Source organism: Dendrobates tinctorius, unplaced genomic scaffold, assembly GCF_039654945.1.
Source record: "Dendrobates tinctorius isolate UK_male_01 unplaced genomic scaffold, ASM3965494v1 ptg000201l, whole genome shotgun sequence".
Classification (NCBI taxonomy): Eukaryota; Metazoa; Chordata; class Amphibia; order Anura; family Dendrobatidae; genus Dendrobates; species Dendrobates tinctorius.
Genome location: NW_027361868.1, coordinates 9,282,629 through 9,426,807, shown reverse-complemented (window position 1 = coordinate 9,426,807; position 144,179 = coordinate 9,282,629). Strand labels below are relative to the sequence as shown.

The 144,179-nt window shown below is 46.4% G+C and overlaps 2 protein-coding genes across 2 annotated transcripts; one reads left to right on the top strand and one right to left on the bottom strand.

Annotated features, from left to right (window-relative positions):
* Positions 1–38,472: 38,472 nt before the first annotated feature.
* INTS7 (integrator complex subunit 7) lies at positions 38,473–98,901 on the bottom strand. The gene is made up of 20 exons (XM_073553391.1): positions 98,680–98,901; positions 97,744–97,873; positions 97,040–97,186; positions 96,806–96,943; positions 95,900–95,946; positions 95,600–95,799; positions 85,145–85,267; positions 84,497–84,614; positions 60,285–60,419; positions 59,571–59,668; positions 59,186–59,425; positions 57,786–57,923; positions 57,500–57,706; positions 56,092–56,286; positions 55,312–55,415; positions 54,979–55,047; positions 48,194–48,326; positions 45,860–45,958; positions 42,394–42,579; positions 38,473–38,817 (listed from the first exon to the last, which is right to left on the bottom strand). Exons 1-20 carry the CDS (start codon positions 98,777–98,779, stop codon positions 38,542–38,544), a joined length of 2,883 nt encoding a protein of 960 aa, XP_073409492.1. The 5' UTR covers positions 98,780–98,901; the 3' UTR covers positions 38,473–38,541.
* Positions 98,902–98,977: 76 nt separating this feature from the next.
* DTL (denticleless E3 ubiquitin protein ligase homolog) lies at positions 98,978–131,769 on the top strand. Its single transcript, XM_073553392.1, has 15 exons — positions 98,978–99,176; positions 109,982–110,104; positions 110,745–110,843; positions 111,181–111,242; positions 111,438–111,558; positions 111,789–111,854; positions 112,742–112,857; positions 113,163–113,236; positions 113,330–113,433; positions 120,330–120,434; positions 123,296–123,408; positions 127,475–127,564; positions 128,608–128,740; positions 129,741–130,519; positions 131,139–131,769. The coding sequence occupies exons 1-15, from the start codon at positions 99,128–99,130 to the stop codon at positions 131,199–131,201; spliced, it is 2,097 nt and encodes a 698-aa protein (XP_073409493.1). The 5' UTR covers positions 98,978–99,127; the 3' UTR covers positions 131,202–131,769.
* The last annotated feature ends 12,410 nt before the right edge of the window (positions 131,770–144,179 follow it).

Genomic DNA, 144,179 nt, shown 5'->3' with positions numbered 1-144,179 from the left:
CATTCGACACTGTGGATCATCAGCTCCTCCTCACTATGCTCCGTTCCATTGGCCTCAAGAACACCGTTCTCTCATGGTTCTCCTATCTCTCCGACCGCTCCTTTACAGTATCTTTTGCCGGTTCCTCCTCCTCTCACCTTCCCCTTACTGTTGGGGTCCCTCAAGGATCGGTTCTAGGCCCCCTCCTCTTCTCCTTGTACACTGCCCCTATTGGTCAAACAATCAGTAGAATGGTTTCCAGTACCATCTCTATGCTGATGACACCCAATTATACGCTTCTTCTCCTGACATCACTACAGCCTTTCTAGAAAACACCGGCGATTGTCTAAACGCTGTGTCTAATATCATGTCCTCACTATATCTGAAACTGAACCTGTCAAAGACTGAACTCCTTGTGTTTCCTCCCGCTACTAATGTACCTACACCCGACATTGCCATTTCTGTGTGTGGTTCCACTATTACTCCCCAGCAACAGGCCCGCTGTCTTGGGGTCATACTTGATTCCGAGCTTTCCTTTGCCCCCCACATTCGATCACTGGCTCGCTCTTGTCATCTGCACCTCAAAAACATTTCTAGAATTCGACCTTTTCTTACTTACTTTTGACTCTGCAAAAACTCTTACTGTTTCTCTTATTCATTCTCGTCTCGACTATTGTAACTCTCTTCTAATCGGTCTCCCTCTTACCAAACTCTCCCCTCTCCAATCTGTCTTGAATGCTGCAGCCAGGATCATATTCCTCACCAATCGTTACACCGATGCCTCTACCTTGTGCCAGTCATTACACTGGCTACCCATCCACTCCAGAATTCAGTATAAACTTATTACCCTCACCCACAAAGCCCTCCATAGCTCAGCACCACCTTACATCTCCTCCCTTGTTTCTTTATACCACCCTACCCGCGCCCTCCGTTCTGCTGATGACCTGAGGTTAGCATCCTCAATAGTCAGAACCTCCCACTCCCGTCTCCAAGACTTTACACGTGCTGCACCAATTCTTTGGAATGCACTTCCCAGGTCAATACGATTAGTCCCCAATCCCCACAATTTTAAGCTTGCCCTGAAAACGCATTTATTCAGACTGGCCTATCGCCTCAACACATTAACCTAATCTATCCCTGTGTGACACAGCCAAAAGTTTTACCATAACCAGATTTCCCGCATCATGTTCCCACATGCTTTATGCATCCATTAGCCCTCTATGTTTGTACTGTTACACACTTAACATTATGGCTGGTCCATAAAATCAGGGCAACTGTTACCACCCACCTTTCGTGTCTACCTCTTTCCTCATAGACTGTAAGCTTGCGAGCAGGGCCCTCATTCCTCTTGGTATTTGTTATAATCTATGTGATTATTGTTATGCTGTAATGTCTACTGTCTGTACAAATCCCCTCTGAAATGTAAAGTGCTGCGGAATATGTCGGCGCTATAAAAATAAAATTTATTATTATTATTATTATAAAGATTGCAATATTTTGTTCTGTGAAAAAGTAGCCTGCTGGTTCCACATGATAGTCCATTTGTAAGACATTCACCTTTGAACTGGAATAAACCTTTGTTTTACAGGTTCTTGTCCATTCAAGTAGATATCCAGTCTTTCCTTTTTTTTTTTGCCTCTTTTTTCTGTTTTCTTTTTCTCTGGTAAAACCATAAACCGGAATTATTTCCTGGAAATGCAAGATAAATCATCAATCTTTTATGCTATGCATATCTTTGTAAATATATTCCACTTGAATTGTTAACTACGTGATGTCATTGAACTTTGACACTGCATTATCTGACTTGTTGGCGCTCATTTTTTTTTCAATCCAGCGTCCTCTCAAAACTATTTATGTCTGTGATACCTGTATGTACTGTGTGGTAGTTCCTGATGAAGGGGGCATGAGACCCCTGAAACGCGTTGAATAAAACCACTGCAATTGTACAGCATTCTCCTGGAATTTGTCTCAGCGGCAGCCTGGTATATACAGTAACTACGAATTCCCTTTGGATATATAATTTCTTCTGGTCACTAAGAACCTGTAGATCTGCAGCAGCCAATACCTACATGTTCTTATCTCATCCTAACCAGGTGAGCAAATTTCATGATATACTTTATCCATTGTAATGTGGATTAGACCCTATTGCGCTTTTTGTCTCCCCCCCCCCCCTCCTTTTTTTTGCAATAGTTATCTTCCTGATATCTTGGCTGATTTATTTAGACTTTCTCATGATGCTACACATAGAAGCATTGTGTTTCAGGTGTGCATTAAAATACATCCACAGGTGTGTCTCTAATTAACTCAGATATTGCCAAAAAAACTATCAGAAGCTTCCAAACACATGACATCATCATACAGGCATAGTAATCTTAGTGTATGGAAACTTTTGACTTTACAGTAAGTAATAAAAATGCCTCAAAACATTCTCTCTCTTTCATTATTCTGGCAAATATTAATAATTATGGTAATCATAACTGACCTAAAACGGGAAAGGTTTATTCTGATTTCATGTCAGATATTTGTCAGGAACACCGCACTGCACTTGCTCACTGAGCCAGAGCGCATGTCTTGAGTACAAAGACTGTGCACAAAGATACCTGCGGAGCGGGCAGCAGTGGTGACAATGCATGCTCCAGGACCTGAATCATGTGACTGCTGGGGGCGTGGCCTAAGCTCCACGGAGCTAGGAGCTGCAGGGAAACTCCTGGAAAGGTAACTACAGGACAATGTTACCAAGGGGCATAGACAGAGACAGAAACCAAATCAAGCCGAGGTCAAAGCACGAGATAGCAATACAGTACCAAAGGATTAGACAGAATGGATAGTCAGGACGTAGCAGTAGATCAGAAAACCAGAATGTGCAATAGACGGTACAATAGGGACAAACTGTAACGGAGTAACGATAACCAAGCCAGGAGGTCAGAACCAGAAAAGACAATGGTACCAAAACGAGAGACGGAGTACAGAGTGAGGGAACAAGCCGGGTCATACACGGGAAGCAAACAAGCAACGCAGAATACATGCACACCAGGGGGGTCAGACACACCAGAACAGCAGTATAACTGACAGAGAATGCTAGTTTGGAGTGAGTATAAATACCCCTCCCAGATCCAAAGAGAGGCCGGCAAAAGTTAACCCTGTGAGAACAGGACATTAACCATGTCCTAACCATGACAATATTGAGAAAAACATGCTGATGTGTCTCTTTATATAGTGTATGGAAACTTCTGGTTTCAACTGTATATACCCAATCCATATATACAACAAGAACACTCTTACCCACTATGTAGAGTCCTACTAACCATGCTCCTTAATGCGTGTTTCGCATGTTCCCATTTGCTTCCTCACGGGGTGCAGTGAGAATTTCAAGCCCATAATAATAGCTCCTGTAGTTTGTAAGTAATCTTGATTGAATAGGAAAAAAACTGTGTTAAAAAGATATTGAACAGAATCAATAATAAATTCTCTCAAATTAGAAGAAAAAGTCCTGTATTTTTGAAGAAACCAATATTGTGCTTATAGACCACAGTCGGGCAAAATGGATGTATATAATGCAGACACATCGCATGATATTCTTTTATAATTTGGCAACGATTTCACCTCGGACAGCAACTGAGGAATGTTGTGAAAGGCTGTCCAACCATCCGCTCTAATTTTCATTTGAAGGACAGGTCCCTGTTGGTCGCATGGGAGGAAGAGGATTGTTTGTGCAACTTGGCAAGTGATTGGGCAAACTGGCGCCATAAATTCACCCTATATCCCATTGTCTATCATCTTTTGTACCAACTCTGACAAGGTTTTTGGAAAATCCTGAGCTGTATTAATGGATAAATGGATACCTTCCTATAAGTTGTTCCATGGGATAACATTTCTATACTTAATTTTTTTTATAAAGTCCCACATCAAAACTCACCACAGCCACACCTTTATGAGCTTGTTGGATCACAATCCTACCATTATTTTATTTAATTCGACAAGGACAACCTGTTTTTTTTCTTTTTGGTAAGATTGTGGTGACAGAGCTCTGCCCGCAGCTGTTAACCTGTTAAATAACATTGTCAATTTGTAACAGCGGCATTTACAGCATCTGGACCACAGGAGGCGCTGTTCTAACTTCATTGGCACTACTGATGGATTATCATGACAGCCAGGGGTCTTCTGGAGAAGTACTGAAGTATTGTGTGTAGTATAAGTAATCAGACGATCACAGGTTCAAGTCCCCTAAAGGGGGACTACAAATTACAGTAAATAAAATAATGTTTTCAAAAGTATTAAAAAAAAATTAAAACTAGGTTTTAATTACCCCCTTTTCCTACATTAAAAATAAATTAGAAATCCCAAATATTTGGTATCACTACGTCCATAATTGTCCGATCTATCAAAATATAAAATGAAATAAGCAAATCAGTAAATACCACAATGAGAAGAAAAAATAAAAACTCCAGAATTGCATTTTTGGTGCTGCTGCAACACCTGAAAAAAAAAAAAAACGCATAAGAGGAGATTAAAACATTGTACCTAGCCCACAAAGGTATTAATGAAAAACAGCAGCTCAGGACGCAAAAAAAAAAAATCACTACGCTCCATCAACCAAAAATTTAAAACATTACAGGTCTTAGAAAATGGGATTTTTTACACTATTTAAAAAAAAAAAATAAGCAAATTTAGTATCACCGTAATTGTACTGACGTGAAGAATCATATTGCCTCATTACGTCATTCAAAAATTACAATTCATCCAGCAAAAAACGACTGTGTGGACAGAAAAAATAAAAAAAAAGTTATGGCTCTTGGAAGCAGGGGAGGAAAAAGCAAAAATGTAAAATTGCCATGTCGGGAAAGGGTTAAAAAAATTAAAATGTCTTTTTGGAGATAAGAACTGACCTTTAGTCGAAACTTCCTGTTGTTCTTTGGTTATTATGCAGGCTGACAAGTTACCCGCATGTACCAGATCAGTCTTCCCTCCTTTGGCGCAGTACTTGTGCTTTTTACAATTAGATCTCACTCCCTTAAACCATATTGTGATCAGCTTCTGGAAACCATCCTTAAGTTAATTCAGGTTTTTCAGAGAAAACTTTAGATTATTTGTTTCTTCAATTAAATTATTCGTCCTCAGACGATTCTGACCGATTCTGATGGGTCCTCTTCCCTGTCTTTTCCATATGTAGTACATCCCCCTGACTAAGCCCTGATTGTCGAAACGCGTTGTTTTTATGTAGTACAGCCCCCTGAATAAGCCCTGTTGGTCGAAACGCGTTGTTTTTATGTAGTATAGCCCCCTGAATAAGCCCTGATGGTCGAAACACGTTGGGTTTTTTTATGTTGAAAAGATGCTGTTTTTAATGTGCATATTCTGCTATTAAAAGTGTTTTTTTCCAAGTCTAAAAACTGAGTGTGAGAAATCCTGTGTTTTCTTTTACAAAATTTGTGTCCATTTCAAAACTTTTGGCCATGACTGTATACTGTAATATTATGGCATTGCAGTATATAATACAAGCAATCAGTTGATCACAGGTTCAGGTCCCTTAAGGGCACTAAAAAAAAAAAAAAAAAAAGTAAAAAAAATATATAATTATAATTCCAAAGCACTCCAACTTTAAAAATAAAAGAAAGAAATTAAAAAATAAACCTATTGAGTTTAGCCACATCTGCAAATGTCTGACTTATCAAAATATAAAATTAGAAAATTAAAAGTAATGTTTAAACAAATTGCACTACTTAGCGGGATATAGTGTCAGGTGAGGATCTAAGTATTTTAAGATGTGGGTGAAGGACATTGTATCTTAAAGAGTATTGTCCAGTGTGCAGAACTGGTTCTTACACCTGAGTCAGAAGAGGAGCATGTAGAAATGCATTTATTAGGGAATATGAAGGACTACTGAAGAAAGGACAATGGATCCAATACATTAGGAGGACTTGATATCACAGCCATTAGAAGTTAGGCCGGGATCACACTACCGTGTGTGATGTGAGAAACTCACATGAGTCTCTCGCATCAATACCCGGCGCTACTGCCGGCACTCAGGAACGGAGTTGCAACTGCATGTATTTCTATGCAGCCGCAGCTCCGGTTCTGAGTGCCGGGTGTTGGTGCGAGAGACTCGTGCGAGTTTCTCGCATCACACACGGTAGTGTGATCCCGGCCTTAATGTTCCCACATAAATTAAAGGGATTGTCCTGCCTTAGGCTGCAAGTTTGCAGTCACTGTGAAGATTCTCTGGAGCGGGCAATTTCCATACATGCGGTCACATGTCGACTAGACGTGCGCTACCAGACAGGACTAGTCGGAATGTGACCGGAAGTCTGCATGTCGCATACGTCCATCACACAGGCAACATCAGCATAAGGGATCATACACAATCACTCTTTCCAGTACGGCAAACACTGTAAAAAAAAAATAGTATATTAAAAAAAAAATAGAACTGCATATTGCACTGCTCTGAAAAAATAAAGTGATAAAAAAATCATACAGTCATATGTAAAAGTTTGGGCACCCCTATTAATGTTAACCTTTTTTCTTTATAACAATTTTGGTTTTTGCAACAGGTATTTCAGTTTCATATGTCTAATAACTGATGGACTCAGTTATATTTCTGGATTCAAATGAGGTTTATTGTACTAACAGAAAATGTGCAATCTGCATTTAAACAAAATTTGACCGGTGCAAAAGTATGGGCACCCTTATCATTTTCTTGATTTGAACACTCCTAACTACTTTTTACTGACTTCCTGAAGCACTAAATTGGTTTTGTAACCTCATTGAGCTTTGAACTTCATAGCCAGGTGTATCAAATCATGAGAAAAGGTATTTAAAGTGGCCACTTGCAAGTAGTTCTCCTATTTGATTCTCCTATGAAGAGTGGCATCATGGGCTCCTCAAAACAACTCTCAAATGATCTGAAAACAAAGATTATTCAACATAGCTTTTCAGGGGAAGGATACAAAAAGTTGTCTCACAGATTTAACCAGTCAGTTTCCACTGTGAGGAACATAGTAAGGAAATGGAAGAACACAGGTACAGTTCTTGTTAAGCCCAGAAGTGGCAGGCCAAGAAAAATATCAGAAAGGCAGAGAAGAAGAATGGTGAGAACAGTCAAGGACAATCCACAGACCACCTCCAAAGACCTGCAGCATCATCTTGCTGCAGATGGTGTCACTGTGCATCGGTCAACAATACAGCGCATGCATAACGCCTTTTTGTATGACCAAACAACTCAATCTTTGTTTCATCAGTCCACAGGACCTTCTTCCAAAATGTAACTGGCTTGTCCAAATGTGCTTTTGCCTACCTCAGGCGACTCTGTTTGTGGCGTGCTTGCAGAAACGGCTTCTTTCGCATCACTCTCCCATACAGCTTCTCCTTGTGCAAAGTGCGCTGTATTGTTGACTGATGCACAGTGACACCATCTGCAGCAAGATGATGCTGCAGGTCTTTGGAGGTGGTCTGTGGATTGTCCTTGACTGTTCTCACCATTCTTCTTCTCTGCCTTTCTGATATTTTTCTTGGCCTGCCACTTCTGGGCTTAACAAGAACTGTACCTGTGTTCTTCCATTTCCTTACTATGTTCCTCACAGTGGAAAATGACAGGTTAAATCTCTGAGACAACTTTTTGTATCCTTCCCCTGAAAAGCTATGTCGAATAATCTTTGTTTTCAGATCATTTGAGAGTTGTTTTGAGGAGCCTATGATGCCACTCTTCATAGGAGAATCAAATAGGAGAACTACTTGCAAGTGGCCACTTTAAATACCTTTTCTCATGATTTGATACACCTGGCTATGAAGTTCAAAGCTCAATGAGGTTACAAAACCAATTTAGTGCTTCAGAAAGTCAGTAAAAAGTAGTTAGGAGTGTTCAAATCAAGAAAATGATAAGGGTGCCCATACTTTTGCACCGGTCAAATTTTGTTTGAATGCAGATTGCACATTTTCTGTTACTACAATAAACCTCATTTGAATCCAGAAATATAACTGAGTCCATCAGTTATTAGATATATGAAACTGAAATACCTGTTGCAAAAACCAAAATTGTTATAAAGAAAAAAGGTTAACATTAATAGGGGTGCCCAAACTTTTGCATATGACGGTATGTAACCAAAAGTGATGTTAATAAAACCGTCATCTCATCAGCTCCATCTGTCTTAAAGTTAGACCAAGCAAAATCTTTATTTGTAACAAATTTCAGAATTTTTCACCACTTACATAATTTGTACTAACCGGGAGGGTCAAACACCATAATCAAAAAAAAAAATGGCGGAAGTGTGTATTTTTCACCATTTGGGTAAGTTCACACTAGGCTTTTTTTTTTGCAAATTTTCATCTGCGTTTTACAGTACTAGTTATGTTTTTGGGATTTCAGAAATCTCATGCGCACACCTTGATTTTTTTGTCATCAGTATTTTGTGCTTTGCATGTTTTTTCTTTGCACAATAGAGCATGTCGCGTCTTTCATGTTTTTTTCCAGCGTTTTTCACCCATTGACATGAATGGGTGACGTGAAAATCCGCAGCAAAAACGTAGGTATCGGGTTTTGCTGCGTTTTATGCACCAAAAACAGATTATGTAGAATTGGACTTTTTTTTTGCACTAAAGTTTATCAGCATGCACAAAAGACAAATCTAGCATGCCAAAAATGCAGCAAAAATAACGCAAAAAAACAAAACAAGCAAAACTGGCCTGGTGTGAACTTACCCTCTTTCACTGCACTTGGAAATTTTCCCCCATTTTTCACTACATTATATGGTAAAATGAATAGTGCTATTCAAAACTACAACTCAACAAACCCTCATACGGTGATGTCAATATAGAAGAAAAAGTTAGAGCTCATAGAAGGGGAGGAAAAAATATAGTGCAAAAGGTTAAAGCGCTGTCTCACTAGACAAGGTAGTGTAGATGTCATGCACGGCTCCAGTAAATAACTCGTCTGGTGTATTTAATGTTAAGATCTGCAATGATAGAAGGTAACATCATCTAGTTCCTGGAAGAACTCAGTAACCTGATGTACCCGGGATCTCTGTGCTGTACCTGCTCTAAGTAATTCTAGATAACTAGTGTAAAGGCCTCCGGCCAGGACTGCGCCGCGTTACTTTGTACACGCCGATCAATATCTCGCCTGCAGGTTTGACACCTTTCATGTGCCTGACATATCAGTGTGTGGGAAGAAAGAATTATAAAAAGAAATGCAATAGCAAGATCTCCTTTCACCCCCTTGTCAAGGAGTACACCAGAGGGATCCCACAGATCCCACCACTGCCACCAAACTGTCACGTAGAACACCGGAGAGACCACACAGATCACACCACTGCCACCAATTTGTCACATAGAACACCAGAGAGACCATGCAGATCACACCGCTGCCACCAATTTGTCACATAGAACACCGGAGAGACCACAAAGATCACACCAAATTGTCATGTAGAACACCTGAAAGATCACGCAGATCACACTGCTGCCACCAATTTGTCACATAGAACATGGGAGAGACCACGCAGATTCCACCGCTGCCACCAATTGGTCACATAGAACACCAGAGAGACCACGCAGATCCCACCATTGCTATCAATTTGTGAGGGGACGCAACTCCACTGCCTACACTTGTCAGGACACTTACTCAATTGACTGGAAGAGGCCGCAGCTGTTTCCACTACGAGACCGGTGTCACAAGGGTGGCATCTGTGGGTGGAGAAAACTCGGGAGAGAATCTTACAGAGGTTCTATTGGCCAGGGTGTTACCTAGAGATCCTAAATTATTGTAGGACCTGCCCACCTGTCAGATAACTGCTAACACTTCTCATATCCGAAGCCACTTAGTGCCCTTACCTGTGATTGAAATCCACTTCGATAGGATTGCTATAGACCTGGTAGGTACATCTTAGTGGTCATGGACTACGTGACCCGATACCCGGAAGCATTGCCCCTGAGGAACGCTTCAGCTAAGAGTATCATGGACTATGTGACCTGATACCCAGAAGCAGTGCCCCTGAGGAACGCTTCAGCTAAGAGTATCATGGACTACGTGACCCGATACCCGGAAGCAGTGCCCCTGAGGAACGCTTCAGCTAAGAGTATCATGGACTACGTGACCCGATACCCGGAAGCAGTGCCCCTGAGGAACGCTTCAGCTAAGAGTATCATGGACTACGTGACCCGATACCCGGAAGCAGTGCCCCTGAGGAACGCTTCAGCTAAGAGTATCATGGACTACGTGACCCGATACCCAGAAGCAGTGCCCCTGAGGAACGCTTCAGCTAAGAGTATCATGGACTACATGACCCGATACCCAGAAGCAGTGCCCCTGAGGAACACTTCAGCTAAGAGTATCATGGACTACGTGACCCGATACCCGGAAGCAGTGCCCCTGAGGAACACTTCAGCTAAGAGTATCATGGACTACGTGACCCGATAACCAGAAGCAGTGCCCCTGAGGAACGCTTCAGCTAAGAGTATCATGGACTACGTGACCCGATACCCAGAAGCAGTGCCCCTGAGGAACGCTTCAGCTAAGAGTATCATGGACTACGTGACCCGATAACCGGAAGCAGTGCCCCTGAGGAACACTTCAGCTAAGAGTATCATGGACTACGTGACCCGATACCCAGAAGCAGTGCCACTGAGGAAGGTGTCAGCTAAGAATATCGCCAGGGAGTTTGTCCATATCTTTGCCTGGACCGCTTTGCCCAAGGAGATTTTGATGGACCAGGGGACCCCGTTTATGAGCAAAGTGATGCGAGAGTTGTGTAGAGTCCTCCAGATCGCTCAGCTGCGAACCTCCGTTTACCATCTGCAGACCTATGAGCTAGTGCAACGCTTCAACAAGATGTATGTATTGCACTATACAGCAGAAGAAATCACAAGTTTAAGTCCCTAATGGGAAGTAAAAAAGAATTATAAAGTTAAAAAAATAAATAAAATAAAGTATATATGTATGAAAATTAAAACATGTAAAAATTAAAATCAGCCCTCCCTCCTTGCCCCCAGTTATGAATAAAGAAATAACTTTACCAGGTAATTTTTACTGTACAATGACCGCCATCAAAAGTAATATCTAAAAAGGAATGACAGATTTGTGGGGTTTTTTTTTCACCATTTCATCCCACTTGGATTTGTTTCCCCATTTTTCAGTACATTTTATAGTAAAATTAATGGCGTCATTTAAAACTATAATTTGCCCTGAAAAAATTTAAAAAAAAAAACAATTTATCATATGAATATGTGGGTGGAGAAACAAAAAAGATATGAATTGGAAGGAGAGTAAATTAAACGCAAAAAAGTCTATGTCCTTGAAAGTTTAGTAGATCGATCTTATATAGGCAAAAGTTATCTTTTGGGTGCCCCTAAGACTCCAGGCCCTGGGTACAACTGTTACCCCTGCACACACTACAGTTACACCTTGTCTGGCAGTAACCATAAAGGAAAAAACTTGTACTCATTTGTTCCAGAGACAGATGAGATTCCCAGCAACCTCCTCCTGCCAAGCAATGTCCTAAATGTCTGTTTGCTGTGTTACAGTTTAAAGGAATGGTCCGATACCTATAATACCCTTTATAAATATCTAACTTTACGCCCTATAACCACTTTTGTAATTTGCTTTTTATAGAATTCCCTACTATTCTCCCCATACAGCTAATTCCTATATGGGCTTTTTTTTTTTACTCCCTGTGACATTTTGCTTGAGGGGAGCGTTAAATGTGACGTAACAGTAGGATGGCCAGAAGTCACTTCCCCACATCTTCTATCACCCCCCCCACTCCTGAAATAGGTCATCGTCAAAGGGCGGCACATCAGTCATTTTACCCCAGCTTCTGTCACCACCACCACCTCATGGTGTTCTGACTCAGGTGGCGGGCTAGGGGAGGTTTGATGGAGAAATGGCAGCATCTTCAATGGCGGTGTCACATTTCTTCTTTGACCACAGCCACAGTCCCAACTTCTGACTCCGCCATATATTTCCCTGAAATGAGATGTCATCAGTGGGCGGTGGTAGAAGCAGGGTGAGTGACACCAACGCCACTCCACAGCTTCTATCACCACCCTGAAACTAATCGTCATCAGGGGTTGGCGCTGCGGTCTCTCACCCTGCTTCCATCACCGCTCCCTGATGACATCTCAATTCAGGGAAAGAGGTGGCGGTATCAGAAGCAGGGATGGCAGTGGCGACCACTAAAAATGTGGTCACTGCACTGAAACAGGACATCATCAGAGAATGGTGGGGACAGAAGCTATGGTAATTGACCGCAGTGCCGTCCCCTGCTGATGTCCTGTTTCTTGGAAGTTATAGAAGCTGCGGAGAAGTGACCATAGGGCTGTACCATTCTGATGTCCTGTTTCATGGAGGTGTTAGAGGCTGCGGAGAAGTGACTGCAGGGCCATCCTCCTGTGACGTCCTTTTTGAGGTGGGAGTGATAGAAGCTGCGGTGAAGTGACCATAGGGCCATCCTTCTGTGACGTCCTGTTTCAGGTGGGGGGTGATAGAAGCTGCGGTGAAGTGACCGCAGGGCCATCCTCCTGTGATGTCCTGTTTGAGGTGAGGGTGATAGAAGCTGCGGTGAAGTGACCACAGGGCCATCCTCCTGTGACGTCCTGTTTCAGGTGGGGGTGATAGAAGCTGCGGTGAAGTGACCGTAGGGCCATCCTCCTGTGACGTCCTGTTTCAGGTGGGGGTGATAGAAGCTGCGGTGAATTGACCACAGGGCCATCCTCCTGTGATGTCCTGTTTCAGGTGGGGGTGATAGAAGCTGAGGTGAAGTGACCACAGGGCCATCCTCCTGTGATGTCCTGTTTCACGTGGGGGTGATAGAAGCTGAGGTGAAGTGACTGCAGGGCCATTCTCCTGTGACGTCCTGTTTGAGGTGGGGGTGATACAAGCTGCGGTGAAGTGACCGTAGGGCCATCCTCCTGTGACGTCCTGTTTCAGGTGGGGGGTGATAGAAGCTGCGGTGCAGTGATCACAGGGCCATCCTCCTGTGATGTTCTGTTTCAGGTGGGGGTGATAGAAGCTGCGGTGAAGTGACCGTAGGGCCATCCTCCTGTGACGTCCTGTTTCAGGTGGGGGTGATAGAAGCTGCGGTGAAGTGACCACAGGGCCATCCTCCTGTGATGTCCTGTTTCAGGTGGGGGTGATAGAAGCTGCGGTGAAGTGACAGCAGGGCCGTCTTCCTGTGACGTCCTGTTTGAGGTGGGGGTGATAGAAGCTGCAGTGAAGTGACAGTAGGGCCATCCTCCTGTGACGTCCTGTTTCAGGTGGGGGTGATAGAAGCTGAGGTGAAGTGACCACAGGGCCATCCTCCTGTGACGTCCTGTTTCAGGTGGGGGGTGATAGAAGCTGCGGTGAAGTGACCACAGGGCCATCCTCCTGTGATGTCCTGTTTCAGGTGGGGGTGATAGAAGCTGCGGTGAAGTGACCACAGGGCCATCCTCCTGTGACGTCCTGTTTCAGGTGGGGGGTGATAGAAGCTGCGGTGAAGTGTCCACAGGGCCATCCTCCTGTGATGTCCTGTTTCAGGTGGGGGTGATAGAAGCTGAGGTGAAGTGACCACAGGGCCATCCTCCTGTGATGTCCTGTTTCAGGTGGGGGTGATAAAAGCTGCGGTGAAGTGACTGCAGGGCCATCCTCCTGTGATGTCCTGTTTCATGTGGGGGTGATAGAAGCTGCGGTGAAGTGACTGCAGGGCCATCCTCCTGTGATGTCCTGTTTCACGTGGGGGGTGATAGAAGCTGAGGTGAAGTGACTGCAGGGCCATCCTCCTGTGACGTCCTGTTTGATGTGGGGGTGATAGAAGCTGCGGTGAAGTGACCGTAGGGCCATCCTCCTGTGACGTCCTGTTTCAGGTGGGGGTGATAGAAGCTGCGGTGAAGTGACCACAGGGCCATCCTCCTGTGATGTCCTGTTTCAGGTGGGGGTGATAGAAGCTGCGGTGAAGTGACAGCAGGGCCGTCTTCCTGTGACGTCCTGTTTGAGGTGGGGGTGATAGAAGCTGCGGTGAAGTGACAGTAGGGCCATCCTCCTGTGACGTCCTGTTTCAGGTGGGGGTGATAGAAGCTGCGGTGAAGAGACCACAGGGCCATCCTCCTGTGATGTCCTATTTCAAGTGGGGATGATAGAAGCTGAGGTGAAGTGACCACAGGGCCATCCTCCTGTGATGTCTTGTTTCAGGTGGGGGTGATAGAAGCTGAGGTAAAGTGACTGCAGGGCCATCCTCCTGTGATGTCCTGTTTCAGGTGGGGGTGATAGAAGCTGAGGTAAAGTGACTGCAGGGCCATCCTCCTGTGATGTCCTGTTTCAGGTGCGGGTGATAGAAGCGGAGCAGAAGTGACCGTAGGGCCATCCTCCTGTGACGTCCTGTTTCAGGTGGGGGTGATAGAAGCTGAGGTAAAGTGACCACAGGGCCATCCTCCTGTGATGTCCTGTTTCACGTGGGGGTGATAGAAGCTGAGGTGAAGTGACTGCAGGGCCATCCTGTGACGTCCAGTTTTAGGTGGGGGTGACAGAAGCTGCGGAGAAGTGACCGTAGGGCCATTCTCCTGTGACGTCCTGTTTGAGGAGGGGGTGATAGAAGCTGCGGTGAAGTGACCACAGGGCCATTCTCCTGTGACGTCCTGTTTGAGGAGGGGGTGATAGAAGCTGCGGTGAAGTGACCACAGGGCCATCCTCCTGTGACGTCCTGTTTCAGGTGGGGGGTGATAGAAGCTGCGGTGAAGTGACCACAGGGCCATCCTCCTGTGATGTCCTGTTTCAGGTGGGGGTGATAGAAGCTGAGGTGAAGTGACCACAGGGCCATCCTCCTGTGACGTCCTGTTTCAGGTGGGGGGTGATAGAAGCTGCGGTGAAGTGACCACAGGGCCATCCTCCTGTGATGTCCTGTTTCAGGTGGGGGTGATAGAAGCTGCGGTGAAGTGACCACAGGGCCATCCTCCTGTGACGTCCTGTTTCAGGTGGGGGGTGATAGAAGCTGCTGTGAAGTGACCACAGGGCCATCCTCCTGTGATGTCCTGTTTCAGGTGGGGGTGATAGAAGCTGCGGTGAAGTGACCACAGGGCCATCCTCCTGTGACGTCCTGTTTCAGGTGGGGGTGATAGAAGCTGAGGTGAAGTGACCACAGGGCCATCCTCCAGTGATGTCCTGTTTCAGGTGGGGGTGATAGAAGCTGCGGTGAAGTGACTGCAGGGCCATCCTCCTGTGATGTCCTGTTTCAGGTGGGGGTGATAGAAGCTGCGGTGAAGTGACTGCAGGGCCATCCTCCTGTGATGTCCTGTTTCACGTGGGGGTGATAGAAGCTGAGGTGAAGTGACTGCAGGGCCATCCTCCTGTGATGTCATGTTTGATGTGGGGGTGATAGAAGCTGCGGTGAAGTGACCGTAGGGCCATCCTCCTGTGACGTCCTGTTTGAGGTGGGGGTGATAGAAGCTGCGGTGAAGTGACCGTAGGGCCATCCTCCTGTGACGTCCTGTTTCAGGTGGGGGTGATAGAAGCTGCGGTGCAGTGACCACAGGGTCATCCTCCTGTGATGTTCTATTTCAGGTGGGGGTGATAGAAGCTGAGGTGAAGTGACCGTAGGGCCATCCTCCTGTGACGTCCTGTTTCAGGTGGGGGTGATAGAAGCTGCGGTGAAGTGACCACAGGGCCATCCTCCTGTGATGTCCTGTTTCATGTGGGGGTGATAGAAGCTGCGGTGAAGTGACAGCAGGGCCGTCTTCCTGTGACGTCCTGTTTGAGGTGGGGGTGATAGAAGCTGCAGTGAAGTGACAGTAGGGCCATCCCCCTGTGACGTCCTGTTTCAGGTGGGGGTGATAGAAGCTGCGGTGAAGTGACCACAGGGCCATCCTCCTGTGATGTCCTGTTTCAGGTGGGGGTGATAGAAGCTGAGGTGAAGTGACTGCAGGGCCATCCTCCTGTGATGTCGTGTTTCAGGTGGGGGTGATAGAAGCTGAGGTGAAGTGACTGCAGGGCCATCCTCCTGTGATGTCCTGTTTCAGGTGCAGGTGATAGAAGCGGAGCAGAAGTGACCGTAGGGCCATCCTCCTGTGACGTCCTGTTTCAGGTGGGGGTGATAGAAGCTGCGGTGAAGTGACCACAGGGCCATCCTCCTGTGACGTCCTGTTTCAGGTGGGGGTGATAGAAGCTGAGGTGAAGTGACCACAGGGCCATCCTCCTGTGATGTCCTGTTTCACGTGGGGGTGATAGAAGCTGAGGTGAAGTGACTGCAGGGCCATCCTCCTGTGACGTCCTGTTTGAGGTGGGGGTGACAGAAGCTGCGGAGGAGTGACCGTAGGGCCATCCTCCTGTGACGTCCTGTTTGAGGTGGGGGTGATAGAAGCTGCGATGAAGTGACCACAGGGCCATCCTCCTGGGATGTCCTGTTTCAGGAGGGGGTGATAGAAGCTGCGGTGAAGTGACCACAGGGCCATCCTCCTGTGACGTCCTGTTTCAGGTGGGGGGTAATAGAAGCTGAGGTAAAGTGACCACAGGGCCATCCTCCTGTGATGTCCTGTTTCAGGTGGGGGTGATAGAAGCTGCGGTGAAGTGACTGCAGGGCCATCCTCCTGTGATGTCCTGTTTCAGGTGGGGGTGATAGAAGCTGCGGTGAAGTGACTGCAGGGCCATCCTCCTGTGATGTCCTGTTTCACGTGGGGGTGATAGAAGCTGAGGTGAAGTGACTGCAGGGCCATCCTCCTGTGACATCCTGTTTGATGTGGGGGTGATAGAAGCTGCGGTGAAGTGACCGTAGGGCCATCCTCCTGTGACGTCCCGTTTGAGGTGGGGGTGATAGAAGCTGCGGTGAAGTGACCACAGGGCCATCCTCCTGTGACGTCCTGTTTCAGGTGGGGGTGATAGAAGCTGCGGTGATGTGACCACAGGGCCATCCTCCTGTGATGTCCTGTTTCAGGTGGGGGTGATAGAAGCTGAGGTGAAGTGACCACAGGGCCATCCTCCTGTGATGTCCTGTTTCAGGTGGGGGTGATAGAAGCTGAGGTGAAATGACTGCAGGGCCATCCTCCTGTGATGTCCTGTTTCAGGTGGGGGTGATAGAAGCTGAGGTGAAGTGACCACAGGGCCATCCTCCTGTGATGTCCTGTTTCAGGTGGGGGTGATAGAAGCTGAGGTGAAATGACTGCAGGGCCATCCTCCTGTGATGTTCTGTTTCAGGTGGGGGTGATAGAAGCTGAGGTGAAGTGACTGCAGGGCCATCCTCCTGTGACGTCCTGTTTGAGGTGGAGGTGATAGAAGCTGCGGTGAAGTGACTGCAGGGCCATCCTCCTGTGATGTCCTGTTACAGGTGGGGGTGATAGAAGCTGCGGTGAAGTGACCGCAGGGCCATCCTCCTGTGACGTCCTGTTTGAGGTGGAGGTGATAGAAGCTGCGGTGAAGTGACAGCAGGGCCATCCTCCTGTGATGTCCTGTTACAGGTGGGGGTGATAGAAGCTGCGGTGAAGTGACCGCAGGGCCATCCTCCTGTGATGTCCTGTTTCAGGTGGGGGTGATAGAAGCGGAGCAGAAGTGACTGCAAGGCCATCCTCCTGTGATGTCCTGTTTCAGGTGGAGGTGATAGAAGCTGCGGTGAAGTGACTGCAGGGCCATCCTCCTGTGATGTCCTGTTTCAGGTGGGGGTGATAGAAGCGGAGCAGAAGTGACTGCAGGGCCATCCTCCTGTGATGTCCTGTTTCACGTGGGGGTGATAGAAGCTGTGGTGAAGTGACTGCAGGGCCATCCTGCTGCGATGTCCTGTTTCAGGTGCGGGTGATAGAAGCGGAGCAGAAGTGACCGTAGGGCCATCCTCCTGTGACATCCTGTTTCAGGTGGGGGTGATAGAAGCTGAGGTGAAGTGACCACAGGGCCATCCTCCTGTGATGTCCTGTTTCAGGTGGGGGTGATAGAAGCTGAGGTGAAGTGACTGCAGGGCCATCCTCCTGTCATGTCGTGTTTCAGGTGGGGGTGATAGAAGCTGAGGTGAAGTGACTGCAGGGCCATCCTCCTGTGATGTCCTGTTTCACGTGGGGGTGATAGAAGCTGAGGTGAAGTGACTGCAGGGCCATCCTCCTGTGACGTCCTGTTTGAGGTGGGGGTGACAGAAGCTGCGGAGAAGTGACCGTAGGGCCATCCTCCTGTGACGTCCTGTTTGAGGTGGGGGTGATAGAAGCTGCGGTGAAGTGACCACAGGGCCATCCTCCTGTGACGTCCTGTTTCAGGTGGGGGGTGATAGAAGCTGCAGTGAAGTGACCACAGGGCCATCCTCCTGTGATGTCCTGTTTCAGGTGGGGGTGATAGAAGCTGAGGTGAAGTGACCACAGGGCCATCCTCCTGTGATGTCCTGTTTCAGGTGGGGGTGATAGAAGCTGCGGTGAAGTGACTGCAGGGCCATCCTCCTGTGATGTCCTGTTTCAGGTGGGGGTGATAGAAGCTGCGGTGAAGTGACTGCAGGGCCATCCTCCTGTGATGTCCTGTTTCGCGTGGGGGTGATAGAAGCTGAGGTGAAGTGACTGCAGGGCCATCCTCCTGTGACGTCCTGTTTGATGTGGGGGTGATAGAAGCTGCGGTGAAGTGACCGTAGGGCCATCCTCCTGTGACGTCCTGTTTCAGGTGGGGGTGATAGAAGCTGCGGTGATGTGACCACAGGGCCATCCTCCTGTGATGTCCTGTTTCAGGTGGGGGTGATAGAAGCTGAGGTGAAGTGACCACAGGGCCATCCTCCTGTGATGTCCTGTTTCAGGTGGGGGTGATAGAAGCTGAGGTGAAGTGACCACAGGGCCATCCTCCTGTGATGTCCTGTTTCAGGTGGGGGTGATAGAAGCTGAGGTGAAATGACTGCAGGGCCATCCTCCTGTGATGTTGTTTCAGGTGGGGGTGATAGAAGCTGAGGTGAAGTGACTGCAGGGCCATCCTCCTGTGACGTCCTGTTTGAGGTGGAGGTGATAGAAGCTGCGGTGAAGTGACTGCAGGGCCATCCTCCTGTGATGTCCTGTTTCAGGTGGGGGTGATAGAAGCAGAGCAGAAGTGACTGCAGGGCCATCCTCCTGTGATGTCCTGTTTCACGTGGGGGTGATAGAAGCTGTGGTGAAGTGACTGCAGGGCCATCCTCCTGTGATGTCCTGTTTCAGGTGCGGGTGATAGAAGCGGAGCAGAAGTGACCGTAGGGCCATCCTCCTGTGACATCCTGTTTCAGGTGGGGGTGATAGAAGCTGAGGTGAAGTGACCACAGGGCCATCCTCCTGTGATGTCCTGTTTCACGTGGGGGTGATAGAAGCTGAGGTGAAGTGACTGCAGGGCCATCCTCCTGTGACGTCCTGTTTGAGGTGGGGGTGATAGAAGCTGCGGAGAAGTGACCGTAGGGCCATCCTCCTGTGACGTCCTGTTTGAGTTGGGGGTGATAGAAGCTGCGGTGAAGTGACCACAGGGCCATCCTCCTGTGACGTCTTGTTTCAGGTGGGGGGTGATAGAAGCTGCGGTGAAGTGACCACAGGGCCATCCTCCTGTGATGTCATTTCAGGTGGGGGTGATAGAAGCGGAGCAGAAGTGACTGCAGGGCCATCCTCCTGTGATGTCCTGTTTCAGGTGGGGGTGATAGAAGCGGAGCAGAAGTGACTGCAGGGCCATCCTCCTGTGATGTCCTGTTTCACGTGGGGGTGATAGAAGCTGTGGTGAAGTGACTGCAGGGCCATCCTCCTGTGATGTCCTGTTTCAGGTGGAGGTGATAGAAGCTGCGGTGAAATGACTGCAGGGCCATCCTCCTGTGATGTCCTGTTTCAGGTGGGGGTGATAGAAGCGGAGCAGAAGTGACTGCAGGGCCATCCTCCTGTGATGTCCTGTTTCACGTGGGGGTGATAGAAGCTGTGAAGTGACTGCAGGGCCATCCTCCTGTGATGTCCTGTTTCACGTGGGGGTGATAGAAGCTGAGGTGAAGTGAATGCAGGGCCATCCTCCTGTGATGTTGTTTCACGTGGGGGTGATAGAAGCTGTGGTGAAGTGACTGCAGGGCCATCCTCCTGTGATGTCCTGTTTCAGGTGGGGGTGATAGAAGCGGAGCAGAAGTGACTGCAGGGCCATCCTCCTGTGATGTCCTGTTTCACGTGGGGGTGATAGAAGCTGTGGTGAAGTGACTGCAGGGCCATCCTCCTGTGATGTCCTGTTTCAGGTGGAGGTGATAGAAGCTGCGGTGAAGTGACTGCAGGGCCATCCTCCTGTGATGTCCTGTTTCAGGTGGGGGTGATAGAAGCGGAGCAGAAGTGACTGCAGGGCCATCCTCCTGTGATGTCCTGTTTCACGTGGGGGTGATAGAAGCTGTGAAGTGACTGCAGGGCCATCCTCCTGTGATGTCCTGTTTCACGTGGGGGTGATAGAAGCTGTGGTGAAGTGACTGCAGGGCCATCCTCCTGTGATGTCCTGTTTCAGGTGCGGGTGATAGAAGCGGAGCAGAAGTGACCGTAGGGCCATCCTCCTGTGACATCCTGTTTCAGGTGGGGGTGATAGAAGCTGAGGTGAAGTGACCACAGGGCCATCCTCCTGTGATGTCCTGTTTCACGTGGGGGTGATAGAAGCTGAGGTGAAGTGACTGCAGGGCCATCCTCCTGTGACGTCCTGTTTGATGTGGGGGTGATAGAAACTGCGGAGAAGTGACCGTAGGGCCATCCTCCTGTGACGTCCTGTTTGAGGTGGGGGTGATAGAAGCTGCGGTGAAGTGACCACAGGGCCATCCTCCTGTGACGTCTTGTTTCAGGTGGGGGGTGATAGAAGCTGCGGTGAAGTGACCACAGGGCCATCCTCCTGTGATGTCATTTCAGGTGGGGGTGATAGAAGCGGAGCAGAAGTGACTGCAGGGCCATCCTCCTGTGATGTCCTGTTTCAGGTGGGGGTGATAGAAGCGGAGCAGAAGTGACTGCAGGGCCATCCTCCTGTGATGTCCTGTTTCACGTGGGGGTGATAGAAGCTGTGGTGAAGTGACTGCAGGGCCATCCTCCTGTGATGTCCTGTTTCAGGTGGAGGTGATAGAAGCTGCGGTGAAGTGACTGCAGGGCCATCCTCCTGTGATGTCCTGTTTCAGGTGGGGGTGATAGAAGCGGAGCAGAAGTGACTGCAGGGCCATCCTTCTGTGATGTCCTGTTTCACGTGGGGGTGATAGAAGCTGTGAAGTGACTGCAGGGCCATCCTCCTGTGATGTCCTGTTTCACGTGGGGGTGATAGAAGCTGAGGTGAAGTGACTGCAGGGCCATCCTCCTGTGATGTCCTGTTTCAGGTGGGGGTGATAGAAGCGGAGCAGAAGTGACTGCAGGGCCATCCTCCTGTGATGTCCTGTTTCACGTGGGGGTGATAGAAGCTGTGAAGTGACTGCAGGGCCATCCTCCTGTGATGTCCTGTTTCACGTGGGGGTGATAGAAGCTGAGGTGAAGTGACTGCAGGGCCATCCTCCTGTGATGTCGTTTCACGTGGGGGTGATAGAAGCTGTGGTGAAGTGACTGCAGGGCCACCCTCCTGTGATGTCCTGTTTCAGGTGGGGGTGATAGAAGCTGCGGTGAAGTGACCGCAGGGCCATCCTCCTGTGATGTCCTGTTTCACGTGGGGGTGATAGAAGCTGCGGTGAAGTGACCACAGGGCCATCCTCCTGTGATGTCCTGTTTCAGGTGGGAGTGATAGAAACTGCGGTGAAGTGACCGCAGGGCCATCCTCCTGTGACATCCTGTTTGAGTTGGAGGTGATAGAAGCTGCGGTAAAGTGACCACAGGGCCATCCTCCTGTGATGTCCTGTTTCAGGTGGGGGTGATAGAAGCGGAGCAGAAGTGACTGCAGGGCCATCCTCCTGCGATGTCCCATCTCCCATCAGAGAAAATGTCACAGGAAGTAAAAAAAAAGAAAATCATTATTTGTATAGAGCGAATAGTAGAGAATATTACAATAAATCACGTCAGAAAAGTGTCTCATACTTAAAAATAGATATTTATAAAAGCTTTTATAAGTATTAGGCAACCACTGTCTGCTTTCACAAAAGAAGTTTTTCCTTTATGATCTTTTAGTGGCAAACAAACAAACTGCGCTTTACTTACCTTTCCCCGGTCCAATGCTGAGTCTCTCTTGCTGTACCTGACGTCTGTTATTGTCTGCAGCACAAATGTCACGTCGACAGCACTGCAGCCAATCGCTGAGCTCAGTGGTCCTGCCGAGTAGCTCACTGATTAGCTGCAGCGCTGTCGTCAGTGCCGCAAACAACAGACACCGAGTGCAGTGGTGGAGACTCAGCAATGGACCTGGGGACAGTGAGTAAAGACAAATTGTTTTTTATTGTTTTTTTTAACGAACACATAATAAAGAAAAAGGGGACAATCCCTTTAAAGTGACAGGTAATCACTTCCCCTATGTTTTAAAGCATGAAGGACATCACAGCCCCAAGTTACCTGGGGCAGGTTGTGTGATGGCAGTGTGGCTTGCTCCAAAATACCAAACTCACACCCCTTTTTTTATTCTATAATTTATCACACTTGTACAAGGTTATGAAGGTTTTTTTTCTTTTTTTAAAGCAAAGTGAACGTTGTCGTTGTTTTTTTGGTTTTTTTTTGGGAGGAGGGGGGGGATGGTGAAATTGACTTTTTTAGATTTTTTCAATTCCACCCACTTGGAATTTTGTTCCTTTTTTTTCAGTACAATATACAGTAATGTGAATGGTGTCATTCAAAATGGCAACTCGTCCTATACAAAAAAAAACTCATTAAAAGTTATGACTCTTGGGAGAAGGGGGAAGACAAAACAAAAAATGAAAAACTGACCAGTTCTTTAGAGGTTAAACTTATTAAACCAATGGATTTTTTTTTATGTATTGTGTGATCTAACAGAGAAATGTCTCATCCATAATTGTGGGGATCGATCCTCCCGATCTGAAGTCGGGGTGTCTTTAATTTCAGACTCGTGTCTCCATCACACCGTGACGTTTCCTGCGGTGACGCGGGGCGGCACGTCTGTCTTCGGTGTGACATGGCCCTTACAGACAGGAATACTCGTTAAGGTCTTGATTGAAAGAAATTAAACAAAATTCGATTTGAGATTTTACATTGACCTTACCCGTCACCCTAATAGATGTCGGCATTCTCCAGCCGCATGGACTTATCAATGCTCCGAACAGAGAAACGTGTGACTTATTCAGGAATTACACAGCATCACATCCATTTCCTAAATTCTGGAGATAAGAGCGCCGGCAATCGGCATCATGCCGCCACTGACTGATGGGAGCACGAGGACGAAACACAGCGCCGGCCGCGTACCTCCATAACGCAGCGCCGGCCCTCTAATGAATGTTTCATGTTATAAGTGAGCTGAATAAAATATTAAGAACACCAGACTGAAAAAGTAAAAGCCTTTGTATATTGGTTTGCAAATCGATTCCACCCAAGGTCGCAGCTGAATTTATGCTCCAGATTTATAGTACAATCAAACAATATGTGTAATGTTTAGAGGGAATTTAGGGGGGAAGATTAGAATGAAGAACGGGGAACATTATTACAGGAAGGGGTCCAGAAAGGAAACATTATACCAGGAAGGGGCCCAGGATCGCGGGTATTATTACTGGAAGGGACCCAGGATGAGGAACAATATGCCAGTAAGGAGTCTATAATGGGGGGACATTATTACTGGAAGGGACACATGAAGATAGACATTATACAAGGAAAGGTCCAAGATGGGCGTAATTATAAAAGGAAGGGACCCACATTAGGGGACATTATTACAGAAAAGGGACTAGAATAGGGGACTTTATTACTGGAAGGGGTCCAGGATGAGGAACATTATACCAGGAAAGGGCTCAGGATGGGGGGGCAATATTACTGTAAGGGTCCCAGGATAGAAAACAATATACCAAGAAGGGGTCTAGAATGGGGGAAATTATTACTGGAAGGGGCCTAGGATGGAGCACATTATTACTGGAATGGGTCCACGATGGGAGACATTATTCCAGGATGGAGGACATTATACCAGGATGGGGCTCAATATAGGCATAACTATACCAGGAAGGGGCCCACGGGGGAGACATTATTACAGAAAAGGGACCAGAATACGGGACTTTATTACTGGAAGGGGCCCAGGATGGGAAACATTATGCCAAGAAGGGGCCCAGGATGGGGGACATTATTACTGAAAGACCATGATGAGACATTACTCTAGGATAGGATGAGGGGCATTATACCAGGAAGGCGACCAAGATGGGTGTATTTATAAAAGGAAGGGGCCCTGGATAGGGGACATTATTACAGAAAGGGGACCAGAAGAGGGAACTTTATTACTGGAAGGTGTCCAGGATGGGGGTGATTACATGAAGTGGACATTATTACAGGAAAAGGATCAGGATAGAGGACGTTATTACATGAAGGGGCACAGAATGAAGCACATGATGCCATTAAGGGGTCCAGGATGGAGGACATTGATATAGGAAGGGGCCAGGATGGAGATATTATTATATGGGGTGTGAACATGTAGGTCTTTATAGGATGTAGAACACTACAGGGGCTCATACATTTGTGCAACATGAAGGTGGGGGCCAAGGTCCTAATTTTGCATCAGGGCACATTGGGCTCTAGTTATACCACTGAATCTATTAGTTTGTTTAGGGTGTTCCATCTTATTAATTATTTAAAATGATACTTTCATTTCAAACAAACTTACAGTAGAATGTCACTCACTGCCGCTAGCTCCTCCTGCCCCACCTAGCTCCATAGAATGTTATGAGCACCAACTGCCATCGCCTATCTCTGTAATGGGCAAGTCTGGGTCTTCACTGAATACAGATTTTACCAGTCAATTGAGAATGAAATATCAGACCAAGAGGAGAAAGAAGCAGATTTCTTTAATATTATATATTACAAAACTTACTTTTTTTTAATATGTACTATTGATTTCTGAATTAATAGCCACTCTTTAAATGCTGAAATATTCTAATTTTTACACTGGACGTTCACAATTTGATAAAACGCCATTTTTCAGCTTCTGCCATTTGCACTTAGAGCAGGGACAGTATCTTCAACTGGGGGGGTCCGAGCATCGAGACTACCACCAATCACAAGATCAGTGTTCCATACGCACCGCATCCATCACTGTCTATAGGAGATGTGGCTACGTCTGTCCTGCCGCTGCCATAGACTCCTACAAGTGAATGAATCATTTTTCTTTACGTTTTTATTTTTTTCTCCCTTTCCTTCTAAGAGCTATATTTTTTTTTTAAGTTTTCCATCAATATAACCATGTGAGGACTTATTTATGGGAAAAGATGTAGTTTTGAATGACACCATTTATTTTACCATAAAATGCACTGAAAAAAATATAAGTGTTGTGAAACTGCGAAAAAACTGTAAATTTCAAAAAAGTTTTTTGGGGATTTTTTTCTTGGTACGAATGACCAATAGCAGTAAAATTGTCCAATTCAATACGACTACAGCGATTCCAAATTAATTTAACTTTTTTTAATTATTATTTTAGTTGTAAAAAAATTTTAATTTTTACTTGTTTCACCATTTTTTGGGACCCTTAATTTTGTAATTTTTCAGTCGATTGAACTGTGTGAGGGTTTGATTTTGCGGGGCAAGCTGATGTTTTTACTGTTGGGATATATGTGATGTTTTGATCACTTTTTATTGCAATCTTTGGCACAGATGTGATGAACAAAAGATGGCAATTCGGGACTTTCCATGGATGCCATCTAAAAAGATGGACATCATCGTGGGAACATAGTCTGAAGCATTATCAGGAGCGATTGGAGCTCGCTCCTTTCTCGCTCTCTGTGTAACACAGCCAGCATATTCCGGGTGCGGGCCCAGCTCCTGAGCATGCTCAGGACAAGGCTAATCTATAGTAGATGACATAAAACATTAACTCTACATTAACTCTAACATAATGTACAACATAGAACAGGCCTAAAACAAAAATTTTGTAACGGTTTCTAGCAGTTCCTTTTATTTTAAATAGGTAACAAGTTGGTGAAAAAAACTAATTTTGGCCAATGAGCCCAAGGGGGATATGCTGATTTACAAATGTTGAACATTCAGTTATTGCTCTCGAGATAGGATGAGCAATTTGTTTAGATTGATTGAAAGGCTTTGTTCACACCTTCCACTTTTATTGTGTTTTTTTCTTTATATTCTTGAGAACAGAAAGTATTTTTAATAAGAGGTAAAGTTGCAAAGAGCTTGTAAAAACAATTAAACAAGATGAGGCCACCCTTTTCATATACTACAATTTGCTAATTAAAGGTATTTAAGAATTGATTGATATTAACATTCCTTTTTTTTTATTTATATTTTTCTGTTCCTGGAGGACCCCTTTAACCATGTAGCGGTACGACAAGCCTTATGTGATACCATAGTTTTACCTTCTTACCATTACTTTTGCCTTCTATATTCCCAAAAACTGAGCGCTACCGGCCTCTACCAACCTCCTTTCCACAGATGTCAGCATAAATCACGTCAATAAACACACGGATAATGGAAGAAATGATGAAATAAATGAATGCCAGAAGTCATCTGGACTAATTAATGAGATGTGATTAGCATTTTCGGCTCATCTGAGGTCACCGAATCAAAGCAACGAAGAGGAAGATTTTAGGCTTAACAAAATGCTGGTCTAAACAATGAAACGACGTTCATATCCACAGACCTAAAAAATGGTCATATGGGACAATTATACGGGATTTCACTCATTAAAGGGGTTGTACGGGGTCCGGCCAGGTTCGGACGAGCGTGTTATACAGCGTAAAATCTAAGATGACTGAGTGTCCGTCTGAAGAAATGTCCACTATGCTGGAGTTTCTTCCCTTTCTTCGGATGAAACTCGCCCATTCAAATCTATGAGTGAACAAAAAAAACGAAAAAAATGGATCCCATACAAATTATCCATATTGCATTGTCTTTTTACAGCTACGTTTATATTATTAAGGGTATGTGTCACAATTAATTTATGGATTTGTGGCAACTCTGGTTCCGCTATAATTTAAATGTAGCTTTTTTCCTTTTAGGCCAGCAAGGGTTAATGTCAATTTTCCTTGCTGGCAGCTGCTGTGTTGCTGGTCAGCTGGTATGGGTGGTGACCACTCCCTTCATCCTTTAAATAGTCACCTGATGCATCAGCTGACTGTTGGTGTTAGTTTTTCTCTGGAGACCAGCCCATGAGTGAGGAGCTTTCTAGCGACAGCGTGTATCAGCTGCTTGAGGTTCTGGTTCCGAATCCTCTGCTGTGTGGAGCTTGCAGCAAAAGCTTGAAACCTAAGTTTCCTTATTCCCTGACTTAGAATCATAGAATCGTAGAGTTGGAAGGGACCTCCTGGGCCATCTGGTCCAACCCCCTGCTCAAAGCAGGATTCGCTAAATCATCCCAGTCAGATGTCTGTCCAGCCTCTGTTTGAAGACTTCCATTGAAGGAGAACTCACCACTTCTCGTGGCAGCCTGTTCCACTCATTGATCACTCTGTCAAAAAGTTTTTTCTAATATCTAATCTGTGTCTCCTCCCATTCAGTTTCATCCCATTGCTTCTAGTCTTTCCTTGTGCAAATGAGAATAAAGTTGATCCTTCTACAATGTGACAGCCCTTTAGATATTTGTAGACAGCTATTAAGTCTCCTCTCAGTCTTCTCTTTTGCAAACTAAACATTCCCAAATCCTGCAACCTTTCCTCATAAGACAGGGTTTGCAGACCGGTCACCATTCTGGTTGCTCTTTTCTGAACTCGCTCCAGTTTGTCGATGTCTTTTTTAAAATGTGGTGCCCAAAACTGGACACAATATTCCAGATGAGGTCTGACCAAAGAGGAGTAGAGGGAAATAATGACTTCACGTGATCTAGACTGTATGCTTCTGTTAATACATCCTAGAATTGCATTTGCCTTTTTTGCTGCTGCATCACACTGTTGACTCATATTCAGTCTGTGATCTATTAGTATACCCAAGTCTTTTTCACATGTGCTGTCACTTAGCCCTATTCCTCCCATTCTATATATGCTTTTTCCATTTTTATTGCCCAGATGTAGTACTTTGCATTTCTCCCTGTTAAAAACCATTCTGTTAGTTGCTGCCCACTTCTCCAGTTTATTTAAATCTTTTTGAATCCTCTCTCTCTCTTCTCTAGTATTAGCTATCCCTCCTAGCTTTGTGTCATCAGCAAATTTAATCAGTTTACCCTCAATTCCTTCATCTAAATCGTTGATAAAGATGTTGAACAATACAGGGCCCAGGACAGAGCCCTGTGGTACCCCACTTGAGACATTCTTCCAACTGGATGTGCAGCCATTTACGACCACTCTTTGTTTCCGATCACTAAGCCAGTTATGAATCCACCTAACAGTTGCCTTGTCCATTCCATACTTAATCATTTTTTCAATAAGGATTGTATGAGAGACTTTGTCAAATGCTTTGCTGAAGTCAAGATATACTATATCTACAGCATTTCCTTGATCCACCCAATCAGTGATACCGTCATAGAAGGAAATTAAGTTAGTCTGACATGACTTATTAGTTACAAACCCATGCTGACTCTGTTTAATCACTTCATTCTTATCCAGGTATTGACATACATGTTGTTTAATAATTTGTTCAAAGATCTTTCCTGGTATAGAAGTCAGACTCACCGGCCTATAGTTACCTGGGTCCACCTTCTTCCCCTTTTTGAAGATAGGAACAACATTTGCTCTTCTCCAGTCTTCTGGCACTTCTCCTGTTCTCCAAGAATTTTCAAAGATTATAGAGAGGGGTTCAAAAATTTCTTCTGCTATCTCCTTCAGTACTCTGGGGTGTAATTCATCTGGACCTGGAGACTTGAATTCATTTAGGCTAGCTAAGTGTTTCCTCACTATCTTTCTGTTTATAGATATCCTGGATTCTTCTATTCCCTTAATAGGACAGTGAATAACAGTTGATGTTACATTTCCTTTCTGAGAGAAAACAGATGCAAAATAGGAATTTAAAAGTTCAGCCTTCTCAACATCCTGTCTTACCATTTCATCATTTTCATCCTGTAAAAATCCTATAGCATCTTTGACTTTTCTTTTACTTTTGACATATCCCCAAAATCCTTTATTATTGCTTTTGACATCTCTTGCAAGCCTCAATTCATTTTCAGGTTTAGCTAATCTGATTTGTGCCCTGCAGGTTCTGCAGACAGCATTATATTCTTCTTTAGATATGCCTCCCTCTTTCCATTTTATAAACATTTTTTTCTTCCTTTTTAGCATGTGCTTAAGTTCTGTGTTCATCCATCCTGGTTTCCTTAACTGCTTCCTATTCTTCCCTCTTTTCGGAATTGTTAACAACTGAGCTTTGAGAATTTCATTTTTCAAGATTTCCCATCCTTCCTGGACATTTTTGTCTTTAAGGATATCCAGCCATTGGATCCCTCCAATTCTCTTTCTGAATCCCTTAAAATCTGCCTTTCTGAAATCTAACCTTGACGTCTGAGTCTTCACAGGTCTTCCGCCTCTAGTTATCCAAAATTCTAAAATAGCATGGTCGCTACCTCCTAGGGTCCCAGCCACTTTTACCTCCTCAACCATTTCCTCCCTGTTTATAAGGATTAGATCCAAGGTAGCAGTTCCCCTTGTTTTCTCCCTTACCTTTTGGAAGATAAAGTTGTCAGCAAGAGAGGATAAGAATTTCCTTGACCTGTTAGTTTTGCCTGAGAGAGATTCCCAACAAATGTCTGGATAGTTGAAATCTCCCATGACAACTATGTCATATTTTTTGGAGAACTTGGCCATTTGATGCATAAAGAGTTCATCCATAGCTTCAGCTTGCACAGGCGGCCTGTAGTAAATGCCTACAATGGTGTCCTTTCCATTGTTCTGTCCTTGTATTCTTACCCAAACAGTTTCCACAGAACTCCCAGTCTCTGAAGCTTCAATCTCTGTGCAGATATACGCGTTTCTAACATACAATGCGACACCCCCTCCTCGTTTATCAAGTCTGTTTCTTGCAAATAAGTTGTATCCTTCTAGTCTTGTATTCCAATCATGTGTATTGTCCCACCAAGTTTCAGTGATTCCAATGACATATTTCTTTTCCTGTGTTAGTAGTTCCAATTCTCCTTGTTTGTTGCCCATGCTTTGTGCATTAGTATAGAAACATTTTAGTTTGTGATTGGTTTCTCTTTCTCCAATATTTTTATTAATTAGATTCTTTCGTGTTTGTTCTTCCTTTCCACTTCTAATAGCAGAGTTCTCAATAGCATTTGTCAGGTGTATGGCTTTTTCTGGTCTTTTGCTTCCCTTCCCATGTTGTTCTAGATTAAAGCTCTCCTTACAAGTGTAGCAAGGCGACTTCCAAATACATGCTTACCAGTCTTCGTAAGGTGCACCCCATCTCTAGCAAGTAGTCCATCGTATAAGTAGTTCACTCCGTGATCCAGAAATCCAAATCGTTGCTGACGGCACCATCGACGTAGCCAGTTGTTCACCTGCAGAATCTTATTCCACCTCCTTGTTCCATGGCCATCCACTGGGAGGATGGAAGAGAAGACCACCTGCGCTCCCAGTTCTTTCACTTTCTTGCCTAAGTCTTCAAAGTCTCTGCAGATGGTTTCCAGGTCGTTTCTTGCAGTGTCATTTGTCCCCACATGTAGTAGCAGGAATGGGTAGTCATCTGTAGGTCTGAAGAGTCCTGATATCCTGTCAGACACATCTTTAATTTTTGCACCTGGAAGACAACACATTTCTCTTGAAGTTATATCCGGTCTGCAGATAGCGGCCTCAGTTCCTCTCAACAGGGAATCCCCCATGACCACCACTCTCCGTTTCTTCTTCACAACATTTTTCTTTCTCCATCCAGGAGGACTCTGAAGGCGTACAAGGTTGCTGCTTGTTGGCAAAGTCTTATCCTGATGTATTTCTTCATTGTTTTCCTGCGTGAGAGCCTGGTACTGGTTCCTGAGCAGTATGGGTGCTGACTGCCTCCTGATCCTCCTGCTTCTCTGGGTCACATGTCTCCATTCCTCTGTTTCTTCAGGTGCACTTCGAATTTCTTCTCTTTCTGTAACATGAAGAGATAATTCTGCTCTGTCCAAGAACTCTTCACCTTCCTTAATGATCTTCAACGTAGCCAACCTCTCTTCGAGATTTTGCAACTTTTCCTCCAACAGGGACACAAGCTTGCATTTGTGGCATGTGAAGTTTGGCTTTTCCACTGGTAAGTCTGTGAACATGTAGCAAGAAATGCAGCTCACCAAATGGCTCCTGGCCTCTTCCATCTTGAGATTTCTTAAAAACGATGAAAGATGAGCCCAAATTCGGCGTGCGGTTTTTCCGATTTCCTCTTTTCAGCTGCAACGGCCAAAACCCAGTGATCGTTGAGCTCGCGGAGACTCTTCACTTATCCCAGAAGGCACTGGGAATATGCAAATGATCTCCTCAAGACTCTTCCCCTGGTTTTCCGATTTCCTCTTTTCAGCTGCAACGGCCAAAACCCAGTGATCGTTGAGCTCGCGGAGACTCTTCACTTATCCCAGAAGGCACTGGGAATATGCAAATGATCTCCTCAAGACTCTTCGGCGCGCGGTTTTTCCGATTTCCTCTTTTCAGCTGCAACGGCCAAAACCCAGTGATCGTTGAGCTCGCGGAGACTCTTCACTTATCCCAGAAGGCACTGGGAATATGCAAATGATCTCCTCAAGACTCTTCCCCTGGTTTTCCGATTTCCTCTTTTCAGCTGCAACGGCCAAAACCCAGTGATCGTTGAGCTCGCGGAGACTCTTCACTTATCCCAGAAGGCACTGGGAATATGCAAATGATCTCCTCAAGACTCTTCCCCTGGTTTTCCGATTTCCTCTTTTCAGCTGCAACGGCCAAAACCCAGTGATCGTTGAGCTCGCGGAGACTCTTCACTTATCCCAGAAGGCACTGGGAATATGCAAATGATCTCCTCAAGACTCTTCCCCTGGTTTTCCGATTTCCTCTTTTCAGCTGCAACGGCCAAAACCCAGTGATCGTTGAGCTCGCGGAGACTCTTCACTTATCCCAGAAGGCACTGGGAATATGCAAATGATCTCCTCAAGACTCTTCCCCTGGTTTTCCGATTTCCTCTTTTCAGCTGCAACGGCCAAAACCCAGTGATCGTTGAGCTCGCGGAGACTCTTCACTTATCCCAGAAGGCACTGGGAATATGCAAATGATCTCCTCAAGACTCTTCCCCTGGTTTTCCGCTTTCCTCTTTTCAGCTGCAACGGCCAAAACCCAGTGATCGTTGAGCTCGCGGAGACTCTTCACTTATCCCAGAAGGCACTGGGAATATGCAAATGATCTCCTCAAGACTCTTCCCCTGGTTTTCCGATTTCCTCTTTTCAGCTGCAACGGCCAAAACCCAGTGATCGTTGAGCTCGCGGAGACTCTTCACTTATCCCAGAAGGCACTGGGAATATGCAAATGATCTCCTCAAGACTCTTCCCCTGGTTTTCCGATTTCCTCTTTTTAGCTGCAACGGCCAAAACCCAGTGATCGTTGAGCTCGCGGAGACTCTTCACTTATCCCAGAAGGCACTGGGAATATGCAAATGATCTCCTCAAGACTCTTCCCCTGGTTTTCCGATTTCCTCTTTTTAGCTGCAACGGCCAAAACCCAGTGATCGTTGAGCTCGCGGAGACTCTTCACTTATCCCAGAAGGCACTGGGAATATGCAAATGATCTCCTCAAGACTCTTCCCCTGGTTTTCCGATTTCCTCTTTTCAGCTGCAACGGCCAAAACCCAGTGATCGTTGAGCTCGCGGAGACTCTTCACTTATCCCAGAAGGCACTGGGAATATGCAAATGATCTCCTCAAGACTCTTCCCCTGGTTTTCCGATTTCCTCTTTTCAGCTGCAACGGCCAAAACCCAGTGATCGTTGAGCTCGCGGAGACTCTTCACTTATCCCAGAAGGCACTGGGAATATGCAAATGATCTCCTCAAGACTCTTCCCCTGGTTTTCCGATTTCCTCTTTTCAGCTGCAACGGCCAAAACCCAGTGATCGTTGAGCTCGCGGAGACTCTTCACTTATCCCAGAAGGCACTGGGAATATGCAAATGATCTCCTCAAGACTCTTCCCCTGGTTTTCCGATTTCCTGTTTTCAGCTGCAACGGCCAAAACCCAGTGATCGTTGAGCTCGCGGAGACTCTTCACTTATCCCAGAAGGCACTGGGAATATGCAAATGATCTCCTCAAGACTCTTCCCCTGGCACTTTATCTCGTGCTTGTCACTACTCCATGTTTACACCATGTGCAGTGGTGAAGCTAGCATCCTTGCCGGCCAGTGCACTAGCCAGGGTACAGTGAGGTGACAGCTAGGTACGAGGCACGTGACGGCGGCGGGGGGGAAGGACGCGGCGTAGGGCGTTAGGGTGCTTAGGGATAGGCACAGGCTATGTTAGAAGGTGCTCCATCCCTCGTTCATTATTGTTAGGGCCTTCTTCCCCCTTTTTCCATCCCCGTTATTGGTGTTTGTTGTGACGTCTGCTGGTCCGACCCTAGTGGGTCGTGACAGTATGTACACATGATGTCTTTTAGACCCCAGTGTCACATGGACCCGTCCTGTGTGACGTGACGAGCAGGCCGGTAACTGAAACAACAAGACACGGCCCGCAGGCCGGTAACTAAAACAAGACATGGGGGAAGTGGAAACAGTTACAACGGTGGGCCCTGAGATAGGGATCGGGGACGTGGAGACCTCCTGCACTCCCCTGAGTCAGTGTCCAGCATGGATCATGACACCCAGCTTACCTACCTTATTTTACAAAAGAAAGACGCTTCAGGACACCAAGGTTTTTTGTTCTTTTATTGTATCTTTTTGGTTGTTTCTTGAATGTTTGCTGCATCGTTTTTGACCTCTGATGTTTTTTTCAAGAGTTTTCCCATCATTTTTGGGTTGTTTTTTTCCTCTTCTCTCCATTTACCAATGAGGAAACCTCTAGCAGTTTCTGAAGTGAAAATATCCAAGAGACACTCAGGCATCTTCTGAGCTTTCTCAATAACTTATGTTATGAAATAAGGAGCATCTTCAGAGTGAGAAGATGACTGAAGATCATACAGGTCACTTCATTTAGCAACTTTGCGTCTTTGGAAACCTGAAGCAGTGAACAGACGCTCATAAGCCTGAATGTAGTCATTTTGACATAGAAATACAGCTTTTACAGGAGGATTAAGCCAGAAACCACCTGAAGATAAGATGTATCTTACCTAGAAATCTGTATTTGGTCTTCTTGGGTCATACAGATGACGATGATGTATGGTTCGAATTATGGATGATAAAGCAAGATGAAATTGGTACTTTTGTGTCACATTTAAAGATGAGTGACCACAAACTGGAAAGTTTGGGATTCGTATCGGACATATAGTGTCAGTTGCTGAACTCTGAATAGGGACTTCTCCTGAAAGCCCATTATAGTTCGGAGAGAGTTAGGAAATTTTTTTCCAGCTACGAAGTTGGGTCCCCATTGATTTCTATGGGGCTCACCTTTTTTTGTGCAGTTTTAGAACAAAAATGTAAAAAAAAAAAAAATTAAGATGCATATAAAGTTACTCTAGAGTGGGGGGAGGGGATTGGAGTACATTTGTGCAAAAAAAAAAAAAATCTGGTGTTCAATGATGAACATAAAAAAAGAACACAAGCGAACTCATGTAAACTGTAGACTTGAAAAAAAGGCATAAAATTAAAAAAATAAGAAGCAAATAAAAGAAAAGTATTGAAAGACTCCAAAAACTAGACAAAGAAAGGCTGAAATGCAATAATGAATTGATCCCATAGATTTATTTGAGGCTCGGTTCCCGATGATAAAATTCAGAGAGAAGCTGGCGGTATCTACGTACAATCTTGTTATCCATAATTGTGTAAGAATTCTGTCTCTTTCCACAGTCCGGGCTCAGATTGGGTTATAATGTTCCCAGCAGCTGAGCGGAATGAATGAGAAGATTGCCGGCCACTTTCGGATTAGCCCATCTGACCCCTTTTCTTGTAGAAGAAACCCTGTCAAGCTTGGAGGAGCAGCACTTTATCATATCGCCTGCTTTATGAGTCTCTGTCATCCATGTGAACGTTACAAGGAGACACCTCATCATACGAAGCAATTATCGCTCAGATCCAGATAACTGTGCACATCCCATGTAAACGAGCAACAAAAAAAATAAATAATGAAAAATGGAACAAATGCAGCAGAAGAAGAAGACTATGATGATCATGAGGGAAGCAGTGACCTGCTCATTTAGGTGATTGTTTTCATATGGCATTCGCAACTTTTTAATCTATTTTTTTTTACTGATCCTTTTCTTATAAAAACATTCTATAGAATTTTATTTTATTGTTATTATAACATATTTTATGTGTATACAAACCTAGACAGCAGTAGTAATAGCAACGCGCTTTTTCAGGACCATGGGATATGGGAGATGTCAAAAAGTCTGGTTCACCAAGTTTTTTTAACAAATTTTCAAGTCTATTTTTCAATATGCACTCAACAAGGAAAAGTCATGGAATGATGGAAACCACAGGATGATAGACAAGCTACTGATCTGCAAATGATGGAAAAATGGAAACTACATTTTCAAAAACATCTGAAATTTTTCAGTCTGGAGTATGAGCGCCATATGCAGAAATCCCGGCACTTGCAGCCTCGGCTGCCATCAATGAGGTTATTAATGGTCGGCTGAGGAAGGTTTTGCCGCCCTGAATGCACTTGGACAAATCATCAAGATCCTCTGCTGGCAGCTCCTTTGTAATCAACGACCAATGATGTCCCCAAGACCGGAGATGCTATTTTGTGCTTTTTTTTCCCGCAAAATTTAATGAATCTTGTATGCCATATTGATGAATTTGAAGCAAAAATTGTTAGCGAAAACCACAAGTCAAAAAAGAAAAGTGACTTAAAAAAAAAAAAAAGCAAACGATGACTCAGGCCCCTAGAGTGCTAATCACTAGGCCATTGTGCAAATTCTGTATTTTATTTTCTGTAGCACAGATCACGCCAAGCATAGGAAAGTCAATGGGATGCAATCAACATTAGTTTCATTATGATTCGTGAAACCTCATCCAGGGTTTCGTTTATCAGGAAAGAGGAAGTGGCGTCCACCCAAAACCAAGATTATATGTCAATATGAAAATTACAGCCTAGGTCTCCAAACTGGCTACTATCTAGAGGTGTTTACCCATGGACCATGCAAAGCCTCGGATTCTGCCCATATTTGCCTGGAATGGCCCCAATTCATTGCCGTTTCTCCACTTTTCTAGAGTAATTTTCTTTTTTTTTTTTTTTTATTTAAAGGGAACCTGTCACCCCCCCAGGGCATTTTTCAGGCTCGTCTTTTTCTGACCCCTAGTAACGCTAAAATATCGACTTTTATAACTAGCTCCTCATACCTGTAATGTGTCCCATGGGTATGGTGGTCCCCCCGTATCAGCCGCCCACCATCTGTCCATCATGATGCCCCTGTGCATCGCTGCATCCTATTGTTTTGAATGCCGCCTGCGCTGCGACAAGAGTTCTCGGGCATGCGCAGTGCACGCTGCCCGAGAACCGACATCCGGCTATTGCGCCTGCGCATTGTGGAGGCCTCAGATCCCGCCCCGCAGTGTGTTATGATGTATTCACACTGCGGGGCTGGGGCCTCCACAACACGCAGGCGCAATAGCCTGATGTCGGTTCTCGGGCAGCGTGCACTGCGCATGCCCGAGAACACTTGTCACAGCGTAGGCACCGGCATTCAAAACAGGAGGATGCAGCGACGCACAGGGGCATCATGATGGACAGATGGTGGGCGGCGCCGAGACACCAGACAGGCATGATGGACGGATGGTAGGCGGCTGATACAGGGGGACACACCATACCTATGGGACACATTACAGGTGTGAGGAGCTATTTATAAAAGTCGATATTTCAGCGTTACTAGGGTCAGAAAAAGAAGAGCCACCTTCACAGAATGCAGCCTTAATGCTGCTGACGGTGGCTCTTTAACTGAAAAACGCCCTGGGGGGGGTGACATGTCTTTTTTTTGTATTTTTCCTCAACAACTTTGCTTATCTAGATGTTTCAGACAGATTCATGAAGCGTGACTTTTTTATGCTTCTCACTCCAGTCCCTGCACTGGAGTATGGTTTCTGGAGAATTCTTCATTATGGCACATTTTTCTGTGACTTTTTGATGGATTTTAACCAGAACTTGTTAAAAATAAAAACAAAGAGCATTTTTTATCTTGTGCAAAATTCACGAACCATGTGACATATTTGGCGCAAAAAACATCAGCAAATATCACAAGACAAAAATAAAAAGGGACTTTGATAAATCTCATAACTAAAGAATCAGGGACCCGAGAGCAGAGATGGCATATAACTTTTTTTGCTTGCGGGTTTTGCTACCAGGCATATGTCAATCCCGCCGAAGCAACAGATGGAGGGTGGAGCACAATAAAGTGGCTGAAAGCAATGCGTACAGAGATAAGTGGCCATCACTGCTGGAGATGAGCTATGGGGTTGTTAGCAGAGGCGCAGCTGGAGTCTCATGGGTTCAGCTTCTTAGACGTCTCCACGTAACCAATGACATGGGAGTTATAGTCTAGACCAGTGATGGCGAACCTTTTTGAGACTGAGTGCCCAAACTGCAACCTAAAACCCTATTATTTCTGATGAAGTGCCAACACGTGCCAAATGCCCCATCATTGTCCACTTCTTGCATTAATATGCCCCATCATGATCCCCTTCATGCAGAAATATGTCCCATCATGATCCCCTTCATGCAGAAATATGCCCCATCATGATCCCCTTCATGTAGAATTGTAGAAATTGCCCATTCCACCACCTCCATCATTTCCTCGCCCCCATCACCATCATTGCCCTTTCCCCATCACCGCGATCATTGGCCCTCTCCCCACCACTCCCATCATTGGCCCTCTCCACACCACTCCCATCATTGGCCCTCTCCTCATTACTCCCATCATTGGCCCTCTCCTCATTACTCCCATCATTGGTCCTCTCCCCATCACCGCCATCAGCAGCTTCCGTCCTCTCACACAGTGAGCGGCGCGGCCGTGGCTGGATGACATCATCATTCAGCTCTGCGGTCGCTCAATGTGTGAGGCTGCAAACTGCACCTCCGGATCAATGAGGCGATGCCGCGTGCCAGCTGAGAGGGCTCTGCGTGCCCTCTCTGGCACGCATGTCATAGGTTCGCCATCAGTGGTCTAGACCATGGTGCAGAAACAAGAAAAGTCACAAGCTTCAGAAACGGCGGCTATTCCGGCCCTTGCCGCGAACTTTACTGGTGCGATTATGCAGTTGCCATAGTTTGCATTCGTGCACAAAGAAGAGTTTTGGAACTTTGGAAACGATGCCATGTTCTTGTAAGATGACCCACCTGGCCCTGACTTACACACGTGTGTAATGTTGTGTCTTACTGACCTCCATCATGTCGTTCTGTGAGTAACGACCACTTGTGTCATGGCTGCAGCGGTAGAATGACGGCCGGCCTTGTGATCTCTCGGCACTGGAGTGCACTTAGCGGTGCCTGCTTGTGGATGGAATGAATGCGCACAATTCTCAGGTATATTACACAGATATTTTATAGCAAAAAGTTTTCCCACAGAAATATAAAAAGAATTATTTTCCATCCCCTAAAATCTAGAGTAGGCATTTCGTTGCGGCGGCTGGACCTGTGGCTGCTGCTGTAGTCGTACTTGCTGAGTGTAGGGGTCTTCCAAGGACTTGACGAAGATGCTGGTCTTGGGGCCGGTCTTCCAAAGGATTCCGTTGGAGTCTACGACAGAAGCTTCTACGGTGATCTGGTGCGTCCCGAGGACTGCCAGGTTTAACAGGAACTGGGTGCTGAAATAATCATTGTGGGGCTCAACGCGCTGCTCTATCTCAGTCCTCACCGCCTCCGCTGGCAACTTCATAAAAAAAAAAAAAAAGGAACAGAAAACAATAAGTAATGTTCTCAAGGTCAGCTGCATAGCTGCATTTGCCATTTTCACAGTATGGTACCTCAAAAAACATAATTAGGGAGAATAGGTCGGGCAGAGTTTTTGCATTTGCTTGCCTTGATAATGGGCAAAATTTTACAAAAACATTGCTGAATCCTGGGCACATGGACCTCAAATTTAAAAGGAGCTATCTAGTGAAGATAACCCTTGTCCATGGGGGGCTGTTCTATGATCCAAAGAAAGGAGACACAATAGTGTGCCCCCATACATGGTTGGCCTCCTCTTAGTGACTGCCATGTAGAAATGAGCAAGAAAGGTTTGTACCACCATGGTCCGGTGTCCAAGTCGGTGCTCAACATCAGCCAAGACCAAGGCACTGTGAACTTCTCAAAAGTTGGCGCTTCTTGTGATTATTAGGCAATGCCATGGTGACACAGACATCATAATGCAACATGAAGCCTAGTGATAAGGCCTCTGGTCGCGGGGGTAGCTTAGTAATCATGGGACCCCCAAGATTCTGGCCAAGGCAAGTCACACTACCCTGGTTTGGCTGCCACACCGTACGGACCCCAACGCCAGACCATAACCTGCCAATATTTGCGCTCAGCTCCACTGCTGCCATGTAATACCGGAAGGAAGTGTACGGTCAACGAAGGCCTTCCCCAAGTGTTCACAGCTGATCGCTGGGGGTCCAGACCCTCAATAGACAATATCTTTAATTATAGAAATGTATATAGTAGATGGACAGCTCACTGGGGTCTTCTGTGGGGGGTCTGATTCCAGCAACCCCTCCCCCCGATCCGGATAACAAGGTTCTCCATTCCCAAGCCAAGAGTTTGTCCCCAAGACCATCCACTCTCAATGTATATGGGAAAAAAAAACTTTAGACCCCATTATGTAGGATTAGAGGTGGATATGGCCCCCCCAAGCCTCAATATTTTATCAGATTGTAAAGCAATTTGTATTGCCAGATAAATGCAGAACATACACGGCATGAGAAAAGTATGTGCTGTGCAGAGCGCCCCCTGCAGTGGGTGAGAACTTACCTATAGCAATCGGGTAATGGCTGTAAGATTTGACCATTCACTAGTAAAACAACTGCTGGACTTGTTCGCTATACAAAATGGACGTACCGGTATATTTTTTTATTTTCTTTGTGTATCCAGCACCTTCACATCTCTGCTCTTTCATCTTCTTTATACTCGTTTGGTTTTATAAAATAAAGAATTAGATGTAGCGTTGGGATGACAATCTGTGACGGCTGCGCCAAGGCTTTACCAATTAATACAGCTCGCAGACATGTCACTTGGCATCAGGGCGCGGGGGAGCCGCCAGCGATGTGCCGCTTTGGAGATGACGCTCCGAGGCTTCTACGGAGGCCAGAAATCTGTGACCTTCTGAATACATGAATGTGAAATGACTCTCCTGCTGGGAAGCCTCTCTGCTATATATATATATATATATATATATATATATATATATATATATATATATATATATATATATATATATATATATATATATATATATAGAGGAAAAAAAAATCTACAAATATAAAATGTTTGTTTTTTTTTCTTCATTAAATGCACTGTAAAGATTGCAACTTCTCCATAAGAGGTACTCATTGGGGTATGCAGTGCAAATCGAAAACTGCGCAAAAATAAAAATAAAATTGTTCCACAGTTACGAGGGGCGCCTGAAAAGTTTGAGGCCCACCCATGAAATCTTTTTTGCATGGTCTTGTTTTGCAATGCAATATGTTATTTAGTTAGTTGAATGGTCTCATGAGAAATCTGGATTTATTTTGATTTTTTTGTTTCCGTTACAGCATTTTAAAGATGAGTCGCAAGGCTGAAATATGGAAATGGAGAAGTTGGCAAAGTTCACACATCGGCTGTTGCAATGGCTGCAATTCCACCTTCCACCAAGGTGCCTTTTCATCTGTGGGAATAGGTGATAGTCCAAGGGAGCCAAATCAGGGGAATAGGATGGGTGCTGAAGCAGTTGGAAACCACAGGAGTGAATTGCAGCAGCCGATGTGTGAACTTTGCCAGCTTCTCCATTTCCATATTTCAGCCTTGCGAACCAACTTTAAAATGCTGTAACGGAAACAAAAAAAATCAAAATAAATCCAGATTGCTCATGAGACCATTCAACTAACTAAATAACATATTGCATTGCAAAACAAGACCATGCAAAAAAGATTTCATGGGTGGGCCTCGAAGTTTTCAGGCGCCCCTCGTACATATGTAAGTTTGCACCATAGCAGGAGTAAGATTAGGCCACTCACAAACAATGCCGAGCGCTTCTGTGTTCTCTATCAGATCCACTGTCACACGTAGCTGGCAGCGACCCAAAATCGCACATGTCGGACACTTATCTCCCCTGACGTCATTTGTGGGATCAGACATTTATTGATGGATCCACTTTAAGAAAAGTCGCTTTACTGGAGAATATTTGGGTTCATACAAGTCTGATCCGAAGGTGGCACCGGAAGAGTCATCATTTATGGCAATCACCCTTCCCTCGCCTTGTATATTTTTTGCATTGCATGTAACGGTGCGTGATGGTCGGAGCCACATTCTCCCTTTAAGGCCTCTTTCAAACTTCCGTTTTTTACAATCAGTCACAATCCGCCAGGTTTTGAAAAAAAACGGATCCTCAGTTCTTTTTTGAGGATCCGTTTTTTTCCCCATTGACTTGCATTAATGGCGGATTGTGACGGATTGCTGTCCGTTGCATCCGTTTTTTTTGAGGATCCGCCATCCAGACACTCATTTAACCCGAAATTAATTAATTCATATCTCTCTCTCTCGGCCAGTGTTTCCTTTAAATTTCCTCATTTTCAGGATCCGTCTCAAAACGGATCCTGTGCCATCCGTTCACATCAGTTAAGAACGGATCCGCTTGTCTGACTTTTTGGCGTATTTGAACTCATGCAAAAAACTGAAGTGTGAAAGAGGCCTAACGTTTTTTTTTTTTTTTTTTTATATCAAATCTTAAAATTTGCAGATACAGATTTGGGAATGAAATGTAGCACACTGGCGTTATGTCATCACAAAGTTGTGAGGTTCTGTGGGCAGAATAAGTCTACGAGTACAATGAGGATTATTCTCAACATTAAAATATATCCAAATAATGGGCGACTACATGTAGACCCCTACCGAGCCCGAGAACGCGGCTCTAAAATGCCCTTTTGGAAGTCCCATTCATAATTTCAATAATTTATTCCTTTAAAGAATCAATGGAGAGGTGGCTTGAAGGCAAATAATCCTTAAAAGGGGTTTTCTGGGTTTGCAAAAGTTCCTGCTTGCAGGAAACAAACAATAAAAAAAATTAATAAATAAGTGCTCTGCTAGCCCTCCCTGGGTCCAGCATGGTTTCCAGACAATGAGGAAGTTGTATTATTCCACATTTTCCTTTGAGGAAATGCACACGGAAAATTAATTGCATATTACGGTAGTGGCATGGTGAGCGAGATTTTCTCTCATACATCCCAGAGAACTCTGCGGAGTAAAGTAACGTGGATGTATGTGGACTTACTTTGCAGTCTTGCCCGGGTTTGCTCTGCAGGGTGGAGGAAACGGTGAGACAGACAGACTGGATCTTGCGGAACAGGCCGGGTTTGGAGCCATGCTGAACTACCCCCTCCACCTTCAGCGCCATCTGCTGGTTGCTCTGCACAGCTATAGGTTCTGTGGGATTGCGGGGTGACGGAGACAGGGCCAGCTAATCAGGAGGAAAGAAGATGATGACTATTCGTTTTGCATAGATGAAGCTTTAGTGATTTGATTGATGCAGACATTTAATAACTATACTTAAAATAACAAATGGCTTTTTTTAAACTGTGCATTACTTTCCCTCCTTAAATCCAGCACAGAGTTTCTCTTGTCTGCAGCGCTGATGTCACATCGACAGCGCTGCAACCAATCGGTGACCTTAGCGGCTGTGAGCAGCTCGTGCCGCCAACTTGAGCAAAGAAACTAAGTGCTGCAGACAGTAACAGACAGCAGCAACGGAGTCGACGACTCAGTATTGGACCTGGAAGGCAGACGTTTTCCAAAACTGGAAAACTCCTTTAAAAAAAACAAACAAAAAAAAACAAAAAAACACCTTTTAATTTTATTGAGAAGTTAAATGTAAACTATTGCTCTCTAAAGTGAAGAATTCCCGCTCCTATGATGAATCAATAATAATAATCTATAACGGACATCACATAATGCCGTCCCCCCACTTCTGTGTGCAGGTCACCGGGGAGAAAAAGCTCCCGCAATGGACCAGTGAGCTGGAGGGTTATATTGGGACAGTCAGTCTTTGTTTCCTCCACCACTGTGCCTGACCGCCAATGTCCGTCGTACATGAAGTGACACATGCTGCTATCCCGAGGCGAGACCCCGCTGGTGGCAGAGCTTCTGAACACTCCAGATATTTTAACCTCAAACGTTGCAGATTCAGCGAAGATACAGAAATGTCCGCGAAGCAACCTGATTCTTCTTGAAGCATTTTAAGGACACTTGTATATATCATACTTCTCATAAAATTAAAGGGAACACTTACACAACACAATGTAACTCCAAGTCAATCATATTTCTGTGATATCAACCTGTCCAGTTATGAAGCAACACTGATTGTGAATCAATTTCTCCTGCTGTTGTGCAAATGGAACAGACAACAGGTAGAAATAATCAGAAATTAGCAAGGCACCCCCTATAAAGGAGTGGTTCTGCAGGGGGTGACTACAGACCATTTCTCTGTTCTCGTACTTTTGCCTGTTGTTTTGGTCACTTTGCCCTTCATCACTGCTCTCACCCCTAGAGGTACGTACAGTAGCACGAGGTGATGTCTACAGCCTACAGAAGTTGCTCAGGTAGTGCAGCTTATCCAGAATGGCACATCAATGCGAGCTGTGGCAAGGAGGTCACCAGAAAAAAGTCAGAGATGCTTACCTGCCCAGGCCTCCAAATAAATGCACTATCAGGGTGCAGTGGACCCAATTAAAGATGGTAGCAACACAGGTGTAATACCGAAGAAACAACCACTCTCAACCTACCAATCCATGGAGATGCGCGTTGGGGTGGGCAGGATCACGGGTCCACTAGGTAATACTTCATGCTTCTTTTCTCCTGTTTTTTAGCTGCTTGGTTGTTATTGTAAATGGGAATTTCTGTTTAACACTGGTTTTTATTTCTATGCATATGGACACTGTCATTTATTTCATATATTTAAAACTTGGTTACTTACATTCTTTCCCTTTGCACTTTCTCCAAGCTTTTGTCTATTCGATTCATGTGATGGTTTTTTTGCCTAGTGGTTAACCGTTTACCTGCCTGTCGATTACCACTGCTGTTCCTGTACTTTTAGTGTTAAAATTATTGTTCTTATCCAATAAAATTTTGTATTTTACTATTCATGAGTTGTGCACTTTCCTTTTTTTGGATTTCCTGTTACTCTGCACGGTATACTCTTTCCTATAGCCGTTGGTCTGGTATATAGGTTTTTACATATGCAGGTGCAGTGGCCCTGGTTTCCTACTGATGCATGACAATGCTAGGCCTCAGGTGAGTAGTTCCTGTATGATGAAGGCAACGATGCTATGCGCTGGCCTGCCTGTTCCCCAGACCTGAATCCAAACGAGCACATCTGGGACATCATGTCTCGTTCCATCCACCAACAACACTGTGCACTACAGACTGTCCAGGCGTTAATGGATGCTTTAATCCAGGTCTGGTGGGAGATCCCTCAGGAGAACATCCTCTGCCTCATCAGGAGCATGCCCAGGCGTTGTAGGGAGGTCATACAGGCACGTGGAGGCCACACACACTGCTGAGCATCATTTCCTTGTCTTAAGGCATTTCCACTGAAGTTGGATCAGCCTGTAATTTGATTGTCCACTTTTGAGTATCACTCCAAATCCAGACCTCCATGGGATTTGATTTACATGAATCATTTTTATGTTCTATTGTTCGCAAAGCATTCTACTATGTAATGAATAAAGATTTGCAACTGAAATATTTCATTCAGTGATATCTAGAATGTGGTATTTTAGTGTTCCCTTTATTTTTTTGAGCAGTATAAATATATAGTTTGGCCTATGCCCCATACAAGCCATTCTGCCAGGACCAGGTACATGGGTAGGACACTGAGCTGAAACCATTACTCCTTTAAGACTGAATTGATTTCAGATCATGTAAGCACCTCTCCGGGACTGTGCTGTTTTTTTTATTTCACTGCCAGAATGGTATCACTAATGTAAGTTTCCCGCCTCCTTATCAGCCGCCGCCGTCTTCTGCTCTCGGAGCCAGTTCTGTTGGTTGTGACCTGTCGGATGGCTCCAGTGTTTGCAGCGTGGACCGGACATCACTTCTCACTCACTGTAAGTTTGTGAAAGCCAGAGCGAGGAGCTCTTAGACATACACCGAGAGATTGTGACCGTTCGCTCTGACTTCTGGTCAGTCAGAAACTTCAGTCACAATATGGTGGAGAAGTACTGGAGCGACACCAGGAAGAGAAGATGGCGGCTGCTAAGTATAAGACTAGGGGCAGGGTACATGCACTATTGATACCACTCCTGTGGTGAAATAAGACGCCGGTGTGAGGCTTTACCAAGTGCCGATCGACTGTGCAAATCATTGTGCGCATGCTTAATGCTGCCAAAAACTGTATGGGAAAAACCGGGTAACATTGCCATCCTGTCTCCTTACAGCGTCAGGTTGTTAGCAGCACATGATAATTTTTATTGAACTTATTCATTGGAGAAACTTATTGGCCGGCTGATTGGCGGACAGTGTAAATGGAACAGATGCATCACTGCTACTCACTAGACCAGACACATTTTCCTTCTTTCCCCCCAAAAACAAGGTGTCTGTCTCTGATGTAAAACGCGTGAGGTCTCCTGTAGAATATGCAGCCTGCTGCAACACATTAACATATACCGTATATATAGAAGCGGGAAATGCCTCCTCCCCGCAGTGGTGCCGCTCGGCGAGCACAACACCGGCCGCTGGTTTACCTTGATACTCGTGGATTGCAGCTTCTGGAAGAAATACCTCTGGAAGGAGAGGGGCACTTTTAGGAGGCAGATGACTGCATTGCACAGGCATGAGGTGTGCTGAAAAATAATAAGCAGGCAGATTCTTAGGCACATACACTTTTCCGGAAACAGCACCACTTTCATCTGTGGGATATGTCTGCAACTGCAGCTTAGCCCAATTTAAGAAAATTTGGCTGAATTGCAAAACCACACACGACCCAAAAACAATAGTGGCGCTGTTTCTGGAAGAAAGCGACAATATTCGTCTAATCTTAGAACAGTCTTAGGAGCAAAGTAGATCACTCTAGGATCCATTTTTCATTTTATTATATCTCAGACAGGCATCAATGGAGCATAATCTGAATGTTAAAGGGGTACTCCTATCCCCAAGATCCTATCTCAATGTGTAGTAGGTGTAATAATAATAATAATAATAATAATAATAAATAATAGTAATATTAGCAAATACCTCCAATTACAAATGAAGCATATTTCTTCTGATTCACTGTGTCACTTACCCCATGTGCAGGGCATGTGCTTAGGTATCCATGGTTAAAACCACTAAACACCATCTGTCACTAGATGAGTGGTCGTAACCGTGGATTCCCAAGCTACTGCAATGCCCTGCACATGGGGTAAACAGCCAAAGATGTACTTTACTTATACATCTACAGTAGTATATATTTTTTTTATTAACTTATATTAATTTTGCTTATCACCAGGCCTTGGCCAGGCCCACTGTCCCCTTCGATAATACTGTTGGGTAAATTTTTTTTTATGAACACTTATTGGTATGCTTTTAGGAGGGATCGAGATAAAACCAGATTTCCTACTTGGGTTACTTCCTTTCTTCATTTGTTTCGCCATTTCTGATTCTGGACTGTTTAAAATGCAGACATGGCGTTGCAAAAAAAAAAAAAAAAGAGTCGAACCTATAACTATTTGCTGCCCCCCGACATCAACGAGTGCTTTGCAATAGCAGGAAATGATGTGATTATAAATAAAATGCTCTGTACGGTGACCGCCGCTCACTAATTCATACGTTTTTGCTCTCTCCAGGTCGTTCTATCACTGCCGTATTGTACAGTGCCCCCCGGTGTCCACAATTGTGACATACAGCGATGGTAACGGCAAGTGTATAAGACTACACACACATTAAAGGGGTTGCCCCTCTCCAGAAAATCCCTGAGAACGCCTTTAATGTCAGCAGGATTTACCAACAGATATTTGGGGATATGAGGACTGAATATGTTGGATTTTAACACAGCCAATCTGTATGTTCTGCTGGGATACAATTGTAACTAACTTTCCAATAAAAAAAAAATATCATGTATTTTGCTAAAGCGGTGTGTGCTTTTAACGTGGTAAAGTCCAGCAACTGCAAGAAAAAAATCTAAAATATCACATTTTTTGTAGAAATATAAATAATGAAGAAAAAAGAATTAAAAATGCATATTAGCGCCAATATCGACCCGTTTCGAGCTGTGCAAGCACTTAATCATGACTTGACAGCTAGCACAGCTCGAAACGTGTCGACGTTGGCGCCAATATGCCTTATTCATTTGGTTTTTTTCCCTTTCATCTTCATTTTTTATATTTCTACAATAAATGTGAAGTTTTAGATTTTTTTCTCGCAGCTGCTGAATCTTCCCTTCCCCTTTCCTATGGCTTTCATACACAGGAAACCAGTCTGAAGTCTCCGTGCACTGCACCTTCATTCCAGGCATTTCCCAATCCGGTGAGCTGATGGTTGTTTTTCTTTCTTTACGTGATTTTTACAAATCTGTATATGATCATTGATTTGGTAGTTGTAAGGATTATGGTACATTTTTTACTTTTACCAAAATTTTAGGACAACTTTCAAGTCATGCTATGTATGTTTAAACCAGCATTAGGTAGACTTATCACAATTTTGCCATGTTTTTGGGAAATTTGTGGCATTAAGAAAAAATAAAACAGTTCATTAGCTACAAATCCATAAAACTCCAGACAACTCAACTCTCCAGTTGGACAATAACGGGTGCAATACATGCTGGGAAGTAATGAAAGAACGTTCCAGCACCTATAGTGCTGGCAGCATGCTATTGAAGTAGAAATGACAGTTGGTGGATACATCAAAATCAGATATGAGGGGTAAGTGCCCTCAATACTTTAATCATACAGTGCGCTACCTATTTATAAAGTACAGTGAAGGTCCATAAGAACACGGAGTGTAAACCTTGGTGCACATGCAACAGGTTGGGAAACCTGGGCTCTAGGTCTTTATAGAAGTATAGACTTATATTTGGCATTTAGAAATATTTCTCCACTTACCAGGTAAGAGACTGGTGGATGCTTTCTGCCCAGGAGCTCTACCTCCTCCAGAACCTGGTTAAAGACAGACATCATCCTGCGCTCATACTCGCTGTCAGCTTGTAAAGAACCGCTGAAACTGTTTTCCTGAAAACTAGAAATGCAGAAAAATAAACAATACACAGGAATCTGGGGGATTTTGGAGGTACTAAAGGGACTCCATAACCCTCAAAATGCTTTTTAAATTAGTTATATAGTGTCGTAGTGGACTTATCCCTTATAACAACCATACTAGCAATGTACTTATTACTGGTTCCGGGTTAGAAAAAAAATAACTTAATTTGTATGCAAATGAGGGGGCCTTGTTGAACCCATGGCGGGGCCAAGCGTTTGGGCAGTCACACCCCATCCTTTGTATATTTGGGGCTTTCCCTTGCTTCTGACTGACCATGCTCATTTCCCAGACCCAGCAATGTTGGAACGCTGCCAGAGTGTGTGCACTGACAATGCCTAACTATGCCTGGCCATGAGCACACACAGTGATAGATGTTTTCTCCTTACCGTCTACTTTCTGCTGACACTGCTTGCTACACTAATATACCTGGAAGTGTAGTAAGCGGCTACAGAGGACAGGCGAAGAGTAAATGCGCGCTGCTACTGAGTTCACTGCGGCTGAAGGGAAGAAATAACGCCAGTGATGAGCACAATGCTACTGAGTTTACTGTTTACTCCAATACTGAATAGGTGATTATCCCCACTGCCACCAAAGATAATACACTTTGGGATGTATTACTGTAGCGTCAACCAAAAAAAAACAAAAAAAAAAAAAAACAGGTAGGCAAACTTGCCCAGCCATTGTGTGCGCAGAAACAGTGGCAGTGGCAGTGCAGACACTGGAAATGCTCAGACAGTGCTCGCTCTGAGAAGCGACCACTGTCAACCAGAAGCGAGGGAAGGACCCAAATATACAAATAAGAGGGCATAACAGTCCGGCAAACTTTTGGTCCCGCCATGGGTGCAACGAAAACCCCTCATTTGCATACAAATTAAAAGTTATTTTCTCAGACACTGAAACAATAACAGGTATGATTTTTATAGGGCATAAGTCCCTTACAACACTGTATAGCTTATTTAACATGCATTTTGGGGGTAACAGACTTTCTTTAAAGTTGAAGTAATACTTTATATCTAGGACCCTCACCCGAGTCACCAAAGAAAAAGAAGATTTTTGTGTACTCACCGTAAAATCTCAGCCTCTAATTGGGGGACACAGAACCATGGGTGTTATGCTGCTGTCCACTAGGAGGCGACACTATGCATAATCTGAAAAAGATTAACTATAGCTCCTCCTCTGCAGTATACACCCCTGGACGGCGTCAGCCTTCTCCAGTTTTGTGCAAAAGCATTATGAGGAACATAACAGAAACAACATAACCATGCCTGTAAGAAGGCCACTATGTACGAGCTCAAAGAACAATATGAGAACTCAACCGTAACAACGGCCCGTTAAGGGCAACAGGGTGGGAGCTGTGTCCCCCAATTAGAGGCTAAGAGAAAGAGATTTTATGGTGAGTACACAAAAATCTCCTTTACTCTGTCGCCTCATTGGGGGACACAGAACCATGGAACGTCCCAAAGCAGTCCCTGGGTGGGAAGCAATGGACGAATATTGTGCTAGAAGGTCCCTAAACTTGGGGCACTGCCGCCTGCAGATACCGTCTACCCAGGCTCGCATCCGCTGAGGACTGGGTATGAACACTGTAGTGTTTCGTAAACGTGTGTAGGCTAGTCCAAGTGGCCGCCTTACACACTTGTTGTGCCGAAGCCAGGTGCCGAATGGCCCAGGAGGCCCCTACTGCCTGCGTAGAGTGTGCCGTGATACTGGCCGGAAGAGGAGAATTGTTAAGGTGGTAAGCCTCGTATGGTGGACTTGATCCACCTGGCAAGGGTAGCTTTGGAAGCCGGCAGACCCTTGTGAACGCCTTCCGGAAGAAGGAAAAGGGAATCAGACTTCCGGAAGGGTGCAGTCCTAGACATGTATATATGCAATGCCCTGACGAGGTCAAGCGTATGCAGAGCCTTCTCCACTCTATGAACCGGAAGCGGGCAAAGGGATGGCAGTGAAATTTCCTCATTGAGGTGGAAGTTGGACACAACCTTCGGAAGGAAGGATGGTACTGTACGGAGAACCACCTTGTCCTGGTGAAAGGCTAGGAAGGGCCGTCTGCAGGAGAGTGCTCACAATTCAGACACCCTGCTTAGTGAGGTGATTGCCACCAGAAAAACCACCTTCTGTGGCAGAAGGCGGAGTGGGACTTCCTTAAGGGGTTCGAAAGGTGGTGCCTGCAATGCTGTCAGGACCAGGTTGAGGTCCCACGTTTCCAGTGGACGCCTGTAGGGGGGAACTAATCGGGAAACTCCCTGGAGAAAAATCCTTACTTGCGGCTTGTTAGCAATACGCCTTTGGAAAAGCACCGAAAGCGCTGACACCTGGCTCTTAAGCGAACCTAGGGATAGCCTGGCGTCCAGGCCCGATTGAAGAAAACCAAAGTACCTTTGGGAGGGAATAAGGGAGTGGGACCTGTCGGCGAGATTCGCACCAGGTAAAGAAAGCTCTCCAGGTACGGTAATAGATCTTGGCGGAGGCTGGCTTCCTTGCCCTGATCATGGTCGTAATGACATCCGGTGAGAGCCCTGCCTGGGTTAGAACCCAGGTCTCAAGGGCCACGCCGTCAAATTGAGAGCCCCTGAGTTCTGATGGTAGAACGGACCTTGTGACAGAAGGTCGTGACGGTCGGGAAGACGCCAGGGGGCGTCTGCTGTAAGTTGTAAGATGTCGGCGTACCATGTACGTCTGGGCCAGTCTGGCGCAATCAGGATGGTTGGAACTCCCTCGTGTTTGATCTTCCTCACGACTCTGGAGATCAGGGGGAGGGGTGGAAAAATGTACAGAAGCTGGAACTGGGTCCAGTCCTGAATCAGGGCATCCACTCCGAGCGACCGCGGGTCGCGTGTCCTGGCCGTGAAATTGGAGACCTTGGCATTGAGATGGGATGCCATTAGGTGCACGTCCGGGATCCCCCAGCGATGGCAGATCTGGTGAAAAATTTCGGGATGGAGAGACCACTCCCCCCCCCCCCCCCCCGAGTCCATTCCTTGTCTGCTGAGGAAGTCGGCTTCCCAGTTGTCCACACCCGGAATGTGGACCGCAGAGAGTACCGACCTCGTGTCTTCCGCCCAGTGGAGGATATGTGCCACTTCTCTCATCGCCTGGGTACTGCGGGTCCCGCCTTGGCGATTCACATATGCCACCGCTGTGGCATTGTCCGACTGTATCCTGACATGAGAGGCTGCCAGCAAGTGATGAAAGGCTCTCAATGCCAGGAAGATGGCCCGAATTTCCAGGATGTTGATGGTCAAAGTCACTTCCACTGGTGACCACTTGCCTTGTGCCCTGTGATGTAGGTGCACCGCACCCCAACCTGTCAGGCTTGCATCGGTGGTCAGGACCTTCCATTGACCTGAGAGAAATGATTTTCCCCTTGCAAGCGAAGTTGGCTTGAGCCACCAGTGTAGGGACCTCCTGGTTGACGATGTTAGCTGGAACTCCCTGTTGCGGGAGAAAGGATTCATGTCCCAGGACTTGAGGATGGCTAGTTGAAGAGGCCTGAGGTGAAACTGGGCAAATGGCACCACCTCCATTGCTGCTGCCATCCTGCCGAGGACTCTCATGGCAAACCGGAGAGATCGGGGGGGATTGCGGAGGAGTATGCGAACTCCCAGACGGCGAGCCAGTGCCTTGTCCCTGGGAAGGAGCACCAGACCCCAGGAATGTCAGAGACTGACTCGGGGTAGTCGATGACTTTTGCAAGTTGACTAACCAGCCCAGGCGACTCAGAATGTCGATTGTGATTGAGACGCTGACCTCGCAGACCTTGAAGGTGGAAGCCTTGATGAGAAGGTCGTCCAGGTATGGAACGACTACAATGCCTCTGGAGTGTAGAACGTCCATGGTGGCTGCCATGATCTTAGTAAACGTTCTGGGAGCCGTGGCGAGTTCGAACAGGAGAGCCAAGAACTGGTAGTGGTCCTGGTTGATCGCGAACCTGAGAAATCTTTGATGGGCGGGAGCAATTGGTATATGCAGGTATGCGTCTTGTATATCTATGGAGGCAAGATATTCTCCCTGCTCCATGGACGCAATGATGGACCGAAGGGACTCCATGCGAAAATGACGAACCCGTACATATTTGTTGAGTTGTTTTAGGTCTAGTATGGGCCGGACGCTGCCTCCTTTCTTGGGGACTACGAATAGATTGGAGTAGAACCATCGGAAGCGTTCGGTCGCAGGAACCAGTACTACGACTCCTGCTTGAAGGAGAGAGGAGACCGTTTGGTGGAAGGCACGAACCTTGTCTGGCGGTTTTGGTGGAACAGAGAGAAAGAACCGGTTCGGTGGACTGGAAGTGAACTCTATCTTGTATCCGGAAGACACTATTTCCCGGACCCACCTGTCTTCTGTAATAGGCAGCCAGACTTGCTGAAAGAGTAAAAGTCGTCCGCCTACTGGTGGGGTGTCTTCCGGAGTTCGTGAGTCATGATGAGGCGAAATTCTGAGGTTTTCCTCTTTTGGGCTTCGCCTGGCCTGCTTTCGACTGCCAGGTCCTGTCCGGCCTCTGCGCCGCCCGTGGGTTGTCCCTGCGTGGAGAGCGGTTACGATTTTGTGCTGGGCGCGAGACGGATCAGCCCGAAGAATTCCGAAAGGATCGGAATCGAGTTTGGTTACACCGTTTAAACGTGTGTTTAGGTTTTAGTTGAGGGAGAGAGGTACTCTTACCCCCAGTGGCGTTGGATATCATTGTGCAAAACTTTTCACCGAAAAGCCGTCCACTGAGGTACGGGAGATGCGCGAGGGACTTCTTTGAGGCCGCATCCGCTTTCCATTCCCGCAGCCAGAGGATACGCCGAATTGTGATGGCGTTCGCTGCTATCCCTGCTACACCTCTTGCGGAGTCCAGGGCTGCATGAAGCATGTAATCTGCTACCACTGCTATTTGAACCGCTTGGTCCGACAGCTCAGGATTTGAAGCTTGGAGGCCAGCTTGCAATTTTTTGGCTCAAGCCAGAATGGCCTTGATCGCCCAAACTGAAGCGAACGCGGGGGCCAGGGAGGCCCCTGCCGCTTCGAAAACTGAACGGAGCCATGCGTTCTACCTGCCGGTCTGCTGCGTCCCTGAGGGTTGAGCTATCTGGCAGTGAGAGGAGGGTCTGTGCTGCTAGCCTAGAGACTGGGGGGTCCACTTCGGGTGGATCTGTCCACTGCTTGGTGTCCTTTTGTGGGAAGGGGTACCTAGCCTCCAAATATTTGCGATTGGTGAATTTCTTCTCAGGCTGCGAAAACTGCTTAGTAAGGATCGCCTGAAATTCCGGGTGGTTAGAGAAGACCTTAGGTGGTTTCAGAACACCTTCAAAGCAAATCTTGTGTTCTGGGGCTTCCGGGGTTGGATCGGAAATGTCCAGCACCCGATGGATGGAAGAGATTATGTCCTCAACCAGCGCTGTATTGCTAGGGGGACAAGGGACCAGAGACCTCTCCGTTTCGTTGTCTGAGTCGGAGTCACAGATGCCTTCCGAATCCTGCATATCGCTGAGGCGTTCCGTCAGAAATGGCCGCCGAGAGGATGAGGAGGGAGAAGGGGGCGGAGAGCTAAGAAAGAGCGCGCAGAGATGTGTAAAAACGCGCCCTTTCTGCCTCGATCCGCCCCTTCTATGACACTGTAGAGTGTCATATTTGTCATCCGGGGGGTGGCCGGGGGGCGGAGAGGAGGCGGCGACCTGAGCTAGGCTGAAGCCGCGGCCTAAATTAGATATCGATGCCCAGGAAGGGCTCCAGGCCGGCGCGGTAGTCCAGGAGGGGGTCGGATCTTAACCGGACCCCCCCGCATTTAAAGGCAGGCTAGCGGTCGGGCCACAATTGGAAGCGGGGCCCTGTGATGAGTCCCCCTGAGGCGCTATGTAGCTGGTGCTGCCGCAGAGACAGGGGCGCAGGGAGCCCTGTCTCTGTATGTGCCATGCCTGCCCGCACTCCCCCCCCGGCCCCGACAGGAGTCCGCAGCTGGGCTGGGGTCCCTGAATACAGTGAGCTGCAGATTACCAAGGTACAGACCCTACCTGAAGCGTCTCAACCTAATACCCCCAGAGGGGGATTAGGGAGGGTGCTGCTGTCACCATCAGGGGGCTTCTTCCTCACCTCGACCTCAACCCAAGACCAAAAGGAATTGGGGAAGGAGGGAGGTCTCCACTTCGAGCCAGCACCCGCAGGAATGGGGAAGGAGCGACATGGGGAACAGCCATCTCTACTTCAACCGGGCACCCCATAATAGGGGGCCGAGGAAGGAGCCATGCCGGGAGTCTCACAGGAGACCCGCTTTTCTTCATCTGTCATCCGGGAAAAAACGGAGTGAAAAAAAAAAAAAAAATCTTTAGGTGTGCCTCCTTGCGACACTAAGCAAAAACTGGGGCAGGCTGACGCCATCCAGGGGTGTATACTGCAGAGGAAGAGCCATAGTTAATCTTTTTCAGATTATGCATAGTGTCGCCTCCTAGTGGACAGCAGCATAACACCCATGGTTCTGTGTCCCCCAATGAGGTGACAGAGTAAGAGCCGAGTTAAAGAGTCACGTTTATACAGGGCAACTGAACATTTAGTAGGACAAACAGAAGATGGTTAACATTTTAATAGTATGCTACACTTCTCTTAATCAGCTACTGATCAGGGGAAACGAGAGCAGCTTTATATTTCTTACCTGCAAGAATCTGGATCCAAGATCAGAGCTTCGATGGTATGAGAGATTAAAAGGCAGCTCTGCTGTTGTCTGGTGAGGGCTCAGGATTAAGGTAAGTAAGTAGACTCTACAGATGACACGTATAGAGATGCTTAAGAAGGAAATATACTAAGTATTTATAAGGAGTTTTTTGATGCTACATGGACATCCAGGACATTCACAGCCGTATTACATCCAATGTGACTGATTATCAGAAAGTTTTCTGGAAAGGAAAGATAGTGACTTCTACCAACTATCAGGACTTGACGCCGTATAGAAGAAAAAATAATGAATTATATTGAATTTTGTGGATACATTTCTATGTTCCTGAGTGTAGCAGAATCAGCATCAAAAGAGGATTGATAGAGATCTCCATAGCGTGTGGCTAGATTCTTGAAGTCTTCCATAGATTGCTTCATCTGTGAAAAAAAAAAAAATACGATATGTCACCTACATGAACAGTCCAAGAAGAATAAGAAGTCACAGATTGTTGGATGAGAAACATAAAGGACATTGCTCTGCGTAGCAAATAAGGGTTCATTCACACTGTGTACAATGGAGGATTTTTGGATGCCTCCATTGGATGCCACAGTATAGGCGTGTAGTGGCACTCATAGGCTTCCATGTTAAAAAAAAAAAAAAAATAGACTTTTTTGTGGCATACGTCTGGATAGAATATTGCAGCAGACTGTGGATATTCATGCAGCTGACATGAAAGATATACAGACTTGCACCAGATTAGAGAAGGCCAAACTTACACTCCTTTGGCCTTTGTCATGTGAATGGAGGACTGTGGATACATTTGACTTATGCATTAGGAGCCTTTCGTGGTCAAGTTGGTAATGGACATTGTAAATTTTTTGCAAGGGACATTCCAGGCTAAAACGGATAAACCTATGCCGAGGTGGCTTTCAAAGCAGACCAAGTAAGATTCCTTATGTCATACAACTTCTCCATTAAGTTCCACACTCGGCACCATAGTCATTTAGTTTTCGATTTCCTGCAAGTCACTGTCAATATGTTCACAAGGGCTGATGAGAGCATAATTTTTCAAGTGAACTAACCAAAGAAAACATAAAACCAATCTTGAGTCACCTGGGTGGAGATACGTCCACAGCGCTGGAGGTCATTGCCGGAGGTCATGGCAATAGTGGCAGCAATGGCTGGTGGCGGGCTGGTCTTCAGGCTGTTACATGTGCAGATGAGTTGAGAGAAAGCTTGGAGAAGATCAATCCTCAGCTTCACAAACTCACACTGGAAGCTCAGTGGGTTCATAGGTGTGCTGGCTGCCTAAAGGAGAGAGTGAAAACGCATCAAGAGAGATAAAATATTTTTGTTGTTGTAGACTCTGAGCAACTCCTTCACCTAGCTGGCTGTGCCGAGACTTCTAATATAGATCTGACAGCACAACGCTCCTGGCTGATGTCTATCATCATCATCTGCTATCTCCGTTCTAATCCTCTCTCCACAAAGTGTTAATGTAGCAAATGAGGGAGATTATATACAGGCTGTGTAGTGAGAGAGGAGAACTCTTGCCAGAACTTGCAGGGGGACTGGGAACCTAAAGGTATCTTGGACACAGGCGGTGTAGAGAAGGGGAGGAGAGATCTCAGGGGGATTGTAAAAGGGAGAAGAGATTCCAAAAGCAGTGTTGGTGTATGAGAGCTAGTAAAGAAAAAAAAAAAGTGTCCTGGAAGCATAGACGTCACATCGCCTACGTATTACTGGGAACTGGGAAGGACACATGAGCGTTCTAAAACCGGAAGAAATAATGAAAAAAAATGTTAACTGAAGGTAACCAATAACATACAGCATTTCCATGTCGGAGGTGTCCATAGCCCTCCTCAAAAGTATTGGTCTGGAGCCTTTCACTTTTGCATCAGCAGACGAGAGGTGCTCATGACATGGAGTCTAAACATGTCTGGCAGAACGTGTGAATGTTCAGCAGTTTTTGCACATGAATCTTGGTAGCTATGTACAGATGCATCGTCATTGGTGCCACTCACTTCCCGATGCAGAATTGAAAAGAACTGGAAAACCCTTTTAAGTACAGCAGCATGGTGGCTCAGTTGTTAGAACTGTACAGTGAGCAGCATGGTGGCTCAGTTGTTAGAACTGTACAGTGAGCAGCATGGTGGCTCAGTGGTTAGCACTGTACAGTGGGCAGCATGGTGGCTCAGTGGTTAGCACTGTTGCTTTGCAGCACTGGGGTCCTGGATTCAAATCCCAAGGACAACATCTGCAAGGAGTTTGTATGTCCTCTCGTGTTTGCGTGGGTTTCCGCCCACACTCCAAAGACATAGTGATAGGGATAGATTGTGAGCCCCAATGAGGAGAGTGATGATAATGTATTTAAAGCGCTGCGGAATATGATAGTGTTATCTAAGTGAGTAAAAAAAATAAAGTACATTATAAAAAACATGGGTGGTGTAAAGTGTAAGTAAAGAGCAAGATTTGATGCCAATCGATTGCCTTCCTGCATAAGAAGGATTGTTCTACTGACCGTAAGAGAAGCGATTCCTTTGTGGTAGGATTTCAGAGAATCAGCAATGGCAGAAAGGGCCAAGCCAATGTCATCCTCCTGCAGATGGGTGAGGCATTGCTCTGCGAGAGAGAACTCCTTCAGGCTATTGAGCCAAAAGTAAAAATGTTCGGAAGCCACTTGCGTGAGAAGACTCTGGTACAGCTCCCGTGCCATGTCGTGGTTCCCCTGAGATACAGAAATACAGAACAATCTTTACCATCTGCCGTACCAGCCTTCAGGAGACTGTGATATCCACTGATCTTACCATACGGGAGGCTTGTCGGGCTATTCTATATACCGTCCAACCATTAGACACGTTCTCAAGTTGTTGCTTTATTACAGTCTTTACTTCAGGAGACAGAGCTTTTTGGCTCGCCACAAAAATAACGGTAGCAAGAGCAACCTAAAAAAAAATAAAATAAATAAAAAAACATGGTATAATTAGGCTAAAAATCTTCATTTCTGAAATTAAAATTAAATCAGTTGTCAGTCTTGGGATGGGATGTCAGGGATGGGGTCGTGCAATGCTAAAATTTTCGGTTGAATCCGACAGCATCATTTAAACAGTTAAAATATATCCTCTAACTCCCACATTGGTGTTAGTGTATAAAGTGTGGGACAAAGGAAAGGAAACTATGGGGATTAAGGGATTAACCAAATACACACCACTATGGAGTATATCCCAATTTGAGAGAATGTATCAAAGTTAAAGGGTTTTTCTGATTGCGAGCAAAAAGGGATCTGGTCGATAGAACAATTATTCACAAACTCCGTCCTTAAAAGTTTTCAGCGGCTCCAAGCAGAATTCAACTTATTGCATAACACTTTTTACCAATATTTACAAATCTGACATGCTCTCAGCTCAATTGGGTCTTATGGATCTTGGCATACAATTTCATCTCCTTCATAGAAAGAGTGTATGGAGTGAAATTGGTAACAGATCCCTGTATAAGTATATTGGGATGATTTGAAGATGGAGTGGATCCCGACATGCCCCGATTGATAGGCATCGCTCAAATCTTATTTCAAGAACGTAAAGTTCTTGCATTTCGTTGGTGACACGCACAGCCTCCATCTATGGAAGAACTACAAGGAGGGATAAATAATATAATCTGGCTCTAAAGAGGAGTCTATCAGAAATGTGACCATTCGCAAATTTAATAACATGAAGAGTCCTTGGTTGGATCCTCCATGACGGCCACCATGCTTTCCCATTCATTGTTATTCCACTTTTTTTCCTTCTTCTTCCCCGTCTATGAATTTTATACTGCATTATTCTAGAACTGCTCTGAAAATGAAATTGGTCGTCTCAGGGATGGTGGGTTTAGGGTGGGTTAGGTAAGTGAAGTTGAGACACTTTGTTTATGTTTGATACTATAGAATTAATATGTCATTTACGTTATTTGAAAGATAGAAAATTTGTATTTGGAGTTTTCCAATAAATTTGATTTGATTTAAAAAAGGTTAAACTAGAGCAATCGGAGCAAGCTCTGGTCGCTGCAGCTCGTTGTGTTGCAGGTTTCACCACTTCAATGTTATCCACGGTGAATCCTCGGCACAAATCACATATAAGATATGAGGATTTTGTTGTATAATCGCAGAGAGATCCATTCCGGCCTCTTGTGGTCTCTGTACTGGGTGTCGTAGACGATGGACGGGACTTACCAGCAGCTCCTGTTGTTTGTCTGTGGTCGATCTTCCAATGACTTTATACAGTTCCATCAGGTCGCCTAACATCCCATCTCCAAGCACAGGCAGCTGCATGGCCACAGAGGCCAGACAATGGCAGAGACAGATCCTGGCAGGGTCCTGAGCGCTGTGAAGCTGAGTCAGGAGCGATTCCACAACGGACTGGCTCAGATACGGGCGGCACTTTGCCAGCTTCACCATGCAGGACAGAGCCGTCTAAGGGAGCAGGAAGCACTAATAATGTGATATTGGCTATAAAAGACAATTCTATGCATATTCCTTCTAAGAGCAATGAATAGCCTCATAATACACCGTGCCAGTTTTATTGTCATGCCCGTACACCTTCCACAGCTATTCACACCTTTAAGGTTTGCTGGGCACCAACGCTGCCATCTTGATTGCTCAGGACCAGAAGAGATTCAAGGCCGAATACGGCATCCTTCTCCAGAGCCAAATGATCTGAAAGAAATTGTAAGTGAAGAACTGAGAGATTTGCAACCATAAGTTTAGAATATTCATAATCAACAGGACAAATAGATTGGGTCCCATTGCCAAGACCTGCTATCAAAAGTGAAGACGTGGCGTAGGACCTGCATGTATCGACATGTCCTTTCAATATGCCATTAATGTCCCATTCAGCTGGCAGCAATCAGTCACGCTGATTTTTCATTTTGCACATAAATTAAGGAGTTATTGGTTTGACCCATTAATTTATAAGCTGCGTTGGATGGTGCTCCAGAACACAGCGCCAACTGCAGGACATCCAAATCCTGTGCAAAAACACCTCCCCTGAACACAGCACCTATAATAATCAGCACTGTGTGCTCCCAAATGCTGAAGCACAGTTTCTGCAATCAAAAAGTAGCAAGGAAACTCTGTGGCCCCCGAAACAGGGATACCCGATGCAGTCACGATCTGCGTCTTCTCTGCATGTCAGTGTATGCAGATAGCTGCTAACAGCTAACGGCCCATTAAGCTGACAGCGATTTCTGATCTGTAAATCCATGGTAATCAATAGATCACAACAAAAATCATCATCAATGATCAAACCAACACATTGATGATATTAACTCACCGCTATCCTGACACGAAGCAACAATATTGGTGAGGACAGTCACCCCGTGGGCTGCGATGCCGCGGTTATAGTGATAACTGCACTCCTGTGCCAACTTAATCAAGTCAGTATACCTGGCAGTACCAGCTATGGCACCTAAAAAAAGAAAAAAAAACAAAAAAAACAACCCAAAACATTAAAACGAGACAGAAAAGTATCGTAAACGCCAACTTCTGGAATAGGACCAAAACGAAGATTTGGGGCATTCACCATAAAAGCTCTTTCTCGGAGCCTTCATTGGGAGACACAGGAGACATAGGAGGCCGACAGTAGGCAAAAAAAGTTAGCTCTTCCTCAGGAGTGAACACTCACCGACTGGCCCGAGGCTGATCAGTTAGTGAAAAAAGTAGTAGGAGAAGCAACAGAAATCCAAAAACTTAGCTGAAACATCACAACCGTATACAAGGGCAGGTGCTGTATCCCCCAATGAAGGCTCAGAGAAAGTAATTTTACGTTGAGTACTCAAAATCTTTATTTCTCTTTCACTTTATTAGGGGACAATGTCCCTTATCCGGTAGGCTTCCAGAATGGCAGAACAGACCCAACGGGCAATGGCAAACCTGGAAGAAGGGAGGTCTCATAGAGGACCTTCAGGAATTATTAACAGAGAGTCCGCTCGTCTGAAGGGTGCCGTTCTGGAAAGGTAGAGATAAAGGGCTCACACCAGGTCCAGTTTGTTCAGTGACAGATCATGAGGATGACAGGGAAACGGACAAAATAGGGATTTTTGTGTACTCACCGTAAAATCCTTTTCTCCGAGCCATTCATTGGGGGACACAGAGACAGTGGGGGACACAGAGACAGTGGGGTGCTATGCTGCTTGCCACTATTTCTCCTACGCCTCATTGGGGGACACAGAGACAGTGGGATGTCCTAAAGCAGTCCCTGGGTGGGGAGCAGTCATCTGCTAATACCCCATGTACCACTGAGTCAACACTGTGGTACTGCCGATTGCAGAATGCGTCTGCCGAGAGCTGCATCCGCAGAGGCCTGAGAATGAATTTGGTAATGTTTTGTAAAAGTATGCAGACAGGACCAAGTCGCAGCCTTGCAGACCTGTTATGCAGAGGCCTGGTGCCGAATGGCCCAAGAGGCGCCCACTGAGCGGGTAGAGTGCGCCTTAATCCCCGCTGGGACAGGCGCGTTCCTGACATGGTAGGATTCCTGAATCGCCAAGCGAATCCAACTGGCTAGCGTTGCTTTTAACGCGGCTAGACCCTTCCTATGCCCCTCTGGAAGTATGAACAGGGCATCTGACTTGCGGAAGGGAGCCGCCCGCGATATGTACCGTCTCAGCGCCCTAACCACATCCAGGGTGTGGAGGGCCTTCTCAATGAGATGGACTGGCGGACAAAAGGAAGGCAAAACAATTTCCTCGCTGAGATGGAAAGAGGAGACGACCGTGGGCAGGAAGGACGGGGGCGTCCTGAGAACTACCTTGTCCTGATGAAAATTCAGGAACGGAGAACGGCAGGACAGGGCTGCCAATTCCGAAAATCGTCTGATTGACGTAATTGCCACTAGAAAATAGAATTAGACTTACCGGTAATTCGGTTTCTAGAAACCTTCCACGACAGCATAGGAGGATGTCTCCACGCCCTAATGGGGGACAGGAAGCACGAGAGGTTAAAAGGTCCCTCCCACCTCCCTCTCACTTATAACTGATTACCATAGCACCGGTTACCTTAGGATTCTCAGAATTTGTCCAAGAATGCAGGGAGGGAAATAGTGGTGTCGTGGAAGGTTTCTAGAAACCGAATTACCGGTAAGTCTAATTCTATTTTCTCTAGCAACCTTCCACGACAGCATAGGAGGCATAACAACCTATACTGCACTAGGGGGGGACAATGGCCTGAAGAACTTTTCGGCCAAAGACTAGATCTCTGTTGGACACAAGGTCTAATCTATAGTGTTTAGTAAAAGTATGTAAGGAGGACCAGGTTGCTGCCTTACAAATCTGCTCTGAAGATGCACCTGCCTTCTCAGCCCATGAAATAGAGGTAGATCGTGTTGAATGCGCTTTAATCCCTGCAGGGGGACTGATATTTTGCGCCAGGTATGCTTCAGAGATGAAAATACAATAAATATATGTGTATACCAATGGCGCTCCCTGAAGAAAGAATCTGTGAATTCCGCAACGCGTAGGTTTGCCATTGCTTTCTGGCCCCATCAGCGCCCCATAGGGCTTTCTTGCCTGTCACGTGATCTATCACGTGACTGTGACGTCACGCAAAGTCCTTCAGCTTTTTTGGACCTTGCAGGCCTGCTTTTGCAAGCGGCGGCTGGTACTCTTACAGCCTGCCGATATACACCTCCAGCTGCGCGCCAGTCACTGGCCGGGACGGCGGCATGCTAGGAGGTAGCACCCTTTAGCTCCAGTAAGTTTTTATATACCTGTGTCGGGGAGTATTATTGGGAAAGGACCTGGAAATCCACCCTGCATTCTGAAGACCTTTTTCCCTGCCTCGCCAGTTTTTAGCTTCAGTAAAGGTAATAGATTTCTTCATAAGATATCTTTATTTAACCAAGACACATTTAATTAGCGCAAGTTTCTATCAGGTTTATTTATTATTATGCTTCAGAGATAGCCTTTTTAATCCAATTGGCAATGGTGTTCTTTGCCACCTTCTTTCCTCTGTTTGGACCAGAGGTATGGATAAGTAGGTTGTGGTCAATTCTATATGGTTTGGTGTACTCCAAGTAGTGGAGAATTATATGTCTTACGTCCAGCGTGTAGAACAACTCCTCTTTGGGGTTTGCTGGGTTTTGACAAAATGAAGGAAGAGTTATATTCTGAGACCTATGAAAGTCAGACACAACCTTTGGTAGAAAAGATGGATCAAGGGAGAGAACTATGGAATTGTCTCTAACTGTTAGGTAGGGTTCCTTGATTGAGAGAGCCTGGAGCTCTCCAACTCGCCTTGCTGAGGTTATTGCTATAAGGAAGGCTAATTTGTAGGTGAGGAGCTGAGAAGTACAGGATGATAGAGGCTCAAAGGGTGATTGAGTGAGTCCCGTAAGCACCACATTCAAGTCCCATGGTTGAACGGAAATTAGATTTTTGGATGTAGCCTAGCGGCCGATGTCATGAATCTTCTTATCCACCTGTGGTTAGCCAAGTCACAGTCAAACATGGAGCTTAATGCCGATACTTGTACTTTTAGTGTGCTAGGTTTTAGACCTAGTTCCAGCCCCCTCTGTAAGAAATCCAGGATGCAGGAAATGTTAGGGTTGTCTGGGTCGGGCAGGTCTGGCAGACACCATGAGGAGAATCTCTTCCATATTTTATTATATATGGCAATGGTGACCGGCTTCCGAGATTTCTGGAGGGTTTAATTACCGCCTCCGATAGCCCCTTGGCTCTCAAGATCTGGGCTTCAGAAACCAGGCCACTAACTTCATTCCCCGGAGGTTTGGGTGATATAGAGGGCCCTGTAAGAGAAGGTTGTCTTCTATGGGCAGGATGAATGGCCCGTCTACCCGTAGTTCTGTAATTAGCGAATACCAGCTCCTCTTTGGCCACAGCGGAGCTACTAGAATGGTTGGGGTCTGATCCTCCCGGATTTTCCTCAGGGTTGCAGCAAGGATTGGAACTGGCGGGAAGGCATATGCCAGACGGAACCTCCACTTGTGGGCGAAGGCGTCCACTCCCAGGGATCTGTCCCTGGGGTTCAGGGACAAGTAGTCTCTCACCTGAACATTCTCTCCTGAGGCTAGGAGGTCCACCTCCGGGAGACCCCACCTGCTGACTAGTATTCAAAAGATTCTTCCATTCAGGGTCCATTCGATGGGCTGAATGCGTTTCCTGCTCAGGAAATCTGCCTGAAGATTGGCCGTACCTTTCAGGTGGACCGCTGTCAGGGAACGGAGGTGTCTTTTGGCCCAGCAAAATATTCGGCCTGAGAGGCCCTCCAGGTTGCTGGATCTTATACCGCCCTGATGCCTGAGATGTGCCACTGTTGTTACATTGTCCGAGCAGACTCTGATATGTTGATCTTGGACCAGGTGTCTTGATGCCCGGAGGGCTTCCTCCACTGCCTTCAGCTCCCTGAAGTTTGAGGATCTTGCACTCATTTTCTGGCTACGCCTGGAATGCTTGTCGAGACACTACAGCTCCCCAGCCTTTTTTGCTGGCGTCTGTCATAACTGTAACTAAGGGTATCTGGGACCAGTTGATTCCCCTGCACAGGTTTTTGCGGTCCATCCACCATGCTAGTGAAGCTTTCACTGTTCCTGGGGTCTGGACTCTTTTGTTCAGGCAGGTGTGTCCAGTTTCTTAAGAAATGGGATTGGAGCGTTCTGGAGTGGGCCTGAGCCCAGGGCACAGACTGGATGCAAGAGGTCATTAACCCTAGAATGGACATGGCTGACCTGAGGGTCGGGGACCTCTGTCCCCTGAAATCTGAGACTCTTGACATTATGGACCTCTGATGTTCCTCCGGGAGGAAGGACATTTGATTCTTTGAATCTAGTAGGATTCCTAAGAATTTTACCTCCTGAGAGGGTTGAATTTGTGATTTCTTTATATTTGGGATCCACCCAAATGATTGAAGAATGTCCAGAGTCTGGGCTACCTGGTCTTCCAGGGTCTGGTAGGAGGACCCTATTATCAGTAGGTCGTCCAGGTAAGGTACAATACATATACCTCGGCTTTCTGATGTAGGACACGGCTTCTGTCATAATTTTGGAAAAAAAACTAGAGGGGCAGAGGATATTCCGAAGGGAAGCACATTGTATTGAAAGTGCTTGACTCCCGGACCCTGACGAATCGCAAACCTCAGATACTTCCTGTTGGAAGGATGTATGGGGATATGGAAATAAGCATCCTTCAGATCTATGGTTGCCATGAAGTACGCCAGCCCTATCAGAGGAATGGCGGTCTTTACTGACTCCATCTTGAATTTGCGGTACTCAATGTGTCGTTTGAGGCCTTTCAGAGGAAAGGAAAAACCGAGTAGGAGGGGGAGAAGAAAATGCTATCTTGTATCCGGAGGACACCAGCTCCCTGACCCACTTGTCGTGGACGACCGCGAGTCAGGTGTGGCTGAAGGAAAGTAGGCGACCGCCTACTTTGTCGGTGTCCGCCGGATACCGCAACAAGTCATTGGGTAGATCTATGAGATCTGGCTCCCCTAGATCCAGAAGCCCCAGGCCTGAGTTTCCAAGAGCGGTTAGGTCTGTATGAAACCTGGGAGCCTCTGTCTCCGCGCGGGGACCGACCTGATCCAGAAGAGAAGGTAGAGGAGGACCAACCGGAATTGTTGCGAAAAGATCGAAAGGGTGTCGGATGTTGGTTGTGAAACGGTCAAACAGCCTTTTGTTGAGGAAGGAATTGACTTTTTTCCCCGGTAGCATCAGAAATGAGCTGGTCCAGTTTCTCTCCAAAAAGATGACCCGTTTGAAAGGGGAGAGAAGTCAACGATCTTTTAGATGTGGCATCCGCCCGCCAGTTGCGGAGCCATAGGGCTCTTCTAATGGAGATCGCATTAGCGGCAGTTTGAGCAGCGCAATTGGCGGCATCAAAAGAAGCGTCCGCTACAAAGTCCGCTGCGTGAATTATCTGCCTGGCGACAGTGGTTGACTCCGGAGGAAGATTGGTGCCCTGGAAGGAAGTAATCAAGACTTTTGCCCAAGCGGCCATTGCCTTAGTGACCCAAATTGCCGCGAAAGATGGAAAAAGCGGTGCTCCTGAAGCTTCAAAAACTGAACGGGCAAGGTAGTCAATTTGACGACCGGAGGGGTTTCTGACTTAGGAACCCTCAGAAACGGACAGTAGCGTTTTAGAAGCAAGACGCGATACAGGAGGGTCCACCGGAGGGGACTGTAACCAATCATTCATTAGGTCTGGATCAAAAGGGTATTTAGCCTGAGTAGACTTTTGCCCTGTGAACCGCTTATGTGGACGATCCCTATGTTTCTGGACAATTTCCTTAAACTCCGGATGGCTGGTAAATAACTTGCGCACACGCTTGGTTTTCTTAAATGAGATAGGGTGTGCTGGAGCGGGAACATTATCCTCATCCAACTTCAGAATCCTGTTGACTGATTCTATAAGAGAATCAAGCGACTCTTGATCAGTTGGGGGATTCAGAGGGGCTGACGTGTCAGATTCGAATTCAGAGTCGTGCTCACTGTGAACCTCAGGAGAGGGAGAGCGAGAGACAGGAGTCGTCGATGCTGAGGCATGAACGGGACTAGGGGACACGTCATGGGTCCGCTTTCTAGAGACCTGACCATCCCTTGAACGAGTACAGCCCCTGCTGGTGGATGGTTCCCGGCTAACGCCAGAGCCCTCCTCGGAAGGTAAGGATGCTTTCTGACTTAAAGATTCCTCTAGGAGGGAGAATATAGCCTGGGTCAGAGACTCCACTGACCGTGACAGGGACGCAGCCCACTCAGGGGTACTAAACGCAGGAGGCCCGTCAGCAGCGGCGGCGAGGGGCGTTTGAGCGCAGGCCGGGTCACAGTTCGTGCATAACGGATTAGTCTGTGCACTGGGGAAGGCAGACTTGCAAGTGGTACACACGGTAAAAAACCCAGTGTGCTTCTTAGCAGCCCATTTAGCCTCCTTAGATTGAGCCATAGCGCTCCTGAAAGGGTTAACGGTCTGCAGCTGCAGGGAATGTGCCGGGAAAGGGTTAAGCTTTAATCTGAGGGCAGATGCAGCTTTCCCACGGTCCTGTGCTGTGTCCCCCGGGAGGAAAGCGGTGGCCCTGTGGTGTCACCCGGTATCCGGCAGAGTGCACGCCTCACAGCTCGTGTCCAGAGCAGGCTGACGTAAAAGACATGGCCCCCTAGATTAGAATTGCACGTCTCGTAAGGAATGAGAGGCGCCAAGAGGAGGGGGCGGCGACGTTAGTGTGGGCGGTGCTGTTCAAATTGCAGCCTAGTAGGCCGGAAAAGCCGGGGACTAAACTATTGGCCTACCCGCGGTAGGCACCGGGGGCGGTGAAGGGGGCGGCGCTAGCATGGGCGGCACCCCCGAGATTAGAATTGGATACAAACTGGAAAACATTGTGGTTCAGCTTGCATGCCATCTGATCAACGTTGGGAGTGCCCCGATACGAGACAAATCTTGTTCAAAACCGAAGGATTCAGGGACCATACGCTGGCAGCGAGACCTCGGCTGAGAAACTCAGAGACCCGGGTGTCCACTCCTGGGATGTGTATAATACAGCCCAGCATGGTATAATACAGCCCAGCATGGTATAATACAGCCCAGCATGGTATAATACAGCCCAGCATGGTATATAGCTCCCCCCGAATGGTATAATACAGCCCAGCACGGTATAATACAGCCCAGCATGGTATATAGCTCCCCAGAATAGTATAATACAGCCCAGCATGGTATATAGCCCCCCAGAATGGTATAATACAGCCCAGCACGGTATAATACAGCCAAGCATGGTATATAGCCCCCCCAGCACGGTATGATACAGCCCAGCATGGTATATAGCCCCCCAGAATGGTGTAATACAGCCCAGCATGGTATAATACGGCCCAGCATGGTAAATAGCCCCCCCAGCACGGTATGATACAGCCCAGCATGGCATATAGCCCCCCAGAATGGTGTAATACAGCCCAGCATGGCATAATACGCCCCAGCATGGTATATAGCCCCCCCAGCACGGTATGATACAGCCCAGCATGGTATAATACAGCCCAGCATGGTATATAGCCCCCCCCCAGCACAGTATGATACAACCCAGCATGGTATAATACTGCCCAGCATGGTATATAGCCCCCCCAGAATGGTGTAATACAGCCCAGCATGGTATAATACGTCCCAGCATGGTATATAGCCCCCCCAGAATGGTGTAATACAGCCAAGCATAGTATATAGCCCCCCAGAAATGTGTAATACAGCCCAGCATGGTATAATACGGCCCAGCATGGTATATAGCCCCCCCAGCATGATATGATACAGCCCAGCATGGTATATAGCCCCCCAGAATGGTGTAATACAGCCCAGCATGGTATAATATGGCCCAGCATGGTATATAGCCCCCCCAGAATGGTATAATACAGCCCAGCACGGTATATAGCCCCCCCAGAATGGAATATAGCCCCCCAGCATGGTATGATACAGCCGAGCATGGTATACAGTCCCCCCAGCATGGTATGATACAGCCCAGCATGGTATATATTCCCCCCAGAGTGGCCCCACACTCCAGTACTCACACTGATTTAAAAAAAAAAAAAAAAAAAAACTCTCCTCACCTTCTCCTCGTGCCTGCGCTGCTGGCTGCTCCTGTCTCCTCCTGCTCTGTCTGGCACACAGTGAGAGCGCGATGATGTCATCGCGCCCCCGCTGTGTCAGAGGCAGAGCGGAGAATGATGAGAGAGAGCATCAGCTGACGCTCTCTCCTCCATCACTGCCTCCTTCAATGCAGCAGGAGTCGGCGCTGGGGGCAGGCGGGCCCCCCTGCCTCACAGGGGCCGCATAGCGGCTGTGTGATGTGCCGCTGGCTGGGGGACCCTGGAGGAGCGGGGGCCCTAGGCTGCTGCCTGGTCTGCCTGCCCCTAACGCCGGCCCTGCTTGGATGCCAAGTCCGAGGTCCATGCCTTCAGCCTTAAGATCCTGCGGATGGTGACTATGTTGCCTGCCACCAGGGCTGAGCAGGCGGCTGCGTTGAGGCAAGTCAACAGGAGATACTGATTTGGTCTGCTAGATTTGCCAATTTGGAAGCGGGAGCACCAAACAGAATAACCTGGTGGAGGAGGAGGATTAACAGCTAGAATCAGACCATCCACTATGTCCCATAGATTTGTTCTGAGTTCAGATCGGAATCCATAGCCACCAGAGGAGGGAGATTGGATCCTGCATGACGCTGAGGGGGACGGAGAACTAAACGATGATTTAGTGTGAGCACATTTTTGGAGCTCTTGCATAATCTACCCTGTTGGGTTTGGGAGACCGGAGGGTCCAGAATGCACAGGGAACCAGACAGGACCCCATGGCGCAGACAGGAATAGGCAGTCATTCTATGACTGAGTATAAGATCTGGGATACTTTTTTGAGTCAGCGACTGTGGCCCATTCAGGAGGGGAGGGATGTGCACTCTTGTTCAGGCAGTGGAGGCTCCTGGAAGGAAAGAATGGTTGGGGTGGGTGCAATCTGGGCAGGGAGATGAGGTCTGAGCAGAGGGAAACCTCTTTGTTACAGAAAAAACATGCAAAGTGCAGGACAATAGGAGGGTGTGAGCGAGACTCCCAGGAGTTAGGCATTGGGAAAGAGACATGTGCCAGAGGAAGTTATGCTGTGGTAATAGAGCAGCCTGTTGGGAGTTCATTTTCCCCTTCATTACTGAGGCCCGAGGAACTCCCTCTTCTGGTAAAGAAAGGTAGTGAGCCTGATTATCAAACATCTGAGGCTGATGATGATGACTGGCTGAGTGGAGTTACTGACTGGATATAAGGCTGCCGACGCCCTTCTGCCCTGCGGGTGATTTCTCTGTGGGATCCTTGGAGACCAGTCTGAATTCCTGCTCCTCTAAAGCTAAGTTTGCTGCTCGGCCTTTTGCTTTGGTGCTTTGACTTTGTTTTGCTTTGTTTTTCTGGATTTCTGCCATTCCCTGCTGGGGTGTGCTGAATTCATTTAGCTCTGTCTTCTGAAAATACCTGAGTGCTGATTTAGTTTTTGAAGCCTAGCTGCTTCAGGGCCTTTTTCATATCAGCTTGTTGGCTTATGTCTTTTATAGGGTTTTGGCAGATTGCAGACAGCAGCCTTCCTGTCCTTTCCTATCTAGGTAGTTTTGGGCTCCGTCTTTGCTCAGTCTATCTTTCTGTCTGTGTTAGTATTTTCATCTTGCTTCACCGTCATTATATGTTGGGGACTGCCTATTGCTTTGGGGTCTGCTCTGGGGCAGTTTAGATTTCCCCTTTCTGTCTTTAGGCCTATGTAATTCTCCGGCTGTGATCGAGGGGTCTAGGGCATCGTAGGAACCCCCCACGGCTACTGCTAGTTGTGTTGATAGGTTCAGGGGTCTGCAATCTGATAGTTGCCAACTTCTCTGGTTTTCTGGACTTAGCTTGTATTTCTGCTTTTGCCTCCTACGGTGACTCATTTATAACAGAAATGAATTCAGCACACCCCAGCAGGGAATGGCAGAAATCCAGAAAAACAAAGCAAAACAAAGTCAAAGCACCAAAGCAAAAGGCCGAGCAGCAAACTTAGCTTTAGAGGAGCAGGAATTCAGACTGCTCTCCAAGGATCCCACAGAGAAATCACCCGCAGGGCAGAAGGGCGTCGGCAGCCTTATATCCAGTCAGTAACTCCACTCAGCCAGTCATCATCATCAGCCTCAGATGTTTGATAATCAGGCTCACTACCTTTCTTTACCAGAAGAGGGAGTTCCTCGGGCCTCAGTAATGAAGGGGAAAATGAACTCACAACAGCAGCCCCCTGGAGCTGTGGTTGAGTATGAGTCGGCAGCTAGAAGATGGAGCCGAGCAGAAGGAAGAAGTAGTGACGCCAGAAAACATGCGCAGAGTTCCTGCGTGCCAGAGTGCGAGGAGCACCCTGATAGGCTGAGGGAAGTGGGCGGAGGAGCGCGAAAGAAGCGGTGTGTGTGATTGGCCAGGCTACAGAGGGGTGGCCAAGCCACCGGAGAAGGCCCAGGCCAAAGAAGGGGGGCTTTTTTTTCTTTTTAAAAAGAGGCTGCTGGGGGCGTGGCCTGAGCGGCATGTGAGGAAGACGTGTGCCCGCTGAGCTCCCGCATATGCCTGCTTAATTCAGCCGTTCCGTCCCCACAGCACGGCTAATATAACCCCTGAAGGCTGCACCGGAGTCGGTAGACACCGCGGGGCACCGGAGATCGCTGCTTCACCCCAGGATATGGGGAAAAAAGGTCAGAGAAGGGTGGCAGGAGAGGCCGGAGCGGGGAGCCAAGATGGTGCCGCCGCCACAGCGTGCGCCTTAGAGGAGGCCGCAGAAGACAGCGCGGCTAGGAACAGGGCAGTGGCGGCCAGGCTGCGGCGCTTTGCCCGCGTGGCCGAGGCGGAGCGGGAGTCTCTTCAGGACTCTGATATGGACGAGGAGACTGTGGCAGAGGACATGAGCCCGGGAATTGGGGAGGAGGAGGAGGCTGCCCATGCCAGAGAGCAGGGGGGGAAGGGAGCTGAGCCTAGCTGGAGTGATCTGGTGGAAAGAAATAAACAGCACCTCACAGCCTTGCAACTACAAGTTCCAGACGAGCCCACCAACAAAGATGTAATGCTGGCAGTGGTGCACTGTGGGACTGCAATCTCACATGTCCTGACACAACTGGGCTTTCTGCAAGAGTCCATGCAGACTGTGCGACATGAACTGCACAGTGTTAGAGACAGAACAAGTCAGCTGGAAAAACGTATGGGTGCTGTGGAGAATTCTGCCTCTGACTCAGGACAGCATTGTACAGAGCTCAAGAAGGACATGGCAGCTGTCTGGGCTAAAACTGACGACCTTGAAAATAGATCCAGAAGGAATAATGTTCGTATTGTGGGCATGCCAGAGCGCTGTGAGGGAAAGAATCCTACTGCCTTCATTGAAACATGGCTTAAGGAAAAAGTAGGTGAGGACAATCTAACACACCTATACGCAGTGGAAAGAGCACACAGGGTCCCGACTCGGCCCCCCCTCCCCGGTCATCCACCAAGACCTGTGCTTGCTAAAATCCTCCATTACAGGGATAGAGACGTTATCCTTAGATACTCAAGAGAACACCCTGACCTTACAATAGAAGGATCCAGAGTCTCCTTTTACCCGGACTTTTCGCCGGAGGTTCAGAAGATGAGAGCGAAGTTCACAGACATAAAGAAGCGTCTGAGAGCCTGTGGCGTCAAGTACTCCATGTTTTTCCCGGCTAAACTGCGTATTGAGGCCTGGAATAAAATCCACTTTTTTCTGGACCCCAGGGAAGCCGTGGACTGGTTGGACCTTAACGAGCGACAGTTGAGGAAGGAGGGGAAGGAGCAGGAACGTGGCTGATGGTATCTTGGCTCGCTCAGTTATTATGGAGCCATGCGGTTGAAGTCTGTGGCCCTGAGGCAATGGACTGCCTAAGAAGTTATCTTTTTGTTTATTCTTATATTACTCTGTTATATGCTGTTTTTTAAGAATTTGTGGTCCTTATGGGGCCTTGGTTTGAATACGGATAAGGGAAAATGTAAAGTGCTGTGGGGTTATATCCTGTCAAATGTGGGTAGTGAAAAGGAACTGAAGCGCCTGCTGAATGGGGTGGAAGGGTTTGACAGTACCCTTGCCTATTGCACCCTTGGTTCAGCCCAAGGAACTGTTGGAGGGTGTTTTTTTGGGGGGAGGGGGGGGCATTAGGTTCAAAATGTCCCTTGGCATACTTGTACATTTCAATATTGGCTATGGTGCGGCTGGGGGGGAGATGGTAGGCAATATGCTATGGTACGATAATGGCTGATTTTAAGATACTTAGTTGGAATATCAGGGGGTTAAAGTCGCCGGTAAAACGACAGGCTCTCTTTCATAACGGACCAGAAGCCGGCGGTTGTTTGTTTGCAGGAGACACATCTCAAACAGGAGACGCTGGGAATCCTGGATAAGAGATGGGTACAGGCGGGCTTCCACTCTACTCATTCCCAATACTCTAGGGGGGTTAGTATATTGATTCACTCCAGGACTCAATTTAAGTGTCACCGGGTGGTGGTGGACACAGAGGGGCAATTTGTCCTTTTATCTTGTATAATCTTTTCTACCCCACTGGTGTTGATATCTATATATATACCTCCGCCATATAGCAGTAGAGTTATCTATAAAGTTCTTACCATTCTGAGAGATTTTCCGGGGGTTCCGCATATGGTGGTGGGTGATTTTAATAATATTCTGGATTCACACTGGGACAGGGGTGGTCATGAGCCTCTGAGGCTGGGAGGTAATCTTACGCCATTTGGGGTGCTCGTGCGGGAGATAGCTTTGACCGACTTGTGGAGATGCCGTAACCCTGGTGTCCGTCAATTCTCGTGCTTCTCCTCTACTCACTCCTCCCTGTCTCGCATCGATCTGGCCCTGGGTGATGATCTTATGCTGGGAAAAACTTTAGAGGTTAAATATCTGGCGCGAACGGTATCTGATCATTCGCCTGTTTCAGTCATGCTTGGGGGGGGTGGGAACAGGAGGAGTGATAGACCTCTCTGGCGCCTTAACCCGTTTTGGCTGCAGCTAATCGATAAGAATAATGGCTTTATCCCTGAGTTGCAGGAATATCTTAGTTTTAATAGAGGCTCGGCTTCCAGTGGGATCGTCTGGGAGGCCTTGAAGGCGTACTTAAGGGGAATGTACATACGGGAGATTTCTAAAATAAAGACCGCCTCCAGGGCAAAATCACGACTTGTATTCAGGGAACTGGAGGATGCGGAAAGGGCCCTTGCAACACAGAGCACACCTGCCACTCGGAAGCGGCTGGCGGAGGCGCAGTCAAAGGTGACCAAACAGACATTAGAGGCGGCGGCGCAAAAACGGCTGTTTCAATCTACTCAATATTTTGAGAGTGTGGAAAGTGTGGGGCATTTGCTTTCTGTCGTGACATCGGCACAGAGAGGGTCTGCGACTATAGCGGGTCTTCAGGATGTGAATGGGCGATTACTCACTGACGCACCGGGGATTTTAAAAATTCTGGAGACTTTCTATGCTGACTTATATTCCTCACATGCTAGGGCCCCGACGGAGGACGTTGTTGACTTTTTGGAGGCTGCCAATCTCCCACGGCTGACTCCTGAGGATAGACACTCTCTAGATAGACCTCTAAGTTTGGACGAGTTGGAGGAGGCTCTGGGAACCATGTCCAATGGTAAGGCACCTGGGGTGGATGGGTTACCAGCTGAGGTGTACAAACGGTATAGGACGGTGTTGCTCCCTGCTCTATTGACAGTGTTTAATGATAGCTTGGAACGGGGTGTTCTCCCACCGTCTATGCGAGAAGCTGTCATTGCCGTGCTGTTGAAAAAGGATAGGGACCCAACTCTGCCCGCGTCGTATAGGCCCATCTCCCTGTTGACGTTAGACATTAAACTTTTAGCGAAGGTCCTGGCCATTCGATTCTCCAAAGTAATAGCTGTGTTAATACACCCCGATCAGACGGGATTTATGCCTAACAAATCGACGGCTATGAATATTAGGAGATTATACCTGAATATGCAGGTTGGGGCTGATAATGCTGGGAGGAGGGTGGTTCTGTCCCTAGACGCTGCTAAGGCATTTGATAGTGTGGAGTGGGACTATTTATGGGCGACGCTTCACTGTATGGGCTTTGGCCCAGGCTTTATTGGCTGGGTCAGGCTCTTGTACTCGGAGCCAAGTGCCCGGCTGAGGGCTAATGGTCAGTTGTCTAATCCTTTTTCACTTCATAGAGGAACAAGGCAGGGATGCCCTTTATCCCCGCTGCTGTTTGCTCTCGCGGTGGAGCCATTGGCCTCGAGGGTAAGATCGGATGCTGGCATAGAGGGATTCCGGTATGGGAAGCATGAGGAGAAGGTAGCACTATATGTGGATGACCTGTTGTTATTTTTAGCGGACAGATCCTTACAAAATACGATGACACTTCTTGGGGCATTTGGGGAGATCTCGGGTCTGGTTATTAACTGGGAGAAGTCTGCGCTCCTTCCACTGGACTCAGGCTCCTGCAGTGTGGTAGGTGTGCCGGTTGCAACGTCCCTCCAATATTTGGGCATAAGAATATCTAATAAGCTGACAGACTATGAGAGCCTAAGGCTGGGTTCACACGTGGCGTTTTTTTCGCGTTTCCGCGGCAGTTTTAACCGCGCGATTTTGCCGCGAAAACGCGAAAAATAAGCATCCCATGCATTCCTATGGGATTCCGCAATGCTGTGCTAATGCTGCGGTTTTTACCGCGGCGGAATCGCTTTGCGGTAAAAACCGCAGCATGCTCATTATTTTGCGGAATCGCGGCGATCCCGCACCCATAGGAATGCATTGTTCCGCTTATTTCCCGCATGTGGCTGTGCAAACCATGCGGAAAGTAAGCAGAACAATTGCGGATGGTACCCATGGTCCGGAGGAGAGGAGACTGTCCTCCGGGCTTTGGGTACCATATCCCTGTAAAAAATAGAATTTAAAATAAAAAATATTGTTATTCTCACCCTCCGACGTCCCGCGCAGCCTTCCCGCCTCTCTCCACGCTCCCGTTCCCAGTAGTCCTTTGCGAAAATGCCCGCGATGGCGTCCGATCTCGCGGGATCGCGAAGTCTCGCGGTAATTCACGTGACGTCATCGCGAATTACCGCGAGACGTCGCGTTCCCGCGAGAACTGACGTCATCGCGGGCATTTTCGCAAAGGACTACTGGGAACGGATGCGCGGGACGTCGGAGGGTGAGAATAACACTATTTTTTTTTTGCATTCTATCTTTTACTACTGATGCCGCATAGGCAGCCTCAGTAGTAAAAAGTTGGTCACACTCGTCAAACACTATGTCTGACGAGTGTGACCAATCTGTCAATCAGTTCTCCAAGCGATGCTACAGATCGCTTGGAGAACGCTAGCATTTTGCAAGCTAATTACGCTTGCAAAATGCTAGTTTTTCCGCGGAAAAATCGCGGGAATTTAAAATGCGATTTTCCCGCGGACTGGAATTCCGGAATTCTCGCAGTAATTTCCGCGAGAGTTCCGGTACGTGTGCACTTAGCCTTAATCTTGTTCCGCTGTTGGACAGGATCAAACAGAAGGTTAAGGCCTGGGCAAAGCTACACCTTTCTGTTGTGGGAAGAGTGAATCTGTTGAAGATGGTAGTTATGCCGCAACTCTTATATGTCCTCCTTAACTCCCCTGTCTGGCTTCCCAAGAACAGGTTCCATAAAATTAATATGATTTTTAGAGAGCTCATCTGGCTAAAACAAGGCGCGAGAATTAAACTTGAACACTTGCAAAAACCTAAAGAAGAGGGGGGACTTGCGTTGCCCAACCCATGGCTTTATTTTCTGTCTTCCCAATGCCAGCATGTAGCGGGAGGAATGGAGGGCGAGTTGGTGGATTTGGTGGGAGGTCAGAAGATCCTTCAATTCCTAGTGGGGCGGGGATCACTGGTGTCGAGTCTGGAGTCGGGTAGATTTCGATCCCTTGCACTCAGGTTCCCTACGGTGCTTCTAATGGTTAGGGTATGGGATAACCTGAGGCAGCTGAGAGGAATACGCGGTCTTACAAAGTACTCCCCCATATGGGACAATCAGCATTTGCCATGCATGAAAACGCTCAGAGGCTTTGCTCACTGGAGGCGGATTGGCATATGGTGGGTGTCGCAGCTGGTGGAGGGAGGGGTTTTTAAAACTTTTGAGCAACTGGGACGGGAATTTCCCCTCCAATGCTCCATGTTTTATCAACATTTGCAGCTGCGTCACGCGTATATGGTGCAGAGCAAAAAAGTTGACCTAACCGTGCACCACGACGTCATTGTCCATAGGCTTGGTATGCAGGGGTCCACCAGGGGGCTGATTTCGATGGTGTATGGTGGCTTACTTGGACGGGTCCTGTCAAGGCATCCTATTGGTGCACTGACAAAGTGGGAACAACAGCTGGGTACGATATCAGTGGAACAGTGGGACTCGATTCTACAGATGATTCCCAGATTATCCCTTAGTGAGCCTGGCCGCCTGTCTCAGCTATATATCCTCTATAGGGCATACAGGTCTCCCGAATGGTTGTTCAGTAGAGGGTTACGGTTGGATTCGAGGTGCCCCAAGTGCATGATAGATAATGCGGACATTTTACATATGATGTGGACATGCTCTTGCCTGCAGATATTCTGGATCGTGGTCCTTAGCCTTATACACTTGGTCACGGGACAGGATATTCCCAGGGACCTCACGATTTGTGTTTTGGGTTATGTTGATGAGGTGGGAGGGGATAAATACCTTAAAATTGCTGTGGCCAGAATGCTGTTTGTGGCCCGAAAGTTGATAGCTTATCACTGGATTTCTGCCAAAATCCCCTCAAGAAAAGAATACATCAATAGGTTGAACCTAATATTATATAGGGAAAAACAGGATTTTTGGGTTGCTTACCGTAAAATCTGTTTCTCGGAGCCTTCATTGGGGGACACAGAGACCATGGGTGTATGCTGCTGCCACTAGGAGGCTGACACTATGCACAAAAAAAGGTTAGCTCCTCCTCCGCAGTGTACACCCCACCGACCGGCAGGGAATTCCTCAGTTAGTGAGAAAGCAGTAGGAGAAGAAACAGAATAGATTGAAAACAGAACAAACAACTCAACTGTAACCAATCAACCAAAGTAAGAACAGGAGTTGTAGAACATGGGAGGGTGCTGTGTCCCCCAATGAAGGCTCCGAGAAACAGATTTTACGGTAAGCAACCCAAAAATCCTGTTTTCTCGTTCGCCTTATTGGGGGACACAGAGACCATGGGACGTCCCAAAGCAGTCCCTGGGGTGGGAAACAAACTTCCATCAGGCCAGTGGACTCACCACTGCTGCCTGCAGAATCCTTCTACCTAGGCTGGCGTCCGCCGAAGCGTAGGTGTGGACCCTGTAGAATTTCACAAACGTGTGAACCGAAGACCAGGTTGCAGCTTTGCAAAGCTGCAGCGCGGAGGCTCTGTGGCGTACCGCCCAGGAAGCACCCACTGCCCGGGTAGAGTGCGCTCTGATCCCTGGAGGGGCCACTCGATGCTTAACCCGGTAGGCCTCCAAAATTGCCGATCTGATCCAGCGAGCAATAGTAGCTTTGGAAGCCGGGTGACCTTTCCGCGCCCCATCTGGAATGACGAAAAGAGAGTCTGTTTTTCGCAAGGAAGACGTCCTAGACAGATAGACTCATTGCCCTGACCAGATACAGCTTGTTCAGGGACCGCTCCCGAGGGTGAGTTGGATTCGGACAGAAAGACGGCAGAACAATATCCTCATTGAGGTGAAAGGAGGACACCACCTTCGGAAGAAAAGAGGGCGGAGGCCGCAGAACTACCTTGTCCTGGTGAAGTACCAGGAAAGGAGAGCGGCAAGAAAGAGCCGCCAATTCCGACACGCGCCGGATGGAGGTGATGGCCACCAGAAAGGCTACCTTCCAGGAGAGAAGGGAAAGGGAGACTTCTCTGAGAGGTTCAAAGGGAGAACCTTGCAGAACCTCAAGAACCAGATTAAGATCCCATGGATTTACGGGCGCTCGATACGGAGGGGCCGTGTGAGCCACGCCCTGAAGAAAGGTTTTGACCTGAGGGCGGGAGGCCAAAGTCTTCTGAAATAAAATGGAGAGTGCCGAAACTTGACCCTTCAAGGAACTGAGAGCAAGCCCCGCATCCAGCCTTGCCTGAAGAAACGCCAGAACGGAAGGGAGTGAAAAGCACATAGACGCGATGTTATTGGCCTCGCACCAAGTGAAATAGGCCTTCCAAGTACGGTAGTAAATTTTGGAAGATGATGGCTTCCTGGCTCGGATCATGGAATGAATTACTCGACCGGAGAATCCTGCCCGTTTCAAAACCTCGGTCTCAACAGCCACGCCATTAAATTGAACGGCCGAGAATTGGGGTGGCAAATCGGACCTTGAGACAGCAGATCTGCCCTGTCTGGAAGCTTCCAGGGGGCGTCCGCGAGAAGGTTGACAATGTCCGCGAACCAAGACCTTCTAGGCCAATTCGGGGCGATGAGAATGACTGGAATTCCTTCTGCTTTGATCTTCAACAGCATGGGAAGAAGAGGCAGGGGAGGAAACAGGTAGGGGAGCTCGAACTGTGACCAAGGAATGGCCAGAGCGTCGGCGCCCACTGCGAGAGGATCTCGAGCTCTGGATACAAACTGTGGAACCTTCCTGTTGAGGCGAGAAGCTAGCAGATCTACGTCCGGGGTTCCCCAACGACTGCAGACCTGAAGAAATACCTCCGGGTGTAGGGACCACTCTCCTGCCGCGAGACCCTCGCGGCTGAGAAAGTCGGCGGCCAGTTGTCTACGCCGGGAATGTGTACCGCGGAGATTGTCGGAATCGAAATCTCTGCCCACTGAAGGATCTTGGACACTTCTGCCAGGGCTGAGACACTCCGTGTCCCTCCTTGGCGGTTGACATATGCTACCGCTTTGGCGTTGTCTGTCTGAATCCGGACAGGCAGGCCCCCGAGGAGTCTGTCCCAGTGGACGAGAGCCAGATGGATCGCTCGTATCTCTAGAACGTTGATCGGCAGAGCAGATTCTTGAGTCGACCAACGACCCTGAACAGTGTGATTGCGGAACACTGCACCCCAGCCGAGGAGGCTGGCATCCGTTGTTACAATCTGCCAATGAACAGGAAGAAAAGACCGCCCCAAGAGGATGAGAGGTGACGTCAACCACCAGTTGAGTGACCGCTTGATCCGGCATGAAAGACGAACAGGGCGATCCAAGGACAGAGCCGACCTGTTCCACCTCGACAGAATGGCATGTTGGATAGGTCTGGCGTGAAATTGGGCAAAGGGAACTGCCTCTATCGCCGCCACCATTTTTCCCAGGACCCTCATAGCTGTTCGGAGGGACGGAAATCGTGGGGTCTGCAGCGATCGCACAGCCTGCTGCAGGGAGAGAATCTTCTCTTGTGGGAGAAAGACCCTTGACCGACGAGTGTCGAACAGTAGGCCCAGAAACACAAGACGTTGAGTAGGGACCAGACAGGACTTTTTCCTGTTGATGATCCACCCGAAATCGGAAAGAGTGTCCAGGACGATCGTCAAACTTAGGCGCGCCTGCTGGAAAGAGGGAGCTTTGATCAGAATATCGTCGAGGTACAGAAAAAGAACGAGACCTCTGATCCTCAACAAGGCCATCAACGCAGCCACGATCTTCGTGAAGACTCTGGGAGCGGTGGCGAGACCGAAGGGCAGCGCGACGAACTGGTAATGTTCCTGGCGAACCGCAAAACGCAGGAACTTCTGACGAACTCTCTTGTTGAGCAGCTTGAGATCCAAGATGGATCGGACCGCCCCGTCTTTTTTCGGCACGACAAACAGGTTTGAATAAAACCCTGTAAACCGCTCCGATTCGGGAACGGGCACAATCACCCCGGGACTGAGGAGAGAGTCGATGGCCGTAAAGAACCCCGGGATCAAAGCTGGATCTTTTGGAGGACGGGATTCGAAGAAACGATCCCGTGGAAGAGAGATGAACTCTATCTTGTATCCTGACGATACAACCTCCCTGACCCAAGCGTCCTCTACCGAGGCCAGCCAGACGTCCTTGAAGAACAGGAGTCGACCTCCCAATTGGGAGGGACCCTCGGGAGTCCGAGGATAGTCATGTTGATGTGGGCCGACCCGATCCGGATCTGGATGGTCTGCCCCGCGAATAGTGGGAGCGTCAGGAGGGAGTGGGTCTGAAGGAAACGTTCTTCCTATCTTGGCGTGCCTGCGGTCTTTGCTGGTTGGAGGAGGTCTCCGCCGTATTGAAACGGCGGTAAGCCCGAAAGGGTCGAAACTGACGCCTCAGTGGGGGTCTGCGAGGTCTGGCCTGAGGCAGGAGAGAACTCGTGCCTCCGGTGGCGTCCTTAATAATTTGGTCCAATTGGGATCCAAAGAGGCGCCCTCCCTAAAAAGGCAGATTAGTAAGAGACTTTTTAGAAGACAGGTCCGCCTGCCAGGCCTTGAGCCAAATTGTACGTCGGATTGCCACAACGTTACTTGACGCCTGGACTGCGCAGGATGCGGCATCCAAAGAAGCAGAAAGCAGATAATCCCCCGCATGGGAAATCTGATTGGCAAGATCGGCCAATCGATCTGGTTGTGCTTTCTCTAGGATGCCCTGACGAAGATCCTCTGCCCAAGTGGCTATGGCTTTTGCTGCCCAAAATGAAGCAAAAATTGGGCATACCGCCGTTGAAGCCGCTTCGAAGGCAGACTTCGCTAGGGATTCTATGATCCCATCATTAGAATCCCTAAGAGACGCCACGCCTGAAAGCGGGAGAACCGTGTTATTAGAAAGCCTGGACACGGCCGGATCGACCGAGGGGGAAGCAGACCAGTTGTCCGTGAGCTCTTTAGCAAACGGGTACAGAACGCCGAGACGCTTCCCTCGTTGAAAGCGTCTGGTCAGATCCCCTCTTTCTCTGGTAAAAATCTTTCCAAACTCGGAATGTAAAGGGAATACCCTGGAGGGTGTTTCCTCCCATCTGAACGAAACCTCCTGATCTGAGGATTTCGCAGGGGGGGTCAGCAATGTCGAAGGTCTGGTGGATCGCTGCAATGAGGTTCTGCACAGTAACCCTCATGTTCGCATCCAGATCCGAATCCAGCTCTAAGATCCCCTCAGATGATCCGTCCGAGAGCGCTTCACCTGACTCGGGAGAGGAGGCCCGGGAGGGATGCTGCCGAGGACTATGTGGTGACATGGGGCGAGGAGAGGAATCCGGCTGGGGATCCTGCCTGGGTCTTTTGCGACTAACGCTGGCCGACTCAGATGGAATCTCTCGGGACCTGCTGGACCCTGTAGAGGTGTCCAGGGGCAGCTTATCCAGGACGGCTACTAGGGTCTGAGACACCCTGGTGAGGTCTGCCACTGACTGTGATAGAGACGAGGCCCAGCCAGGCATGGGGGGGTTCACTCTCGCCTGGGGCCCTAGATGGCTCCTGGTCGGTGTCAGGCTGAATAGGGTTGCTACAATCCAGGCAGAGGGAAGTGGACTGACCTGAGGGAAGTTTGCGATTGCAAGAAGAGCACGCAAAGTACTTAACTAAGGTGCAAGAGGAGGCAGGAGGACGAGAGCGGTCAGACTTAGAATTAGACATACTGACGGACAGTCACTGAGGCAGTGCCGGAAGGTTGGGGGACAGGAGGCAGAGGAGGGTGTCAGTCTGCAGTCGCAGAGCTACTCACGGTCCGGTGTCCTGTCGCAGCTTCCAGCAAATGAAGTGCACGGCTTGTCTGGGCTTGCAGGGGGCACGGCAGATAAGACAGCGTCCGGCTGACAGGCTGTGAAAATGGCGGCACCCTTTGAACAGAGCAGGAAGCGCGCACTTCCCTGCAGAGACCGAGGAAGAAGATGGGCGGGGCTAACCGCCGATGTTAAAAATGGCGCCGTCCTATCCAGACTGGGGTGGGTGGAGACAGCGCCGCCTCAGGGAGACTTAGCGTGAGGGGAGAAGGCGGTGGGCAGGCTTAAAGCGGGCGGGAGGAAAGCCCGCCCGAGAAAGAAGGCGGGGGGCGTGGCCGCGACGCAGGACAAGGCCCAAGATGAAGCCGGGGCCTGGATTAGATGAGGCGGCCGCCTGTCAGCACGGGGCGGCGCGGAGGCCCCGCAGCACTGCCGCGGTGACCGCTCCTGAGGCTCGCTGGGGCCGGAAGGGAGAAACTCCCCCCCCTAGAAATGCACTGGGGGCAAGTTGCGGCAGAACAGGCCAAGAAGCCGGGGCCTGAATTAAATGCGGCGCCCGCCGGGAAGCGCGGGCGGCGCGGAGGCGTCGCAGTACCGCCACAGTGACCTCTGGGGCTGCCGAAGAGAATGGGACCCGGGCCTCATACTTACCCTCCGTCACTATAATAAAGGTACCTTCATCCAGCGTGTGTTGTCACGAAGAGTATCCGTGCCTCATCCAACCGACAGGCTCTGGTAGGCGAGTGGGTGGGAGGCGGGGGACGAGGACCATCTGGATCGCCTGACACACATCCGTGTACGGTCTCCTGGTCCTGCTGTAGAGACCTATGAGGATACGGGGTGGCAGTACACGCCGTACTCATAGTCTCTTTGTGGGAGTACAGTTGTGACTGTTCACACTGTATCCCTCCGGGAACCTGAAAAGGAACGACGCACAACGAGGTAGATATGGGTCTAATGAAAGACCCGTGTCCACCTCCTACTGACACTAAGCTAAACTGAGGAATTCCCTGCCGGTCGGTGGGGTGTACACTGCGGAGGAGGAGCTAACCTTTTTTTGTGCATAGTGTCAGCCTCCTAGTGGCAGCAGCATACACCCATGGTCTCTGTGTCCCCCAATAAGGCGAACGAGAAAGTTTGTGTACCTCAGGAGGGGTGTGCCGCATATTTTTGGGAAAATATGGGAGGGATGGCTGAAGGTTCCCGGCCTGGCTGCCTCAAATCTCCTAGATTAATGAGTGGGCCCTGGAGGTGGTCTCCTGTCGGTTGTTAATCGTCATTTCTCATATGATATGGTTGTGTGATGGATTTGGGTTTATTCGCTATGTACCAGTCCATGTGCCATCGGACAAGGGGAGGGGGGTGTTAGGGGGGAAGGGAATGTTTGACAACACGTTGTAAGTTGTACATGCCTGTCATTTCTAAAACTTTTAATAAAAACTATCTGATTTAAAAAAAAAAAAAAGAGGCCGCTGAAGAGTACCAGGCAGGCAAGGAGGCCACAGTAGGTCTAGGGGGGAGAAATAAAATGTCTTTCCCCAGGGGTCGAAAGAGTCATGACCCTTGGAGAACTAGGACATTCTTATTAGTTCTGTCCCTTTCTCTCTTTTTATTGGGAGCCCTCTTCATTGTTACGTCAGATGTGGATAAACCTGCAGATCCCAAGACCTTCTTTTCAGGTTGGTAATGGAAGACGGACATCAGACACCCTGGGCAGATCAGGTTTCCCTCCCTGCTCTGTCTGGCTTTGGAGGGGCGTGCAAGCAGGGGATTGGTGGCAAAGACCACCAGCCCCAAACAAACACTCTTGATGTGTTAGGGTCCTGTAGACCAGAGAGGATACAGTAATGACAAGACCCCACACTGTTCTCTCTGTCTCTAGGTGGGAGATCAGAGTGACACAACTCCACTCTGTCGCCCTTCAAAAGCCGCATCTGGAATAAAAATGTAAATCATTATCAAAAAGCAACAAAACCTTATGTAGAAACAGGCCTGGGTCCAGAACCGTGTCTGCCTCCTAAGGACACTAATCTAAAACTGATTAGTTTTGGGCCAGTTGGTGGGTATATACTGCTGAGAAGGAACTTTTTTTTTTTTTTTTAGTGTCAGCCTCCTAGCGACAGCAGCATACACCCCATGGTCTCCTGTGTCCCCCAATGAAGCTATAGAGAAATAAATAATCCCTGGCTAGATCGGTAGATTTTTACCATGATTTTCAGTTGCTGGCTCAGCAGACTTTTACATTGTATACTTTACGTATACGGCTAAAGTGAGAGGAAAAGTGCAATAAATGACCCCAATATTGGTCTGATTGTTGGAAGAAGTCTTGTCTTTGTGCAGCACAATTTTGGTCACTCTGGGATACTGTACCTGGGGGTGAACTAAAGTACTGCTTGATGGAGATGCTGCCAGAGAGGGTGGAGAGTACAGTGACCATCCCCAGCTTCAGGCTGTCGTATGGCGTCTGAAGAGCACATTCACATAAAGCCTATGAGGAAAAAAAAAAAAGAATCAACATAGAGCTACACAGGAAAGCACAGTATATACATACATTGTATGTTCTCCCCGTGTTTGTGTGGGTTTCCTCCGGGTTCTCTGGTTTCCTCTCACGCTCCAAATACATACTGATAGGGAATCTAGATTGTGAGCCCCAATGAGGACAGTGATGATGATGCATGTAAAGCGCTACAGAATTAATGGCGCTATGTAAGTAATTAAATAAATGGTCACCAATTGCAGGGCCTTTGATGTTATTCACCACCTAGTATCTAGTTTACAGTGCATGGTCGTGCGCTTTAAACCTGCATCATTGTAAATGCATGAAGTGTAAAGCTCCTGCTATCTAGTAGCAGCTCGACTTACCAGCCGTCACATAGGGGAAGATAGAAGCAATAAATAACCACTTCTGCTTTTTATTTTTACATCTTATTATATATTGCCCCCGTGCTTTACACTGCAGCGGGATCTGCACATATTATTAGATTATTATTGTATTTATATTTACATGAAGCACCAGACCTGAATATTGTCCCTGTTCCAAGTGTGAGGAGTTTTGTTAGCCAAAAACTTCAGATCCTGAATAGCGAGTCTCTTCACCGCTTTCCTGGGGTCATTCCTCAGGTACTGAAGCAATAGTTGAATCTGAAGGAAGAAAAATTGAGGTTGCATTTTACAGAACACTTAAATTGTCATTATTAAGAAACTCCCGCATATTTCCGGAAGAAATAAATGTCACTTTAGTGTACACTACATACATATTTCATTCAAAGTCGATTGTAATTTAGGTCTACAAAAGATCTCAATAAATCTTCATTCACAAAAGTGTTCCTTTTTTTTTTTAAACCAGTTATTTTTATTTAGGTTTCAAAAGATTTTAAACAATAAACAGTGGATATCAATATACATGTAACAATTCCCATATCTTGTAGTAATACAATCAAAGCCATCCCCCCTCCCCCAATACTCCTTATGCCGGGTATACTTGAGTCTTAGCAATCATATCACCGCCATCCAGGCGGACCATATTTTTTCGAAAGTGCTTTCACCATGCCTTCGCCTGTAAATGCTTTCCTCTAAATGCATTACCGTACGTGTCTGAGCAATAAATTCCCTCCTAGTGGGGGGTTCCGAATCCTTCCATTTTCGTGCTATTAGTTTGCGTGCCACATACAGCAACCTCGCTATTGCCACTTTGTAATGTTCTGAGACAGGTATCCCATCCACCTCCCCCAAAACACACAGCACTGGATTCCTGTCGAGCGTACATGCATAAGCTCTCTCAATTTTGTTGATAACGACCAGCCAGTATGCCACCAGCCGCGGACACGACCATAGCATGTGTAACAGTCCGGCCTGGTCTGTGCCACATCTAGGGCAGCTAGAGTCTCCCCTCAAGCCCGCCTTGAATAGGACCAGCGGTGCTATGTATTACATATAATTGGGAGAGCCGTGCCTGCCCGCTTAGAGAGATCTTCGGGACATATTCAAGAATAGCCTCCCATTGTTCTGTTGTGAGGGTACCCACCTCCCTTTCCCATTTACTCTTTGCAGTGAGGCGATTGTCCCCCAGATAGGAGTGTAGTAGATCATGATATATGCTCGATATAACTCCCCTCGTCCCTCTCTTCATACACACAAAGTCTAGTACAATGTCGCCCTGAACCGTCATGGCTCCCAATCTACACTGTGCCCTCCAAGCATGTCGAAGCATATAGTATTGAAACCCCCATACCGAAGGCAAATCAAATTCCTCTCTCAATGTCTCAAAGGTCTTCAGGTCCGTTCCACTCTGCAGCTGGCACACATATCTTACTCCTTTTGCCTTCCAATTGCCCATTTGACGCAGCTTATTAAGTTCCGGCAGATGCTCATTGTCCCACACCGGTGAGTACCTAGTCAGCTCATCCACCCCTCTGATCCTTTTAATGGTGTCCCATACCTTCTGAATCATGCCTATGGTAGGATATGGTGCTCCCAGTTTCTTAACCCCTTACCTACAATTGACGTAATATTCCGTCCATGTGACCATGGACCTAATTACCATGGACGGAATATTACGTCACCATGATCAGCGGCGCCCACGTGGTGAGCGCCGCTGATCGCGGCCGGGTGTCAGCTAATTATCATAGCTGACACCCGGCACAATGTGTCAGGGGCGGTCACGGACCGCCCCCGACACGTTAACCCCTTGCACACCGCGATCAAACGCGATCGCGGTGTACCGGGGGTTAAAGGGAAGCATCGGCAGGGAGGGGGATCCCTCCGTGCTTCCCTGAGCCCCCCACGGCAGCGCAATGTGCAGCGCTGCTGCGGGGGGCTCCTTTCCTCCAGGCCCCCGAATCCAAGATGGCGACGGGGGCCTTCGGGGGCCTGAGGAAGCTGGCTTCCTCAGTGCCTGCAAAGCGCAGGCATGAGGAAGTCTGCAGCAGTGCCTGTGACAGATCGCTGATCTGTCACAGTGATCTGTGATGTGACAGATCAGCGATCTGTCACAGGACAGTGATGTCCCACCTGGGACAAGGTAATAAAGTAAAAAAAAAAAGTGTTAAAAATAATTTAAAAAAAAATCGCTAAATAAATTAGTAAAAAAAAAAAAAAATATTCCCCAATAAATCCATTTTTTCAAAATAAAAAAAAACAAAAACAATAAAAGTACACATATTTGGTATCGCCGCGTCCGTAATGACCTGCCCTATAAAACTGTCCCATTAGTTAACCCCTTTAGCGAACCCCTTAAAAAATAAAAATAAAAAACGAAGCAAAAAATAATGATTTATTATCATACCACCGAACAAAAAGTGCAATAACGCGCGATCAAAAAGACACATATAAATATCCATGGTACCGCTGAAAACGTCATCTTGTCCCGCAAAAAACGAGCCACCATACAGCGTCATCCACAAAAAAATAAAAAAGTTATAGCTCGCAGAATAAAGCGATGCAAAAATAATTATTTTTTATATAAAATTGTTTTCATTGCAAAAAACCGACAAAACATAAAAAAACGACCTAAATGAGGTATCGCTGTAACCGTACTGACCCGAAGAATAAAACCGCTTTATCAATTTTACCGCACGCGGAACGGTGTAAACGCACCCCCCCAAAAGAAATTCATGAAATGCTGGTTTTTGTTCATTCTGCGTCCCAAAAATCGGAATAAAAAGCGATCAAAAAATGTCACGTGCCCGAAAATGGTACCAATAAAAACGTCAACTCGTCCCGCAAAAAATAAGACCTCACATGACTCGGTGGGTCAAAATACGGAAAAATTATAGCTCTCAATATGTGGTGATGCAAAAACTACTTTTACAATAAAAAGCGTCTTTTAGCGTGCGACAGCCGACAAACATAAAAACCGCCATAAATAGTAAATCAAACCCCCCGTTATCACCCCCTTAGTTAGGGAAAAATAATAAAACTAAAAGAAAATGTATTTATTTCCATTTTCCCGCTAGGGTTAGGGTTAGGGTAGGGTTAGGGCTAGGGCTAGGGTTAGGGTTAGGGCTAGGGCTCAGATTAGGGTTAGGGGTGTGTTGAGGTTAGGGTTGGAGTTATAATTGGGGGGTTTCCACTGTTTGGGCACATCAGGTGCTCTCCAAAGGCAACATGGCGTCTGATCTCAGTTCCAGCCAATTCTGCGTTGAAAAAGTCAAATGGTGCTCCTTCCCTTCCAAGCTCTGCCATGCGCCCAAACAGTGTTTTACCCCCACATGTAGGGTATCAGCCTACTCAGGACAAATTACAAAACAACTTTTGGGGTCCAATTTCTCCTGTTACCCTTAGGAAAATAAAAAATTGGGGGCAAAAATATAATTTTGCGGAAAAAAATGTTTTTTTTATTTTCACGCCCAGGCGTTATAAACTTCTGTGAAGCACTTGGGGGTTCAAAGTGCTCTCCACACATCTAGATAAGCTCCGTGGGGGGTCTAGTTTCCAAAATGGGATCACTTGTGGGGAGTTTCAATAGTTTAGGTACATCAGGGGCTCTCCAAACGCACATGACACCCGCAGACCAATCCATCAAAGTCTGCATTCCAAAACGTCACTACTTCCCTTCCGAGCCCCGACGTGTGCCCATACAGTAGTTTTCTCCCACATATGAGGTATCAGCGTACTCAGGACAAATTGGACAACAACTTTTGGGGTCCAATTTCTCCTGGTACCCTTGGGAAAATAAAAAAATTGGGGACTAATTGATCATGTTTGTGGAAAAAATACGATTTTTTTATTTTCATGCCTGGGCATTATAAACTTCTGTGAAGCCCTTGGGGGTTCAAAGTGCTCACCACACATCTAGATAAGTTCCTCAGGGGGTCTAGTTTCCAAAATGGGATCATTTGTGGGGGGTTTTCACTGTTTAGGTACATTAGGGGCTCTCCAAAGGCAACATGACACCCACAGACCATTCCATCAAAGTCTGCATTCCAAAACGTCACTACTTCCCTTCTAAGCCCTGACGTGTGTCCATACAGTAGTTTTCTCCCACATATGGGGTGTCAGCGTACTCAGGACAAATTGGACAACAACTTTTGGGGTCCAATTTCTCCTGTTACCCTTGGGAAAATAAAAAAATGGGGACTAAAAGATGATGTTTGTGGAAAAAATACGATTTTTTTATTTTCACGCCCGGACGTTATAAACTTCAGTGAAGCACTGGGGGGTTCAAAGTGCTCACCACACATCTAGATAAGTTCCATGGGGGGTCTAGTTTCCAAAATGGTGTCATTTGTGGGGGGTTTCTACTGTTTTGGTACATCAGGGGCTTTCCTAACGCGACATGGTGTCCGATCTCAATTCCAGCCAAAAACGTCAAATGGCGCTGCTTCCCTTCCGAGCTCTGCCATGCGCCCAAATAGTGGTTTACACCCACATGTGGGGTATCAGCGTACTCAAGATAAATTGCACAATATCTTTTATGGTCCTGTTACTTTTGGAAAAATAAGAATTGAGGGTGAAAAGATCATTTTTGTGGAAAAAATATGATTTTTTAATTGTACTGCTGTACGTTATAAACTTCAGTGAAGCACTGGGGGGTTCAAAGTGCTCACCACACATCTAGATAAGTTCCTTGGGGGGTCTAGTTTCCAAAATGGTGTCATTTGTGGGGGGTTTCTAGTGTTTTGGTACATCAGGGGTTTTCCAATCGCGACATGGTGTCCGATCTCAATTCTAGCCAAAAACGTCAAATGGCGCTGCTTCCCTTCCGAGCTCTGCTATGCGCCCAAATAGTCATTTACACCCACATATGGGGTATCAGCGTACTCAGGACAAATTGCACAATAACTTTTAAGGTCCTGTTACCCTTGGAAAAATAAAAATTGGGGGTGAAAAGATCATTTTTGTGGAAAAAATATGATTTTTTAATTGTACCGCTGTACGTTATAAACTTCTGTGAAGCCCTTGTGGGTTCAAAGTTCTCACCACATATCTAGATAAGTTCCTTGGGGGGTCTAGTTTCCAAAATGGGGTCACTTGGGGGGTTTCCACTGTTTAGGTACATCAGGGGCTCTCCAAACGCGGCATGGCGTCCGATCTGAATTCCAGCCAATTTTGCATTGAAAAAGTCAAACGGCGCTCCTTCCCTACTGAGGTCTGCCATGCGCCGAATCAGTGGTTCCCCCCCACATATCAGGTATCAGCGTACTCAGGACAAATTGCACAATAACTTTTGCAGTCCAATTTCTCCTGTTACCCTTGGTAAAATAAAGAAAATTGAACCTGAAGTATTTTTTTTGTGAAAAAAAGTTAAATGTTCATTTTTTTTTTTAATATTCAAAAAATTCCTGTGACGCACCTAAAGGGTTAATAAACTTCTTGAATGTGGTTTTAAGCACCTTAAGGGGTGCATTTTTTAGAATGGTGTCACTTTTGGGTATTTTCTATCATATAGACCCCTCAAAGTGGCTTCAAATGTGAAGTAGTCCCTAAAAATAAAATGGTGTTGCAAAAATGAGAAATCGCTGGTCAATTTTTAACCCTTATAACTTCCTAACAAAAAAAAATTTTGGTTCCAAAATTGTGCTCATGTAAAGTAAACATTTGGGAAATGTTATGTATTAAGTTTTTTGTGTGCCGTATCGCTGTGATTTAAGGGCATAAAAATTCAAAGTTGGAAAATTGCGAAATTTTCAAAATTTTCGCCAAATTTCCGTTTTTTTCACAAATAAACGCAAGTTATTTGAATGCAATTTTACCACTAACATGAAGTACAATATGTCACGAGAAAACAATGTCAGAATCACCGGGATCCATGGAAGCGTTCCAGAGTTATGACCTCATAAAGGGACAGTGGTCAGAATTGTAAAAATTGGCCCGGTAGTTAACGTGCAAACCACCCTTGGTAGTGAAGGGGTTAAAGGTACCATCCTCTAGACCCTGGATAAGTGGGCGTCTCCACGTCACATGTACCAGCACCCGGTGAGCTGCTCCTCCACAATCGAGCTCTCTCCATCCCCTGACATGCTGGCCCTGTACTGCCAAGAAATAGACCCATTGATTTGGTGCGGCCAGTCCTCCCTCTTTCTTTCCTTTTTGCAGAGTTCCAAATTTAATCCGTGCCTGCTTCTTGCCCCATATCAAGGATCTGAAGATAGAATCAATGCCCCGAAACCGTTTTTTTGGCAGCCATATCGGCGAATTGTGCAAAACGTACATTAGTTGTGGCATAAGGACCATCTTAATCAGGTTAGTTCTACCCGTTACCGTTAAAGCCAATTTGCACCATGCACCTATTTTCCCTTTAAATTTCTCTAGCAGAGGAACCAAATTCAGACCCGTGAATCGGGACAGTGGAAGAGCTACCCATATCCCTAGGTATTTAAACTGTGAAACTAGCTGGAGTTGTTTCCCCCTCTCATCTATCTCCTCCGCTTCTATTGCTCTATCCACAGCCATGACATAAGACTTGTGCCAATTTATCTCCAGTCCTGAAATGCTCCCAAATTGTTTAATTACATCCATCGCGCACCCCAGTGTCTCTCCTGCACTATCCAAAAACAACAGGATGTCGTCGACATACAATGATATCTTTTCTTCCAGCTTCCCAAATTTAAATCTGACCACTCCCCTCTCAGCTCTGATCTTGGCCGCCAGGGGCTCCACTGCCACCGCGAACAATAGCGGGGACAGCGGACACCCCTGCCTTGTGCCCCTATGCAAGTCAAACATCCCGGACTGTTCTCCATTCACCTTAACTACCGCCTTTGGGGATGAGTACAATAACTTCACCCAGGCCATGAACGCGGGGCCGAATTCCATCAGCTCCATGATTTTCCATAAGTATTGCCATTCCACGCTATCAAATGCTTTCCTAGCGTCCAATGACATCACTATTCTCCTGTCACCATTATCAGCAGGCAGTTGCATATTAAGAAATAATCTTCTTAAGTTAACAGCCGTGGAGCGGTTAGGCATAAAGCCCGACTGGTCCTCGTGTATAATGGTATGCGCAACCCCGGTGAGCCGGGTGGCCAGGATCTTAGCGAGTATTTTGACATCCGTTGTCAACAACGAAATGGGCCTGTACGACTCCGCATCCATGGGATCTTTTCCCTCCTTCGGCAGAACTACTATCACCGCTTCCTCCATTGATCTCGGCAGTGCCCCCGTCACTAAAGCCTCATCAAGCACAGATTTCAATTTCGGAGCCAGCAGTTCCACTAACTCCCTGTACACCTCCCCAGGTAGACCATCAGCTCCCGGTGATTTGTTATTAGGCACATTCACACTCACAGGTTCTTCCAACCTCAACCTATCTTCCTCAGACAATTTAGGTAGTGAAATACCTTCCAAAAATTTCTCCACATCCCCCTCTGTGTCCCGTGCTCTCGAAGTGTACAGTGCCATGTAATATGCCTTGAAGACCTCCAGTATGTCCTTTGTGTCTGTCAGAGTCGCCCCTGTTTGATCTCTCAGTTTATACACCCTGTAAGACTCCCTTTGTGCCACAGATATCACCGCCAACAAGTGACCTACTCTCTCTCCTTCTTCAAAGAATTGGGCTTGCTGAAATGCCCTTTTCCTCTCAGCTTGCATCATGTGCAGTTTATCAACTGCCTCCTGAGCCAATTTTAGTCTATTGTGAGCTTCACTCGTTGGCGCCAAAATCATGTCTGCCTCCGCTCTTGTCAGGTCATCCTTTATTTGTTGATCTGCCAATTTAGTTTTGGTCTTACACCTCGCAATCTCACTTATAAAAAGTCCCCTCGTAAATACCTTCATGGCATTCCATACCGTTGTGGCCTCAGTACTCCCTTCGTTCATTTGGAAGAAGTGCTCTAGCTCTTTGGTTATGCCACCCATGTCCACCACTTTAAGCCATGTCGGGTGAAGACGCCAACCTCCCCTCTGACCCTGAGCAGATCTCACCAGAAGCGTGACCACCATAGGACCATGATCCGAGAGAGTCCTCTGTAGGTATTCCACCTCCCCCACCATCCCGTCCATAGCGGTATCCCCCAAAGCCAGGTCTATCCTCGACAGTGTTCCATGTGTTGCCGAATGACATGAAAAAGCCCTCTTACCCTCATTTCGTACTCTCCACAGACCTACCAGCCCAAGTTCCCCTACATACTTGCCAAAGGCAGTCATCCTGTCCTGTCCAGCTTCCGTACCTGCCGGTCGTACTTTATCCCAATAATCATTCATTGTGTTGTTAACATCTCCCATAATCAAGAATGGAGTCTCCCCCCATCTGCCCGTCAGTTCCAGTACTGCTTGTAGTTTCTTTTTAGAGTAAGGTGGAGGGATATATAAAGCCACTAAAATCATTTTGTGTCCGAACAATCTGCAAGCAATCCATACATACTGCCCTTCACCGTCTACATGCACTTCCAGCTCTTCATAATGTGTGTTTTTGTGTATTAGGACTGACACCCCCCTGGAGTACGAGGAATAAGTAGAATGATATGTCTTTAGCATCCAGGCTCTTGACAACCAGTGCATAGTGTCTCTAGTGAGATATGTCTCCTGCAAGCACGCGATCATAGGTTCACAGGATTTGATATGATTCAGAACAGCCGCCTCTTAACCTTATCAGATATACCACGTACATTCCAACTTAACATCCGAACAGTACGGTTACTCATTGTGCATTAGAAAGAACAATCCATCATCATCAAGTAACATCATTACATTGTGGTCCCAATCATACCCGGTCAAACAGCATGAAAACCCCCATCTCCCTACAAATCCGCCCCACCGACCTCCCCCCATCCCTCTCCGCTTCCCCTCCACCCACCCTTCCCCTTTTGCAGTTGTCACTCTCTCCCCAACGTGAGAGTGGGAGCTCAAAGAACCTGAGCAACTTCTCAGTATTCCGCACTTCAACATGCGTCGTGTCCTCCTCCATCATTGGCAGCCTCTCCGCCATATTGTCAACAGTATGCATAGTCCCGAACCATTAATCAAACAATTAACCATAATACGTAGATCCCAGTGGGGAGTTCTCCCCCTCCTCTGCACTCCTATTTCGCAGAGTAAAGCAGCGCCACAACCCTGTCCAGTGATCAGTCTAGCAGGGTCATGTGGTCATATTGCCATTATCTTCTCTCAATTTGCTCCGGTTGCGCTCCAACCACGAAGCAGCCTCAACCGGTGACGGGGAAAAAATGATCTTTCCAAAAGCTTCCACTCTTAATTTAGCAGGATAAATTGTAGAGTATTTCAAATGCAAAGAGCGGAGCTGTTTCTTCACTTCGCCATACCGCAGTCGCAACTTTTGCACCTCGGCTGAGTAATCCGGGCATATTTCGATTTGTTTGCCCTCCAGGTTAAGATCTGTCAACTTTGCAGCCTTTCGTAAGATAGTGTCCCTGTCTCTGCAATTCAGGATTCTGGCTAGCATCGTGCGAGGTCCATCTCCCGGCACTGGGGGTCTCATGGGTACGCGATGGGCACGCTCCACCGCAAACACTCTCGACAAGTTATCAGCACCAAACTTGTCCAGCAGCCAGGTTTCAATAAAGGTTGTGGGGTCAGCACCCTCAGCTCTCTCAGGGATGCCCACAATGCGCAAATTGTTCCTACGTGACCGGTTTTCCAGGTCATCATTTTTATTGGCTACTACCGTGATCCTCTGAGTGTGCTGTTGTTGTGTCTTTTGCACTGAGGTTAAGTGATCTTCTGTTACACCAACTCTGTCCTCCACCTCAGTTAATCTGGCTGTAACTTTCTGCATAGATGTTTTTATGCCTCCCATTTCTTCTTTCAAGCAATTCACTTGCTTTGTTAGAGCAGTTAAGGCAGTCTTGCAGTATAAGACAGCTTGGAATACATCCCGCAGGGTGGGCTCTGCTACATCTGCACTTTCAGCTAACTGCACAGTGTCACCATCCCCCTCTTCCTTCTGCTCCAGCTCTGCATTCAGCACAGGCATCTCCTCATCGTCTTCCTCCTCATCTCTGTGCTTCTCACTCCCTCCATTTCCTTCTTCATCTGTCTCTATGCCCCTCACATACCTGTTCAGCTGGGCTGAGACTTCCAGCCTCTGTGCAAAGGCTGTGTTTCTTCTTCCCGCCTCCTCCTCTCTCTCAGCACCATCTTGGACTGAGGCACTGCTGCAGGCTCTGACATCTTTCTGCCTTTTTCGGCCCATGTCTGTCTCTCTGAGTCTGGCAGAAGCTCACCCCTGACTCCTGGGACCTTCAGACATCTGATCCTGGTAAAGGAATTAGCTTGTTCGGGCTCTGTGCAGGATAATTGAGGCTAATGGTGGCAGAGAAGCACAGCCACCCGACTTCTCACATGAAGAGCTAGGCCCCGCCCCACAAAAGTGTTCCTAGGTGGGGATCAGACTCTGGACACCCAGACCAATCACACCGCGTTGTATATGTGCCTGACATTACAGTACCATTCACTACACGGAACTGCATTACCAGGCAGAGCGCCAAGTCTCTACTAATGCGATACTGAGGGACATCAATATTACAGACCAAGAAAAACCCTACAGAAAATGATATGCGCACATCCGTGTACCTGCTTGGGAATGTCTACCAAGGATGACGCAGCAAGCAGGGTGAAGGTGTGCAGTGTGACGATCACCATCTTCGTTGAGGGGTACGAGGTGACGAGCTGCTGCAGAAGTTGGCGGCTATTAGAAGCTAAAATGGCATCGTGATGCATGTGCTGGAGAATGGGAATCAGTTTAAGCTTTAGGTCGACCGGCGTGGCCAAGCCTATAATAAAGAAAGGAAACAGCATTAAGAATGTAGAAAGTCACAAGTATTGTTTTCATGTACAGAGCGCTAAACATGTCAGAAAAAAAAAAAATCTCACCTTGGATCATTTCTCCAATTTTGTTACAGATTCCCGCAGCAAAATCTCTGATGGAACAGAACAAAAAATGATAAAATGACAAGCAACTTAATGTAAATTGAAGGGGTTGTCAGATGAAAACAAATTATCACCTATCCAAATGAATGGTGATAACTTATTGTTTAGTGGGGGTTCTAACGTAGGGAACATGGCACTTTTATTCCTATTTTAGAATGGAGTGACAGGTTGAATGCCCGACGGCCGCTCCATTCATTCTCTAAGGGACTGCTGGAAAAAGGCGAGTGCAGCACTCAAGAGCCCTTTTGGGAATGAATAGAGCAGAGATCGGTTATGTGCACTGCTGCTCCATCCATTCTAAAAGGCGCGCTGAAGATCAGCCGAGCACTGCGTTTGGCAATCTCTGGCGCTCCCATTAAGAATAAATGGAGCGTCAATGCACATTATCGATCTCCGCTCCATTCATTCCCTATAGGGCGTCTGAGCGCTGCACTCGCCTTTTTCCAGCAGCGCCTTAGTGAATAAAAAGAGCTGTAGCGAGCATTATCGATCTCTGCTCCATTCAGTATTGGAGGGGGCCATAGTGGTTGGACCACCAGCAATTGGAAGGATATCCCCTATCTCGTGGATAAGGGGTAACTTTTAAATTTGAGAACACCCCTTTAAGCTTAACCCATACTAGATTGTTGTATGCAGGCTGTGTATGCAAAGTATTAGACAGACATAGAAATGACACATGTTCCAAAGATCACTTGCGGAAGGAGTACTCCTCTCTATAAACGCATGCTGCGACAACAAGCGCAGTTATTATACATAAACTTTTTTTTTTCCGCTTTTTTTTTTTAAATTTATTCATAGACCCAGTTTTCTTGACAGCAAACAGACTGCACTTAAGTGCCAGAGACCTACTTTGACTGTGCAGAAAAATGAGATGCAGCAAATATGGCGGCCTCCACCTCCACATTGTCATGAGAATCCAGGCTTTGCCGTATACTGTGGTGGGCATTTTTTCTATCGGGAATTATGGATGCCATGCTGCCCAACATTCTACAAAAGACAAAAATGGTAAATGGTCTTGTGATTGAAGGGTACATTCGCTGCTCCAGTGTAACACCTTATGCACGAAGATGGCCGACCACTTACCGGAGAGTAATAGCCCGAGCTACGGGGTCATTACTGTGTATAACAGAGAAGATCCTCTTCACAAATTCGTCCACATTCAGGATCTTTTCTAGGTGCTTCTCACTCTGTTGGGTCACCTTCAGCACACAAAGCCGGAGGAAATTATTGCTGAAAGGAAAGACAATTCCCCTTAGGACAGAACTGAGACATCCAAGCAGCAAGGAAATTACTAGTAATATTAATCTAACTTTTACAATGCAACTTTTTTTCTACTTTTCCATTTATGTCGCCGTTTGATGACCCGTTTGTTTGCAGGTTGAGCTGCAACTTTTAATGACACCATTCATTTTTCCATGCACTAGAAAATAGGAATAAAAATTTCCAAGTACAGAAAAACGGTGAATAAAAAGGGATTGAACCATTTTTTTTTTTTTTTATTTGGTATGCCCGACATTCATTGAAAGATAAAAATGACTGGGAGACAGGATTCTTCAGGTGATCACGATTATAATGACACCAAGCTTAAATGGATTTTTTTTTGGGTGGTGAAAATAAAAAAAAAAAAAATGTAAAAGGAAAAAAAAATTGGGTTGTGTCGCCATTTTCTGAGACCCATAACTTTTTTTATTGCTAGGACCTCTTCTGTGACCCCTTTACCTTCAGACAATGTCCTCTGTACATGTTTATTCCCTATTGTCCTCTAGATTTCACGTTCAGCCACCTACCCAACTCTGAAGACATCGGCCAGCTTGAGAAATGCAGAGTTAATCAGGATTGGGAACGGATATTTTTGAAACAGTCTAGGAAAACGGACAACGGCTTCACATTGTTCCCCGAGCTTGCCAGATCTCAATCCTGGGTACAAACAAAGGAACATTATGACCCAGAGTAAAGCAATGATTGATATATAAAAAACATGCATAAACCACATGAGCAAACTGGAGGGATAATGCCCCGTCCCCGAGGACCATGGGGCCGAGATGTTCCTGCTTTATCCTCAGTGCACTGACACGCCCCTAATGCACTTCCAGGCTAATTTGCCTGTGGCTTCAGAGCTTGATTTCTCAGCACTGGCACATCGGATCACTACAGGACAGGTATCACTTTTATCGTTGTACCAGGACCTATACAGCCGGATGGCTAGATCCAGTTCTGTTGCGGTCTGGACAGCTCAAACGCTTTGGACGCAGCACACGTCAAAAGCGCTGCCGGCTCCTGAACGCCGGTGATTCCGCGTGTGGTCATTGAACCGTACGGAATCACCGCATCCTATACATTGTAAGGGTGACTTTATCTTGTGGAGGCTCGCATCTCCGCTACATAGACATGCTGCGGTCTGGAAAGACGCGCCACATGTCCGGATACACAGGGAAGCCACGGGCGTCCATGCACGCATAGTGGAGATGGGATTTCACGATATACCCTCCACTACGCTGTAACATCTGGACCCTGCGGATGTACGGAAGCGTCCACCGACCATGGGAACATAGCCTTACTGGCTGCTGGGACTGGTGCACAGTCATGTCTTAATTCCCTATAGCAACCAATCACACTGGAGCTTTCATTTAACCGCATGTCATAAAGTGAAAGCACTGATCCGATTGGCTGCAGTGTGCCACCAGCCAATGGCAGCACCTCCTGCCTTATTCCCTCCTCCCTACCTTTATCTAACTCCATAAGAGCCGAGTTGGCATCCAATTCCTGTTCTCCGTAACCAGCATCGGCTAGAAACGACCTAGCAGCGCTCCCTCCGGCCGCCATGTTGATTCACTCCACCACCAAAATAAAAAATCGTAAACCAGTGCAACTGTACGGAACCACTAGCAGGCAGCCATGACACCTTCTCGTGCGCTTGCGCAAAACGTATCTCTACGTAACAACGTAAGCTGTGATTGGCCGATTTTTTTTCTTTTCCGGTAGGCGTTGCGTCGCTCAGGGATTGGATGTTGCCCCGACCAATGAGGAGCGGAGATTGGCTTTCGCGGGAGATTGCATTTTTGGATTTCGCGGGAGTTGAGCATTTGCGCTCAGCTGTTGGAGGAGGAGGCTGGATACCGGCGTTGTGCTCACCGCTCTCGGTACACTCGGGTTCCTTCTCGCTTTCTGGTCATGTCGTTATTCAAGAGTGTGGTGTACAGGCCTCGCTGGAGTCATAAGGGTGAGTGAGCAACGTGAGGGGAAGGCTTGTGGCCTGCGGCGTTTACCGGCCATTACCTGGGGAAGGCTGCGATGCCGCCATTTTTTTTTGTACCTACCTTCCCCATAGCCATGCGTCTTGCTGGAGGAGGTGCAGTGTGAATGGTTCCATTAATGTGACCGTGTACTGGAAAAAAAACGGCTACAAATAGGAGCAACATGACGTGTTTGTGGCCCCTGTGTGAGAACAGTATAGGGGCCCCTGTAGACCATCAGTGCGCCACCTCTCTGCTTGGAGATGGTCTTGGGCCCCTGAAAATTACACCTGAAGGGTTAATAAACTACCCAGCAGCAGTTTTTAATATGTGGAGGCAGCGTCGGACTGGAGCACCTTGGGCCCACCAGAGAAAATCATTCTTGGGGCCCACTATGTAGCTACACAGAGATAAATACAAGACCACCAACTGTGCGGCAAAATGTGCTAATATCAGGGTATAATATAAGGTAGTACACGTCTTAATTATGTAGCAGGGGTTGGGGTAGAATCATAGAGGGGTAGCCCCCTCATAACTATAATGTAGCCTCTCTCATAGACTATAATGTATGCTCCCTCATAGAATATAATGTAGCCTCTCTCAGACTATAATGTAGTCTCCCTCATAGAATATAATGTAGCCCTCATAAAATAATGTAGCCCCCCTCATAAAATTTAATGCAGCTCCCTCTCATAGGGTATAATGCAGCACCCCACAAAATATAATGCAACCCCCTCATAAGGTATAACACAGTCCCCACCATAGAATATAATGTAGCACCCTTATAGGGCATAATGCAGCCTCCCCATAGAGTATACTGTAGCCCCCTAATAGGGCATAATGCTGCCCCCTCATATAGTATGTAGTCCCCTGAGAGAATAATGCAGCCCCCTCATATAGTATAATGTAGTCCCCTGAGAATAATAGTCCCCATCAGAATATAATGCAGCCCCTCTCCACCCCCATCATTGTCCTCGTCACCACCTCCATCATTGCCTTCTCCCCCACCACCCCTATCATTCTCCACCACCACACCATCACTGCCCATTCCATCACCTCAATCATTGCCTCCTCCCCACCATCATTGTCCATTTCATCACCTCCATCATTGCCTCCCCCACCACAATCATTGCCCATCACCTCCATGATTGCCTCCCCCCACCACAATCATTGCCCATCACATCCATGATTGCCTCCCCACCGCCATCATTGCCCATCACCTTCATTATGCCTCCTCCACCGCCATCATTGCCCATCACCTTCATTATGCCTCCTCCACTGCCATCATTGCCCATCACCTTCATTATGCCTCCTCCACCGCCATCATTGCCCATCACCTTCATTATGCCTCCTCCACCGCCATCATTGCCCATCACCTTCATTATGCCTCCTCCACCGCCATCATTGCCCATCACCTTCATTATGCCTCCTCCACCGCCATCATTGCCCATCACCTTCATTATGCCTCCTCCACCGCCATCATTGCCCATCACCTTCATTATGCCTCCTCCACCGCCATCATTGCCCATCACCTTCATTATGCCTCCTCCACCGCCATCATTGCCCATCACCTTCATTATGCCTCCTCCACCGCCATCATTGCCCATCACCTTCATTATGCCTCCTCCACCGCCATCATTGCCCATTACCCCCATCACCTCCATCATTGCCTCCCTGTTGTGAGTTCATTTTCCCCTTCACCATTGAGGTCTGATGAACTCCTTCTTCTGGTGAAGGAAGGTAGTGAGGCTGATTACCAAGCACCTGGGCAGGATGATGATGACTGGGTGACGGGAATTACTGACTGGTTATAAGGCAGCCGACGCCCTTCTGCCTTGCTGGTGATCTCTCTGAGGGATTCTAGGAGAGCAGTCTGATTCCTGCTCCTCAAAAGCTAAGTTTTCTGCTCTACTTTTTGCATTTGTGTTTTGATTTTGTTTTGCATTGTTCTTGATTTCTGCCATTCCCTGCTGGGGTGAGCTGAATTCCTTTTTGCTCTGTCTTCAGAAAATACCTGAGTGCTGATATAGTCTTTTTGAAGCCTAGCGTCTTCAGGGCTTTTTTTCCCTATCAGCGGTTGGCTCTTGTTTTGATAGGGTTTTGGCGGATTACAGACAGCAGCTTTTCTATCCTGTCCTATCTAGTTAGCTTGGGCCCCATCATTTGCTCAGCCTATCTTTCTATCTGTGTGAGTGTTTTTTCATCTTGCTTCACCGTCATTATATGTTGGGGGCTGCCTATTGCTTTGGGGTCTGCTCTGGGGCAGTTTAGATTTCCCTTTCTGTCTTTAGGCTATGTAGTTCTCCGGCTGTGATCGAGGGGTCTAGGGCACCGTAGGAACCCCCCCCATCACCTCCATCATTGCTTACCCCCACCAATATCATTGCCCATCACCTCCATCATTGTCTCCCCCACTGCCATCATTGCCCCTCACCTCCATCATTGCTTCCCCCACCAATATCTTTGCCCATCACCTCCATCATTGCTTCCCACCACCCTCACTCACATAGCACCGTATCACTCTCACACACAGCACCACATACACACGCAGGCACACAGCACAACTCACATCCCGGAAGCCTCTTTCTCTCCGGCAGCTTTCCCTCTGATACAGCACACTGGATGATGACGTCATCCAGCTGGGCTGTCACAGACAGGAAACGCCCAGAAAGCAGGAAGCTGGGATGTGCTGCGGGGAGGTGAGATGTGCTGTGTTTGCGTGTGTATGTGGTGCTGTGAGTGTGAGAGTGATACTTTGCTGTGTGTGGTGCGGTGCTGGGGATGGGCTGTCCGCTATTAAAGAGGAATGGTATTCACGCCTCTCCACGCCCATAGGGGCGTGGAGAAGCGTGTATATTCATTTCGCTTTAGCAGCGGGGACAGGAACTTGTCTCCCGCTGCTGCTAGCTGGCACAGGGCCAAATGCCCACTGACTTGGGGGGGCCCCTTGAGCAGTGGGGGCCCTAGGCACTTGCTGGCCAGTATGCCAGCAGGTGTCAGTGCCTGGGCCCACCGGAGAATCCTCCGGTTGGCCAGTCAGAGCATGTGTGGAGGGGTGCTGTTTTTAAAATGGTATCAATTTTGGGGGGCTTTCCAATATATAGGACCCCCCCAAAGTCGCTTCACTCCTGGATAGGTCCCTAAAAAAAAAAAAAAAAAAATTTATAAATTTCCTTGAAAAAAATTTAAATTACTGCAACATTTTTAAGCCTCTCAAAATGCTACGAAAATTATTATTTATGTAGCACCATTGATTCCATGGTGCTGTACATGAGAAGGGGGTTACATACAAATTACAGATATCACTAGCAATGACAGACTGATATAGAGGGGAGAGAGGACCCTGCCCTTTCGGGCTTACATGCTACAGGATGGTGGGGAAGGAGACAGTAGGATGGTGGGTTGCAGCAGTTGAGGTGATATCATTGATAGTGGTGAGAGAGAAGGAGGTAGCGGGGTCATTGCAGGCTGTAGGCTTTCTTGAAGAGGTGGGTTTTCAGGTTCCATCTGAAGGATCCAAATGTGGTTGATAGTCGGACTTGTTGGGGCAAAGAATTCCAGAGAATAGGGGCTATTTGGGAGAAGTCTTGGAGGCGGTTGGGTGAGGAGCGAATAAGTGTGGAGGAGAGAAGGAGGTCTTGGGAGGACCGGAGATTACGTGAGGGAAGGTATCGGGAGATTAGATCAGAGACATATGGGGGAGACAGGTTATAGATGACCTTGTAGGTCAGTATTAGTAATTTGAACTGGATACGCTGAGGGAATGGGAGCCAGTGAAGAGATTTGCAGAGGAGAGAGATGAATTAGTCGGGCGGCAGAGTTAAGGATGGACTGGAGAGGTGCGAGGGTGTTAGCAGGGAGACCACAGAAAAGGATGTTGCAGTAGTCGAGGCGGGAGATGATGAGGGCATGCACAAGCATTTTAGTAGATTGAGGGTTGAGGAAAGGACGGATTCTGGAAGTTTTTGAGCTGGAGGCGACAGGAGGTAGAAAGAGCTTGGATGTGCGGTTTGAAGGACAGGGCAGAGAAAATAAAAGAACATTTTACAAACGGTGCCAATTTAAAGCAGACATGATGGAAATGTTGTTTATGAAGGTTTTTCCATGGTATGACTATCTGGATTAAAGGGGTAATCAAAGTTTGACAATTTCAAAAAAATTTTAACTTTTTTTTTCTAAAATAGCAACCTAAATTTACCATTGTCATAAATAAGGTGCCACGAAAAAAACAATCTCAAAATCACTGCGGTTTGTTGAAGGGTTATTAACACAGTGACACTGGTCAGGTTTTCAAAATTTGGCCTGGTCACTAAGGGGTTAAAGCAGCACTTCAGCTTTTTTTTTTTTTTTTATTTCTTTACCTGGAGTGGCATCATGGTCTGTTCCCTGCCGTGTGTGTGTAAAAAAAAAAAAATCACCAGCCACCGTCTCTAGCACTTACCAGCGCCGCTCTTGTCCCATGCCGCCATCTTGTGACCACAACTCCTGACTCCAGCCAAAGGTAACTGTCACACGGTCTCAATGTAAGTTTGAGAGCCTTGTTATGGCTGTCATAGACTTGCAGTGATAAGTGAGTTCCAGTCCGCCCTGCCAACAATTGAGCGACCCCTGGCGGGTCTGAGCCGAGGGCCGGAGCGACCCCCGGCGGGTCTGAGCCTGCGGGAGCCAAGGGCCGGAGCGACCCCCGGCGGGTCTGAGCCTGCAGGAGACGGCCGGGGGCAGCACATACCTCAGTAGTGCAGTATGAAGTTTGGGAGACCTTGTGCTGAAGTTCTCCCATCAGGTGCTGGAGGGGTTCTCTGGTTTCCTCCCACACTCCAAAGACATATTGATAGGGAGAGTACTGTGGAAATAATGGCGCTATGTGAGTCAGTAAATAATGGAAGCATCTGCTTGAGTGCACCAGCAAGCAAGCCATTTACATGGCACTGTCAGGGATTGACAACTGCCTTTTTAAAACTTAGAATAAAACTTGTTCCAACCTCCTGATATTACTGTCATCAAAGGGAATTTGTCGCCTCGTTTTTCAGCTATAAGCCACGTCCACTGCCTTTCGGGGCTTATCTACAGCATTCTGTAATGCTGTAGATAAGCCCACGATCTAACCTGAAAGAAAAACAAGTTTTATTATACTCACGCGGGGGCGGTCCAGTCCGATGGGCATCACAGGTCCGGCGCCTCCCATCTTCATGCGATGTCGTCATCTTCCTTGCTTCGTGTCGTTGCTCCTGCACAGGTGTAATTCTCTGCCCTGTTGAGGGCAGGATAATGTCCTTCAGTGCGCATGCGCCGGCAAAGGTCAGAGGGGCCCTGCGCACTGACTGCACTACTTGGCTCTGCCCTCAACAGGGCAGATCAGTATGCCTGCACAGGAGCCACAACATTAACCCCTTCACCCCCAAGGGTGGTTTGCACGTTCATGACCGGGCCAATTTTTACAATTCTGACCACTGTACCTTTATGAGGTCATAACTCTGGAACACTTCTATGGATCCCGGTGATTCTGACATTGTTTTCTCGTGACATATTGTACTTCATGTTAGTGGTAAAATTTAATTCAAATAACTTGCGTTTATTTGTGGAAAAAAACGGAAATTTGGCAAAAATTTTGAAAATTTCGCAATTTTCCAAATTTTGAATTTTTAAGCCCTTAAATCACAGAGATACGGCACACAAAAAAACTTGATAACTAACATTTCCCACATGTTTACTTTACATCAGCACAATTTTGGAACTAAAATTTTTTTTTTGTTAGGAAGTTATAAGGGTTAAAAGTTGACCAGCGATTTCTCATTTTTACAACACCATTTTATTTTTAGGACCACATCACATTTGAAGCCACTTTGAGGGGTCTATATGATAGAAAATACCCAAAAGTGACACCATTCTAAAAACTGCACCCCTTAAGGTGCTCAAAACCACATTCAAGAAGTTTATTAACCCTTTTGGTGCGTAACAGGTTTTTTTTTTTGAATATTTAAAAAAAAAAAATGAACATCTAACTTTTTTTCACAAAAAAATACTTCAGGTTCAATTTTTTTTATTTTACCAAGGGTAACAGGAGAAATTGGACTGCAAAAGTTATTGTGCAATTTGTCCTGAGTACGCTGATACCTGATTTGTGGGGGGGAACGACTGTTTCGGCGCATGGCAGAGCTCAGAATGGAAGGAGCGCCGTTTGACTTTTTCAATGCAAAATTGGCTGGAATTCAGATCGGACGCCATGTCACATTTGGAGAGTCCCTGATGTACCTAAACAGTGGAAACCCCCTACAAGTGACCCCATTTTGGAAACTAGACCCCCCAAGGAACTTATCTAGATATGTGGTGAGAACTTTGAACCCACAAGGGCTTCACAGAAGTTTATAACGTACAGCGGTACAATTAAAAAATCATATTTTTTCCACAAAAATGATCTTTTCACCCTCAATTCTTATTTTTCCAAGGGTAACAGCACCCTAAAAGTTATTGTGAAATTTGTCCTGAGTACGCTGATACCCCACATGTGGGGGTAAACCACTATTTGGGCGCATGGCAGAGCTCGGAAGGGAAGCAGCGCCATTTGACATTTTTGGCTGGAATTGAGATCGGACACCATGTCGCGATTGGAAAACCCCTGATGTACCTAAACAGTGGAAACCCCCCACAAATGACACCATTTTGGAAACTAGACCCCCCAAGGAACTTATCTAGATGTGTGGTGAGCACTTTGAACCCCCCAGTGCTTCACAGAAGTTTATAACGCCCGGGCGTGAAAATAAAAAATTCGTATTTTTTCCACAAACATGATCTTTTAGTCACCATTTTTTTTATTTTCTCAAGGGTAACAGGAGAAATTGGACCCCAAAAGTTGTTGTCCAATTTGTCCTGAGTATGCTGATACCCCATATGTGGGAGAAAACTACTGTATGGGAACACGTCGGGGATCGGAAGGGAAGTAGTGACGTTTTGGAATGCAGACATAGATGGAATGGTCTGTGGGTGTCATGTTGCCTTTGGAGAGCCCCTAATGTGCCTAAACAGTGGAAACTCCCCACAAATGACCCCATTTTGAAAACTAGACCCCCTAAGGAACTTATCTAGATGTGAGGTGAGCACTTTGAACCCCCAAGGGCTTCACAGAAGTTTATAATGCCAGGGCATGAAAATAAAAAAATCGTATTTTTTTCACAAACATGATCAATTATTCCCCAATTTTTTTTATTTTCCCAAGGGTAACAGGAGAAATTGAACCCCAAAAGTTGTTGTCCAATTTGTCCTGAGTACGCGGACACCCCATATGTGGGAGAAAACTACTGTATGGACACACGTCGGGGCTCGGAAGGGAAGCAGTGCCATTTTGGAATGTAGACTTTGATGGAATGGTCTGCGGGTGTCATGTGCGTTTGGAGAGCCCCTGATGTACCTAAACTATTGAAACTCCCAACAAGTGACCCCATTTTGGACACTAGACCCCCCCCACGGAACTTATCTAGATGTGTGGTGAGCACTTTGAACCCCCAAGTGCTTCACAGAAGTTTATAACGCTCGGACGTGAAAATAAAAAAATCATTTTTTTTCCACAAAAATGATATTTTTGCCCCCAATTTTTTATTTTCCTAAGGGTAACAGGAGAAATTGGACCCCAAAAATTGTTTTGCAATTTGTCCTGAGTAGGCTGATACCCTACATGTGGGGGTAAAACACTGTTTGGGCGCATGGCAGAGCTTGGAAGGGAAGGAGCACCATATGACTTTTTCAACTCAGAATTGGCTGGAATTGAGATCAGACGCAATGTTGCATTTGGAGAGCCCCTGATGTGCCCAAACAGTGGAAACCCCCAATTCTAACCCTAGCCCTAACCCTAGCCCTAACCCTAGCCCTAACCCTAGCCCTAACCCTAGCCCTAACCCTAGCCCTAACCCTAGCCCTAACCCTAGCCCTAACCCTAGCCCTAACCCTAGCCCTAACCCTAGCCCTAACCCTAGCCCTAGCCCTAACCCTAGCCCTAGCCCTAACCCTAGCCCTAACCCTAGCCCTAACCCTAGCCCTAACCCTAGCCCTAACCCTAGCCCTAACCCTAGCCCTAACCCTAGCCCTAACCCTAGCCCTAACCCTAGCCCTAACCCTAGCCCTAACCCTAGCCCTAACCCTAGCCCTAACCCTAGCCCTAACCCTAGCCCTAACCCTAGCCCTAACCCTAGCCCTAACCCTAGCCCTAACCCTAGCCCTAACCCTAACCGAAAAATGGAAATAAATACATTTTTTTAATTTTATTATTTTTCCCTAACTAAGGGGGTGATAACGGGGGGTTTGATTTACTATTTATGGCGGTTTTTATTTTTGGCAGCTGTCGCACGCTAAAAGACGCTTTTTATTGTAAAAATAGTTTTTGCATCACCACATATTGAGAGCTATAATTTTTCCGTATTTTGACCCACCGAGTCATGTGAGGTCTTATTTTTTGCGGGACGAGTTGACGTTTTTATTGGTACCATTTTCGGGCATGTGACATTTTTTGATCGCTTTTTATTCCAATTTTTGGGACGCAGAATGAACAAAAACCAGCGTTTCATGAATTTCTTTTGGGGGAGTGCGTTTACACCGTTCCGCGTGCGGTAAAATTGATAAAGCGGTTTTATTCTTCGGGTCAGTACGGTTACAGCGATACCTCATTTAGGTCGTTTTTTTATGTTTTGTCGGTTTTATGCAATGAAAACTATTTTATATAAAAAATAATTATTTTTGCATCGCTTTATTCTGCGAGCTATAACTTTTTTATTTTTTCGCTGATGATGCTGTGTGGTGGCTCGTTTTTTGCGGGACAAGATGACGTTTTCAGCGGTACCATGGATATTTATATGCGTCTTTTTGATCGCGCGTTATTACACTTTTTCTTTGGTGGTATGATAATAAATCATTTTTTGCTTCGTTTTTTATTTTTACTTTTTAAGGGGTTCGCTAAAGGGGTTAACTAATGGGACAGTTTTATAGGGCGGGTCGTTACGGACGCGGTGATACCTAATATGTGTACTTTTATTGTTTTGGTTTTTTTTTATTTTCAAAATGAATTTATTGGGGAATATTTTTTTTTTTTTTTTTTTTTTACTAATTTATTTGGCGATTTTTTTTTTTTTTTTTTTTTTTTAGAATTATTTTTACACTTTTTTTTAATTTTTTTTTTTACTTTATTACATAGTCCCAGGTGGGACATCACTGTCCTGTGACAGATCGCTGATCTGTCACATCACAGATCACTGTGACAGATCAGCAATCTGTCACAGGCAGTGCACAAGGCTTCCTCATGCCTGCGCTTTGCAGGCACTGAGGAAGCCAGCTTCCTCCAGGCCCCCGTCGCCATCTTGGATCCGGGGGCCTGGAGGAAAGGAGTCCCCCGCAGCAGCGCTGCACATTGCGCTGCTGTGGGGGGCTCAGGGAAGCACGGAGGGAGCCCCCTCCCTGCCGATGCTTCCCTTTAACTCCCGGTACACCGCGATCATGTTTGATCGCGGTGTGCAAGGGGTTAACGTGTCGGGGGCGGTCCGTGACCGCCCCTGACACATAGTGCCGGGTGTCAGCTGTGATAATCAGCTGACACCCGGCCGCGATCAGCGGTGCTCACCACGTGGGCGCCACTGATCGCGCTAGACGTACTATCCCGTCCATGGGCATAGGGGCCCGGGTCCCATGGACGGGATAGTACGTCTGATGTCAGGAAGGGGTTAAGCAAGGAAGATGACGACATCGCATGAAGATGGGAGGTGCCGGACCTGCGACGCCCATCGGACCTAACCGCATTATAGAATGCTGTAGACAAGCCCCGAAAGGCAGTGGCCCGCAGCTTATAGCTGAAAAGCGAGGTGACAGGTTCCCTTTAAAAACTAAGCAGACATCTGCGTGGTGTAGACTGTTCTCCTGAGTTTGCATACATACTGCATTCAACCTGTGGCAAAACTGTGTGTCCTAGCTCATTAAAGGTTTACAGAGGTTGTCTCCTCCACCACCAATCTAATATTGACACCAGGGCTGTGGAGTCGGAGTTGGAGTCGGTATAAAATGGAACGACTCCGACTCCTAAAATATATAATAAATTGGGTACAGTAATTCAATGCAGGATGTGCTGAATATTTTTTCATAGGAGTTTGGGAAAGTTATGAAATGTCCTATAAATAACTGTTCTATTCCTGATCTAAGGCTACATTCACACAGTGTTTTTCCTATGTTTTTTGAGGATACGTTTTTCAGCTGCAAAAGCAGATCAGCTTTTTAAAAAACTGCATCACCTGAAAGGTTTTTGAGCTCATAGATAATGTTTTCAATAGCAAAAGCAGATTAGAAATCTGCTCTATCTATCCATTTATCCATATCTGTCTATCCATATCGTATCTGTACCAAAAAGAATGAAAACCGGGTAGTACACCAATATATATTCTGTTCTATCTAAATATCTTGATTATTGGATCATAAAAATGATTAAATGTCTGAGGTTCACATTGTACTACAATAAATTTTTCACTTAAATATAAGCAATATGTGTGGGAGTCGTGGAGTCGGAGTCGGTGTAAGGGAAATTGAGGAGTCTGAGTCGCAGGCTTACCGACTCCACAGCCCTGATTGACACATCCCCTGGATTAGGTGATCAACACCTTGTGACCCTTTAATACTAAGGTCTCCTGCCAACTTTGATCATGGATCAAAACAAGCTCTCCCAGGATATTCTTAATGGCACAGTGCACCCTAGTGGTGATATTTTGGATTGTATTTATTAATTTGTAGTTAATCTATAACTATAAACTGTGTTGCCCTGTTGCAGGGCTGTATGGGTTTCCTCTTCAAAGTCTACTGCCGAGCTTTCAGTGTGTCAGAGAAGACGAGCACGTGTCATATGGTGATGTCGGTATGCCAGTACCACCTTTCGGATGCTCATTCAGTTCAGGTGAGACTATTCTAGTTTTTCATTCAAATTGCAAATTATTTTATTTAGTTTTTAAATATAATTTGCCCATTCTGGGCCATTTAAGTAAAATATTATCTGAAGGTCTTTGAACTGGAAATCTGTACTTTTATCCCAGCTGCCTATTAAAGAGCTGACTACTTCTCTATGGGCTATGTAAAGTGTGTAGTCATGATCACACTGTCCATAGGAAGCAAAATATTGGCTGCTAAGTATTTTACTCTGCCATCCCTGAATGCGCCCTCTGTGATAGACGTTGGATATATTCAGACCATGCAGATGAATGCTGTCTGTATCTGCGCTTCCACTGACTGCTCACTACTCTTCAGCACCTCTGCAGAAGAGGATGCATCCAAAACGGGCAAGACAGCAGCAGGCATGTGAATAAATTGTGTGACTGATTCTAACTTGCTTGTATTGTACTTGTTGACTGTAGCCCTAAACAGTGTATGTAGCTCATATATGTGCAGCTGGGGTAAGGTATGAAGCTTTTAGTAAATGGTTGTGGCAAATTCCTTTGATAGTACACCAACATCATGGGCATTTTTCATTAAAAGCCTGAGATATTTGCCCCTGCCAAGCTATTGATAGAGTACAAACTGTACCTGGTTTTAATTTTTAGTTCCAGCTATGCCTCACCTTCTCGCTGTAACCAATGAGGAAGGCTTTGTAAGACTGTATGATACGGAGTGCCGGGACATGCAACAAAAGATAGTGAAAGGTAAGATATATTGTTCATTACAATCAAAGGTTAATGCATGTGCATCTCTATCGCTATGAATGATCAAGTCGTATCATGTGGCTATACATGAGTAAAAGACTAAGCCCAGCTTCACACGTCAGAGTTTCAGGTCTCCTGACCCAAATTTAAACTTTTTCATATGTGCCAATGAGGATGTTTTTTCAGGTCAGGAGACCTTCGGCTGGACCGGAAACTGTGGTCTGTACGCAACCGTGAAACTCTGACATGTGAAACCATCCTCTTTAAGTACAGATGGAGGGTTTATTCCATATTTCTAGCTCTTGAATACTGCATAGTTTCCTCTCCCTCTCTTTAGACTGGCAGGCGCACACTAATGCGGTCTTTGACCTTGCCTGGGTTCCAGGGGAGCACAAGCTAGTAAGTAAATTCCAAGTTTATAAGACTTATAAATTTTTTTTTTTTTTTTTTTTGATCAGTAGCACTTTACATCTAGTGATTTGTCACCTATGAGAATAATCCAGATTCTTATAATGGCAATATAAAGTCATGATGGTGTTGGGGAGCGAAGAGTCAGAATTCAGTTCCATCTGTGATGTTTGATTTTTCTTTCAGGTTACAGCCTCCGGGGACCAGACTGCTAAGCTGTTTGACGTGAAGGCCGGCGAGCTTCTAGGCGAATGTAAAGGACACCAGTGCAGTCTGAAGTCCGCTACGTTCTCCAAGTTTGAAAAAGGTAGAATTATCAGAAAATGTCTTAATTTGCAGCCGTCATCAACCTACTTATTCAACTGCAATTAAGTGAAACGTACAGCAAATTCAGTTCTAGAAGTGTTAATATGTATACACAGCTGCACTGTGACACTGGTGTGTGTGTGATAGCGCTGTCCAATGGGCAAATCATGTACTTAACACAGTCCCAATTACATTACGTTGCTTTGTGCTAAATTTTGTTTTATTTTTCAGCTGTATTCAGCACTGGAGGACGAGATGGCAACATTATGGTCTGGGATATTCGATGCAATAAGAAAGGTAAATTTACGCTTCATGACAGTACAGATAACTGTAGTGTGATTTGATTGCCAGTAAATGAAGTTATTAGGCTCTATTTTTGTGAAGAATTTGTGACAAATAATGATGCTCCCTTCAAATGGAGAATATGATTTATGACTTGACTTTCTTATTTGTACCCCATCCTCCACCCAACAATCCTACTTGCTAGTCATCTCTTTGGAAATATTAGTTGATAAAAATGATTTGCATTATTCTTGTCCAGCTGCCACATTGGCAGGCCGTGCACCTGATGACCTGCTCCTCCTTATTGGCATCTGTACAGTCATGTACAGATGGCCCAGGAGGTCCCTTCCAACTCTACGATTCTATTCTATGATTCTATGTCTGACTAGCCAGGCGTGACAATCAGCATAGGCATCGGGGATGCTAATGAGGTTCCCAGGGCTCTTAATCCAGCAGCCATGCACTACAGATGTGGCTTCTGGACCATATTGCTCAACTTTAGGAAATGGTTGTAAATTCTTATAATAACTTTATAGGCATACTAGCCTTACAATTCTGTGGTGTGATTGACCAAGACTCCCACAGATAATTACTATCTAAGTTTTTCTGTACACTTAAATTGCACTTCAGAGGGAATTTTATATTGAATGGTACCTACTGAAATCCTCAATTGATTGTATGATAGATAGTCATGCCTCCATAGTGAGCACTGCTCTTTACAGTAGAAAAGGGATGGTCACGTGAAGGTGAACCCAACCGCACCGTGCCAAATGTGAGTGATAACTTCTAGTTTGGGTACGTTCTCCGATGCTCATTGGTTCAAGTTGTTGTATTCTCAATTTCATCCCAATGTGAAATATTTACACATTTTTTTTTTCTTTTTTTTTTTTCTTTTTTTCCAGATGGCTTCTATAGACAAGTGAAACAGATTAGTGGGGCTCACAATGCACCTGATAAACAAACGCCGCTGAAAATAAAGAAGCGAAAGCCGTTGATCAGGGGACTCGCGCCATCTGTGGTAAGAACCTAAATGCAGATTCTCAGGAAACTAAGAACTAGATAAATGAAACAGGTGTAGTAAAGTGAAATATTGTCACTTCTTTTCCAAATGGCAAGAATAGAAAGTGTGCAAAAAAAAAAAAAATAGTGCCCGATTGCATGGGGGAGACAAGGAAGTACATGAAGGTAACTGGCGGCTGCTGTCCTTGATGGGAAGGTGCACTTACCTAGTTGGCTCCTCCAAGATGCATTGAGCGCCTGTACTTGGTTTGAGCAGTTATTCTGTGCGAACAGTTTTTTAACATTTTCTTTTTTCACCTACAGGACTCCCAGCAGAGCGTGACTGTGGTGATCTTTCAGGATGAGCACACGATCATATCAGCCGGAGCAGTTGATGGGTAAACCATCTATAAGTCTAATTCTGAGTAATAGATGCTAAAATCTCTTGCACCTTGCTTCATGCTTCGCTGTTCTTTGTTTCCTCTCGACAGCGTTATCAAAATGTGGGACTTGAGGAAGAATTACACTACTTACCGGCAGGATCCCATCCCTGCAAAATCGCTTCCTTATCCCGGGAGCAGCTCTCGGAAGCTTGGTACGTCAATCCTTTACACTTATAAACTTTGCATGATTGGAAAAACTGTAATAGTGATGTGAATCCTTAAAACTTACTGAATGCATGATGAGAATTTCTGCATGAGCATCCTACTTATCGTGGGAGTACAGTAATGGTGGTAAGTGTATGCGACCTGCTGATCATGTGGCCAAAGGAACTGGGGATGAATGAGTTTTACATGTCAGTGTTTACCTAAAAGGTAAAAACCCTTTATTTCAATTTTATTAACTTTCAAAAAAGTGTGACCACCCCCATACACTCTAAAATAGAAAATTGCACAGGTTTTTACTATCCCCAGGTCCAGCAGTGGTGTCATTTCAACAGTGCGCATCACTGCTGTAGTCAGTTGCTAAGCTCAGTGGCTGTGCCAAGGTTGATGGCATGGAACCATTGAGCTCAGTGGTGCACTGTCACTGCAGTAGCCAAAACGGAGACCAAGGCAGTATTGAGAACAATCTCTGGATCTGGAGAGAGAGAGAGAACCTGTTTTCTCGTTCGCTTTATGGGGGGACACCGAGACCATGGGTGTATGCTGCTGACACTATGCACAAAAAAGGTTAGCTCCTCCTCCGCAGTATACACCCCACCAACCGGCAGGAATTTCCTCAGTTTAGCTTAGTGTCAGTAGGAGATGGACACGGGCCTTTTAATAGACCCATATCTACCTCGGTGTGCGTCGTTCCTTTTCAGGTTCTTCGGAGGGATACAGAGTGAATAGTCACAACTGTAGTCCCACAAAGAGACTGAGTACAGCGTGTACTGCCACCCCGTATCCTCATAGCTCTCCACAGCAGGACCAGGAGCTTTGCACAGGTGCGTGCCAGCTATACGGATGGTCCTTGCCCCCCCTGCCTCCCACCCACTCGCCTACCAGAGCCTGTCGGTCGGACGAGGCGCGGACACGGGGGAAAATAGACTCAGACAGCGTTGGTTTTACAAGGTACCTTTATTGAAGACAACACTGGAGGATTCTTCGGAGCGGCACAGGGCAGTGCCGCAGGGTCCTCAGCTGCCTGCGCCTCCCGGCAGCCGCCGCACTTTCTATTGCGCCACCTGCCAGGCCCCGGCTGCGGTGCGGGCCTTGTCCCAAATACCCCCCCGCCCTCATTCTTATGCGGGCTTTTCCTGGGGGCTTTTTTCTGGCGGCGGTTTCTTCTTGGGTGGCCGTGCTGCAGGACTTCCGCGCCGCCCCGCGCTGACAGGCGGCCGCCGATACTAATTTAGTCCCTGGCTTCATTTTGGGCCTACTTGGCCGTCGCGGCCACACACCCCGCCCTCTGTTATAGGCGGGCTACTCTTCTGCCCGTTCTAGGACCACCCACCCTCCTAGTCTGTAGCTGGGCAGCGGGCGGTCTTCTCTCCGGGTCAGGCAGCTAACTCCGCCCTTCTGCTCTCCTGAACCACGCGTTTCTTTTACCTCATGCTGCCGCCATCTTTGCAGCCTGTCAGCCGGACGCCTTTGAAGACACCGGGCAGCGGAAAGGGGTTCCTCGTTATCCTCTACTGCGGCCCTGCATCTCAGACGAGCTGGGCACATCGCCTTTCGGGCCACCAGACTGTGAGTAGCTCTGCAACTGCAGACTGACGCCCTCCTCTGCCTTCTTTCCCTCAACCTTCCGGCTTCTCCTCGGGGTTCTTTCTTCTTTTCTTTCATTATGTCTAACTGCAAACCGGAACGTGCCCGTCCGCCAGCACAGAGAACTTTCCCACTCCCCTCGGTTTAGATTGCAGTAATCCCATTCAGCCCGATGCCGTCCAGGAACCATCTATTGTGCCTCATGAGTGTGAACCCCCCCCCTCATTCCTGGCTAGGCCTCTTCTCTATCACAATCAGTGGCGGACCTCACCAGGGTGTCTCAGTCCCCAGTGGCCGTTCTTGATAAGTTGCCCCTGGACACTTCTGCAGGGTCCAGCAGGTCGCAAGGGGTTGTATCTGAGCCAGCAGAAGCCGCAAAAGACCCAGGCAGGATCTCCGGCCGGAATCCTCTCCTGACCTGGTCTCTCCACATAGTCCTTCCCAGCAGTCGCCTTCCCGTGCCTCCTCACCCGAGTCAGGTGAAGCGTTCTCAGATGCGTCATCCGAAGAGATTTTAGAGCTGGATTCGGACCAGGACGTGGACATGAAGGTTACGGTACAGAACCTCATTGCTGCGATTAACCACACCTTCGAAATACAGACTCCCCTGCAAAACGCTCAGATCAGGAGGTTTCGTTCAGACGGGCAGAAACACCTTCCAGAGTCTTCGCCTCCCACTCTGAGTTTGGCAAGATTCTTACCAGGGAGAGAGAGAAAATCCGACCAAACGCTTTCAAAGAGGGAAGCGTCTCGGCGTGCTCTATCCATTTTCAAAAGAGCTCACCGACAACTGGTCGGCTTCCCCCTCTGTAGATGCTCCCGTGTCCAGACTATCTTAACAACACGGTCCTTCCGATTTCAGGTGTGGCGTCGCTAAAGGATTCTAATGACAGAATTATAGAATCCCTAGCAAAGTCAGTATTCGAAGAGGCTGCGGTAGCGCTAAGCCCAGCCTTCGCTTCATCTTGGGTAGCAAAGGCTATAGCTACTTGGGCGGAGGATCTCCGCAAGGGCATCCTAGATAAAGCCCAACCGGAGCAATCGGCCGAACTGGATAACCAGATCTCCCATGCAGGGGATTATCTGCTCTCTGCCTCCTTGGATGCCGCGTCTTGTGCGGCTCAGGCGTCCAGCAACGTGATGACAATCCGGCGTACAATTTGGCTCAAGGCTTGGCAGGCGGATTTGTCTTCAAAAAGGTCCCTTACCAATCTGCCTTTTCAGGGAGCGCGTCTCTTTGGATCCCAGCTGGACCAGATTATTAGGGACACCACTGGAGGCACAAGTTCCCTCCTCCCTCAGTCCAAGCCTCGTAGGCCTTCGCTAAGGCGTCAGTTTCGGCCCTTTCGGTCTACCAACAGAGGCCACAGGCATGCCAGGATAGAAAGGTCTCCTTCAGACCCACTCCCTCCTGGTGATCTCACTCATCCCAGGGCAGATCCTCCAGGTCCAGATCTGGTCGGTCCACATCAGCATGACTATCAAGGAAGTCCTGAGGGTCCTTCCCAACTTGGGCGGTCGACTCCTTTTCTACAGAGACGTCTGGCTTGCCTCAGTAGAGGACGCTTGGGTCAGGGAAGTTGTTATCCCCAGGTTACAAGATAGTTTGTTTCTCATCCCTGGGATTGTTTCTTCAAGTCCTTCCAAAAGACCCTGCCTTAGTCTGGGTTTCTTCGCATCCATCACCTCTCTCCTCAGTTCTGGGGTGATTTTGCCCGCTCCCGAATCAGAACGTTTCACAGGGTTTTATTCAAACCTGTTTGTAGTGCCGAAAAAAGATGGTGCAGTTCGTCCCATCCTGGATCTCAAGTTACTGAACAAGAGGGTCCGATTGCGTCATTACAGGATGGAGTCTCTTCGGTCGGTAATTGCTTCCATGGAGGCGCAGGAGTTCATGTGTTCAATAGACATTCAAGATGCCTATCTACATGTTCCCATCTTTCCCGGGCATCAGAGATTCCTGCGTTTTGCAATTCACCAGGACCACTACCAGTTCGTTGCAGTGCCGTTCGGTCTCGCCACCGCACCCAGAGTTTTTACAAAGATCATGGCGGCGTTGATGGCCTTGTTGAGGATCAGAGGTCTCGTTCTTTTTCCGTACCTCGACGACATTCTGATCAAAGCTCCGTCGTTTCACCAGGCTCACCAAAATCTTACCATCGCCCTCTACACCCTGTCCAATTTTGGGTGGCTCGTCAACAAAAAAGTCCTGCCTTGTTCCGACATAACGTCTGGTGTTTCTGGGCCTATTGTTCGACACTCGTCGATCAAGGGTTTTTCTCCCAGAGGAGAAGAGTTTCTCTGCAGCGAGATGTACGAGCGCTGCAGACCACACGACTTCCATCTCTCTGGACAACCATGAAAGTTCTAGGAAGGATGGTGGCGTTGACAGAAGCAATTCCCTTTGCTCAATTTCACTCCAGACCCCTCCAACAGGCCATCCTGTCTCGGTGGAACAAGTCTGTTCTTTCCCTGGATCGTCCAATTCGCCTTTCATACCAGGTCAGGCAGTCCCTCATTTGGTGGCGGACGTCACCTCTCATTGCCCTAGGACGGTCATTCCTTCTCATTCACTGGCAGATTGTGACAACGGATGCCAGCCTCCTCGGCTGGGGGGGCAATATTTCACAATCACACTGTTCAGGGTCGGTGGTCGACTAGAGACAGCTCTGCCGATCAACGTCGTCGAGATACAGCCGATCTATCTGTCTCTCGTTCACTGGGAGAGACTTCTCAGGGGCCTGCCAATCTGTATTCAGACACTGTCACAGCGGTGGCAGATATCAACCACCAGGGGGGGGACACAGAGTCCCTCAGCCCTAGCGGAAGTGTCCAAAATTCTTCACTCGGCAGAGGTTTCAGTTCCAACAATATCCGCGGTGCACATTCCCGGCATGGACAACTGGGCCGCCGATTTTCTCAGCCGCAGGGGTCCCGCGGCGGGAGAGTGGTCCTTACATCCGGATGTATTTCATCAGCTTTGCCGTCGTTCGGGAACTCCGGACGTTGACCTGCTGGCGTCTCGCCTCAACAGGAAAGTCCCACAGTTTGTATCCAGGGCTCGAGATCCTCTCGCCAGGGGTGCCGATGCTCTGGCCATTCCTTGGTCTTAGTTTGAGCTCCCCTACCTGTTCCCTCCCCTTCCCCTTCTTCCCAAGCTGTTGAAGGAAGTCCAGTCATCCTCATCGCTCCAAATTGGCCCAGAAGGTCTTGGTTCGCGGACATCGTCAACCTTCTCGCGGACGCCTCCTGGAAGGTTCCAGACAGGGCAGATCTGCTGTCTCAGGGCTGTCTCACGGCCGCACAATTTGACGGCGTGGCTATTGAGACTAAGTTTTTGAAACGTTCAGGTTATTCATACCATGATCCGGGCCAGAAAGCCTATTTCACTTGGTGTGAGGCCAATAACATTCCGCCCATGTCATTTTCTCCCCCTTCTGTCCTGGCGTTTCTTCAGGCAGGCCTTGATGCGGGCCTTGCCCTCAGCTCTTTAAAAGGTCAAGTCTCGGCGCTATCCATTTTGTTCCAGAAGACATTGGCCTCCTGTCCTCAGGTCAAGACCTTCCTTCAGGGAGTGGCTCATGTGGCTCCTCCTAACGTGCGCCCGTACATCCATTGGATCTTAATCTGGTTCTCGAGGTTCTGCAAGGTCCTCCCTTTGAACCTCTCAAGGAAGTTTCCCTATCTCTCCCTTCATGGACAGTAGCCTTCCTAGTAGCCGTCACCTCCATCCGTGTCGGAATTGGCGGCCATTTCTTGTCGTTCCCCTTTCTTGGTGATCCACCAGGACAAGGTAGTTCTACGGACTCCGCTTTCTTTCCTTCCTAAGGTGGTGTCCACTTCCACCTGGATGAGGATATTGTTCTCTTGTCTGGGTCCAACTCGCCCTCGGGAGCGCTCCTTGAACAAGCTGGACTTGGTCAGGGCAAAGAAGGTCTACCTGGCTAGAACGACTCGTTTGAGGAAGACAGACTCTCTCTTCATCATTCCAGATGGGGCGCGGAAAGGTCAGCCGGCCTCCAAAGCTACTATTGCTCGCTGGATCAGGTCGGCAATTTTGGAGGCCTACCGGATCAAGCATCGAGTGGCCCCTCCGGGAATTAGAGCTCACTCTACCCGGGCAGTGGGTGCCTCCTGGGCGTTGTGCCACAGAGCTTCCACGCTGCAACTTTGCAAAGCTGCCACCTGATCATCTGTTCACACGTTTGTGACATTCTACAAGGTCCACACCTACGCTTTGGCGGAGGCCAGCCTAGGTAGAAGGATCCTGCAGGCAGCGGTGGTGAGTCCACTGGCCTGATGGAAGTTTGTTTCCCACCCCAGGGACTGCTTTGGGACGTCCCATGGTCTGTGTCCCCCAATAAGGCGAACGAGAACAGGATTTTTGGGTTGCTTACCGTAAAATCTGTTTCTCGGAGCCTTCATTGGGGGACACAGCACCCTCCCATGTTCTACAACTCCTGTTCTTATGTTGTTGGTTATGTACAGTTGAGTTGTCTGTTCTGTTTCAATCTTTTCTGTTACTTCTCCTGCTTTCTCACTAACTGAGGAAATTCCTGCCGGTTGGTGGGGTGTATACTGCGGAGGAGGAGCTAACCTTTTTTGTGCATAGTGGCAGCAGCATACACCCATGGTCTGTGTCCCCCAATGAAGGCTCCGAGAAACAGATTTTACGGTAAGCAACCCAAAAATCCTGTTTTGTTAAAAAAAAAAAAAAAAAAATCAACTTCACTGGAATTATAGAAAAACCCCTGTCTGCATTATTCACTAGTTTACACCCCCCCCCCCCCCCCGTTATGCAGTTTGCAGACTGAGTCAAGCTTCAGACACTTCTCATCTTCCCTCTCAGTAATATTGGCTGGATCTGAGCTTTGTGTATCAAGGCTCTTCATTAGCTCATATATCAACGCAGCCTCTATCCTGCACTTATGTTCCTCTTCATGTGCTTTTTCTTTTATTCTATTGCCTGTTTTTCTCTGCCCTCGCTGAAACTGTACAGCCTCATGCATCCCCACAATGTGGAGCTCTGTGTACAGCTCCTTCCCTGCTTCAATCAATACTGAGAAAATAGTGGGAACCAGGAGCAAAAGCGCTTATGGATTTGTAACATTTTTCCAGATCACTTGGCCACATAAATGACTTAGACACTCTGTGGCAGCAAAATTATGAAAAGCTTATAATGAAGGATTTGTGGTAGTTTCTTAACTTTTCAGTTATGAAGCAATACGATAAATCTGTGTGATAATGTACATCGCTTTTGAGTTAACTTTCCTAACTTTTTTTTTTTTTTCCTCTTTAGGTTATTCCAGCCTGATTTTGGATTCCACTGGCACCAACTTGTTTGCTAGTTGTACGGACGATAATATCTATATGTTTAATGTAGCCGGATTAAAGAGTGAACCTGGTACGTGAGATCGTATGTAATCAGCTTGTGAATTAGTGAACACCTTCTGAAGTTATCTGGCCATGGACTGACCTCCAGCTGGAGCCCTCATGACAGTAGCAGTGATGCTGTGTAATTGCTCTAGAACCCCCTAATGAAATTTACATGCTAACCCTCCAACCCCCAGCTAAAGGTTCTTGGACCTCAAAGTAACATGATCACAGTAAAGTACCTCTATTGATTACTTTCATGCCTTTTTTTATATTACAAATCTGTGCCTCATAATCAATCTGCAAATTGTTGTGCAAATGAGCTTGAGGGGCTTTGTCTGCACTTGCGCCTCTCCAGCTTTACTCCTCCCAACGCCAGTGATGGACAGGTCACGCATTTCTGACCTTTCTCAGCTGGCAACTCGCTCAAGTGCTGTCGTACCATTTTGCCATCTTCACATGTGCAGCCCTGGGGAGAATGACACCTCTGCGGGGTGCAATCTCTGTGAGCTGCTCCCCTACCTGAGATCTCACGCTGGCACGGTCATTCCTGCGGTGTATGCCTAGATGGATATTCTGGCTCTTGCAATGTCATCAGGAAGTTACTGCTCATGTCATCCCCGGAACCAGTGCCTACGTGAGATGGTCAGAGAAGAGTGACCTGTCAATCGTTTGCTGATGAACTGAGATAAAGACACAGATTAGTAATATAAATGTATGGATTAATCATTATTGCAGGTACTTTAGTGTGCTTTAGGTTCAAAAAGTCTGACAGTCTGATGACTGTTCCCCTTTTGAGAATTAATTTGCAGAAAGAATTGAGGAAAGTTTGTGGATATTCAAGTTTCACCCATTGCATTAAATATGCAAATTGTCTCTGGAACTCTAGCGCCACCTATAGGAAGTAGCAATCCTTACTAAAAGTCAATATTGACTCTCTTAAAGAGCCTTGTCACATGATTTGGAATAAAAGCCAAACCATAATCAAAACAGTGCCTGCAATTTGAGAGGTGTTGCCCCTCATAAGTGCAAAGTATGAGGCCCGATCTGGCTAGGTGAGAGGCTCTGGACTGGGTCTAAAAGGTAATGTTTCTCCTTGTGGAGAGTGCCAAGCCTGGTATGTCATAGTGAGGACACTTGTATGCCATACATGTTCCTCTGGGAAATTGCTGAGGAGCATGCATGGCTAATAAATCTCCTCACTCTCACATGCCAGGCTTGGCACTCTCCACATGGAGAAATGTTACTCTTTAGACCCTTTGCATTACAAATATGCACAAAGACATCAAAGAAGCAAGTTAACAATGATGTGGCTTTTTCATCTAATGCAGAAAAGAGATTTAATCGAATTCACAATGCTAGTACTACAGCAAATCTTCAGAAAACGATTTGGCAGCAGATAATGTGCAGCGCTTACACCCTGTGGGAATTTAGCCAAAATCCTGCTGATAATGTAATGGTGGGAGATATAGGTTATAGATATTTGAGTGAATGCACGTTACTGACACCCCATCCTGCAAAGTAACCTTAAAGTACCTTAAAGATACCTTAAAGTACAGAAACTTTTAGAAATGGTTTATTAGAAATCAATGTGAAATCTGCTTCTTTCTCCTACGGGACTGATCTTTCATTATCAGAATTCTCCATTTACTGGTAAAATCTCTCTTGAGTGAATACAGACTCTCCCATTACTGAGATGGGAGATGAAACTTGGTTCTGAAAGTTCTATGGAACTTGCAGTCATTCTCTTGGCTGCTCCCCTCTGTATAGAAATTTAAAAGCACCAACTGCCATCCATCTCATAGGGACAATGTCTTCACTGAATAAATATTTTTTTTTTTTTTTTCCAGGAGGTCAGATTTCTAGAAGATGTATTAGTTATTGTCATGTGAACTATTGATTGTGAAATTAAAATGACAGTGTAATTTTTTTTTTTGACAATTGCAGCTCAGTGGCTGGCTGATTGCAAAAAGGTGTGTGGTCTGGGATATTTTTATTTTAACATTCCTCAGCATTCAGTAGTAGCTAAATTATCTCCAGCGCTCAGTCCAGTTGCTCTGTTACTGCCTAATCCGTGCAGGATCGTGTCAGCAGTCAGAAGAGTGCAATCTTGTAAGTCTGACAATCACATTACCGACACCGCTGTCCAATCGACTGCACAGGCATTGTTACACTGGTTCACTTTCTTTTGCAACTGGGACTATCGGGGACCACCCTTTTAATTAACTTGTAAAAATTCTATCCAAATTAACAGTTTTAAGTTTAGTAGCCCTTTTAATTAACTTGTAAAAATTCTATCCAAATTAACGATTTGAAGTTTAGTAGCACAGGAAATGTTTTTATGCTTTCTCTCAACATTGCCTATTCAGTTCTTGGAAGTCTTTTTTTTTTTTTTTTTTTTTTTTTTTTTTTATTGCATTAGCTGCATTCAACAGTAGGGGGCAGTATAGTCTCCATAAAATCTCCAATGGGTTTTGCTCTGGTATACAAGAAGTGTTGTCTTGTTTCTTAATTTGAGGTCAAGCTGGTAAGAGGTTGGAGAGGAATTTGCAGCTCTGGTTCTTATGTGGAAGAGAACAGACTGGAAGATTTATTACATTGCAGGAATTCCTTCCTGTGGGAGACGCTGCGGTGCGCCCTGGTTACCGGCTTATTTTTAGCTTTTGTCTGCTCTTCACAATTTTTCAGTGATCCTTCATTGCTTCTAAAGTTAGATGTAAACCTATGAGGTGTAGTGGGCAAAAGTCACTTTAATGATCTATATTTGGTAATTCGTGCGACGATTCTCTGCATGATATAATATCCGGCGTAATGGTTGTCTGCCTGCAATCCCTGTATGTTGTGCTGTAATTTCTTCTGACCCTCTAATCCCAATTGTATCTCTCCCATCAGTTTCTGTGTTCAGCGGTCATCACAATTCCACCTTTTATACAAAGTCCAGCCTCAGTCCTGACGGACAGTTTCTCCTTAGCGGCTCAAGTGACCACAGCGCTTATATCTGGCAGGTAAGTGTCATTATGGGATGTGGGTAACTTCTTATGTAGGTTTTCATGAGAGGCTACATTTCTTTCAGTAGAAATTTGAGTTAAAGTGGTTCTCAACTTCATAAATGGGTATTGTTAAATGGTTCTTGCAAAGATTTGCTATCTTTTCAGCCGTACTAGAGATATTAAGTTTTTTTTCTTTGTTTACAGCTGGTTGCCTAGGCGACCGACCACTGCTAAACAGAACACTCAGTGCTCACAAGCTTTTTGTTTTTTTTCTTTTAAATTTGTAAGCACTGTTTTAAAACCGGCCACGATCACTGGCCTCTGCTGTTTCTTACTCCCTGCCAGCCTCCGCTAAATGCTTACAAGGTTCGTGCCATAGTAAAACCCCCTTGATGATGCCGCAAATGTGGTGAAACATGTTGGAGGGGACTTGTGAACTAAATTTTCTTGTTCTGCCATATAATGGGGACACTCCTGGGTGCCAACTATTGAAAGTATATAACAGGAACACTTAACCCCTTACTGACATTGGACTGAATAGTATGTCCGATGTCAGTATCCACCACATTGATGTAGACTCGGGCGGTGAGCCCACCTCAAAGCCGGGACATGTCAGCTGCTTTGAACTCTGACAGCGGCATTTAACAAGGGCTTCCAGCTGGAAATGCGCTCACCGGTGACCCGTGTCACGTGATCACGGGTCACCGGTGTGTTGGCATAACCTCTATGGTTGTTGATGCCGGATTGCAATGCGCGCCACCCGGTGGTCGGTGCTCATAGCAAGTCTATAATTCTGCTACATAGAGGCGATCTGAGCATCGTCTCTATGTAGCAGAGCCGATCGGGCTATGGCAGCTTCTAGCCTCCCATGAAGGCTATTGAAGCATGCCAAAAGTTAAAGAAAAAATAGTTTTTTAAAAATAAATATTAAATATATTTTTTATGCAACAACACCTTTTTATATTAGTCTCTGGACCCTTCAAACAAAGCAAATTTTTTTGTTTGGACAACCCCTTTAGGCCATCCTTTACAAAGTTTGTGTTATCAACTATTTTTGAAGCATTTTTGTACCCAGATGTGACAAGCCGTGCAAAGAGTTTGCAGTCAGTTTCTTACTTGTTTAGTGACTGTCAACGCCTGGTTGCAGTACATTAAGTCTTAAGGCCCCATGCAGATTAGATTAATGTTGGTGGAACCTGCCAATATCGACTGGTTTGGCCAAGGGCCTAATGTTTGTGGCTGCCCGGACGACTGATGGTCATGAGTGATGTTGATCGGGCATGTCCATACTGGCGCTCCTGTGTATGTGAAAGACGGCTGAGATGGCAATTGGCTAAAGCATTGTTTCACCATCCACAATCTGTGTCTGGTCGACTTTAAAGGGTTATTCCCAGGTGGACATTTATTGCAGATTAGTGATGAGTGAATGTGCTGGGATAAGATGTTATCTGACCATGCTTGGGTGCTAACAGTGTTACTTCGGTGTGCTTGAGAAATGTGTTCGAGTCCCCGAGCCTGCATGTCTCTTGTCTGTTCAAGAGCCAAAACACATGCAGGGATAGCCTAAGAAACAGGCAGTCCCTGCATATGTTGCAGCTGTCAAACAGCCGTGAGACGTTCGGGCGTGGGGACTCAAACATATTTTTTGATAATGCCAAAGTTGCTCAAATAACACCTTATCCGAGCATGTTTACTCATCGCTATTGCAGATCTGAAGGATACACTATAAACGTTCAATACTTGCAAGTCATAGTGATGTCTCTAACTAGCCCCAATGCATGGTGCTGCAAATGGAGATGCAGTGGCTTGTGTGTCTCTCCATTCCCTTATATCACTGCTCGAGACATTGCTGTGCATACTGTATGCACCTCTGCATTCCTAGTGATTCACAAGACTGCCTCGTGCTTGAGATGAAAGCGAGTCTTACCATTGTATTCTGGGAAATCCAATAACCAACTGCTGCCCCCCCCCCCCGATCCAGAGGGTGACCGTCGCCCCATTATCTGGATTGGTGGGGGTCCCTATATGGGTAAGGGGATAACGTCACATTTTGCCCCTTAATGAAAACCCCCATGTAGAAACTTGATAGTCACCGCATCATTAGCGGGCTGTTCATGCTGGGGCTTACTGGAATGTATCATCTACAAGAAATCACACGATGGTCCTCATTCCTCCCCTCCCGGGGGTGGGGGGGGGTGACACATGTTGCATATGAATGGCCGTCTGTTGTATTGCATGAGCTCGGAGCAGCTGTGCGGACCAGGATCGCAGCCTCTTAATCTTCCTCTGACAGCTCAGTGAAAGTGAGCGTGGCTGTCAGCTGAGAAGCAGATGCTGCTTCCACCGTCATGTGTCGGTTACATAGGAACATTTTCTGCATCTTGAAAGTAGTAAAAGTGATTTCCAGGAATATGATACAGATTTGTTGAATCACAGCTGTGGAAAACTTATCTAGGAAATGCCTCCTAATTGAATGAGTCTTTAGATGTTGTTCGTTGGGGTCTGTTTGCAAAAAAAAATGCACCAATCCAAGCATTGTAGAATAAAAAGGCTGCCAAAAAAGCTTTAGAAGAACTTTTTCCAAAATGCTATAGAAAAAAGCTTCCTGACGATATTTCTACTAGACAACTTTTTTTTATTTTTATTTTTTTTTTAAGCCTCAAACATAATCGTCACTTAGCCTTAGCATAGTGTAAAGGTGGCACTATGATGGTGGTTTGCACTTGGTTCTGGCGTGGGAATGTGATAAGTGTCCATCCCTCCTACAGGATCAAGTTGTCCTCAGTTTGCCTTCCTAAAGGCACGTTATGCGATCTGCATTAATGTGTTGCATTTTAGCAGATAAGAACTTTTTTTTTTTTTTTAACAAATGAATTGGCATTACAAAAAGCGTGAAGTGCTAGCCCCTACTGACATGTTATGAAGTACCACCTTATGGGGGAGCGGATGAACTTTGTTTTCATTCGTGGTTTTATTTTTGGAACCAATAGATAAATTCTGAGGTACTTGATCTTCATAACTATATAATGTCCTGACACTGCGCTGTATATTGGTACATGTCGATGGCTTGTATTACTGAGTCTATACATGTTATGTAAAGGATTGGTGATTTGCATATTTTGGGTTTAGGTGCAGCGTTGAGGCTTCCTGTTGGCATTGTCACTGCATGATGCTTGTGGTCGGCTGTGCAGCTTGTTATATTGCCAAAAAAAACTTATCGTGCGCTAATGCTTAACGTGGATATTCCTACAATTCGTCTATACAATCTGTGTGAGACCTGTCCTTGTGTATTTTGTCAATCTACAGGAAAAAAAGACCAGCTCATTGACTGTATATTAAAACTTCAATGCTTTTATTCCATAATGTGTAAAATGGGTGTAGAAAATCCTTAAGTACATACCACCAAAGCGTTTCTGCCATCAGGTGCCCTTTGCATTTACAGTTAATGCTCTGGCCTCTGTTTAAAAACAAAACCATTTTACATGTCAACTTATCTATTAAAATAGTTGTTCCTTGATGCTTAAACTCAAAATTTTTAAGGGTGTCTGATTACGTAGCTGTAAGTTCAGGCCTTTACTGCAGCCCTAACGCTGAAAGTGTAGCTGCTACACGAGCGATTGTGTTGTATAGTGTGTATTGGGCATGGTTCAGATGGCTATGATGGGGGTGGGTGGGGGCTTTTCAGCAGCTCGATTATGGCCACTGATCATGGCCCGGTTGCAAGTCCACAGACCCAAACTCCGTAACATGCATATTAAAAATGCCCCTTCATTGCATCCATCTCAGGCTTTGGATGTTTGTGTAAACGATGGGTTTCTTTCTATAACTGGTCTGAGCTCGCAGATGTGGAAGAGCTCTGCACAGTCTGTTGTCCCCCTACTAATCCTTCTCTTGTCAGTCTGCAGCATCATACCCCTCCTCCCTCACTTATTGGACTGCTTGGATGGGAAGCTGCTGAAAGTTGAAGTTGCTATTTGCCCTGTAATAACTCTTAAAAAGTGTCATGTACTACTTTTATGCAAAAAAAAACCATCGATTGAATGCTTTTGATAACTAACGTTTAATTCCATGAATATTTAAGGTGTCCAGTCCTCGTGCTCCTCCAATAATGCTTCAGGGACACAGTCAAGACGTCACCTCAGTCACTTGGTCTCCCACTGATTTCACTAAGGTTTGTTGTGTAGAATGTTTTTTACTTTTAAGACCAGCACAGTATGTAATGGCGGCAGTCCAGACTTCAGGAAGCACTTGAAAAAATTTTAACATACTTAGCATGGGCAACAGCTGCTATCATATTTTATTATTTTTTTTTTTATGCTCTGCTTTTTGGGAGTGAGTACTTTTAACTGGGGAGCCTACAATTGCCCAAACAGGTTGTTCTCTTGACAAGTTCTTTGACACATGTACGCAGATTAGATATTTTATGGCATGTCAGATTAATGGGTTGTCTCGTGTATTCAGGAGCGCACCACTCCCAGTCTTCCTGCTTGCCGGAGAGGTGCGCACCTGAAGACTGACAAGGCTGGTGATGTGGCTCTGCTGCAGGTCTGACTATGAGCCTTCTGATGCTGCAAGCGGGGACAACATTGGACTAAGGATGTAGTCACATGGCCATATAAATCGGAACGCAATGCTCGGACTGGCTGCAGCTCTCCCCACCCAAGCGTGACAACTGCATAGAAATGCATGAAGCTGTCTTGCTCTGGTCAAGAGCCGACAACCAGTTTGTGTATTGCGGTTCATCCTTGATCCAGTTTATACGTTCATCAGACTGCTCCCTAAGACACATCTATTGATTCAGGCCAGCAGCACTTACAGGCTCTAAAACAAACAACTTGTAAGTTCTAAGCTTCTTGTTGATGAAACCGGCCACCTCTGATAGACCGCAGAGGGGGCCTGGAAACTAGGCCCCAAGCTGTGAACAATAAAATTAAAAATCTCTTGGGTTTTTTTTTTATTTTGTTTTTTTGTTTTGTTTTGTTTTTTTTTTTTTTTGAGAGGATTTTTGTTAAGCGGTAAGTTGCAATGCTGCTGCTTGTTCCAAGCGCTTTGCAACTTTACCCATGTTTAGAAGATGAAGGCACAGTCTCCATGCAGAGGTCCAGCTACAGTAATGCTTCCACAGTGACTAGGCTGGAAACCTCTGGTAGGGCATATATATAATTTTGTAACTGGATTTAATCTTCTAATTTGTATTTGGTTTTCTGCCTGTAGATTGTTACTTGCTCAGATGATAATACTATAAGAATCTGGAGACTGAAGAGGGGAGGCAGCAGTGGTACTGAGGAGGAGAACATGAACAAGGTCGGATGGACTTGTCCAAAAAAAGTTGAATATTCATGTACAGGTGAGCAAAAAAAATCCTTGTGTCTTCATGTAGAAAATATAAGTCAACAGGGTATAGCTCTGCATACCTGCTGAGGGTTGTAGTTGCACATGACTTTGCAAGAACCCACTATGTACTGGGTTACGGAGTGTTATATCCTTTTTTCCTATCCAACAGCACATACAGAATTGTGAATACAGCTCTGAGTTATCAATAGTGTAAAGGCAACTGAATTTTGCTGTCCTACTTATATTATCAGGAAGAGGGGAATCAATGGAGTAATTCTGCATTAATCGTATGTCTTTCATAGTTGATTTTACAGAGATGTATGAAGCTGTAGACTCAGGGGGAAAAAGTGAACAAATTGTAGTGGATTTGCACCACTCAAGGAGGGGGGGTGGGGAATTTTACATTTAAAGGCCCCGTCACACATCGACTCACCAGCGATCCTGACAACGGTATCAACTTGTCAGGATCGCTGGTGAGCTGTCAAACAGGCAGCTTCACCAGTGATCAGCGACGCCGAGCGGGTGCGTCGCTGTGTACTTTAGTTACCAGCGTGCTGATGCAGGGAGCTGGTAACGAAGGTACACATCGGGTTTCTAAGCGGTGCGCATCACTTAGAAACCCGAGGTGTACCTTGGGTACCAGCTTCCTGCATCGGCGCTCTGGTAACTAAGGTACACATCGGGTTTCTAAGTGACTCGCACCGCTTGGAAACCCGACGTTTACCTTGGTTACCAGCGCGCTGGTCGTTGCTCTCCCACCTGTCACACACAGTGATGCGTGCTGGCCAGCGAGAGACCAGCGACCCAAAAAAAGTCCTGACCTTTCAGGAACGATCAGCGATAACCGGCAAGGGGGCCGATAGCTGTCACACACAGCGATCTCGCTAGAGAGATCGCTATGTGTGACGGGGGCTTTAGTCACATTGGTTTAGTAGTCTGAAAGGTAATGCAAGCTTACGGCTGCTAAAATTGTTAAAAATCTAACTTTACTTGTAACTTTTTTTTGTCATCAGGTTCTGTTCATCGCACCCCTGCAAAATCCCGTAAAACACAAAACCCTCTAGTTATGACTTCACCAACGCCAGCCGCCTGTGCCCCAAGTTATGCTGGGGACCTCCCTATTTCTTCTAGCACACCAACATCCCCTTTCTTCCCATTACCGAGGTTGCACACCCCACCAAAACAGAAGGAACAGCTATCTCCCCAGCAGCAGTCTATGTCTAAGCTAACCATTACAAAGTGGGTCACCCGTACACCTAAATTACTCACCCCAATCCCCAAAACCCCATCACCAAGGAAGGCATTTACTCCCATCGAGCAGCACCCCGTAGGGTCTGATTCCAGGGCACCATCAACCCTGGAGAAGAGGGCGAAGAGACGCCTAGCGACGAGCAGTGAGGATGCAGAGCATGAATGCATGACTTGTTGTAATTGCGTGATGGAGCTGGAACCGGGCACGAAGAAGACCAAGGTGAATTTGGAGCTGTGCTCTGCAGAGAAGGATGACTCTACTGATGCAAGGTGTCTAAACCTTGTTGATCTGAGCAAGGATACTGCAGATAGATCAGCTTCTGTAGATGTTCCAGATGGTCCCAATAAATCATCCAGTCTTGCACACTCTGGTCTGCAAGACAAAGAAAACCGCACCCCTGAGAAGAACTGGCTGTCCGCAATGGGGAGCAAGAAAAAATCTGATAAGTCCGCAACACATTGTAAAGTAACACACAGCCCATCAAGTAGCGGAAGCGCGAAAAAGACCCCGACAAGAAGTACAGAAAGCTCGCCCAAATCTGTAAGTATGTCTCCATGTTATATCATGTCTCTTTGCAGATGGAAGATTTTTGAGCATTTTTTCACCTTGAAATTTCTAGTAAGTGTATCTGCTTGGAGCTTATAGAAATATGTGCTACAGGAAAAAAAACAGCTCCGTTTTTTTTTTTTTTTTTTTTTGATGCAGAACTTAAATATCCCGGCAAAGACCGTTCTAGATAATGCTCACTATTTACAATGTCTTACGACACGCTGACGTGGTTGATTGTATATTAAGTCGTCTTATGTGTCCACTCAGGACTTCATTGTTAATCATATACATTTTTTTTTTCTCTTAAATGCCGGCGTTGCTGTCAACATCCTCTGTTATCTGCTATATTAGTGGCTTCTAATCTGCGGCTCTTCAGTGCTGCAAAACTACAACTCCCATTAGGGTGGAGATGCCAGCAGCTATTAATGATACTTTAAATCATGATCACATATAATGCAGCGATATCAAACCTGTGGCTTTCTATATGTTGCAAAATTACAACTCCCAGTGTTTTCTATACTGAATCATTTTCTGATCACAACAAATGTGTTTTCTGTGCGTTTCTCTTCGTGTATAAAATTTTTTTTTTTTTTTTTTCTTTTCTCTCCAGACTTCAGCACCTAGTTCCTCAAGGAAGATTTCCATGTACTTTCCTAAGAAGCCCACAGAGTAACCTAGCGGCCTCTAAGAAGATCTTTCCAGCAGCACCAATGTGGTTCTATATTTCCAATTCACACTTGTGTTCGGCAGCACATGGTGTCACTTGTGAATTGGAAATAATGCGTGTAAGCTGATGTGAAAATCGATTTGCTACTATTATAATAGATATTATATATCTACTCATTATCCTCCATTTATCATCTGGTGGCTGATCAGGAGATTCTATAGTTGTCGCTCACTGATGGGGCATACTGGGAGTTGTAGTTTCCCCCTCACATAGGTGGTTATACACAAAACAAATCCTAGAATTAACTGTTAACTTTCCACTACAGTGCTTTTACCTATGATCAGCAAGATGGGCTAACTTGTCAGAGTGATGGCTGTGTGTCTATGTTCACTTTGGTTAAAATGTTTTTAAGGTATTTGTTTTGTAGAGTTGAGTAACTTTTTACTCCGGTTTTTATTCTTTTTGCCTTTAGTCATTTTCTGCATTGGAATTTCTGTTATTTATTTCTTGTTTTTATCAAATTTTTCTTGTTTAAAAATTTCACTGATGTAAATACAGAGGCATTTTAAAAGCACGAAGTTTGTGGTTTTTTGAAAAGAAATTTGTTAAGTAACATATAAATATAATTTTCTTTATATGGAGCTAGAAAAGCAAGACAACTGTTCAGAAATTGTAAACCACAATCTGACACTACAAACTGGAATAAAGTAAGTCAGTGATCAGGAGAAAAGTGGGGGAAAATAAGTATTTGAAACACTGATTTTGCACATTTTCCCACCTACAAAGAATGGAGAGGTCTGCAATGTTTATCATAGTTACACTTTAACTGTGAGAGACAGAATCTAAAAATAAAATCCAGAAAATTGATTTTTACATAATTAACTTTTATTTTATTGCATGAAATAAGTGTTTTATGCAATAGAAAAACAGAACTTAATATCTGGCACAGATGTTTCCTGCAGTTCTTGACCAAGTTTGCACACACTGCAGCAGAGATTTTGGCCCCCTCCTTTATACAGATCTTCTCCAGATATTTCAGGTTTCGGGGTTGTCGTTGGGCAACATTTAGTTTCCGCTCCCTATAAGATGTTCTGTTGGGTTCCGGTCTGGAGACTGGCTAGACCACTCCAGGTCCTTGAAATGCTTCTTACGGAGCCACCACTTGGTTGTCCTGGCTGTGTTTCGGGTCCTTCTAATGCTGGGAGACCCAGCCATGACCCATGTTCAGTGCTCTTTGTTGGCCAAAGTATGATGATGCATGACCACATCCATCCTCCCTTCAATACGGTGCAGTCGTCCTGTCCCCTTTGCAGAAAAGAGCCCCCCAAAGTATGTGTTCCCCACCATGTTTCACAGTTGGGACACTGTTCTTCAGGTTGTACTCATCCTTCTTCCTCCAAACACTGCAAGTGGAGTTGATACCAAAAAGTTCTATTTTGGTCTCATCTGACCACATGACCACCTCCGATGCCTTCTCTGGATCATGCATATGGTTTTTGGCGGACTTCAAACAGGCCTGGACATGTGCTGGAGCGAACATTTTGATCCATGATGGCATGTTGTGTTACTAGTGGTAATGTTTGAGACTGTGGTCCCAGCTCTCTTCAGGTCATCCACTGTAGTCCAGATTCCTGACCTTTCTCAGAATCCTTATTCTGCATGAAGTATGTAAAAATCATTTAGACCTCTCCAGTCTTTGTCGGTGGGAAAACTGGAAATATCAAATACTTTTTTCCACAGTATCTATAACTAGGAAGCAAGACATAACTTGTTGCAAAAGTAGCAAATGGAGGTCAAAGCAAAAAATGTACCACCAGCTTATTGCCAAAAAGTAGGTGGGGCAAAGACTAAAAAAGACATGGGTATTATCTCCTATCTAAATCAGAAATTCTTTCAATCTAGAATAAGAAATAAGATAATCCTTTAATCGTCCCACCATGGGGAAATTTCAGAATGGCCATCTTTCTGAAAGTAATGGTTTAAAGGTGTGATGGGCATGTCCACCTCTGGGGACAGTTTTGCCTAAATGCATGTACTGGAAGCTGAAAGTCAGTTTTGCAGCGGATTTCTATTAGAACACAACAGATGAGGCTACGGACATCCAAGCTGTTCATTTAGTGAAGAAAAGAGAGTGAGTGACAAACTGTCCCATTGGATGGTCAGAACAAGTTCACTTACGGTTCCCAGTTGACTTGTTCTGCAGCCAGCCATGGTGGCTGCAAAGGCTATAGGGGTGAAAAAAGTGCAAAAAAAAATTTCAAGCCCAAAATTTAAGCAGATACAAGTTGGCCCCCCAAAGTGGCTAATGTATACATTTTTTTTTTTTTTCTAATAAATATCCACTTTAAAAAATTCCTATTCCAGAATTCCTGCGTTGTCATTTTCTGCCTGTAAGGCTAGTTTCACACTAGCGCTTTTGAGCGCAGCGACGGCCTGCGCACGGCTGCCGCTAAGCCCCGCCCCATGCTGCGCCTCCGCCGGTAGCTCCGCATGCCGCTGCATGCGCCCTGCGTCCCCTATCTTTATCACTGGGGGCGCAGGCCTTGCGCAGTATGCGTTTGGCGGCGCATGCGCCTTTTTGACAGTGCGCCGGCGCAACCAAACTGCAGCAGGTTGCGTTTGGCGCAGGTCGGCGCACCGTCAAAAGGACGCATGCGCCGCCAATCGCATACTGCGCACGGCCTGCGCCCCCAGTGATAAAGATAGGGGATGCATGCAGCGTCATGCACCGGTAGGCGGAGCTACCGGTGGAGGCGGGGCTTAGCGGCGGCCGTGCGCAGGCCATCGCTGCGCTCAAAAGCGCTAGTGTGAAACTAGCCTAAGACCACGTCCTACCATTACTGCATGCAGGAACTATTTCTGCGATCCTCTGATCCTGACACATGTCCAAAATGGAGATGTGGTGCTCTTGATTAGCTAACAGCAATTAGGGGTTCAGCATGTGAAGGTGGGCTGCAGTACATCTAAAGTCTGTACTGGGTATGGAGGCTGCAGTCATAAGGGGAATCTCGGCAGGTTTTTGCTTTGTAATCTGAGCGTTGCATGATGGGGCAGAGAGCCTGCTTACAGTGAAGTTGCTTGCTGTCATTTTGATAGTTTTTTTTTTTTTCTCTGCTGCAGATCTAGCAGTGCTCAGAATGCTGAGCCCTGTATATCCCCCAGCTACACCACTGGTCCATTTCTGTGCGTATACAATGTAAACAGAAAGCTGATATTCAGAGTTCACTAGACCACTTTGGATAATTAAGAATGTTAATAAAGCTCAGTTTTTTTTTTTCAACAACATAGCCACTTCCTCCCCTTTTTAGACTTGTGTGCCCACAATGAGTTTTCTTTGACTTTTTGACACTGTATTTTTGCTGTGGCAAAAACTTAGCATCTTACATCTTCAGTAAAGCTGATGAGATTTATAGAAATCTCAAGCTCACTGTACTTTTTTTTTTTTTTTTTTTTTCACCCATAGTCTTGCATAAGTTGTGGAGAAGCCGAAGGTAAAAACTGCATGTGTTTTTCTGCAGGCTACACCTGCCTACTGACAGCAAAGCTATTCAGTTAGTGAGAAAAGTAGTGGAAGAAAAAAACAATTCTTTATTAATGAACATACACACCCAATGAGGCAACATCAACAAACAGAGGGTGGTTTGTGTCCACCTCCCCCCACTGGAGCCTGCGATGGATTTTATGGTAAGTACAAGAATTCTGTTTGCTTCATAGGGGAACAAAAATACCATAGGATGTCCCTAATGAGGGTAACACTATATAGGTGTAAGGCAAATTGCCTCAGCAGATCACCCGAGCAACTGTCCATACTTGCATTCGCCAAAGTGCAAGTTTGAACAGAGGACCATGTAGCAACCTCCCACAGCTTCAAGGACTAGGCCTGATGGTGAAGAGCACAGTAAGCCCCCCACTGCCCGAGTGAAATGAGTTTTGGCCCTCGTGAGGGTGCTTTGTTCTTGGATTTATAGGCTTCCAGGATGGCAGAACAAATCCACCAAGCAGTGGTCACCATAGAGGCGGAAAGATGTCAGTGAGGTTCTTTTGGAATGAAGGAAGCTGTCGTCGTCAGTTAAGTGACGCACTGACCAGTTCAAAATGGTGTAAGGATTTCTCTGCAGGATTAGTAGAAAAGCCGAGGTATGAAAGAACAATCTCTTAAGGTGGAAGAAAGAAACCACCATGCGTAATACAACTATGTCCAGAAGAAGTGCAAAAAAAGGAGAGTGGCAGGACTGGGACACCAGTTTCGATACTTACAGAAGTGATGGCAATCTGGAAAGCCAGAGAGGGAAAATATTGTGGATTGGTTCAAAAGGAGGATACTGAAGAGTGAGAAGAACCAGATTAAGGCCCCAGGAATCCAACGGAGGCAAGTGCGGAGGAATAAAGTGAGTGACACCATGAAGAAAAGTCCTGACTTGAGGTTTTGAAGCCAGGTCCTTCTGAAAAAGAATAGAGCACTGAGACCTGGCTATTGAGACAGATGAGGGCTAAGCCAAGACCTGACTGCAGGAGGGCAAGAATGGAAGGTAGAAAAAAAAAAGTGAGTTTATAAAATTCACACCAGACGAAGAAGGCCTTCAAGATACGATGGCTGCTACAAGATGAGGATGGCGTCTCAGCCTTGATCATGATTTGTACAAAATTACTGCCATAGTTCTAATAGTTAGTTAAATTGAACTTCAAAGAATCTGGGTGGAAGAGTGGACCTTGGGAAAAGGTTTAGTCAATATGGAGTCCTCCATGGAAAATCTGTGAAAAGACTGATCACTTCCTCATGTCATGACAGGAACAGATAAGCAAGAGAAAACTGACCAAGGAATGGCCAGAGCTCTGGATGCTACCACTAGAAGATTGCGAGTAGTGATGAGAGAACGTGATCTGGGGCTAACTGAATGGCTTCAGCATACTCGAAAAATATGAAAATGCGGGAACAAATCTCACAGCTGTTCAACAGATTCAACACATGCATGGATTGCCTGTTTGTTAGCCATTCCCTAAATGTGTTGCAGCTGTCGAATAGCCACGAGACATGCAGAAGCGGGGACACCAAAGACCCTCGGTTAGCATCCGAGCACATTCACTCATCACTAATTGTGAGCTCTGGATACAAACCGAGGCACCCTGTGTTGAGTCTTGATGGCGTCAGGTTGATATCTGAAATGCCCCACTGGAGGCAGATTTGATCGGAGACCGTTAGAGGAGGACTCTTCTGCAGAAGCAGGATGATCCTCTTCTCATCTGTGGTGACCGAGGGGACCCAGAGAGGATGCTTTGGCAGAGGTGCTTGGCCCCTGCTGGGACTGCCTTGGCAACCCAGGGCACAGTGAATGAAGGATAGATGGAGGCAGAGACCAACCCACCGCTTCAAACAAAGACAAAATTGGCTACGGATTCAGTACAGCAGTCGGTGGGGTCCATTAGATACGCTACATCAGAGATTGGTAGAATTGTGGTCTGGGCACCAGAATATCCACTGAAGGAAGGGTGGATTTGCAGGAAATGGAAACAAAATCTCCATGTTTGTGTATGAAAACGTTTCTCGATTTGAGCCTACTCCTTGTCCAGTATGTCACTGAATTTGGAGTGAGCCGGAAAGCATGTGGCAATATATCTGACCCTTCTAAAAGACACAGTCTGCAAATGTTGAGGGATCTGCTGAGGGGTGCGATTCCATTTTTTAACAGGTTCCCCATGAAGCCATACCCATTTTAAAAGGCTAAACTCATTTTGCTAGCCCCGGCTATTTTCACACACATTATCCTTAACCACAAAATAAAAGTAACGGTAATTAAAAGAAAAGGCACTTTACCCTTCTTACACCACCTGTACCTTCATTTATAGTCTCATTGCCTCCTGTCCAGCACACATTGTCCCAGTCACTTCTTTGTATGGTGGATAGTTTTAAAGGGTTTTCTACAAGTTTTGAAAATTAGCACTAAATGAACCTTGAAAGGATGAGAACCTTTGCATCTGTTACCTCGACTGTCTGCTGCAACTAATCTCTAGCCTCAGCAGCAAATATGTGCAAAATAACATCACATCATGACCAGACTACATATTACCTTCACATAGTGACCAAATAATACTACATACAGGGGACAAATTCCACCACACCATGAGCTGACCATATATTACCACCACGTGGTGACCCAATAATACCACATACAAGGGACAAATACCACCACACCATGACCAGACCACATATTACTACATAGTGACCAAATAATACCACATACAGGGGATAAATACCACCAGACCACATATTACCAGCACGTGGTGACCAAATAATACCATATACAAGGGACAAATACCACCACACCATAAGCTGACCACATATTACCACCATGTGGTGACCAAATAGCACATACAAGGAGAATACCACCACACCATGACCAGACCACACATTACAACCACTTAGTGACCAAATAATACCTCCATCCTGGTCTCTATATGTTTCCATCCTGGTCTGACGACGCACATTAAGTTGGAAACTGCTGGCCACTGAACCGGCTCAGGGTGCTGCTTCTTGCTGGTTCGGAGAACTGGCTGCAATTTCAATTATCAGTTCCCTTGAATCGGAGAGAACCCTTGGGTCAGAAAAGATTGTCAACCGTGTCTCTCAGCTTAGAAGCCTAAGAGGAATCCAGGTCTGAATCAAAATGTGCATCCTATACCTGATGTGACTCAGCCTCTGGTAACAAAGATTGTGATGGTGTGTGTAGCCTCAGAGTCATGGAGGGAGATGAAGGCGGGGATGTAGAACTCACTCTAGGCCGCTTGGACTGCTGATGTGCTCTGCCATGCTGGTGCGTAGTAGTCTGACTCACTCTGGAAAGTGGTCGAGATACCTGGTGGAGGGGAGGCAATGGGTAAATGCTCCATGACAGTGGTTAGAGTCTGAGATACCTTGGTCAAATGTGTAACAGACAGAGATTTTTAATGGCCCAGGCCGGAGGGGCTCCTGAGGTGTGGGCAACAGGGTGCAGGAAGCTCACGTCATCATGGGTTAGCCCGACCGGAATTTTTGCTTTACAGGATACGCAAACAAAGTACACAACCAGCAAGGGCTGGAGGGACTAGAGTCTACGTCTTCCTACCCTGGTGACAGGAGCCGGGGAAAAAAAACCAGATCCGCACCAGAGCCATAATGGCGACTGCATTGGAAGAAGAAAAGGTCCTATCATCAATAATAATAATAATCATCTCTGACAAGAATGGACACAGACTGACCCGTGGTAGACTGCTCTCTGTCCTCTGGTTGGGAAAACAGAGAGGCCCATCCTCCTGTTACCCTATCTGAGGAGATGAGATGAAGATTAGATGACCTCTTATTCTACATATAGAGGAAGAGAAAAAAAAAACACAAAATTTTTGAGCTCCAGACCTGTGTCTGCCTCCTAATGACACTAAGCTAAACTGTATAGCTTGGTTGCCAGTAGACAGGTATAGCCTGCTGAGGAAGAGACAATTTTTTTCCTTAGTTGTAATTTTTAGTGTCAGCCTCCAGGTGGCAGCAGTGTACATCCATGGTTTCTGTGTACCCCAATGAAGCAACCAAGGAACACATTCTCACCCTGCATAGTCAGCTACAGTAACTTTTTCTGGTTTGGATGTAAATCCTCAATACCTGGACTCTTACTTTCAGCCTTGCTCAGAATTCTTTTCAGCTGTCTCGTTATCACAATGACTGCTAGTGCCTCTATATAATAATAATCTTTATTTTTATATAGCGCTAACATATTCCGCAGCGCTTTACAGTTTGCACACATTTTCATATACAGTAGATTACACAGGATCCACCATTCACAATAGGTGATGTCAAAACTCACCTCCTCCTCCTGTACAATGACTGATAACATCTCTATATACAGTAGATAACACAGGATCCACCATTCACAATAGGTGATGTCACACCTCTCCTCCTCCTCCTGTAAAATGACTGATAACACCTCTATGTACAGTAGATAACATAGGATACAACATTCAAAATAGGTGATGTCACAGCTCAACTCTTCCTCCTCCTGTACAATGACTGATAACACCTCTATATACAGTAGATAACACAGGATCCACCATTCACAATAGGTGATGTCACAGCTCACCTCTTCCTCCTCCTGTAAAATGACTGATAACAACTCTATGTACAGTAGATAACACAGGATCCACCATTCACAATAGGTGATGTCACAGCTCACCTCTTCCTCCTCCTGTACAATGATCCGTATCCAGTTTGGACCATGTTCATTAAAAGTGATGGAAATGAGTTTTCTTTTTCACATTTCACAGAAATTGAATTTAATCCCCGTTTTTCAGTACATTATGCAGGAAAATGAATGATGTCATTCAAAACTACAATCGCCCCACGTAAAAAACAATCCCTGATATGACGATGGAAAAAAAAATGTAAAAAAAAAAATTATGGTTCCGAAAGTGCAAAAATGAAAAAGCATGCAGTAAATCACCTTCCCTCTCTGGCAATCTCGCCAGTCTTCATTATGACTACCATCACATGACCGCTGCAGCCAATCTGTAGCTTGGCTGCAGCTAGTGATTGGCTAGTGATTACAGCTGTGGCTAGTGACTGGCTGCAGCAGTCACAAGAATGTAGCAAGACCATCGTCACGGCAGGCGACTTACTAGATAGTTAGATGTTCTGTTATTTCATGCCCGCCCGGCTTTCTGGCCAGGTTTGTTAATTTCTTGGACGTTCCCTTTAATTAAATGTCTACGTGCTTTGTATTAAATGCCTTTGTGTGTAACAAGTGAACAGCACCTAGAGCTCTTCCAGCAGCGGTCGGTCGTCTCCGCGCTTGGCGCTGCCAGCGAGCGGCGGTTATTTATATCTCCCCTTGTTGGCGCGCTGCCACTTGTGCACCAGATGGTTAAAGTTTTGTGGAATGCGGTTTATTACTCGACAATACTCGGCTCCTAATTAGCCGTGAATAGGATTGTTCTTATGCGAAGCTCTTGGCTCATGGAGTTACCCGAGGTGCTGGCAACTTGTGAGCCAACTAATCCCATAGGAAATCGCTGCCACTCTGGGTGGGGAGAAAAAATAATACCGCATTATCAAATATTAATTACGACACAGAATCTAGTCTTTGTTTTTGGGAACGTTGATGACGATGAATATGGCGGCTGCAGGGATCTTAGCCAGCTTCTCACTGTGGGCCCGCTTACCTCCGGGCTTTGATTTGCTATTCAGGAATCTGATAAAGTTTTAGGACATCCACTTACGGCGGTGTCACTCATTGGGGGGATTTTTTTCCCTTATTTGTGAGAAAAGTATTTTTTTGCTATCCATTATTTTTTTTTTTTTTTTTTTTTAATTTTCACGGGGCCATTAAGAATGCGATATAAAGTGAGCCCTAATGACCAGCGACATTGATCGTCGCACTGCCTTGTCTAAGGGAAGAGTCAGACGGCCGTATAACTCGATCGTGGATGGCAATGCAATGCTCAGACTGGCTGGCGGCTCTCCCTAACCATATATTTCTATGCAGCTGCCACGCTCTGGTCTGGAGAGCCGCCAGCCAGTCCAAGCATTGCATTGCCATCCAAGTTTGAGCTTTACGTCTGACTCTTCCCTTAGATGGAAAAATAACATTTTTACCAGTTTAGAATAAGGATGAGAGAGTTTTATTGTAGTGCTTTTATTTATTAATGTATTGGTTTCGTGATGATTATCAGTTTAGACGGCTGTTATATTTGAGTATCCAGGATAAAAATATATATATTTGACACCACTGTAGTAGCCAGGCAGACCATGCAGATGCTATGGGGTTTTTTTTGTGATAGTGATGCCCAAAGCCTTGCAGCCTTCAAGGTGCATTTACTTTGCTCGATTACCGTAACGGCACTTAAAACAGGCAGGCGCCCTCCTGACGAATGAGCAAAATGCTCTTTCGTCGGGTGAAATGAGCGTTTGGTTTTTCCCAAAAGATGATCACACTCGGCAGCACATTGTCCTGTGTAAACAAGATTTGTGCTGCCGAGAACCATGGCACTGAATGATCTATTACAGGAATGCTCAGTGCGCATCTGAACCCCAGTCTAGGCATTAAAACGACCTTCGATTGGCAAATATTTATCGATGCATACTGTTAATTTATTGGAGAGCGTGACATTCTCCAAGATTTCCTAAGCTTCTAGCCGTAGACGGACATGTTTCATGGTCCATATATGGACAGAATGCCCACACTGGCTGCGGGTCTTCCAGCTGAGATCTGTGATCAGTCCTGCCAGTGTGGTCCATATAGAGACCGTGAAATATCCCCGTCCGAACACGGGTTTAATAAGTGAAAAACAGCACATGGATACAACTCGAATGGGATTCTTGTGCCGATTCCTTTTCTTCTTTCAGACTCATTCACTTGATTGGGCAAGTTTGATCGGCAAGTCAGACAAAAATCAGGCACGTGTTAAATTTTTTTTTTTGGCGGATCAACGTGATGGGAAAAAAAAAAAACGATTATCATGTGAAAAGTCTCGTAAACTGTGATGGGTCTGTGTTCTGTGATTATCAGATGTGTGAGTGGGGCCTGACAATCACAAGAATCATCCAAATCCAGAATAAAAGAACTAGCGCCTACTCTGTTTGACGATTGTGCTGCTGTCATAACACTTTTGTTTTTGCTATTTTCCAGAAGTGTAAATTGTGAGCACGAATCATACGTGTGTGTGTCCTCGTGCTCCGGCGTTCTGCTCAGCCGTCGCCCATAAATGTGGGTTTTTATTAACAGACTTTCTGATCTGGGCAGGAACCAACTACTATTATCAAAAAAGGAGTTAAATGTCACATAGGTAAGATTAATATAATCTCTTTAAGCTGGATAAGGCAATTGTGGTTTAGAATGATTTGATACTATAATAATGACGATTGATATCTTGACACGATGAAAGGACACGTTCAGTTGATGCTAATGTAAAAACGTGTCATCAGAAAACAACATACTGCTTCAATCTGGAGTTTGTTACATGTATTTGTTTTTATTTTCCATATCAACATTTAAGAAAAACAAAGATGCAGAAATTGTTCTTACAAGTCAGTAGGTCTAATACTAGACTCGTGGAAGACTTTTCAGCCCTCTCATTATCATCACAAACAGGATTGCAAGACTGATAACTCCTCTATATACAGTAGATAACATAGAATCCACTATACACATTAGGTGATATCACAGCTCATCTCCTCCTGTACAATGACTGATGACACTTCCATATATAGTAGATAACACAGGATCCACCATTCACAATAGGTGATGTCACAGCTCACCTCCTCCTTCACTATGACTGATAGCATCTCTATATACAGCTGATAACACAGGATTCCCCATTCACATTAGGGGATGTCACAGCTCACCTCCTCCTCCTTTACAATGACTGATGACACTTCTATATATAGTAGATAACACAGGATCCACCATTCACAATAGGTGATGTCACAGCTCACCTCCTCCTCCTGCACTGTGACTGATAGCATCTCTATATACAGCTGATAACACAGGATTCCTCATTCACATTAGAGGATGTCACATCTCACCTCCTCTTCCTGTACAATGACTGATGGCACATCTATATATAGTAGATAACACAGGATCCACCATTTACAATAGGTGATGTCACAGCTCACCTCCTCCTCCTGCACTATGATAGCATCTCTATATACAGCTGATAACACAGGATTCCCCATTCATAATAGATGTCTAAGCTCACCTCCTCCCCTCCCTTCACAATGACCTATACCCACTGTGACGCTGAGTCCCTTCTCACAGGCAAACCGTGAGGTGGATAAGTCAAGGAGTTTGAGGTCAAATGCCAAGAGCGTACATCCTATATAGAGGGATAATACAAACAGATAGTCAAAGGCAAAGTCCAGGGTCAGGAAACCAAGGTCAGAGTGCGTTAAGGTGAAAGGGGCAATAGAAACAGGTAGTCAAAAAGGCAAATCCAATATCGGCAACAAAGATCAGAATAGAGAGCACACAGATCACTGAGCTAAAAGTTACGTCTGCAAGGTCTGATAATTATAGACAGCCAGCTAAAAAGCCAGTTAATCATCAAAAACGGGTGACACCTGGAAGACCCTGCAGGATCGGACAAATTGGGCAGCTGGGCTGTCAATCACAAAACTGACAGCCCAGATTGCCCCTGCCTCTGATTGGGTGATTGGGCTGTCACTCACATTACTGACAGCTCAGCACGCCCCTATCCTATTGACTGGCTGAACTTTTACTCACAGCATGGTGAAATCGTGACAGTACGGTACCCCCTCTTCTAGGAGGGCCCCCGGACCCCCAGGTTTCCCAGGAAAACTAGAATGAAAGGCTCTGACCAGACAATTGGTCTTCACATATTGGGCTGGAATCCAGGATCTATCCGGGTTTTAGGAAGTTAAGTTGATGACTTGAAGAGTGACTGGTAGAGATGTGCATGAGAGGTTGCTTAGCCATGCACTGTAGTAATCACTCCGATCACTTGAAGGGGCTGTCCAGGCTTGGGACTAAAGTCTGCAGACATCCTATGTAATTCGCCAGCACCTGATCAGGCAATCATGTGACCTCAAGTATGCGATTTGCATACTTCCAGCCACATTCCAACTAGACTTGTGCAGCCTCTCTCAATTCACTTGCATCGAGCGAGGCTGTGAATATCTAGTTGGCATGTATGGAAATCGCATACTTGCAGTCACACGCCCATTCACTCTCGGCGCCACTGGTGAATCCTGACAGCGTGCACATTGCATGCTATGAGGATTCACAAGTCTTCAGGCTCAGGACAAGCTGACATCTATCAGTGTGGTCTGTTGCTAGAGTGGGTGAGAGACAGCTGCCTGAAATCTGCTGACAAGTGTATAGGACAGGTGGACTTCAAAAAACAGGAGGAACCGAGCTGTAGGTTAAGCGGGTGCCACTACATGCAACTCTGCCATAGGTACACACCTGTGGTCGGTGTTATGGCCTGGTGGGAACAAGCATTTGC

Excerpts from the sequence above, each read along its gene's own strand:
- INTS7 (XM_073553391.1), bottom strand. The coding sequence starts at position 98,779 with ATGGCGGCCGGAGGGAGCGCTGCTAGGTCGTTTCTAGCCGATGCTGGT. Across the intron at positions 96,944-97,039 it reads GCTCGGGCTATTACTCTCCG|AATGTTGGGCAGCATGGCAT; the intron begins GTAAGTGGTCGG and ends TGTCTTTTGTAG. Across the intron at positions 55,416-56,091 it reads GTGGACGTATCTCCACCCAG|ATGAAGCAATCTATGGAAGA; the intron begins GTGACTCAAGAT and ends TTTTTTTCACAG.
- DTL (XM_073553392.1), top strand. The coding sequence starts at position 99,128 with ATGTCGTTATTCAAGAGTGTGGTGTACAGGCCTCGCTGGAGTCATAAG. Across the intron at positions 120,435-123,295 it reads CGGATTAAAGAGTGAACCTG|TTTCTGTGTTCAGCGGTCAT; the intron begins GTACGTGAGATC and ends CTCTCCCATCAG. Across the intron at positions 130,520-131,138 it reads CAGAAAGCTCGCCCAAATCT|ACTTCAGCACCTAGTTCCTC; the intron begins GTAAGTATGTCT and ends TTTTCTCTCCAG.